The sequence below is a fragment of the Cavia porcellus genome, unplaced genomic scaffold (assembly GCF_034190915.1).
Source record: "Cavia porcellus strain 051 isolate PalLab524CR breed Dunkin Hartley unplaced genomic scaffold, mCavPor4.1 scaffold_4, whole genome shotgun sequence".
NCBI lineage: Eukaryota > Metazoa > Chordata > Mammalia > Rodentia > Caviidae > Cavia > Cavia porcellus.
The window spans coordinates 95082199-95226377 of NW_026947487.1; positions in this window are offsets into that span (position 1 = coordinate 95082199).

The window sequence follows — 144179 nt, forward strand, 5'->3', positions numbered from 1 at the left end:
TTTTATTCTGGGAGTTTGATTTTATTGTCTGTGATGGTATGAACAGCTATTTTGAAGAAAACAAGACATCACAATAACTAATGCTGATTTAATATCATCTTGTTTTCAAGTCCCATCAAGGTTTTGTTCTTCTGTCTCCATCAGTCTTAACATGTTGTCTCTTATTGGATTTTATTATATGTGATAGTACAAACAAGTTTTTTATAGACAAGGAGATAATATAGAAACCATTGTTCATTTTCTGTTAGTTGGTTCTAAATACCCTGTAATACTGTCATTATCTTGAATGGTTTTACATTGTCTTGATATTTTTGATGCTACAGTATACAAAGTTACACTCAAATGTTTCAAGGAAAGAGACACCTTGGTAACTACTTTTATGTTGGGATATCTTGTGGTGAAACACTATGTTGCTTAAATTGCTATGTTCTAATCAGTCAAAACAAAGTAGTGGGAGTATTACAGGACTTCAAATCAAGTTAATAGGATATCAAAAAAGTTACTATAATATATCCTGCTAATTTAAAAAATTTTTCCCATTAATTAAAAAATCATAAAAAATAACTAAATAATTTTTAATGAATAATGGAGAGATTTAGATAAAAGAGGACATAACAACATAATAATACAGGTCAAAGCATGACTCTGTTCCATATTGTATGATAGTATCAAGTTTGAGGGTATAGGCTACTTTGAAGGCAATAAGATTCACTATGATGCCCATACTGGTTTGACTATTATCTTCTTTGGAAGTCCTGTAATGTTTACAAGGTTTAGGTTTTATTGGTCTTGTTCTCTACTGTTTTGTTCAACTTTATAATACCTAATGAGATAGACAATTCTTTTTAAGGAAGCTAGAGGCATTACGGTAACCATTGTTGATAACCTTGGACTCTGTTTTTACATCATGTGCTATGCCTGTCTTTGATTTTGACTGATAGCTTTGTTTTGCCGTATTTGACTTTATCCTCTTCCAAAAAAAAGTACTAAGAACTAAGGAGTAATAAAACCCAAAATGTGTAAATTTTATTGTAAAAAAGAGAGGGAAAAAAAGTGCTGTAAAGGATACAACTGAAAGTGTGTTTAGGGGTGTTAAGTAGATGACCATATTAATATTTTTGGTTGGATCATTGAACAAAACTGTTTGCAGTTTCACTGTTTGAATGTCCACTTTACATGTTTTGATATTGTGACTTGAGCAATTATCTCTAAGATGATAATATGTAATCTATTAACTGGTGATTTCTTACTGATTTTTTTTTTTTGTAGTTCTGTATTACTTGTACCCTTACACCACTTTGTTTTGTTTTGTTTTTTATCTTTTTCCTTTCAAATAAAATTTAAAAATATTGTTATGTTCTGACCTGTTTTGTTGTATTATTATATCCTCTTTTATCTCAATCTCCTTTTTTATTATTTTTTTATTTTTATTTTTTAATTAAGAGAAAAATAAATTAAAAAATAACAGCCTATATTATAGTAATGATTTTGATTTCCTATTAACTTGATTTGTAGCCCTGTATTTCTCTCACCAACTTGTTTTGACTGATTTTACTCTATTCTGTTTTTCTTGATAGTACAAACTTTGAGGGTATAGGCAACTACTTTGAAGACTATAAGATTCACTATGATGCCCATTCTGTTTTGACTATTATCTTCTTTTGAAGTCCTGTAATGTCTCCAATGTTTCGGTTTTATTGGTTTTGTTCTGTTTTGTTTTGTTCAGTATTACTATAACTGATGATATAGGCAATTCTTTTTAAGGTAGCAAGGGGCAATGTGGTAACCATTGTTGATAACCTTGTATTTTGTTTTTACATCATGTACTAGGTCCATCTTTTCAATTTGACTGACTCTGCTTTGTTTTGTCACATTTAGTTTCATTCTCTTCAAAACCAAGTAATAAGAACTGTGGGAGTAATAAAACGCAAAATGTATAATTGTTATTGTTAAGAAGAGAGGAAAAGAAAGTCCTCTAAAGGATATAACTGCATGTATATTTAAGTGTATAAGGTAGACATATTACAGAGTTTCTGTTGGATCATTGAACAGAACTGTTTGCAGTCTCACTGAATGTCGTTTATATGCTTTAATTTTGTAACTTGAACAACTATTTCTAAGATGACAATCTGTAGTCTATTAACTAGTGGTTTCTTACGGTTTATTTTGTTGAAATTCTGTATTACTTGTACACATTTTTGTTATTTTTTCTTTTACTCTTTAAATAAAATTTTTAAAAAGTAAAAGAAATATATTATGAAATCTTGAAAAAGTTGAAATCAAAACCAATACCAGTTCTTTTATTACGTATTGATGATCTTCTGATATTTTTAGGATCTTTTGTGATTTAATCCTTTTTATTTATAATTGCTTGAATTTGTGTTTATTTTTTCATCCTTTTCATGAGGTTTCCTGATGGTTTATGATTATTACTGATTCTTTCAAAGAACTAACGTTTTTCCTGTTGATTCTTTGTATTTTTTAGTCTTAATTGTATTAATTTCTGCTTTATTTTTGTAATTTCCTCTAGTATGAGTTTGGAGTTCAATTTTTTCTTCTTTTTATAGAAATTTGAGATTCAATGAAAGGTCTTTTTACTTGAATCTGTACTGTTTTTCTGGCATGAGAGTCTATCATTATATATTTCCTCTTAGGACTGCTTTCATAGCATCCCATAAATTTTGATATGTTATACCAGCATTACTGTTTAATTGTATATACTGTGTAATTTTATGTTTAACTTCCTCTGTGACCCATTCATTTTTCAGAAGTGTCTCATTTAATTTTCATGTATTGTATAGTTTTGTGATTTCTTTTGTTGTTGATTTCCAGTTTCATTGCACTATGTTCAGATAGTACACACGGAACTATTTTGTTTCCTCTCCATTTATTTAAACATGGTTTTTTGAAATACCACCCCTGGGGACTGGAAGGTGCGCATCCAGCTGAGCGGAGGCCAGCCCCGCTGCCGCCTCTCCCACCCAGGGCCCAACTACCACCGCTGGGGACCAGAAGATGAGTGTCCAGCCGAGCGGAGGCCGGCCCTGCTGCCGCCTCTCCCACCCAGGACCCATACTGCCACCACTGGGGACTGGAAGGTGCACATCCAGCTGAGCAGAGGCAACTCCGGTCCGGCCCTGAAACTGTGCAAATTGAGGAAGTTTTAGGTCTACCTAAGAGGAGCTTCACAAGCCTCTTTTAATCCAGGGGCTCTGCTGCCCAAGGAGGGAGCTACTACAAGAGGAGTCCCAAGAGCCCAGGACATAAGAGTCAATTTACAACACAACCAGGGGAAACTTTGAAACAACACTTGAAGCACAGTAACATAGGAAAATGACAAAACAAAAGACCAAAATGCAATCTCAAACACCCAACCCATCCCCCCAAGAAAGCCTAGGAGCCATGTACATAGAAGAAAATACATGCCATATACATGATATACCTGAAAGGATAGTAACAGAAATAAAGAAGCAGCTCCGGGAAGCTTTGAAGGAATTCAAACTAGAAATAATATATCAGGTAAAAGAAGAAATAATAAAAGAAATGAAGGAGATGCTGAACATATCTAAAAAAGACACAGCTAAAAGATTAGAGGAACTAAACAAAAGGATAGAATCTCTGGATGAACAATATAAGAAACAAACAGAATATATAAAACAGATGCAAAGAGATACACAGGAAATCAATAGCAACATTGAAAGTTGTAAAAACCGCCTGAATGAATGCGAAGATAAAATTTCGGACCTCGAAGACAAGATTGCAGCCAGTGAACAGGAAAGGAAAGAACTTTTAAAAATAACAAGAAGTCAAGAAATAACAATACAACACCTGCAAGATGATGCAAAGAAAAACAACATCAGGTTGATAGGGATAAATGAAAAAGAAGGAGACAATTCAAAGGATGTCAAGAGGATATTTAGAGAGTTAATTGCTGAAAACTTCCCAAACATAAAATTGGAAACTGATATCAGGATCAATGAGGCATATAGAACTCCAAATAGACATAACCAAAATAAAACTACCCCAGACATATAATAATCACCATTCCAGAAATCAAACAAAAGAATAGAATATTAAAAGCTGTCAGAGATAAAAGACAGATCACCTATAAAGGAAAACCTATCAGAATCACAGCAGACTTCTCAACACAAACAATAAAAGCAAGAAGAGCATGGAGTGAAGTATTTCAGACCCTAAAAGAAAGTGATGTCCAACCTAGACTGATGTACCCTGCAAAACTGTCCTTCAAAATTGATGGAGAAATAAGATACTTCCATGACAAAGAACAGCTGAAGAAATTCATGATCACCAAGCAAATCCTGCAAAGAATACTGAAAGACAGTCTAGATACACTTAAGAAAAAAACACTTAACAAAGCAGACAATTAAATAGAACAGAAAGATAAAGATGCACAGCAGAAATATAACATGTCACTAATAAACCAACATATAACACTTATAACCGTTAATGTAAATGGTCTCAATGCACTAATTAAAAGAAATAGACTGGCAGAATGGATCAAAAAACAAAATCCAACCATATCCTGTCTACAAGAAACCCATCTAACCCAAAAGGATACTCACAGACTGAAAGTCAAAGGATGGAAAACAATACTTCATGCAACAGGAACCCCCAAAAAAGCGGAGGTAGCTATTCTCTTTGCAGACAATGTGAACTTCAAACCAATAATGATCATAAGCGACAAAGCAGGTCACTACATACTGGTTACGGGAAAACTTCAAGAGGAAGAGATAACTATCTTAAATATATATGCACCAAATTCGAAAGAACCCAGTTATATAAAACAAGTAGTATCAGAAATGAAAAACCAAATTAGCAGTAATACAATTATAACAGGAGATTTTAACACACCATTCACACCAATGGACAGATCAACAGGACAGAAAATTAGCAAAGAGATAAAAGAACTGAATCACACCTGCAAACAAATGGACTTGATAGACATATACAGAGTATTCCACCCAACAACAACAGAATACACATTTTTCTCAGCAGTACATGGGTCATTCTCTAAAATAGACCATATATTAACTCATAGAACATATTTAAAGAAATACAAGAGAGTTGAAACCATCCCCTGCATGTTATCAGACCATATGAAGTTAGTAATTAATGATAAAAGATACTGCAAAAATCCCATAAACACATGGAAACTGACTAACACACGCTTGAGTAACCAGTGGGTCACAGAGGAAATTAAAGAGGAATTAAACAATACCTAAAAACAAATGAAAACACAAATACAATTTACCAGAATCTGTGGGATGCAATGAAAGCTGTCCTCAGAGGGAAATTTATTGCACTGAGTTCCCACATCAGGAAAACACAACAAATACAAATAAATAACTTGATGCTACACCTCAACAGCTAGAAAAAGAAGAGCAAGTCAAGCCCAAAGCCAAAAGAAGAGAGGAAATTATAAAAATCAGAGCAGAAATCAATGCAATAGAGACTAAGAAAACAATACAACGAATCAATGAATCAAAGAGTTGGTTCTTTGAAAGAATAAATAAAATTGATAAGTCCCTAGCCAACCTTATTAAAAAAAGGGAAGAAAAAGCTCAAATTCATGCAATAAGGAATGAAAAAGGTGAAATCACTACAGACCCAATAGAAATACAGAAGATCATCAACACCTATATCAAAAACGTCTACTCTCAAAGGTTAGATAACACACAAGAAATAGACAGATTTCTAGAAGCATATGAAGTACCAAAGCTAGGTCAAGAAGAAGTAAAAGTGCTTAATAACCCAATTTCTATTCATGAAATCAAAAATGTAATTAATTACTTTCCTACAAAGAAGAGCCCAGGCCCAGCTGGGTTCACTGCAGAATTCTACAAGAAATACAAAGAGGACCTAATGCCGACACTCCTCAAACTCTTCAATGAAATTTAAAGGGAATCAATCCTTCCTAAGACATTCCTGGAAGCAAATATTACTCTAGTACCAAAAACTGAGAAAGACACAACTGAAAAAGAGAACTGCAGAACAATCTCCCTAATGAACATAGATGCAAAGATCCTCAATAAAATATTGGCAAATAGGATGCAGCAAGTCATCAAGAAGATTATACACATTGACCAAGTGGGATTCATTCCAGGTATGCAAGGATGCTTCAATATATGTAAATCAATAAATGTAATCCACCATATCAATAGAGTCAAAAGTAAGAATCACATGATCATTTATATAGATGCAGAAAAAGCTTTTGATAAGGTACAACATTCATTTATGATAAGAACCTTACAGAAAATTGGAATAGATGGTCTTTACCTCAACATAATAAAGGCCATCTATGACAAACCAACAGCCAGTATCACACTAAATGGCCAAACATTGAAGACCTTTACTTTAAAATCAGGCACAAGACAAGGATGTCCCCTGTCACTGCGCCTATTTAATATAGTACTGGAAATACTAGCCAGAGCAATTAGACATGAAAGAAAAATAAAAGGTGTAAAGATAGGAAAAGAAGAAGTTAAATTATCACTATTTGCAGATGATATGATACTCTACATAGAAGACCCCCAAAACTCCATTGAAAGACTCCTAGATATAATAAATAAATTCAGCAATGTGGCTGGATACAAAATAAATACTCAAAAATCAATAGCCTTCTTATATACTAACAACAAAATCACAGAGAGAGAAATAAGAGAAGCCACACCCTTCACACTAGCAACCAAGAAAATGAAATATTTAGGAATTACTCTCACGAAAGAAGTGAAAGACCTATACAGGGAAAATTATAATACACTGAAAAATGAAATTGAAGATGATCTCAGGAAATGGAAAGACATCCTTTGCCCATGGATAGGAAGAATAAATATTGTGAAAATGGCCATTCTCCCAAAACTGTTATACAGATTCAATGCAATCCCTATAAAAATACCATCAACATACCTCACAGAACTCAAGTAATCACTCCTAAAATTCATCTGGAACCAGAAAAGACTTGGAATAGCAAGGACAGTTTTAAGCAGAAAGGCAAGGCAGGAGGCATCACAATCCCTGACTTGAAGTTATACTACAAAGCAACTGTAGTAAAATCAACATGGTACTGGAATCAAAATAGAGCCGAAGACCAATGGAATAGATTAGAAGATACAACCACAACTACAAACACACTCAACCACCTCATCTTTGATGAAGGGGCCAAACGGGTTCACTGGAAGAATGATAGTCTCTTTAATAAATGGTGTTGGAAAAACTGGCTCTCCATATGCCGAAAACTAAAACTAGACCTATGCCTGTCACCATATACTAAAATAAAATCTAAATGGATCAAAGATCTAAATATTAAAACAGAAACAATAAATCTATTGGAAGAAAATTTGGTAAAAACCTTGAAGACATAGGGGTAGGTAAAGAATTCATGAACGAGACTCACACCGCATGGGAAATATTTCCCAGAGTCAATAACTGGGATCACATCTTATTAAAAAGTTTCTGTTCGTCGAAAGAAATCTCTAACATAGTGAAAAGAAAACCCACAAACTGGGAAAAAATCCTAGTGAACTGTACCTCAGACAAAGGACTTCTGTCTAAAACATACAAAGAATTAAAAAAAATCAGACCCCCAAAATTCAAATACCCCATCCAAAAATGGGCATCGGAGATGAATAAACAATTTTCAGATGAAGAAATACAAATGGCAAATAAATATATGAAAAATGTTCAGCATCACTAGTCATTAGAGAAATGCAAATTAAAACCACACTGAGATTATCATCTCACTCCTGAAAGAATGGCCAAGATCAAGAAAATCGCCAATAACAAATGCTGGAGAGGCTGTGGGGAAAAAGGAACTCTCCTGTACTGTTGGTGGGAGTGTAGACTGGTGCAACAATTGTGGAGGTCAGTCTGGAGATTTCTCAGAATGCTGGGACTGGAAGCCCCATTTGACCCAGCTATTCCACTCCTAGGCATATTCCCAGGAGAACTGAAAGCATCATACCACAGTGATATATGTGCACCCATGTTTATAGCAACACAATTTGTAATAGCCAGATCTTGGAAACAACCTTAGTGTCCATCAACTGACAAATGGATAAAAAGTTGTGATATTTTTATACAATGGAGTACTACTCAGCTATAAAGAATGATCACATTGAGACATTTATAAATAAATGGACACAGGTCGAGACCATACTTATATGTGAAATAAATCAAACTCACATGTATAAATACCGAATAGTTTCCCTAGTGTAAGAAACAATAAGAACACATGAAAGTACATGGTAATCATGATTCCCAGTCTCACTGGTTTGAAGCCATATAATGTTTTCACTCATTACTTGGAATGGTTTTAATTTGGGTGTTTTTATTTTCTTGTCTGTGATACTACAAATTATTATTTTGAAGAGAATAAGAGCGTAATAGCTAGCGCTGATTTAATATCATCCTCTTTTGAAGCCCCATCAATGTTTTGTTCATTTGGTTCCATTGGTTCTAACATGTGGTACCTTATTATATCTTAATGTATGCGACAGTATAAGCAAGTTTTTTTTATAGACAAAGATATAATATAGAAATTGATGTTTGGTTTCTGCTACCTGGTTCTAAATTCCCTGCAACAACTTCATTCTCTTGAACGGTCTTACACTGTCTTGATAAATTTGATGCTATAGTATACGAAGTTAGACTCAAATATTTCAAGGAAAGAGTCACTATGGTAACTACTATTAATCAAGCTATCTGGGGGTGAAACTCAACGATGATTAAATTTTTTGATTCTGACCGGTGTTGTTATATTGATACGTTCTTTTTTTTTTTTTATCTCAGTCTCCAAACCCTTTTTTCTTTTCTTTTTTAAAAAAAAATAATTTATTTCTTAGTATATTTTAACTAAGGGAAAATTAAATTAAAAATAGTGCGATAGATTATAGTAACTTTTTTTTGTTTCCCTACTAACCTGATTTTAACCCCCATAGTGTTCTCCATATCTTGTTCTGACTGATTTTATTATATTCTGTTTCGCTTAATATTATCAAGTTTGAGGGTATAGGCAACCATTTGGAAGGCAACCAGATATTCTATAATGCCCGTTATTATTTGACTATTATCTTCTTTGGAATCCTGTAAGCTCTCCAATGTGGTTTTATTTGTCTTATGTACATTTTTGTTCAATTCTTTTATACTAGCTGATATAGGCTACTCTTTTTAGGATAACAAGAGGCATATTGGTAACCATTGTTGATCACCTAGTAATCCCCCCCCCTTTATTTTATTTATTTATTTATTTATTTTCATTTTATGCTATGTCCATCCTCCTGATCTAAATGACTCTGTTTTGCTTTGTCACATTGGGTTTTTCTTTGGTCCGTCTTGCTTTGTTTTTTGTTTTTTGGCCTTTTTTTTTTCAATCTTTTTTCTTTTCCTCTTCAAAGAAAAAGTTAAAAAAAAACTGTGGAAGTAATGGAAACTAAAATGTGTGATTTTTAGTGTAAAAAAGAGAGGAAGGAAAGTGATCTCAAGGATATATCTGCAAGTTTATTTAAATGTGTAGGAAACAGAACCATATTGCTGAGTTTTTCTTGGATCATTGAACAGAACTGACTGCAATCTCACTGTATTAATCTCCACTTTGTATGCTCTAATTTTGTAATTTGGACAGCTGTTTGTATGTTGACAATGTATGATCTATTAACTGGTGAACACTTACTGTATGTTTTTTCTCTTGAAATTCTGTTTTGCTTCTAGCCTTTTACTGTCTTGCTTCATTTAGTTTTGTTTTTCTCTTTAAATAAAAAAAATAAAAACATGATTTTTTTTTTTGGCAAGGAAAGTGCAACTAGGTTTAATTATTTTTTTTTATTTAAAGAGAAAAAAAGAAAGGACATGAAAAAACAAAGCAGTAAAATGGTACAAGTAATAGAGAATTTCAAGAAAAAAAAATACTGTAAGAAATCACCAGTTAATGGGTTACATATTATCTTCCCAGAACCAGTTGTCCAGATTACAAAATTAAAGCATATAAAGTGGACATTCATACAGTGACATTGTAGACAGTTCCTTTCAATGATCTAACAAAAGCTCAGTATTATGGTATTCCATCCTACACACTCGAATATATCTGCGGTTATAACCCTTAGTCCACCTTCCTTTCCTCTCTGTTTACAATAACAATTAGACTTTTGGGGTTTTATTACTCCCATGGTTCTTGTTACTTTTTTTTTTTTAAGAGAATAAAACCAAATGTGACTAAGCAAAACAGAGTCAGAACAGAAGGGTGGGCATAGTACATGATGCAAAAATAGAATACCAGCTGATCAAAAGAGGTTACCATTGTGCCTCTTGCTATTTTTAAATTGAGTTGGCTATATCATCAGGTATAATAGAATTGATCAAAACAGTACAGAACAAGACCAATAAAACCTACACTGGAGTCCTTGCAGGACTTCAAAAAAAGGATAATAGTCAAACCATAATGGGCATCATAACCACTTTGAAGGCAGTAAGATAAACATGTTTTGTTGGCCAGTATGTAGTCTATTTCAGAGGACTTGTGTGCAGTTGAAAAGAATGTATATACTGATATTATGGCGTGGAACATTGTGTAGACTCTACCAAATTCATTTGTTCATAGACTTGGTTTAATTCTGATAGTTCTTTGACCATTTTTTGTTTATTTGATCTACTGAGAGAGTATGGTACTAATGTTCATCATTACAATTCTGTCAGGACTTAATTGATTTTTCATATGTTAACATTTGTTTTATGTAGTTGGGTACACTAGTGTTTGATGCAGCATTTTTCCACTCAGTAGAGTGAATTTGCCCTGTTTTGGAGGAGGTTTAAGAGGGGTAGAAAGAAGACCAGAGAGGCAAATGGGAATAGATATAGTAGAGATATAGTAGGGGTAAATTTGGTGGGCAAAGGATGATCATCTGAGTTTTGGATAATTGTAGGATACAAGAAGAAGCAGGAAGAAAAAGTCCAGAAGTATTGAAATGGACTGAAAAGGAAACAGACAATGTTTACCCACATGAAAGTTTCCTAAAATCAAGTGAGGTAGCTGATGAAAGCGAGGAAGAAGGTGAGTAGAATAATATAAAGGGAACTTACATTATAGAAATCTAAATTATAAACAAAAGGAAAAAGAGAAGACAGAAAAAATAGAGGAGAAACAAAGAATAGGAAAAACCATGAAACAAAAGTAATGACACACACTGAAAATAAAATAACAAATGCACAGAAAGGAAAACAAAACATGCAAAATATAATGGAGAGAAAAAGAGAAAACAAGAGAAAAAAATCACAAGTGAACAACAACAATAACAACAAAATAAAAATAAACAGAGCAAGACACACTAGCCCAGGAGATTGCCAGGAGGAAAACCTGTAAGATGGAGAAGAATAAGAAGAGTGAGATTCCTCTAGTGTCTACAGTTCTGTGTGGGCCAAGGTTACGCTCTCCAGCCACGACTGCAAGTGGGTTGGTGCTGGGTTGGAGAATGTGTTTAATTTTCTGTAACTGGAGCTCTCCCTGGTTATTTCAAAAAGAAAAAAAAAAAAAAAAAAAAGAAAGAAAGAAAGAAAAGAGAGAGAGACAGAGAGAGACAGAGAGAGAGACAGAGAGAGAGAGAGAGAGACAGAGAGACAGAGAGAGAAACAAAGAAAGAAAGAAGGCGTCATTCATTACCTGCTCACTTCTATTCCGTGTGTCTTTGCCCCTAAGCACAAAGCTGGTCCACCTGGCTTACCACCTCCTGGCTCATACTGTTACTGTTGCTTCAGACTTTCCCACCTGTCTATCTTGTGTGCTCTAGCTGGAGTTCTACAGTGTAGCTGGTTTCCTGCTGCTGTCTGTCCCTCAATCCTAACGACGGAGGGAGCAGAATCCCATCATGGACTCTTTCGTGCCAGTTGTAGCAGTTTTTTGGTCCGGTTTTAACATTTTCTTGGATTGCATTCTCTCTCTCTCTCTCTCTCTCTCTCTCTCTCTCTCTCTCTCTCTCTCTCTCTTTTTGTCCTTTTCCTTTTTATTGGTACTGGGGATCGAACTCACAACTGCCTGCTTACAAGGCAGGCACTTATGCCGCTGAGCTAAATCCCCAGCCCCTGGATTGCATTCTTATTTAACACATAAGGTACTTATTTTATAGGTGAAATGTGATAGTTTGATTCACATATGCACTGTATAGTGAGCATATGGGGGAAAGCACATTCATCACTTCAGATATTTATCAGATTTGTGTGTGTGTGTGTGTGTGTGTGTGTGTGTGTGTGTGTGTGTGATGAAAACATTTACATTCATCTGTTCCAGATATTTTGAAGTATACATTGCAATTGTCAAAGATAGTCACCCTGCCTTGCGTTAAAGCACAGAACTTTTACTTCCTGTGTAACTGACACATTGTCCTCATGGTCCGACTTCTCACATCTCATTTCCTGCCCTGCCCAGCCTCCTAGAACCTCTATTCTACTCTACCTATGTGAGCTCGACTTCTTAAAGCCTCCACACATGAATGTGATCAAACTTCATTTATAATTCTGTGCCTGATTTAATTCAATTAACCTAGTATCCTTCAGGTGCATCCATGTTATTGTAAAATATATGATTTCATTATTTTTTGTTGGATGTAAAGTACCTACCATATGTATGATATTAAATTATTTTAACTATTCATTTGTTCATGAAATTGTGAGACTGAAGCAATATCCATCTACACTCTCTGTGTTTATTGACCAGTTCTATAACAGCCAAGATACAGACTCAGTAAAGATATTATATATTGTTGTGATTCTAATATGATAAAAATAGGACCAATGTAAAGCAGGAAACAATTTGAGTCAGCATGAACACATGGAAAAAGTAAGAATCTATTTTATTTACCTAAATTATTTGTTGGAAAATACAAATTTAAATATAACAACTCATGCAAGAACTTTCTGCAAATATCAGAGGTTGATCTTCAAAGAATTTCACTAATCTTGAAACTCTCATTTGACAAAAAAGAAAAAAAAAAGGATGTAGATCAGTGATACAAGCACCTGCCTGGCAAGTGCAAGGTCCGAAGTTGATTCCTGGTACCAAAAATAAATAAACAAATAAATAAAATAGAAATAATGACATAATAATTTTCAAATGTGAGATAAAACTTACAATATCCAAATTGTCTATATAAATTTACTGAGGTTCAACTAGACATGAATATGAATTATCAGATTCTATATCACTAAGGGTAGAGAATAAAGAATGCATATGAATAAATAAAATGAATCATTCACAAATAAAAACAGTGCTTAGAAAAAAAAAGTTGTGCAAAATGAATGGATGGTGGCTTTAACCCACACCTAGACCTTCTTTTGTGGAGTGAACGAACACATTTGGGGCTCCATAACAGTCTTCAAGTGCCTTAGATCAGTGGTCTTTAACACGTTTGGCACCAGAGCTGATTCTGGTAGAAGAGAATGCTTCCAAGTCTTGGAGAGATGGCTTTTTTTTTTTTTTTTTTCTTAGTTTCTCTTTTAAGTTAGTATGCATTGGTAAGGCATAGTGATTACATTTCCTAGTAGTATTAGCATCATTGCCTGAGCTACACCTTAGATCAACCTGCATAAGATTCCCTTCCCATGCACATTACACAGCAGGGTTGGTGCCCTACCAGACCCTAATGCAGTGCTGATCTGACTGTGGAGCTCAGTGAGCAGTGGGGATCAGTTATAACACAGAAGACCTTCCTTGATTGCCCGACATTCACTTCCTCTGCTGTGACCAGCTTCCTAAGAGGTCATGAACCACTGGAGATTGACGACTCTGCCTTTGAATAACATGACACGTCAACAGGTAAAACAGAACTTCTCTCATTGTTTTCTTAGGCCTCAACTTTTCCTTCCCCGATATTATTTTTCCCTTCCCCTTCTTTCTGCCTTTTAATTTTTGTTTTCTTATCTCTCTCACTCCTCACCTGAAAAATAAGTACTACTTGGTCAGTTTAAGAAAAATGGAAACTTTTAATGGGAAGAGAAACTACATTCCACTTAGTGAATGGCATAGTTGGTACTTTTACCCAGCTTGCTCTGCAACCAAGCCCCACATTCCAAAATATTTCTTCACTACTCAGATTTAGCCTGCTTCCCAATTTAGTCATTTTATGGATGGAGTTATCAAACTCTGGTTACTGAATTACTGAATAGTACAATAGTTTCACTTGGAGAATTGCTGACATATGAGCGTAAATATTTTACAAACCTTACTGCCAATGCATCAAAGTAACCTTTAATAAAACAGTATTTTATTTTTCGTACATGATTTTTTGGGGATAGCAATTTATGTGAAACAAATCCACAGGTTTCTCATCTCTGTATCTGTACTGGGCAGCTTTTCCATCACTGAGACACAATACTTGACACCTACAATTTAAAGGAGGAAAATTTTATCTAATTCACAGTTTGAGAAGAGGCTGTACATGTTCAGCAGACTCTAAGGGAGACAGGGAATGAGCAAAGCAGCAGAACATGCCAGAAAGGAAAGGCTAGGGGACCGCCTGCATTACACCAGGTCACGGCTCCAGCAGCTTCCTAGACTCAACAGTAACATGCTTTACTGATTTGATGGGCATTTCTTAATATGATAAAATTGATATATCAGGATTAACAATCACATTGTCTATGTGTTTCCTTCTGAAGCCACCTAGAGGATTTTCTTATAGAAGTATAACACAACCATTTTGACTGCAGCCTTATCCATTTATTTATTTATTGTTTGTCTGCTTGTTTATCTGTTGTCTGTTTCAGTTTATTTATTTTATTTATTTATTTTGGGTACTGGGGATCGAACTCACAAGCTTGCACTTGCCAGCCAGGCACTTACGCTGCTAAGTTAAACCCCCAGCCCTTTCCTTTTGTTTCAGTTTGGAACAGGATCTCTCTACGTGTTCCTCATTGACCTGAACTCACTCTGCAGTCCAGGCTGGGCGTGACCCTCCCCTCAGCGATCCTACTGTCTCAGGCTCCCAAGTGTTAGGAGTACAGATGTGGCCCACCTCACCTGACTCAGTGCAACTGTATTCTTCTGAGGATAATACCTTCTCTCATTTCTAACTTCCCTGCTTTCCTCTTCCTTCCCCTCATTTCTCCTCTGCCTCCCCTCCCTTCTCTTCCCGTCTTCTCCTTCCCTCATGTCCCACCCACTCTATTCTTTCTTTTTCTGTTTTTCTTTTTTATCCTTTCCTTACCACTTAACACAATTGTTTCTGCTTTTTCTGGATCTGCAAAATAGAGGCAGATGTGGTCACCGAGGAGCTGACTTCATAGCATCTCTACTTTCAAAAACAAATCCTAATTGAGCAGTATTATTCAGGTTCCAAATTCTTGAGAAGAACGTGATGAAGACTCTTTGGAGAAAGTTTTGTCTCAGATCCCACCATAAGTGATGGGGATAGAATCCTGTGACCTTCGCACACTCACCTGAGCTTTCCATAGCCCTCTAAGATGGGGCTGAGGAACTGCAGTGTACATGGTTACCTTTCTAGGTCCAATGTTGTCAGAAAAGGAGTTACAGCTAAAAAGAAGACGCTACGAGCTCACTGAGTTACTTCCAGTCCAGTAGAGGACTGGAAGTAACTGAAACATAAAACTGAACAAACCTATTAATAGTTTACCTTGCTAATGTTCTTCATCCCTTGTCCTGACTCATCAAATTAATTTCTGAGGAAATTAATGAGAAAGAATAGAATGACAGAAACAAATCTGTCAGTTATTATGAGTTTGGGTATGTACATGAAAGAAAAACAGAAGCTAAAATGAAGCATAAAACACAGTCAAGTGGTGAGAAAGAGTGAGGGAGGAAAAACCTAGAGTCCACAGGAATGCAAACCCTCAGATGAATGCGGGGACAGAGAGGAAATGATCATGGTGCTGACTCTGACTTTTCTGAGGAAAGTGAGGATCATTTTGATGAACTGTGCTACCACCAATACTGAGGGTTCTGGAGCCAGCATCTCGAATAAAGGTGACAAAAGGAAGTGCCCTGGGAATTTTCAAATGTGGTGAAGGAACAGTGTCTGAATGAAAGTCAACTACATCAAAAACATTGCTTATTTTTACTTGCTTCTTGCAGTTTACTGATGAGTGTTCTAAAGAAGCTGGTTATGTTAGTGATGGGAAAGGAGAGGAGTTGGGGAATGGGAAATGTTAAGCCTCTTCCCCATACCCAAAGGCTAATTGCGCCTTTTATGCAGTTGGTTCTGCCCAAATCCCCCAGGGATATTTAACCCCATTTTTAGATGAGGAACGGAGGCTCAGTAATGCTATATCCTGCAGCGCTTAAGTGACTAGAAGTTAATTGAAATCTACCTAATTCCAAAAGTCATGGCTACCCCAGTTTACTATCTTTTCCCTAAGGCATAGGAAAAAATCAGATTTGCTTTTTGCATGGTTTTTCATTCACTGTAAATATATAATTAGACAAAACTTGGTTTCTTGCTTACATAGTTATTTGTGTAGCCATGCTGTGAGCTAGGGATTCTGATTTATATTCACACAAATTCTACCTTAGATCATAAATCTAGCTATAACATAAAACTTTATAGATCTCAGACATTCTTAGGTCTTGATTTCTATATTTGAAACAGAAACCCCCTATTCTAAGTTATATAAATAGAGTTTATGGGAATTTTTTTTTTTGTAAAGCTAGACACCTTGGTGTAGATTCCAAATGGAAAATTTTCACATGTGTTGGGATCCTTATGGAGTCTCTTTCCGTTTCAAGAAGTAAAAGCAACAAGTTTCACAAGAACAGTTTAGTGAGTTTTAGAGCAAAGTTGAAATAACTGAGTCAAAGCTTTAGAAAGGAATTTACCAAGCAGAAATTTTTGAAATCATAAAATTTAGAGCTATGTGTTTAAAAATTGGAGCCCACAAGCTTTATGAATTCTGTTTAAATGACCTTAAGCAGGTGACAACTGTCTTTGCTTTCATTTCATCTGAAAAGATGTTATTATTATTATTGCTATTATATGAAGTTTAGTTGGTTTATAGAGATAAAATGTACTGACACCCAATCAGGCACAGAGTAAAGATTCTCTAACATAACCTATTATCATCATTCTGTTGTGTTATTTTTCCTCTTTACATTTCCATTCTTTTCTTGTTTTCTCAAGAGATTCTCCAGAAACTGGAGGCGGCAAGAATCCCATCAGTCAGAAGAGGTGGTGATGGAACTTGCAATCAAGTGTTGGACAAAGGAGCTGTGAAAGTCATGTGGAGGCGATGGGAGATATAATAAGATCAAAACGGACTTATTTGGAGAGAAGAGCAGTTGGAAAGAAGGGAAAGAAAGAAGAAACCAAGAGTAGGAAAAATGGAGGAACCTGACAATAGTATCAAGGAACTGTCAGTCTTCAGAGAGTGCATGCTGAGTCAGCATGTCCCCTGACACGTAGTGACAGTGATTTAGAAAGGAGACAGGAGGCATAAATTTTGTACATTTACTGTTTGGGAGGGGGGGCTCAGTAAAACGTCAAGCCCATTCTTTAATAGATAATATTGATTAGGATAAGATGAAAATATTTCTGGCTAAAATGAAGAGAAAATGTGGAATCCAATTATAGAACAAAAGGTGGAATTCAGATGATTATTTTATGAAACATCCAAAGGTTAAGAAAATTTCTCAACAGTCACACAGGTTGAATTTTGATTCTTGTACTGCCCTTTCTTGGTGGTGTGAGTGTACTTCTTACTTTACCTCCTGAAGTCTCTGAGTTCTGAATAAATTATTATTATTATTATTATTATTTTGTCTTTTTCCTTTTTATCCGTACCGGGGATCAAACTCACGACTGCCTGCTTGCAAGGCAGGTGCTTATGCCACTGAGCTAAATCCCCAGCCCCTGAGTTCTGAATAAAATTTGCATGCAGAGTAAAATAATATATTTGGTCTGAATATAATTCATTTGTTATCTGCGAGGATTAAGAGGATCAGGCATTTAAGGCACATGACAAGTTCCCATTCTTCCTATCATTACCCATCAAAGTCTTCCTTCTGCTCCCCAGAGGGGAAAAAATAAAGAAAACCTCTTGCCAAATCATGTTAAGGCAATTTTGTGACCGTCAGTCTACAAAAGAAGCATTCTCCTTAGGTCAGAGCTGCTTGGAGAGAACTTTCCATGGCTGCTGAGAAGCTTCCCCTCCCAGCTGGATGTTAAGGGCGTCTCCTGTGCTGAACAGACAAACCAGGTCAAGCCACCCCCTGTTCAGAAGGTACAATCTATTGCCTTCCTGACACTGGCAATGGGCCTGGGTGAACCTGGAGGATTTACTTCTCTCCACAAGTCCACAGTTTGTGGAAGCTCTGCTTGCAGTCACTGCTTGATCTACAAATGAGCAGGAGCCCCGGTGTGCTTGTCCTATAATCACGGCTAGTGAACAATTCTCAATATCCCTGCCTGGGGCCTGGCAGTGTCCAGTCCAAGCCATTTCCTCCAGCTTGAAATGATGATGATGATGACATTTGAGTCATTTGCCCAAGTTCCTGTGGATCTGAGATTGACACTAAATATGTTTTCTGTATTTTCTCTCCTTTATTGAGATTATCACCATATTTGTGAGGTCACCAAAGCCTCAAAACTTCCTTATTCTTCCCTTAGTTAGCATTGTGTTTAATGATATGTTGAAATCTTCTTAAAAAAAATCTTTGTATTTCATGTTTCATATTTCACCAAACTCTATGATATAATTTATGTAAACAATTATGTTTTGTTTTTGAGTATTAAAAAATCAAAATTAGTAACATATAAAACATAAAAAGAACTACTGTCTTATGGAGTCATATTAAACTTAGGCACTATAAGAAAGAGACATGTGATATAAAAATCAATGAGTATAAATATGGTATCTTCTATTGAAGCACCTGTATAGAAGCTAGGAATTATATCTATGTTTGCTTGATTAAAAGATCTGCTTTTCTACCTTGACACAGATTGTATCAAAACTCAAAGCTCTGTCTAGAGTATTTGCCATGTGTTCATATAATCAAGTGGTATAAATCTCAGGACAAATAAGACACACAAAAGTACAGTAACTTGATTGATTACAAACATATCTGGATTCCCAGTGGTGTCAACAAAAACACTGAACATTGTTATACTTCTGAGTTAAAAAAAGTGAGAAAATATCAGTCATCATTTAGTCCAAACTTCGTGGTTCTGCTGGCCTAAGCATTGCTCAAGAACTGACACGTTTAGTACCACTACAAAACTGAAGCCAGTGGTCAGGCCCAGAGTCCATTCTCAAGGTTAGTCTCTAAGCAGCAGTATCAGCTGCTATGGTTTATTTCTGGATGTCACCCCAAACCTCAGGTGCTCATAGTTACGACTTTTGGGAGGTGCCTGGATCAGGGGTGTGTGATAGTTTACTGATATGGCCCACTGATCAGTTCACAGCTGGATATTATTTTGCAGTGGGAAGCCCGGTAGAAGAGGTGAGCCATGGTGAGCACGGCCTAGAAGGTTATATGCATCCCTTCTCCTCTCTTAATGACTGCTTCTGTTTACCATCACACAAATTGTTTCTTCTCTGCCATGTTCCCCTACTTTGGCGTCACCAGGCTGTGAACTCAAATCTCAATAAACTTTGGGTCAAAATAAGCTTTTTCTCCTTTAACTCATAGGTGATGGATACTTCTTTTGTTTCTCAAACAGTAAGAAAAGAACCAAAACACAGCATCACTCACAGCTTTCTCATTTTATACCCCAAACAGCTTGAATCAGATATTAGAAGGCCATGGGCCCCCAAACCTGTGTTTTTCCCATTTCTCTACATTATTTTTAAGCCTCATAAAGTTTGATACCATTAACTGATAATTTAAGCTCAACAGAAATAGAAGAAGAAAAGAGATCCATTCTTGCCTGAAATGTAGTGCCTTAGTGCCAGTAAGGCAAACCCAGGCAAATGTCTTGCTCCTCTTTGCCCTCCTAAACCAAGCAGAAAATGTTACTGTGTTGGTTTGTCCCATTTTGGGATCTATCTCATCCTTCTCCACAGTGTTACTGGTATTGCATTTCATATGTATCATTAGGAAGGCACATCAGAGCAAAAGGAGTCTATTACACCATCATTAGCAGGATTGCTTTCTCCCAGTCTGCAAATACACTGATCAAAGGAGAAAAAAGGATCTGATTGTGGTGCTGCAAAAATGTGAGTCTTTGAATTGATTTGGGTTTGAGTCTTGACTCAGTCACTCAGGGTAGTGGTCTGGTTAAATTGATGTCTCTGAGTTATTACAAAGCACAGGTGCCATCCTCACTGTTTCTGCAGCAAAGTGTGTTTTCCAGAGACAGGCCCTTACTGTGCCAAGAAGGGAGCACCAGGGATGCCTATGACAGAGCTTCTGGTTCACCTTGTCTACCATAGTCAGCAGTAAAGAGTGCTGGTCTTGGCCATCAAGATGTTCAACGTGATTTCTCAAGAGAACCTTCATGACCTCTTCTTTCACGTTACACACACATTATTCTCTGATGAAAAATCACATGAAGCATATCTAAATATGTACAGAAAAAGGAAAGGAAAGATAGGAAAGGAAACTGTTGAGCCTGTATCATTTAATCATTTATGCTAGATAAATGATGGTGGATGGAAGAAGATCCAACCTCATATTTTAGAACTTCTGGAGGTTTTCTATAAGGATAATGTCCCGTCTCTTTTATTCCTCTAGTTTCCTCATTTTTACCATCTTTCCTCAATGCTCTCATAGTCAAAATCTTTTCTCTGTTTTTTTCCAGAGACTCAATCTCTCTTAGGCTGAGAAAAAGAAAAAAACAAAACCTCAGCCATCTATAAATCTTTCAATCAGATACCTGATGCTGCCTCCAGCTTTAACAAAACGTATTGGAGCATTTGTTCTGCTCAGTCTTCAGAGGCATTGAAAAGAACAGTTCTACATGGTGAGAAGAATTCAGAAGCTTTATATCCCATCAAGTATCTGTTCATCTACAGCTGTGGTCAGATTCTTCCTGTGAAAGTTAAAAAGAAATCAGTCTAGTCCGAATGGATATTTTTGATTCAGGCACAATATGGTCTTTTTCAATTTTAATTTTAATTTTTTATTAAGTTTATTGGTATAATTTGGATACAGTGTTCTTCCAAAAGTACAAAGTATATTTGTGCCATTAGTGTAATTTGACCACTTTTATTTCTTGACAGATGATTAACTCTAGAATTGTGAAATTATTCTCATTGTACCCCACAACCAGTAGTGTTATTTAACCAGTGTTATTTAAAACCTCCACCCTCCCTAACCTGCATGGACCAAATCAGAATTGCTGGGAGATTGGGTCTGAACCAGTGATGCTGAAAATTTTAGAAACTTCAATCATACAAACAGCCTCTATTGCATGAGTGCCATAGGTTTGACACTACTGGTCTGATCATTAGTTATTTAAAAAGCTCCCCAAGTAATCAGTATGAAACAGATGTTGGGAATCTGTTAAATGAATAGAGTGTTTGGCACCTTGCTAGTATGACTTTATTAGTCAACATCCAAAGGTTACTTAGAATTCCTGATTAATGCATTGCTCACTGGGTCCATTCTTTCTGATAAAATTTATCAGAGAGAAAGATAGCACAGATAAATATCAAACCTTCCATTGATCGTTCAAACTAAGAGAATTAGTCTTATTGGGGAAACCACCTCCAATATCTTGCACATAGCTGGTATTTAACAAATGCATAGAGATGTCTTTACCTTTTGTCTTCTACATTTTCATAAGACAAAAAGGAAAACAAATTGGCAATAACATATCCCCAGTACAAGGACTGTGAAGGTGTTTCAGGATTGTATTAAAATTCGTACTATGTTTACATTCCCAAAAGTCAGTTTCCTGGTGGGAAGAAACCTTCAACAAATCTGTTTCATGGGATTTAGTGAGAAAATATTCTAAAAATTCTCAGCATTCAGGAGGAGATCAGCAAATATGGGGGACCCCATCTTCTGCATCCCATCTTTAGCACTGAGCTTCCTGCTAAACTGCCTGAAAGAATCAATGTTAAGACTTCAATTTTCTATAGATTTAACATCACCCACAGTTCTAACAAATGTCAGTTCCCCCTGCTTACTTGTGGTGGCTCTAATTCTTGTTTATCTAAGCTGCCAGCTAGTGCTTTTAGCACTTACTAATAATCACAAACTTCACATCCCCATTAAGGGTTCTGAAATGGCGGTTCCCTTCCTCCAAACTGTGCTAACTCAGTCTACACAGAGCAGGGTGAGAGGGCGAGCTTCGTACTCAAATTTTCTTACTCACTTTGTCATATTACAGTTCATATTCCTAATAAAGATCTTTATTAACAAGCTTTCATTTTGCTTCTGCCAAAGAGCCATTTGCCTAAGGACACTGATCTAATCAAATAGAGTCTAAGAATCCACCAGGTCGTTCACTCTATAAGAAGTTTATATTCTTATTTCTATTCTGACAATTGACTCTAAATCCTAATTGTTTGCAGTGGTGCTTGCAACAGCCAGGAAGAAGTTAAATTAAAAATGTTGTTTCAGGCCTGGGAATTTAGATCAGTGGCTCAAGTGCTTGCCTGACAAGTGCAAGGGTGTGAGTTAGAACCCCAGTACCAAAATAAATAGTTTTGATACATTTTAGGTTTCATTTCCTTCACCTCTCAGATTATTCCTCATAATCCCTTCAAGTTTTGACTCAGTTTTTCACAAGTTATTCAAGACCTTGAGACTTTTTTTTTTTTGTCAGAATATAATCCAATTCCACATGTATCCAGAAATCTCCGGGATTGGAAGCATTCTACATTTCCATCTAAACCAGTGCAATCATGAGAATTTTTTAAGACCCTCATCATTTGTATCCCAAAGCACTTTGTCTTAGTTTCTGGTCAGCTATCCCTCATTGCCCTTGTCTAATTACACTCTTGTTCTAGGTCTATTCCATAATCATTCACTCTACAGTTGTTAGATGCCAACATATCTTCCAGACTACCTAGAGGAACCTTAGGCTGATATCATGCCTAATAATTTATTATTCATCTGCTAAAGAGTCTATCATTTCATCTCTTAGATTTTAAGAGATTACTTTCCTCTTGTATTTTTATAAATTTCCTAGGTTTTTTGATTTACCCTTGTTATTTGCTTTACTTTCTAATGTCACTAAAGCCTTTTGTCATGCTTTAAATTCTATCTCTCTATCTATAATTTACAAACCTGTATCTCTAGCCTATAAATCTCTGAACAAGAAAACTATCCTAGGGCCTAAATAGAGTAGATGCTCACTGAAGTGTTTTCTTCAATAGATGAATGAATGATTACTAAAATATATATCTAGTATTAGGAAATTGAAAAAAATCAGTTGAAAATTCAAACATTCTTGAGAGCAGCATTACACAGTAGAAACAACTCAAATGACACTTTATTTTAGACTTTTCTAGGAAAAACATGCATAAAGCAAAATAAATTTATAAAATTAATTTTATTAGTATACCTAACTCATATCAAAAATACTATCAATTTAATCTGAAATCAATATGAACCATTAATAGGATGATATTTACATCTTTTATTACGAGCTTTTGGCATACAATGTACCCCCCCCCCCCGGGAACATTTTGCCCTGACAGTTCCCCTAGGTCCAGTTCTTCAGTTAGGCTACTTACGTTTCTATTGCGAGTTTGCCATATGTGACAAGGGATCACTGCAGTTACACAGAGCTATCCCAGTGCATGGGAGCCACTCAAAGTCCTTCAGCAAGAAATAATATAAGAAAATGAGCATTTTGAAGTAAGATAAGGATATTTGCTGGTACCATTAATCTTTTCCATTTTCTTAGACATTGAGCTATCTTTTTGCAACACAGAAAAAAAGGCTGTACCAACAGGAGAAAATAGTGATCATTAAATGATCCAAAAACTTTTAAAAAAGTACTAAAGGCTTAGTCAATTTAAAATGTATTTTCATCATGAGCTTAAATATCAGAATTTTGTCTTCTAGTCCACTATGTCCTTTGGCCTTTATTGTTTTATTACCATCTTGATGTGTATGATGCAGTCTAGTAAGAATTGATCTTTCTTCTTTAATTAAAGCCACTTCTTACTTTTCCTCCACTCATGGTCATTGTCCATAACATCCTATAAGGGTTTATGGAGTGAAAACTGAGAAGCAATACAAATTGATCTGATCTGATTATGAAGTGTTATATTGCGGTTGATAATTATTAAGAGGAAAACCGTACCATCGAAAGAGTGTTTCATGTTAGATGTGCTGCCATACAACCTTGTTAAAAATAGCATTTTTCACTTGCTAAATAGTGCTGGGATTGAGTCAATGGCTCAGAATCATGCTGAGACTCTTTCCTAGTTTACCACACTAGTCAAAATGCCTCCAGCTTTCAGCTTACCTCCCTGTTTTTGACCTTGGCTTTGTCCTCACTTCCACATGTCAGATCAAGAAAGTCAGGCAACAGCTTGACTGGGCCACAGTGTTTAATACAAACACAATGAAATCTCTGCCCAGATAGCTCCTATCGATCCTCTGGGGCTTTGAGCCACGCCACATTGAATCTTACATTTTTTTCTCCCTAAGAAAACTGCCTGCTCATAGATTTTAGTGGATTTATATGGCTTTTGCAATCCACTAGGACACCAATTAAGAAAGTACTAATGCAGTGCAAGATCCAATGCCCTGAAATAATTAATGCAGCTCTGTGAAGGCCTAAATCCTCAGCAACATTATCCTCCAGAAACAGCCAGCTTGTGCGAGGATCTGGGGCCCATGAAACTGTGAGGGTGAAACAGGAAGCAGACTCATTTTCTTCTGTCCCCTGCTCCAGTGTTCCCTTGAATCCTTTTGAATGTCAGTCACCTTTTGCCTATTGTTGATGAATGTGGGAAAAGAGAGATGGTATGGTTTTTAGAGAGGAATCTTAGCACAGAGGAGAAGAAGGAGAGCAATCTGATCTTTTGAAATTCTATCAAGTAAAGGAAATATTCCATGTTTCATTTGATTAATTGCCATTGCATTAACCGATACTGAAGTTTGGTCATAGCTCCCTCATTCCTGAGAAGAAACTTCACATAAAAAATAGTATCTTCCATCTTATATGGGTCTAGAAATAGTCTGATTTCCTTCTATGAGGGACAGAGTAACTGGGGAAAAGGCTAGGAAAAAAAGATAAAAAGTATTTGGGGTTAGGGTGGTTATTATTATTATCTGAAGAACCATAATAGGGTTTACCAGAGATTTCAAGAGCAGCCATTAAAGAGAGAGAGGTGTAGCCATATTTTGTATTTCACTCTTATTGAAAATTAATCAGCTGCTTTAAAGGAGAGATTTTAATGTAATCTTTCCAAAAGGGATTAAACACCCATACATGGGAACTGTTAGAGGTAATTTAGCATCATGAAGACTATGCAATAAAAAAAAATAAATAAAAATAAAAAAAAAAATAAAAATAAAAACCTCTAGTCCCTTCTAAGCCTGGAATTATGAGCTTATGTGCTTATAGAGACTGTGGCTATCAACAGTCCAACAGTCCTAAACAAACCTATTTTGAATTGATTGAAGAAGAAAATGCACTGGTGAGTGCATTGAAGCATGTGTGCCACCAGCCCCACTGGGAAGAGGCTATCAAGGACAGTGCCATATGATAGGGCTGAGCACATCAGGGTTATGCTTACAAAATCTCTGAACCTGGGACAAATTAAAGGAAAATCATCAGGTGACTCTCAGAAATTGCCCTTCACTGTTAAAATTTCCTAATGCAAAAATAATTATGTGGTCTGAAAAGGCACAGCAATAGCACTACGAGTGGGCCCTGCCTGCAAGTTGAGCAGAACAGATTGAGGTTGGCAGGGGAGACACTCCTTTTCTAGAGCCATCAGCATCTGCTCAATCAGATGACCTAATAAAAACAACACACAGATGTATTTTAAGGCCTAATGGTATTTTCTGGGGAATGGATTAGATGCAGCAAATGAAGGCCAGACAGCCAGCTTAATGCCTAGGCCAGCTCTGGGTGGCATGCCTGGCCAAGAAAAGCTCAATTACTAAATGGCAAAGAGAATACATGAGTCTTGTAATTGGCAAAAGAGCACAGCAATAGGGTTGGCTGAGTTGGGTAATGCAAATTTTAGTGTAATCTTTCTTATATACCCTGTGGTGCTAGGATTCAATAGAGTGATTTTAGGTTGCACTTCAGCAGAATGTTAGCACTGAGTAACATACAGTCCAAATCCCCACTCCATTGCTGAATTAATTTACAAAATATCCCTGACAAATAGCTCAATACATGCATGAAGACATGTGTCAGTGTTCAATTTTGAATCTCTCAGCTCTATATGCAGTGCCTGCTATGAGTCAGACCTGACCTAGGAAGTAGGGGTGTATACAGTTTAAGACGCTTTCTGACTCCTTAAGTGCATCTGAATGATGAAGACAAAAATGAAACAAATACAATAAGTTACTAACCAGTCAATCAATAAGCATCTATAATAATTTCAAAGAGATCTAAGAATTGTGACTGGCTGTTTAGAATAGAGAATGAGATTTGCTGCCCTTTGAACTTAGTTCATACTCTTTTAAGGATTGTGTATCACAGATCCATGCTAATGATGTACACTTCTACATTTGAGAAGGTTCATTTCTGTTTTTTTCCTTCTCAGACTTTCTTTCACCTTTACATTCTATGCATACGTCCAGTGGTCAGAAGAAACCTTTGCTTTCAAGGAATTTCAGTCCACTTTTGAAAAAGACAGAAGCATCAACAAATATCATGCACTGTTATATACCCAATATTAGAATTTTGCATCAGGTACAGATTTAATGTAGTTGATGATGACATTGTTTGTGTCTTGGAACTTACTAGAAATTCTACCGGAAAATGTGCAGGAGAACAATAAGGAGGGAGTGCAGCTATGTCTGCAGAAATATGCAAACTTGGGATAGCAAGGGATTTCAGAGAGAACTGTGGGAGGTGTGAGGACAACTTAAGTACAAAATGAGAGAAGTGGAGAAAAGGAAGGTTTAAAAAAGAGAAAGTGTCAGTAGTCACGCATCAAAATGAATGTAAATGGCTTGGGATTTCTCTTATAAGGGATGTGAGGGTTTTAGAAAGCTTAAGACAAGACAGTGAAATAGTAGTAATAACATGAAGGAAAAAATAGAGAAAGGAGGAGAGGAAAGAAGAAAATGGAGAAAAAGGAGGAGCATTAGAAAAATAAAAAGGAACAATTTTTTGCAACTTTAGCATATTGGCGGATCATTCCATGAGAATATCACTTAATATTCACTCAGTTATTGCAAAAAAATCATCTGAAGAATATTCTTCTTGATCACATAGCTTATTAGGGACAAATGGCCTTAATTTAGAGTATGTACATTGTTCAGTTCTGTTACAGTACCCATAGGAACCTGCCATTATGTGTTTAAGAGCCATTTTATGCAGTAATCTTGCTCAGTGCATATTGATGAATAGCAGTAATGATTATGTCAAAGATGGGGGCACAAGGACTCTGCAAGACATGAACAATGGGTCCAGAATATAGCTCACTTCCTTTATCCACTCTAGTGAACCCCATTATACTGTGCACTTTTATTTCTCTAGGCTGCCGATAGTGAAAACATACTTCCTCCCTTTGTTTTTCTCCAAAATCTATTATGTTTTACATTTGTGGGGGATCCCCAAACTTGATGTATTTGGAAGGTGATTAAATTTGGGGTGATATACTTCTCGGTGAATTAGTGCAGCGATGAGTTTACAGCTAACTTGCAGTTGGGAGGCGAGGTCTGGGTGGCAGAGGTGGGTCACTAGAAATGTGATCTGGAAGAACACATCCCCTCCCCACCTCCTCCCTTCTTCTGTTAGTTCTTGACTTCCACGACGTGACCATCTTTATTCTACCACATTTCTACCTTGCCTTTCCTGCCTTCAGTTAATCTACTATCAACTATATCTTCTAAAATTCCTCTAAAGCCTCTCTTCCTTTAATTTTTGGGTATCTGGAATGCATCAGCAATGAGAAAGTGACTAAGACAACACCGCTCTCAGCTCCAACAACCATTTCTCATGTGGGGTCTACATATATGTCTGACTGTAGCGTTATCTCTGCTGATGCCTAGGAATCACCTAGTATTTTAGATTATCAGTTCATGTATAAAGCATTCTGTTTCAGTTGTAATAGGGAGTGTGAACTCTCCATTTAGTCTTCCATGGTGGTAATTTGTGAAGCAGGAAAAAGTGTGAAATAGTTTGTAGCTTCCTTGGCTATGACTCAAGAGATTTCCAACAAAAAATAAATGGTTTCAAATATTCTGACTGTCCTACCTTGCCTTAACCTCACAGAGAAAGCCTTTGCTGCCAGAGAAACATGTTTCAGATTAAAAAAAAAAAAACACACAGATAATCTCGATCTGATTGCTTCCATAGAATGCCATCCACACTGTGAAAGGATAGTTTTGTCTATTTCAACTGTCAGAAATGTAGTATCTCCTTAGCTCAAGAATGTTTATCAGAACATTCTAGAATATCTTACATGCTCACATTAAATGTACTTTCTTCCTATCAAACTTACCACAAAGATTTTTGAGTTACATAAATAAATTTTACATTTTATAGCACAATGTCATGCGATATCTTAGTTCTCTTGTTGCTGAGGCGGAATATCAATATCCAAAATTGCAGGAGTAAAGATTTATTTGGTTCACAATAGAAGCTGTACTCCATAATAGATTGATTCCAAAGCTGGGTGGCAGAGCATCAAAGAAGAGAAACAGTTCAATGCAAGCAGAAAGCAACAAGATAGCAAAGTAGTGAGGCGGCAAGCAGTAAGTGACAATAGCCACAGCAGCCCTCTGTCTGTTCATTATATTCTATCCAGGATACTTTGAAGAGGACAATATTCACACCCGGGGTGGGGGTGGCATTCCAATCATGCACTCCCTAAACTGTGCCAATCTAATCAATGTACTAATTTAGTACTCTTCCATCTATTAATGATCCCAGCACCACAGACATGTAAGCCTAGCATCACATACTCTTGATCCAGCCAGAACTGAAAAGTCCCAACTATGACTGCCTAAGGCTTTGTGGGGGATATCTAGACACAAACAGTAGCATCCAGCCTTGAGATTGTTCCTGTGTATTATTTAAAGACTGTGAGCTCTCCAGATGCAATATAAAATTTGTACATGATACAATGCCATGAACTGGAATTAGGGTCTCAAAATATCTCTATCCATCTTTCTTTTTTGATTATGATTTTACTAACATCATCTTCTTCTTAGCAAAATAATCCTGTTATTTGTTGAAAAGGATTGAAGCCAATATCCGTAAATCTAACTCTAATGTTTCATGCTACAAGGAAAATTACTACACGAAATTTCCAAATTGAAAAGGAAAATTAACAAAAGATATCTAATTTATGTATGGGGTTCCACAAGATATTTAATCTATGACCCTTGATCCCTAGCACCATGTTTAAATTAAAGAAACTTTGTAAAATACAAAATTATGTCTACATGAATGTTCATATTTTCTGTGATAGATAAAATCAGGTTGAAAAGTTTCATCAAACTTAATATATTAGAATATATTAATAAATTTCAGAATAATTTGTATGATTGAAATGAATAAGTGTAACTATCTATAACAAATTGATAAGGTTATTTACATTTAATTGAGCACTAGTTGGGGATTATAAAGAATAAACATATTGAAAAAGAATACTGGTTAGATTTATAAATATGCATATCTTATAGTTAATATAAGTGAAATATAATGTTTGTTTGCTTGCGGTAAAACTCTAAATAAAATATAATGATTATCATTAATGACATGATAAGACAGCCTTTTGCAGAAATAACTCCTCTGTTGGTTTCAAATATGTAGGGAATTCTGCAATGCTGTCAATAATGAATCATTAACTTAAATAACAGTTACAGAAGATTAGTTATAACTGTCTTTAATTATAAGTATGTTTATTCACGTTGTTCTGTGTCATGTTAATTGGGTAACATTTGGCAAATTGTTTTACTTCTTTGCTTGTAATTTCTTGATCACATAATTGAGATAGTAAAATAATGGTGACGTTGAAAATAACCATAAAAATGGTAATAACTAAACAAATACATTTATGGAGTTCACAAAGTTCTTAGGTCATATGTCATTAAGCAAGAAAAATAGATAATAATTTTATTTTTATATTGTTAATATTCAATGGAGTATAAAAATATTTGTACTTTTTTTACTGATTATTACAATATGGAAAGGTTTGCTAAATATATAATGTCTCTGCCCTTTCTCATCACTAGGAACCTTTCAAGTATTTAAGTTTTTTTAAAAATTTTATTTAAAAGGAAAAAGAGCAAAAACAAAATAAAACAAACAAGTGTAAGTGTACAATTAATACAGAACTACAAAAAAAACAGTAAGAAATCACATTAATAGATTACAATTATCATCCTAGTGATAGTTGCACAAGTCACAGTATCAAAGCATACAAAGTGGCCATTCAAACAGTGAAACTGCAAACAGTTGTGTTCAATGATCCAACCAAAAACATTAATATGGACATCTATTTAACACCACTAAACACACTTGCAGTTTTATACTTTAGACCACTTTTTTCCTCTCTTTTTTACAACAAAATTTACATATTTTGGGTTTTATTACTCCTCAGTTCTTAGTACTTTTTTTTTTGGAAGAGAATAAAGTCAAATATGGCAAAACAAAGCTGTCAGTCAAAACCAAGGATAGACATAGCACATGATGTAAAAACAGAGTAGAAGGTCATTGACAATGGTTACCATAATGCCTCTTGCTTCCTTAAAAAGAATTGTCTATCTCATTAGGTATTATAAAGTTGAACAAAACAGTAGAGAACAAGACCAATAAAACCTAAAGCTTGTAAACACTACAGGACTTCCAAAGAAGATAATAGTCAAACCAGAATGGGCATTATAGTGAATCTTATTGCCTTCAAAGTACTTGCCTATACTTTCAAAATTGATACTATCATACAGAACAGAACAGAGTCTAATCAGTCAAAACAAGATAGTGGGAGAATCACAGTACTTTAAATCAAGTTAATAGGAAATCAAATAAGTTACTATAATATATCCTGCTAATTTTTTTTATTTTCTCCTTAATTAAAAAAATCATAAAAATAACTAAATAATTTTTTAATGAATAAAGAAGAGATTGAGATAAAAGAGGACATAGCATCATAACAGTACAGGTAAAAGCATGACAGTTTCAGCAACCTAGTGCTTCACCACCAAATAACCCAGTTTAATAGTAGTTAACATAGTGTCTTTTTCCTTGAAATATTTGAATATAACTTCATATACTATAGCTTCAAACATATCAATTCAGTGTAAAACCATTCAAGTGGATGAAAGCATTGTAGGGATTTTAGAACCAACTAACAGAAAATAAACAATGGTTTCTATATTATCTCTTTGCCTATAACAATTTTTGTTTATACTATCACATATAATAAAATCCAGCAAGATATATCATGATAAAACCAAGGGAGACCAAAGATCCATAATTTGGTGGAGCTTCAAAACAAGATGATAGTAAATCAGCACTAGCAATTATGATGACTTATTTTCTTCAAAATAGCTGTTCATTTCATCACAGGCAATAATATCAAGCAGCCCAGAATAAAGCCTTTCCAATTAATAAGTGAAAACTTCATAAGGCTTCAAGGCCACATAATAAGAAATCATGATTACCACCTACTTTTATATATTTGAATCATTACTTACATTAGGAAAACTATTTGTTATTCACACATGCGAGATTGATTTATTTCATTTATGAATATGGTCTCAAGCTGCGCCCATTTATTGATAAATATCTCAATGTGATCCTTTTTTATAGGTGAGTAAAGCTCCATTGTATAGAAATACCACAACTTTTTTATCCATTCCTCAGTTGATGGACACTTGGGTTGTTTCAAAGATCAGGCAATTACAAATTGTGCTGCTGTTAACATAAGTGCACATATATAACTGTGGTATGATGCTTTTAGTTCATCTGGGAATATACCTAGAAGTGGAATAGCTGGAACAAATGGGACTTCCAATCCCAGCTTTTTGATAAATCTCCAGACTGACCTCCACAAAGTTGTACCAGTCTACCCTCCCACCAACAGTGTAGGAGAGTTCCTTTTTCCCCACAGCCTCTTCAGCATTTGTTGTTGTTGGTTTTCTTGATCCTGGCCATTCTTTCAGGGGTAAGATGGAATCTCAGTGTGGTTTTAATTTGCATTTCTCTAATGACCAATGATGATGAACATTTTTTCATGTATTTATTTGCCATTTGTATTTCTTCATCTGAGAATTGCGTATTCATCTCAGATGCCCATTTTTGGATTGGATCTTTGAATTTTGGGGTCTTAGTTTTTTAAATTCTTTATATGTTTTAGATAAGAGTCCCTTGTCTGAGAGAGAGTTCAATAAGATCTTTTCCCAGTTTGTGTTTTTTTTTTTTTTTCACTATGCTGGAGATTTATGTTGACATGCAAGAAACGATTTAATAAGAGGTGGTCCCAGTTATTGATTCTGGGAAGTATTTCCCGTGCGTTTCCTGTTCATGAATTCTCTACCTAACTCTATGTCTTCAAGGTTTCTACCCAATTTGTCTTCCAATAGATTTGGTGTTTCTGTTGTAATATTCATATCTTTGACTCATTTAGATTTTAATTTAGTACATGATGATAGGCATGGGTCTAGGCTTAGTTTTTGGCAAAGGGAGAGCCAGTTTTTCCAACACCATTTATGAGAGAGACTGTTGTTCTTCCAGTGAACCTGCTTGGCTCCTTTATTAAAGATAAGGTGGTTGAGTGTGTTTGTAGTTGTGGTCGTATCTTCTAATCTATTCCATTGATCTTCGGCTCTGTTTTGATTCCAGGACCATGTTGATTTTACTACTGTTGCTTTGTAGTATAACTTCACATCAGGGATTGTGATTTCTCCTGCCTTGCCTTTGCTGCTTAGAATTTCTTTTGCTATTCTAGGTCTCTTCTGGTTCCAGATGAATTTTAGGAATGATTCCTCTAGATCTATAAGGTATGTTGATGGTATTTTTATCGGGATTGCATTGAATCTGTATAACAGCTTTAGGAGAATGGCCATTTTCACAATGTTTGTTCTTCCTATCTATGAGCAAGAGATGTCTTTCCATTTCCTGAGATCATCTTCAATTTCTTTTTTCAGTGTATTATAATTTTCCCTGTATAGGACTTTCACTTCTTTCATAAGAGTAATTCCTAAATATTTCATTTCTTTGCTACCTAGTGCGAAGTGTGTGGTTTCCCTTATTTCTCTCTCTGTGAGTTTGTTATTAGTGTATAGTAATGCTATTGATTTCTGAGTATTGATTTTGTATCCAGCTACAATACTGAATTTATTTATTATATCTAAGAGTCTTTCAATGGAGTTTAGGGAGTCTTCTATGTAGAGTATCATGTCATCTGCAAACAATGATAATTTAACTTCTTCTTTTCCTCTATTTACCCCTTTTATTTCTCTCTCTTGTCTAATTGCTCTGGCTAGTACTTCTAGTACTGTATTAAATAGGAGAAGTCATAAAGGACATCCGTGTCTTGTTCCTGATTTTAAAGTAAAGGCTTTCAATTTTTGGCCATTTAGTATGATGCTGGCTGTTGGTTTGTCATAAATGGCCTTTATTATATTGAGGTAACGACCATCTATTCCAATTTTTTGTAAAGTTCTTATCATGAATGAATGTTGGACCTTATCGAAGGCTTTTTCTGCATCTGTAGAAATGATCATGTGATTCTTACTTTTAGCTTTATTGATATAGTGGATTACATTTATTGATTTATGTATGTTGATCTATCCCTGCATTCCTGGGATGAATCCCACTTGGTCATGGTGTATAATCTTCTTGATGATTTGCTCCATCCTGTTTGCCAATATTTTATTGAGGATTTTTGCATCTGCATTCATTAGGAAGATTGCCGTATAGTTCTCTTTTTTTAGTTGGGTCTTTCTCAGGTTTTGGTACTAAAGTAATATATGCTTCCAGGAATGACTTAGGAAGGATTGCTTCCCTTTCAATTTCACTGAATAGTTTGAGGAGTGTTGGCATTATGCCTTCTTTATATTTCTTGTAGAATTCTGCAGTGAATCCATCTGGGCCTGGGCTCTTCTTTGTAGGTAAGGACTTAATTACATTTTCAATTTTGTTAATAGAGATTGGGTTATTCAGCAGTTTTACATCCTCTTGATCTAGCTTTGGTACCTCATATGTTTGTAGGAATTTGTCTATTTCTTCTATGTTATCAAACCTTTGAGAGTAGAGGTTTTCAAAATATGTGTTAATGATCTGTATTTCTGTAGAGTCTGCAGTGATTGCACCTTTTTCATTTCTTATTGCATGAATTTGAGTTTTTCTTCCCTTTTTTAAATAAGGTTGGCTAGGGGCTTATCAATTTTATTTAATGTTTCAAAGAACCAACTGTGTGATTTGTTGATTCTTTGGATTGTTTTCTTAGTCTCTATTGCGTTGATTTATGCTCTAATTTTTATAATTTCCTCCCTTCTTTTGGCTTAGGGCTTGACTTGCTATTCTTTTTCTAGCTGTTTGAGGTGTAGCATCAGGTTATTTATTTGTATTCGTTCTGTTTTCCTGATGTGGGAATGCAGTGCAATAAATTTTGCTCTAAGAACGGCTTTCATTGCATCCCAGAGGTTCTGGTAAGTTGTGTCTGTAATTTCATTTTCTTGTAGGTATTGTTTAATTTCTTCTTTAATTTCCTCATAATCCACTGATTACTCAATATTGTGTTATTCAGTTTCCATGTGTTTGTGGGACTTTTGCCTTATCTTTTATCATTAGTTTCTAATTTCAAAGCGCTATGATCTGTAAACATGCAAGGCATGATTTCAACTCCTTTGCATTTGTTTAAATATGCTCTGTGAGCTAATATATGGTATATTTTAGAGAACAACCCATGAACTGCTGAGAAGAATGTGTATTCTGAGGTTGTTGGGTGGAGCATTCTGTCTATCAAATCCACTTGTTCACAGGTGTGATTCAGTTCTGTTATTTCTTTGCTCATTTTCTGTCTGGTTAATCTGTCCCTTGGTGTCAATGGCATATTAAGGTCTCCTGTTACAATTGTGTTACTGATAATTTGTGTTTTCATTTCTGTTAATAATTGTTTTATATAACTGGGTGCTTTGGAGTTTGGTGCATATATATTTAAGATAGTTATCTCTTCCTCTTGGAGTTTTCCCCTAACGAGTAGGTAGTGACCTTCTTTGTCCTTTATGATCATTGTTGGTTTAAAGTTCACGCTGTCTGCAAACAGAATGGCTACTCCTGCTTTTTTTTTTTTTTTGATTCCTGTTTTATGAAGTATTATTTTCCATCCTTTGACTTTCAGTCGGTGAGTATCCTTCTGGCTTAGATGGGCTTCCTTTAAACAGCATATGGTTGGATTTTGTTTCTTGATCCATTCTGCTAGTCTGTTTCTTTTGATTGGTGCAGTGAGACCATTTACATTAATGGTTATAACTGTTATATTCTGGTTTATTGTTGATATGTTATCTCTCTGCTGTTGCATCTTTATCTTTCTGTTCTATTTAATTATCTGCTTTGCTTAGTGGTTTTTTCCTTTGTGTATCTAAAATGTCTCTCAATATTTTTTGCAGGCTTGTCTTGGCGTTCATGAAGTTCTTCAGCTGTTCTTTGTCATGGATGTATTATATTTCACTATCGATTTTGAATAATAGTTTTGCAGGGCACATCAGTCTAGGTTGGAAATCATTTTGCTTTAGAATCTGGAATACTTCACTCCACGCTCTTCTTGACTTTATTGTTTGTGCTGAGAAGTCTGCTGTGATTCTGATAGGTTTTCCTTTATAAGTGATCTGTCTTTTCTCTCTGACAGTTTTTTAATAATCTATTCTAGTGTTGGATTTCTGGGAAGGTGATTATTACATGTTTGGGTGTAGTATTATTTTGGTTATGACTATTTGGATTTCTATAGGCTTCACTGAACCTGATGTCGGTTTCTGATCTCATGCTTAGGAAATTTTCAGCTTTTACTTCTCTAAATATCCTCTTGACATCCTTTATTTTGTCCCCTTCCTTTTCATTAATCCCTGTCAATCTTATGTTGTTTTTCTTTGCATCACCTTGCAGTTGTTGAATTGTTATTTCCTGATTACTTGTTATTTTTAAAAGATCTTTCCTTTCCTGTTCACTAGCTGCAATCTTGTCTTCAAGGTCTGAAATTCTATCTTCACTTTCATTGAGGTGGTTTTTACAGCTTTCAGTGGAGCTTTTTTTTTAATTTCCTGTATATCTCTGTGCATCTGCTTTATGTATTCTGTTTGTTTCTTATATTGCTCATCCAGGCATTCTATCTTTTTGTTTATTTCCTCCAATTTTTTAACTGTGTTTTCTTTAGATATAATCAGAATCTCTTTCATTTCTTTTATCATTTCTTCTTTTATCTGGGACATTATTCTGTTTGAATTCCTGTAAAGCTTCCTGGAGTTGCGTGTTTTTTCAGTAGCTATTATGTCTGATATTTGAGGAGTATGGCATACATTTTCTTCTATAGACATCATTCATAGGGTTTCTTGAGATGGCTGGAGCTTTGAGGTTGTAATTTGGTCTTTTGTTTTGGCATTTTCCTATATTTCTGGCTTTTAAGTGTTATTTGAAAGCTTCCTCAGGGTCTGTTCGAAATCCACTTCTATGTTCACAGCTCCTGAAACTTTGGCACCCAGTTCCTGCAGCCTGGTGGCCCTCTGGAACCAATGGCCCTCTTCTGCCTGTTTAGAGCTTCATAGTTCCAGATAAGCTGGATTCCAAGCACACTGTGCACCAGCCTGCTTGCTTGAAACTCCACAGTTCTCTGAGCTCAGCCGGAATGGGGAGGTGGATGTAGGCACCTGGGGCCCACTTAGCCACTTCACTGCACCTGAAAGACTCAAGGGTCCTGAACAGTCTGGGCTTGGGGCAGCGTCCACTGGGCACTTACCGCAGGCCACAGGGCCTCTGGAACTGGTGATTCTCACCTGCTTGCTGAGGAATCCACAGTCCTCTAGACACACAGGGAGGCGGATGCAGGCACCCCAGACCCACCCAGGCCTTACTCTGCAACTAGAGGGTGCAAGACTCCCAAATAGGCTGGGCTCCAGTGATAGTGTGTGCCTGCCTGCTTGCTGGAAACTCCACCTCAATTATTTAAGTTAAAAAATAAAATTAAGTTCAGACTTTAGGCATCTATAATATATCAACTGTGTTCAATGTTGCAGGTCGACATTATGAAAAACAATGTTAGTCTAAAATGTTTACTATACAGTTTGGAGTTTTTGTATCTGTTAGAGTATCTTTGTGCATATTATCACATGGTCCTATGATCTTGAAAATGTTTTAATGTGAGGAAATTAAGTCCACAATTAATGAGAATAGCTTTACCTATTTGGACATGTCTTGCACTATAACTTAACTCATGTCAAGTGCCATGTGAATTGCTATGGATATTGTTGCCATTCTGCTAAGCAGAAAAGAATTGAGAAGGGATTTATGTGTAGATAAATTAGAGTTTTGTGATTTATCTAATTCAGTTATGTTATTTTCATTTTTATGTTATAGAACAAGCTTCCAAGAATATTCATAACACAAACTGCTGACTCACTAACATCATGGAATAAAGTAGGGACGTATACCATTTTCTAATGTGAATGTATCATATATATATTTGTGCATCTATATGTATATATGTATTTATTAACTGAGTAAGAAACAATGTTTGCAATATGCAGAGCTTGAAGATAAACTAAGAATATTGAGTCACTGAAAATATCATAAGGGCTAACTGTAAGTTCAAATACAATTACCATCAATTCTTAGTTAAATCAAATCACTTTCTTACCAAGAATATACCAGGTATCCCATACATAGCATAAATATATAAAATAATAGATGAAGGTTCTAATATAAACCACTTGGCATGTATTATATCTCTTGGGTAAGTATATCATGCTATTTAAAATATTGCATGAAACTAAAGATTTATATATAGGGTTTGGTATTTTATCTACCTGAATATTAATTAAAGAGAAATTATATTAAACAGACTAGAGCAATTAATTGCAATATGTAGTCTTTCAATATATAATATATTAAAACATTGGTATCTGAATAGGTTTATATCTAAAAAGGATATACACATCACCAATCAGCAAATTGGAAGTGTACGATATCATTAGCTGTTTAGAAAATTCAAATCAAAACCACAAGAAAATGAAGAGGTATAAAGAAAATGTATGGGCTATTGGAGGCATCATTAAAGAGAATTATTCAGATCATTAGTGTTCAAGATAGACTTGAGAATGCCAAATATTTAAAAATTTAAATCAAAAAGTTAATGCCAGAAGACTTCCCAAGGCTATAGGTATGGGAACATCAGTGATATGTAACTGAACCAAATCTACCCTTAAGTATAGTGGGAGCAAGCTCTTAAAGTAGAAATATTATGAAAAGATTTTCAAGACTTCAAGAGAAAAGAAACAAAACATAAAGTGATATCACAATTTTCTTGACAGCAAACTACTTGGCAGAGGCCATATAAGACAGTAGCAAGATATAGGAGATCCACACATTATCAAGACAGGACACTCTGATAACAAAGGTACTGTCCCTAGCAAAGCCATTACTTGGTAAGGAGAGATAAAGACATTTCCAGACAAAAATTTCCCTAATAAAATGCTGAGGAAGATTCTTCAAGCAAAAGGAAGAGACAAGAATAAAAATAAAACATCAGAGATATAAACTCCATAGTAATTATACCAACAAATTCCTTTGGACTACTGTGACATTATAAAGATACTGCATAGAACATTCACACCTTTAGCATGAAGACTAAAAAACAACAAATGCAAAATAATAAACTACATTAAAGTTCAAAGCAATAAGCAATATTAAAATTGAAACATTGGGAAGAAATAATATAACTGCAGAGTATTTTATTGGTATTTTTGTTCCTTTTTAAAAGTGATATTATATTGCTATCATTTCAAAATATTTTTGTGAGAACCACAATGCAACTTTAAACCTAATAGAATCTATAAAGCAAAATTAGTAACAAGAAACTCCAGCAAAATAAACAAGGAATTAAAGCATTTTGCAAATTAAATAACCACAAAGGAAGACATAGAAAGAAAAAAGAAGACTACCATAAAAAAGTTTGCAAAATGACAATAGAAAGGCTGTATCTTAGTTTAACTGTAAATGAATTAAGTTGCTAAATTAAAAATCAAAATAACTAAATGACTAAAACTCAAGACCCATCTCTATGTAGTTTATAAGAAACATGTTTCAGATCTAAGGACACAACTACAGTGAAAACTAATTGAAGAAAAAATTTATATACAAATGCAAATCAAAAGGAAGCAATGGTAGTGGTATGAAATAATAGACATTAAACCAAAAGCGGCAAAAAAGAAATAAGGTAGGTCATTATAAATGATACAATAATATATATATATATATATATATATATATATATATATATATATATTCCATATCAGATCATTTAAGCCCTAAAACACCAAATGTACACTAAAAACAAATGGAAATAACAGACTATGATCAAATATGCAGAAGATTTTAACACCCTACTTTCAGTAATAAAAAGGCACGGATGAGCAAAACAGCAAAGAAATAGCAAAGTTAAAATTGTTCCCAAGAAGAAGAAATCTATGGAACATTCCATTTAACAGTTTCAGAATGCATACTTATGCTTCTCAATAGCCTTTAGGCTGTGTTCCACTATATAACAAACTACAAAATAAATCTAAATTATTTAAAATATTGAAATATTTATTATATTTTCTAACTACACTGTTAAAACTAGGAATCAAATAGGGAAAATGCATATTAAACAATATACATCTTAACAGTCAATGAATAATGAATGAAATTAAGAAAAAACTTTTCTCTATAAAACCAAAAACAACACAGCAAAATTCATGGCATACAACAAAACGTTACTAAGAGAGAAGTTTATTGCAATAGAAAACTTAAATAAAATACAGAAAGATAAATAATTCATAATCACATCTTAAATAACTGGGAAAAGCAAGGAAAATTTGTCTTAGGGTAAAAATCAAGAAAAGTAAACAAAAAAAGGATTCAAAAGACAAGCATAAATTGGCAAAAGGCATAATTGAAAAAGACAAGCATAAATTGGCAAATACTTAGATTAAGAAAAATAAAGGATGCAAATAAAATCAAAATGCAAAAGGAGACATTACAACTGACACAACAAAAATATAACAAAACAGCAAAAATATGGGTCACTAAAGAGCATTGTAGACAACTATACAACAATAAATTTGATAACCTGGGGGAAATGTAAAAATTCCTGGACACTTACAACATACTGAGATTCAATCATGAAAAACAGAAAACCTGAGGAGACCAAAAATAACTAGCAAGGCTGAATTAGTAACAAAACTCGTATTAAAGAAAAGCTCATGAGGCTTTGTTACTGAAAGCTAACAAATATTTAAAGAAAAATACCAATCTCGAAATAATTCCAATGAATTGACAAGGAGAGAATTCCCCCAAACTCACAAGGTCAAAAGTATCCTGACACCAAACTTAGACAAGTGAACAGCAAATTGAGAAAGGCTCACAATGGTGAGGTGAAATTTATTCTTGGTATGGAAAGATGTTTCAGAAAACACAAATTATGCAGCAGAAATGATGCTATACATTAACAGAATTAATTCTTCAATTAATAATACTAAAATTCATATAGAGTTACAAATAATTCAAATCAAAACAATCTTGAGCATAAAAAATAAAACAATATGCATTATAAAAATTGATTTTAAAATATATTACAAAGCTGTAGTACTCCAAATGTAGCAATATTGGTATTAAAACTGACTCATAAACCAATAAAGTAGAAAATATAAAATTATACTCACATACTTACAACCAGCTGAATTTTGATAAAGTTGTTAAAAACACAAAGAAGAAAATGTCTTTTCATTAAACAGTCATATAAAAATTGAATATCTACATAGAGAAGAAGGAATATAGACTCTCATATACATATATATATATGCATGTATATAAATTTGATGTTTTAAATATTTGTTCAAAAATAAAGCTTGCTACTTATACCTGAGCACTGTAAGTATATTTAGTGACTAATAACACTTCTTTAAAAAACCTATTCTTTCCTACTTCCCACTTAAAAATATTTTAACTTTAATATTATTAATACATATTGGTCTTATATACTCATTGCATTCATCATGGGGAATTGAATCTGCATTAATTATTTTTCCCTTTCTATTGCATCAGTTCAACAAATTAACTCAAAATAGATTAAAGCCTTAAATATAAGACTTGAAAATGTGAAAAGTAAAAAATAAAAGGGTAAATCATTTTGGATATTGTAATGGATAAGGATTTTCTCTCTTGCACTTGTTTATTCGTTTATTTACCAGACCATAGAATACCAGAGAAAAAATAAGCAAGCAGAATTACCACAAATTAAAATACTAATATGATGCACAGGCACAAATTCCCTATGATGAATGTTATCATTATGTATATCTAAAATGTACCAATAAAATAATATTTTAGTGAAAATAAAATTAAAAATAAAATACTTCTGCATAGCAAAATAAGCAATACAGAAAGAGATAACTTGTTAAAAATAAGAAAATACTTACAAATTTCGCATTCGGAGAGTTACTGCCCAGCTTTTGTGAGGAATTTAAAATACTCAATAGCAAAAAAAAAAAAAAATCCCCATTACCTCTATTTTGAAAATGGGCAACAGGACCCTAAACAGTCACTTCTGACAAGAAGGCACAAACGGACAAGACCTAGGAGAAAAACACCAAATTCCATTAATCACCAATAAAACAGAAATCAAAACAATGAGATAAATGAGAATCACATAATGAAGGAATAAAGAAAATACACATATTTACAGTGCAAAACTATTCTGCCATGACAAATATGAATCCCTGTCAGTTGTAACAACATGGATGGAAGTGGGTCTTACCATGATAAATGAAGTAAGCCAGACATGGAAGACTACCTCTGTATGATTTCATTCTCATATGGAATCCAAACAACCTGACTGGACAGAAGTTGAGAATTGCATGATGGTCACTACAAGCTGGGGGAGGGCAGGAGGAAAGCAAGGTTGATGAGAAACTGAATATAGGGCATTAAGTTATAGTTACATGGAGGTAAGACTATCCAGTGTGCTGTTACATAGGAAGGCGACTACAAAAATTATAATGTAGACTACTTTATATTTCAAAATTCTAGGAAAAGTACTTTGAATGCTTTAACTTAAACACATGAGAATATATGCTTAACTCAATTTAAATATTATAGAATATATGTATGTATCAAAATATCACATGGAATCCCATGAATGTGTGCAGTTTTCATTAATAACTATCAAAAATCAAGGACCTAAGATCTATGAATGCAGAATATGTCTCAGAGTTTCTCTGTATTTATCCAAGATAAGTAGAACCATGTCCTCACAAATACCTATAAAAGAATACACATCATCAAGTTATTCACAATAGCCCCAAACTAGAAACATGAAAAAAGGGTATTACCTAAGTCATGGATGAATAAGTTCAGGTATATACACAGAACAAATCCTGAACAATTAAAAAGCTAAGCAATAGTGTGAACAAAACTTCCTACACAGTGTACTGAGCAAAAGAAGGTGCAAAAGTCTACTTTTGTACAATGTTATATATACGGTTCCTCAACTCACGTGTTTACAAATAAAAAAAAAAAAAATCTTTTCCCTGAGGCTGTAAATTGCTGAGGAATGGAACGCATGCTGCCTCCAAGACTTGAGGAAATATTCATGTTGATAAAAATGCTCTTAATGTGGATTACAGTGATGGTTATGTTATGTAATATATTTTCCGAACTTGTTGAAGTGTACATTTAGGATGTATAAAGTCTGTTATTCTAAAATTGTATCCCAACAAAGTTTTTGAAATCTGTGCTGTGGAAATAGTATTTTGGAATGTCTAAGCTCAAATTTATTATGCAAACTTCAGTGCCATGAAGTGATGTGTGCATCTTTGCAGAAATGTACATCTGTTTTATCAACAGTGAGAGTGATGTTTTCCTCTCCATTTTGATGTAAGAACATCAGAAATTACGTAAATCAAAGTGTCCCCTATATAGCGTTTCATCAGGTTCTCTGAAGCCTTCTCCCCCCTGGAGTTCTGTTAGGTCTTTGTTTTACCTGGACCTACAAAGGATTCAAAGTAATTGTGCGGCTTCCTCTTCCCTACTACATTTTCCAGCCCAGCATTTGCTTTGCCCACACCCATGTCTTTCCTGGCACTCTCTCTGCTTTGCAGGCTTCGGTGTGAGGGCCAGCATGCAGGAACCATTGTAGTTAATTTCAGCTTTGAGCAGTTCATGCGCAAGGCTGTTTAAACAGTCTCGAATCCGTAGTCTCCATTAGCAATGACAGGTACCAACCAAGTTGCTTCTAGTAATTCTTCGCAAAGGTCAGATCTAAATACATTTGTTCCTGTACATCTCACCCTCCCCTCCTCCCGGCACCCGGCCCAATTACTTCTGTTTTGTATGCCAGTATCTTCATCAGGGCTGCACAGCAGAAAGCACAATATTGTTAAATGACAATTTTTAGCTGGCTGCATATCTGATTAATGAGGCAAGGCTGAAATTAACTTTTCCTCATGTCACATAGATTTCCCAAGTCATGTGAAATCCTGCTTGTTATGTTACCCGTTAATATCTTCACCACCAATGACCATGTTGAAATATAATGTCCTTTTTCCAGCAACAGGCATCCATCCATGTCCCATTATCCCTGTAAATAAAATGTGACGATTCGATATTAACACAGATAAATTTTCCCATTTAGAAAGCATTTTAGTCACTACAGTGTTTCCTGATTGCATGTCTAGTATACACATACTCAAATGGGCATATTATGCTAAAAACAGAAGACCATCGTGACAAGAATAGAATACAGAGGTGGTAGAAATCTTTGACATGTAATTATTGTGAATGGCAGCAATGGTGTATACATTGAAAAACCATCAGCCATGTAACAAAATGCAGAATGCTTTTCCCATTTAAAATTAATTTTCAAAAAGAACTCCAGTAAGCATGTTGAAATTGTTTTTGCAGTGCAGTAATAAAAATGGCGAAGTGCTCCAGTTCTGCCTTTTATCTGGCTTTCTTTAAGGAAATTCATTTAGCCCAGAATCACAGAGCTTAACAGCAAGTGTTGAATATTACCATGTAATTAGAGACAAATAAATTATAAATCTGCTAATGGAAGATGAGTGCATAACAGAGTCTGTTGAGGAAAAATGAGATTTCTAAATCAAAAACTTCAAAACAATTACTGATTTGCTTTTGGGCTATATAAAAACACTGTAATTTTTCAAATGGGATCCTAACATAAAAACTATTAAAATGTCATTTATAGGGCTGGGGATTTAGCTGAGTGGCATAAGTGCTTGCCTTGCAAGAGCGAGGTCATGAGTTCAATCCTGGGTACTGATTAAAACAAACAAACAAACAAACAAAAGGTAGTTTGCAACCTGCCATTAACTAAAATATAGCAAATTATGGAATTTTAGATTATTATCTCTAACAGAACAAAGAAATTAGATATATAATATGATTAGAATATTAAGTAAGGTTTTTATACATAAATCATTTGAAAAATTACTTTATCTATTGTTAATGACCAGTAAGTATTAGCTATTGATTATGATTATTAGTATTATTATGCTAATCATTCAATTCTGTTTGGTGAAGCCATATTGCCTCCTATTCTAGTCTGGTTTACAAAAGGTACATTTATATAGTGTATTCTAAATTTTGCCACAGAGCAAAGTTTAGCATTGAGCAAGTTCACTGATATTTTGTCATGTGTTTTGTTCTACTTACTGAGGGTTATTTTAGTGTACATAAAAGTCTTTTTATGCTCTTATGGAGTACAACTAAGTCAATGTCTGATATGTATTAAAATGTTTCCAAAACCAAAAATGTATTTGCATTTCCGTAATACTTTTGCTTATCCAACACAAGAAATGATAACTTGTTGATCATGTTTCAGATTTTATAGGAAAATAACAGCTGTAAAATTTTCCAGGTGCATTCCCACATCCTGTAAACCCTATCCTGGTGTATTCCAACTCAGCAGATAGCCATCCTATTATTCCCTCCACGTGAAACTGAGACCACTGAATGCACATTGAGTACAAATTGCATGAGAGGCAAAAGCTGCTTATGAACCCTATTTGCGAGGTATGTAAACTGAGGCCCACAGAATTTAAATGTCATATTTTTGGCATAGAGAGAAAATGAAATTTACTGTTCCAGCATTCCATACAGGTGTCAGTTATTATCCAGGCACGGGGGGAAAGGCCTCTACTCTCAGTACTCTGGGAGGGAGAAGGAAGAGGAATGCAGGTAGTAAACACCCCAGTGTCTGATGGGTTTTGTGAAATAAAAATACACAGATGATTAGGAACAGTTTTTTAAAACTCGTAAGCACCCAGAAAACATGGGACATGCTGCAGAATAAAAACATTTTGTTGAACAAAAAAAGACTGCTTGAGAATTCTATATAACTAAATAACTATATAACAAAGCCAGTGTTTCTCAGTCTCTTCTCTTGAATCCTATCATTAGATTCTGGATGCATGAGTACTTCTGGGGGGAAACTGTTCAAGGGCAACTGTTTTGAATTATTTCTTCTTTCTCACCTTTAATATTTGACATTCATATTGTCACATTAAATTATCAAGGATTTTTTAAAAATAAAATAAAACTTTTTCGTTCAATATTCATCGGTTTTCTCAACAAAAATATTGACAACAAGTTCTAGATTCAAATATCAAATTTAGCATTTGGCTTATTATAAACTGCTAGATTATATAGAAATTTATATGTGATTAGAAAGAGTTTGGGTTCCTTAAAATATCAACTCAAAAATGAGACACAAAGATTGGGGCTGGCAGCAAATCAGAAGAGCCAGGCCTCTACAGCCAGGCTGCCTTCCTCACTAGAGATAAACATCCACTTGGTATAAGACTGTAGTTAGCGCCATTTGCTCCAGTGGGCCCAAATGAGCAACCAGGCGCATAGATGGGAGATCAAAACCTCTGGAGCATACATACTTCCTTTACTTTCTAGGAATGTTTTTATTCTTTCCACATATGCTTGCTTTGTGACTCGCTTCCCTTTTGGGTCAATGTTAGTTAATATCTATAATCCTATACATCATTTTTAGTCTGACTCCTGTTGTAACCACACTGTGATTTTACAGTATAAATGACCTCAGACAAACAGCCTCAGTGGTCAACCACGGGAGCCCTCCTAGCAATCCTACAGCCCTTCTTTTCTTTATTTCCAATAAAACTCTCCTGACATCCTCCTTTGGTCTCTGACTTCATTCCGTGATGTTATGAGGTCATGAACACATCTATTCTTTAATAGGTTGAGAATTATATTTTTCTATATCATTACTACCTAGACTAGTTTAGAACATTATTAATTTTAAGTAGATATTTGCTTATTAGACAAATCTACAAAGATTTTGTACATAATATTCAATAAGCACTTATTTTGGGCTAGACACTTTAAATGTACCCACACTCCACTATATTTGTTGATCATGGTTTTGGAGCAAAAGCATGAAGTGAAATCTTCATTTTAGGAAGGAAATAATTTCCAAGCACTTTCTGTCACATTGGCTGCTACCTATTTCATCTTTGGAAGCTACTAAGATAAAAAAGCTCAAATCAACACTTCCAAGTTACTTTCTAAAATTTCTTTTTGATTAAAAAATATTCTAAGAAAAACAAAAAAAAATTGTTTCTGAGCTTCACCTGCACACATCAGGACCACAAAATGATCTGAAGTTTCCTTCCCCCATCCTTCTTAGGCCACTTCCAGTTCCTTTTATTTCCTAGTCCCCTTCCTTTTGTATTCATTGGCATTCCCCACCTCCATTCCCTGTGATTCATATTTGGCACTCATTCATATTTACTCAATGGCTTGGATTATCTTTTTTACTTATGCAGGAATTCATCAACATGAAAAGGAATGAGAGATGATGTCCCACTTCTCATAAACACTTCATTATTTGTCTTTGGTATTTGAAGACAACAAAACAAAACAAAGCATATCCTTACAGAGTGTCTCTTCCCTAATTCCTGCTATTGCTGTCAGTTTCAGACTGCCTCCTGCCTGCACAGGAAATGTCTAGCAGAGAGATACAAAGAAAGTGAGTTAGCCATTTTTACTCGTCTCAGACTTGGAAGGCAGTCTAACAGCTCAGCTGTCCTTGCTCTCTGGCCAGTGCCCAGGCCAAATGTGCCTCTCCTATTTTGGGTATTAGTCCTCCTGAAATCAGGAAGACCAAGGAGTCAGCCACAGAATGCAACAGTCACTTTGCCAAGACAGCACCTACCCTTCAAAATGTTGCTTTTCTTTAATGAGAACATCCTGTATGCATGACAGCTGGCCTCACTGTCTTTGCCTGGCGTATCCCAGAAACTATTTGCCTCACATTTATCTTCTCTGCTTCTATTTTTATTATAACACACTTTAATGAACATAGATTTTTTTTTACTCTGTCTCAAATGATATTAATAAAGCATAGTTTTTTTAGACTTGCCTTTTTCTCATTTTTATTTCTTTTCATTTACTACATTAGATCTACATGCAAAGAAAATGGAAGTGTAAAGAAGCACTTTGTCCTGCAGAAATGACAGAACAAGCTTGATGTCTTTATTGCTACTTGCTCATTTTGTGACCTTGAACAAATAGCATGTGACTCTATACCTTATTTTCTCGCACAGGTGAAGGAGGAAGAATAATCCTCACTTCATTTTAAGAGCAAAATGGAATATGTTAGGTTCTTCCAATTCACACTTGATGGCTCAGATCCATTTTTCTCTGCTCTTCTTTGCTAAACAAATCATTAATCCTAGAAATCAGGAAAAATAAATCAAGAAGAAAGAAAACCCTGAAAAGCAACAAGAAGGTGAATAAGTTTGGAAAATCAAGGATAGAAGAATATCCCAGCATTATGACATTTTAGGTTTCCCCGTCCAGCAGAAGGATACCCAGACTTGGCATCGCCCTCATCTTCAGTCTAGCATGGAAAGGGAAGTAGACAGGCTCATTTATCCCCTGGATAAAACAGAGTCCTTATGGCAGTTTCAGGTGAACTTGACACTAACACTGCCAGCAAAATGTTCCATCAGGAATCTGTCACAGTACAGGAAGGGAGAAAACTTTTCTGCACATGGAGGTTAAGAATTGTCTTTTCCAGTGAGAAACAGTGGATGGGAAGATAGAAGGAGTGGAGTCTGATCATTACAAGCAATTCCATTTGGGAGCCTTTTGGTCCCAAAGTCCTAAGATACCTTCTTCCCTCTGGCCTTGAATTCCCACCTGAGTCCAGAGCCGGTGGGAATCGGGATATAATGACAAGGAGGAATTTAGTCACAGCGAATGGCTAGGTACAGTCTGAATCATTGTGCCCAGGTGTAGAGGCACCAGAATCCTTGCACAGGAACCAGAAGGGTCTCATAGCTGAAAGCTAACTGAACTGGAAATCTCTGACTCAGTGGGGAAGAACTTCCTTGTATTGAGAACGAATAGGCATCTGGAAGGGGAAGGAGGTGGACTTAGGGATGTCACCATACCTTTCCTCATGAGGAGGTACTGAGCCTTCCAAGAAAGAGATACCCTCTCTGTAGACACAGTCAACACCTGAAGAAAGCTTTGGAAGCCCCACTGGTGTCAAATAAACTAAGCATCTCAAACTACACCATGATATTTCTAAAAATTAACCTTCTGCCAAAGCATCTATGCTAAACCAGAAAAGGGTGGCTTATCTGCTGAAGTCAAATATTTGAATAAGGCTCAAAGTGTCTAAACAAAATAGACAGAATGTCAAGAAGACAGAAGGAAATCACTCATCTTATCAAGCACTAAGACAGTAAGCATGCAAAAAGATAATGAACTTGTGGCAACACCCAGATGAATCAAATTTTGCAATTATCTGACAGAGATTTAAAAAGCCCAAATCATGAAAGTGTTTATAAGCTTCCTTAAAACAAGTGAAAAAATAGGAATGACAGAAAGGAAGTAAGAGTTATATAAAAAGAAGCAAACAGAAATTATAGGACTGAAAAACACAATAACAGAAATAAAGCTCACTGAATGAACTCAATAGTAGCAATGAGATGACATGTGAAAAACAACAGCAAATATGAGGGCAGATCAATGCAATTTAGCCAATCTAAACAACAAATCTACTGGAAATCTACTGGAAAAAAAAACTGTACAGAACTTCAGAATTTGTTCTGTATTGTAGGGTACAATAACACAAAAGCATTGCAAGTGTCATATTGGTGAAGTATCAAAAGGAAAGAACAAAGAACAGAGCTGAAACTGTGAATAAATGATTAGTAAAAAGCTTCCATATTCCGATCTATACATTAACGGCTTTGGGCCGTGAATGAAGTATGACAAGCCCAAAATTCCCACACTAAGGCACACAAAACTTAGCTTTTGAAATGTAAAGACAAAGAAAAATTCTTGAACATAATTAAAGAGGAGCAATATATCATCAAGAAAGAACAGCATTTTAAAAGTCAATGAATTTCTCCTCTATGATCTTGGAAACCAAAAAAAGTGCCAACATTTTTTCAAGTGGTATTGGAAAATAGCTGCTAATCAGAATTCTATATGATTTAACTACCTCTCAGAAATGAATTAAAAATAATGAAAAATCTCAGATAAAGAAAATGAAAGAAATCTGTTCCTAGCTGATTGATGAAATAAAAATCTTGAAACAGAAAAGAAATAAAAAAGAAAGGAAAGAAGGATTGTTAAGAACAAAGAAAACAGAAAGGAAATAAAATATGAGTTACATAGACTCTTTCACCATGAATATTAGAAATCATGATTAAAGCAATTTTCAAATACCCCATAATACCTGTGGCCATTCATTCGTTCATGTTTAATTTGGGGACTGAGCTTACAGCCTTTGCAGTGAGTTGTAGCCTCAACTCTTTAATTTTAGTCTTCTTTGGAAAGGTTCTAGCGAAATCTCTAAATTGTCTGTTCTGTGGTTGAACTTCTGATTTTTCTGTCTCTTTCTCCCAGAGTGCTGGAGCTACAAGCATACACCACCACACCTCACACAAAGAAATCCAAAAATGGGGGAAGTAAAAGTTTCAAAACGAAAATTGAGCATCTTCAAATATAAGATGTAGAGTTGGAAAAAAGCAGAGTGGAAGGGGAGGCATAGAGGACAAAAATAAGATGTGATATCTTCATAATAAATGCATCCATTATGTCCTACAAACATGCACTAATAAAAATTACATTAAAAATAAAAAAGTGGTAAAGTTTGTACATTACTTGAAGAGGTAAAATACTGATAACAAAAGATTAACCCAACCTATATTTCCTAAGGCATCTACTAAGAAAGGTACAAACAAAGATATACTCCTGAACACCTAAAAATCCTACATAATGATCAGCTAACACATATGTAAAATGTAAGTAGTCTAGCTATACAGAATAAAAAGACAGATTAGTCTAGCTATACAGAATAAAAAGAGAGACTGTCAGTGTGAATAACAAATACAACCCAACTATCATCTGCGTATACACAATTAATCTAGAATTCAACAACTTATGGGACTGAAAATAGAAAAACATTTTATGCAGATATCCACATAAACATAAACTTTTAAAATTTCTGATAGAACAGAATGCAAAGCAAGAATTTACAAGAGATGAAGACAATGTGACAAAATGGCAGAATGATAAGAAAATACAGGAATAACAAATCTGATTAGCAGGAGAACCTCAAAATATATGAAGCAATGACAAAAAAAGTTAAAAGTAGACATAGACAAATAATAAACAGTTGTTGGAAATTCAAAATTCCCTTCACACCAACAATTGATACAAACTAGAAAGAAAATCAGCTAAAATAAAAAAAAAAGAATCTGAGGAGTGTATTAAACTAACAATGTATCTGATATTTATAGAACAAACCTACCCAAAGGTAGTAGAATAACTTTCCATATACTGAGATTTACGCTGCATCTTTAGTAATCATGCAGTTACAGTTACTCAGGACAGAGAATCATAGGGCTCAGTGGGACCAAATACAGAAATCAGAATTAGACTCCAGCAAATGTGTCACATATTTTTTTTGAAAATGTAACACATGCAATTCAATGAAGAATGTATAGCTCTTTTGACAACCATTTGGAAATATAGCTGCACAGAAAGAAATTCAATACAAATATCACATCATACGCCAAAAATCAACCCAAAATAAATGATGTGATTAAATTTAACAGGTAAAGCTGTTAATTTTTAGAAAAAATAAAGAAGATAATCTTTACAACTTATCTCTGGGCAAAGATTAGAATATTTGATACCTCTACACCCCTCCAAAAAAAAAAAAAAAAAAAAACCTCACAATTCACAAAACAGTTAATGCATTGACACGCAACAAAATCAAAATTAAAATATAAAAATAAAAATTGTATTTTGTGAAAATGAGTGTGAAGAAAATGAAAAAGAAAAAATGGGGTGAATGATTATAGCAAATGACAAATTTGAAAAAAATATTACTATTTAAAAGTATATAATATCCTCTCAAAACTAACCAGAAAATACTACTCATAAATCACAAGGAACAGATAGACAGTTGGGGGAAAAGTCCATAAACAGACATTTGATACAATTCATTAGACACCAGAGAAATGCAAAATAGCTCCATCACATCACTACACCAGTAACTAAAAGAAATAAGTAAAAATGGCAAAGCAATTCCTACTATATGGAGAAAGTGGATCATACATGAATTGCAAGCAAAATGTTAAAGCTGTTCTGGAAAACATGCTCACGTTTTCTCCTGAAAATAAATATGCAGTTACCATGTATCTCAAGAATAATGCTCTTAGTTTCTTATTTCTATGTAACGAATATACATTTCTACTTGTGTGCGCATACACACATACATGAACATCAAAATATTGTGTACAAATAACTGTAGTCTTCTGATAGCCAACATTGGAGTCAATTCATCTGTCTGTTAAAACTGTGTTAGTCACTTTTCTGTCACTGAGACACAATACCCAACACATGCAATTTAGAGAGGTGTATTTTGGCTCAAAATTTCAGTCTATGACCTGCTATATTCCAATGCAGAAATAACATGGAACAGGAGCGTGGTGGAGGGCAAAGGTTCCCAACACATGGCAGTCCAAGTAGCAGAGAACGACGAGAGGATCTCAAGCTGAGCATGCATCCTTCTCACAGCCCTGTAGTCTCAGAACTCAGGAGGCAGAGGTAGGAAGATTGTCATGAGTTTTGAGCAAAGCCTGACCTATGTAACCAGTTCAAGGCCAGCCTGAACTACAAAGTGATGCTCTGTCTCACCCCGCCACAAAAAGAAATCTTTGTACCCCAGTGATCTTTGTCCAACCAGGGGCTACTTCTTAATCATGCATTCACAAGTAAACTTACTGAAGAATTAATGCTATTCCCCCATGACAGAGTCACTTTCCATACACATGGGTATTTGGGGGATATTTTAGATTTAATTTATAACATTGTTCTTCTGGTCAACAGACAGGTGACTCATGTCCATCTCATTATGAAAAAGCATTTAGCCCATCTCTAGGAGTTGCCAATATCTTTTATTTTTTTTAATTTAAAGAGAAACAAAGAAATGACATAAAAAAACAAAGCAGTAAAAGGGTACAAATAATACAGTATTTCAAGAAAAAAAATATACAGCAAGAAATCACCAGTTAATAGGTTACATATTATCTTCCCAGGAACAGTTGTCCAAATTACAAAATTAAAGCATATAAAGGGGACATTCATACAGTGAAACTGGAGACAGTTCCGTTCAAAGATCCAACAAAAGCTCAGCAATATGGTTTTCCATTCTACACACTCAAACGTACCTGCAATTATATCCCTTAGTCCACCTTCCTTTCCTCTCTTTTTACAATAACAATTAGACTTTTGGAGTTTTACTACTCCCACGGTTCTTATTACTTTTTTTGAAGAGAATAAAACCAAATGTGACTAAGCAAAACAGAGTCAGTTAGAACAGAAGGGTGGGCATAGCACATGATGCTAAAATAGAATACCAGGTGATCAAAAGTGGTTACCATTGTGCCTCTTGCAATTTTTAAATTGAGTTGTCTATATCATCAGGTATAATAGAATTGATCCAAACAGTACAGAACAAGACCAATAAAACCTACACTGAAGAACTTGCAAGACTTCAAAAAAGTCATAATAGTTAAACCATAATGGGAATCATAGTATATCTTATTGCCTTCAAAGTGGTTGCCTATACCCTCCAACTTGATACTATCAAACAAAATTGAATATAGAATAATCAGACAGAACAAGATGGGGAGAGCAATACTGGGGTTCAAGTCAGGTTAATAGGAAAACCAAGAAAGTTACTATAATATGTCCCGCTATTTTTAATTTAGTTTTCCCTTAATTAAAAAAATGATTGGAAATGCATTAATTTTTTTTTAAAAAGGGGGGGATTGAGATAAGAGGGGACATTGTAACAGAACAACGCAGGGCAGAACCGAACCATTCAAGCATCATTGTGTTTCACCACCAGATAATCTAACATAATAGTAGTTGCCCTAGTGCCTCTTTCCTTGAATTATTTGACTGTAACTTCGTATGCTATAATATCAAGCATATCAAGACAATGGGGAGCTATTCAAGAGAATGCAAGAATTACAGGGTATTTAGAACCAGCTAATAGAAAATGACAACAGTTTCTTTATTATCTCTTTGCCTACAAGAAATTTTGTTTATACTATAGTATCTAGTGAAATATAGTAAGATACAACATATTAAAACCAGAGGAAACAGATGTACCACAGTTTGATGGGACTTCAAAACAAGATGATAATAAATCAGCACTAGCTTTTATGTTTGTTGTTTTTTTCAAAATAGCTATTTGTGCTATCATAGATACTAAAATCGAACAACCCAGGTAAAACCATTGCAGTTAATGAGTGAAAACATTATATGGCTTCAAACCAATATGATCGGGAATCATAATTACCACATACTTTTATGTATTCTTATCATTTCTTACACTAGGAAAACTATTCAGTATTTATACATGTGAGTTTGATTTATTTCACTTATGAGTATGGTTTCAAGCTGGGTCCATTTATTTATAAATATCTCAATGTGATCATTCTTTATAGCTGAATAGTACTCTATTGTATAAAAATACCACAACTTTTTATCCATTCCTCAGTTGATGGACACTTAGGTTGTTTCCAAGATCTGGCTATTACAAATTGTGCTGCTATAAACATGGGTGCACACATATCACTGTGGTATGATGTTTTCAGTTGTTCTGGAAATATGCCTAGAAGTGGTATAGCTGGGTCAAATGTGGCTTCTAGTCCCAGTATTCTGAGAAATCTCCAGATTGACTTCCACAATGGTTGCACTAGTCTACACTCCCACCAACAGTGCAGGAGAGTCTCTTTTTCCCCACAGCCTCTCCAGCATTTGTTGTTGGTGGCTTTCTTGATCTTGGCCATTCTTTCAGGAGTGAGATGAAATCTCAGTGTGGTTTTAATTTACGTTTCTCTAATGACTAATGATGATGAACATTTTTTCATATATTTATATGCCATTTGTATTTCTTCATCAGAGAATTGGTTATTCATCTCAGATGCCACATCTTTATATGTTTTAGACAGAAGTCCTTTGTCTGAGTGGCAGTTCACTAAGATTTTTTCCCAGATTGTGGGTTTTCTTTTCACTATGCTGGAGATTTCTTTTGATGTGCAGAAACTTTTTAATAAGAGATGATCCAAATTATTGATTCTGGGAAGTATTTCCAGAGTGGTTTGAGTCCGATTCATAAATTCTCTACCTAATCCTATATCTTCAAGATTTTTATTCAATTTGTCTTCCAATAGATTTAGTGTTTCTGTTTTAATATTTAGATCTTTGAACCATTTAGATTTTATTTTAGTACATGGTGACAGGCATAGGTCTAGTTTTAGTTTTTGGCATATGGAATGCCAGTTTTTCCAGCACCATTTATTAAAGAGACTGTTGTTCTCCCAGTGAACATGTTTGGACCCTTTATTGAAGATAAGGTGGTTGAGAGTGTTTCTACTTGTGGCTGTATCTTTGAATTCATTCCACTGATCTTCAGCTCTGCTTTGGTTCCAGTACCATGTTGATTTTACTATGGTTGCTTTGTAGTATAACTTCAAGTTAAGGATTGGGATACCTCCTGGCTTGCCTTTGCTGCTTAGAACTGTCCTTGCTATTCTAGGCCTCTTCTTGCTCCAGATGAATTTTAAGAGTGATTTCTCGAGTTCTGTGAGTTATGTTGATGGTGTTTTTATTGGGATTACATTGAACCTGTATTAAAGTTTTGGAAGAATGGCCATTTTCATAATATTTATTCTTCCTATCCATGAGCAAGGATGTCTTTCCATTTTCTGAAATCATCTTCAATTTCATTTTTCAGTGTATTATAATTTTCCTTGTATAGGTTTTTCACTTCTTTTGTGAGAGTAATTCCTAGATATTTCATTTTTTTTGATTGTTAGTATGAAGTGTGTGTCTTCTTATATTTCTTTCTCTGTGACTTTATTGTTAGTGTATAGGACTGCTATTGATTTTTGAATATTGATTTTATGTCCAGCTACATTACTGAATTTATTTATTATATCTAGCAGTCTTTCAATGGAGTTTTGGGGATCTTTTATATAGAGTATCATGTCATCTGCAAATAATGATAGCTTAACTTCTTCTTTTCCTATCTGTATGCCATTTATTTCTCTCTCTTGTCTAATTTCTCTGGCTAGTATTTTCAGTACTATGTTAAATAGGAGCAGGGATAAGGGACATTCTTGTCTTGTGCCTGATTTTAAAGTAAACACATTCAATTTTTGGCCTTTTAGTATGATATTGGCTGTTGGTTTTTCACAGATGGCCTTTATTATGTTGAAGTAAAGACTATCTATTGCAATTTTCTGCAAGGTTCTTATCATGAATGAACATTGGACCTTGTCAAAAGCTTATTCTGCATCTGTAGAAATGATCATGTGGTTCTTACTTTTGGCTCTATTGATATGGTGTATTACATTTATGTATATTGTAATATTACATTATGTATATTTATGTCTATTTATTTATGTATATTGAAATATCCCCGCATGCCTGGGATGAATCCCACTTGGTCATGGTGTATGATTTTCTTGATGATTTGCTGCATTCTATTTGCCAATATTTTATTTAGGATTTTTTCATCTGTGTTCATTAGGGAGATTGGTCTTTAGTTCTCTTTTTCAGTTGGGTCTTTTTCAGGTTTTGGTACTAGAGTAATATTTGCTTCTAGAAATGATTTAGGAAGGATTGCTTCCCTTTCAATTTCATTGAAGAGTTTGAGGAGTTTTGGCATTAGGTCTTCCTTGTATTTCTTGTAGAAATCTGCAGTGAATCCATCTGGGCTTGTGCTCTTCTTTGTAGGTAAGGATTTAATTACATTTTTTATTTCATTAATAGAAATTGGGTTATTCAATCTTTTTACATCTTCATGACCTATCTTTGGTACTTCGCATGCTTCTAGGAATCTGTCCATTTCCTCTGTGTTATCAAACCTTTGAGAATACAGGTTTTCGAAATAGGTTTTGATGATTTTCTGTATTTCTATAGGGTCTGTAGTGATTTCTCCTCTTTCATTCCTTATTGCATGAATTTGAACTTTTTCTTCCCTTTTTAAAATAAGGCTGGCTAGGGCTTATCAATTTTATTTATTCTGTCAAAGAACCAACTTTTTGATTTGTTGATTCTTTGGATTGTTTTCTTAGTCTCTATTGCATAGATTTCTGCTCTAATTTTTATAATTTCCTCTCTTATTTGGGTTTGGGCTTGACTTGCTCCTCTTTTTCCAGCTCTTTCATGTGTTGCATCAGGTTATTTACTTATATTCATTCTGTTTTCCTGATGTGGGAACTCAGTGCAATAAATTTTCCTCTGAGGACGGCTTTCATTGCATCCCATAAATTCCAGTAAATTGTATTTGTGTTTTAATTTTCTTGTAGGTAGTGATTAATTTCTTCTTTAATTTCCTCTGTGATCCACTGATTACTCAAGAGTGTGTTATATAGTTTCCATGTGTTTGTTGGAATTTTGTAGTATCTTTTATCATTAATTTCTAATTTCATAGCACTATGATCCAAAAGCATGTACTGGATGATTTAACCTTTTTTCATTTATTTAGATATGTTTTGTGAATCAATATATGGTCAGTTTTAGAAAATGACCCATGCACTGCTGAGAAGAATGTGTATTCTGTTATTGTTGGGTGGAATACTCTGTATGTGTGTATTAAATCTATTTGTTCACAGTTGCAATTCAGTTCTTTTCTTTCTCTGCTGATTTTCTGTTTGGTTGATCTGTCCATTGGTGTCAATGGTGTGTTATGATCTCCTGTTAGAATTGTGTCACTGTTAACTTGTTTTTTGATTTCTGTTAGTACTTGTTTTATATAACTTTGTGCTCTGGAATTTGGTGCATATATATTTAAGATAGCTATGTCTTCCTCTTGCAGTTTTCCCCTAACCAGTATGTAGTGACCTTCTTTATCCCTTCTGATCATTATTGGCTTGAAGTTCACATTGTCTGCAAACAGGATAGCCACTCCTGCTTTTGGGGGGGGGTTCCTTTTGCATAAAGTATTGTTTTCTATCCATTGAATTTCAGTCTGTGGGTATCCTTTTGGGTTAAATGGGGTTCTTGTAGACAACATGTGGTTAGATTTTGTTTCTTGATCCAGTCTGCCAGTCTGTTTCTTTTAATTGGTGCATTGAGACCACTTACATTGATGGTTATAACTGTTATATGTTGGTTTATTGTTGACATGTTATCTTTATGCTATTGCATTTTTATCTTTCAGTTCTGTTTAATTGTCTCCTTTTTTAGTGTTTTTTTTTCCTAAATATATCTTGGCTGCCTTTCAGTATTCTTTGCAGGGTTGGCTTGGTGATCATGTAGTTTTTCAGCTGTTCTTTGTCATGGAAGTATCTTATTTCTCCATTCATTTTAAAGGACAGTTTTGCAGGGTATATCAGTCTAGGTTGGAAATCATTTTCTTTAGGATCTGAAATACTTCACTCCATGCTCTTCTTGACATTATTGTTTGTGCTGAGAAGTCTGCTGTGAGTCATAGGACACAGAGCCGGAACCCGGTCCCCTGGTGAAGAAGACAGTTCTAGGCCTCCACTGGACTTACTTGACCCGTCAAAAAGCCAGAACCTGGCCCCCAGGGGAAGAAAAGAGTTCGCCGGCCTGGGCCAGGCTTCCCTGCCTCCGCTGGACTCACTTGACTGACCAGAAGCTAGAGCCTGTCCCCCAGGCAAAGAAGACCTTTCCGGGCCTCTGCTGGGCTTACTGGACTGACAGGAAGCCAGAGCCTGGTCCCCAGGTGAAGAAGAGATTTCCCTGGGCTAGGGTGGCGTTCCCTGCCTCCCTCTCATCCAGCAGGAAGCCGGGGCCTGGCCCCCAGGTGAAGAAGACAGTTCCTGGCCTCCACTGGACTCAGTAGACTAACAGGGAGCCAGAGCCTGGTCCCCAGGCAAAGAAAAGAGTTCGTGAGGCTGGGGCAGGGTTCCCTGCCTGCGCCGGACTCACTGGACTGACAAGAAGCCTGAGTTGCCAATATCTTAACAGTCTTAATAGTTCCAAGAATGTTCAAATAGTTGCTAGAATGTTCAAATGCCAAGTCTCCTGAGAACGAACATAAACAATTAGCTCTGAGATTTAGTAAAAATTTAAAAAAGACAGTTAAATGCTTCCAACCTATGGTGGCATGAAGGAAACATTCCCATTTTTAAATAGAGGAATATGGGAGGATATAAAGAAATCAGACTAAAGGAAGACCGAAACCTTTAACAGCAAACATTAAATCACACAGTTCTGTGTCAACCACCTGGGGCATGTTGTGACAAAATGTGACCCGAAAGATTTGAGCTGCCTAAAATGTTGCTGGTTACAGCACTTATGTCCTCTCACCTAAGGCAGATCCACTCAGTGGCTATGGTATTCCTCAGTACATGTTCCATGTTCCTGGCATCTCCAGCTTCCTGGATTCTTCACTGAGGTTCCAGCTTTCCTCTCTCAGCTCCATGCACTGTGTTTTCAGACACATACTGCCTACCCTCACAGACATTCCTCTAGAATCTGGGTAAAAGACCCCCAGCCTCACAACCCTGGCACTCTGCAAATCTACAAAATCAGTAACATGTGGACAATGTCAAGGTCTACTGACAGCCTGAGCAGGAGCCAGATCTTCATGGAATATGGATGCAGTGGTCTCTGTGCCTGAATGGCTGAGCACTGTGAAAAGAATCCTGGCAAACCAATTTATTAGGCAGAATTCTGCATAAAGAGATCTCAGGACTGTCTTTCCAAATGAAAGTGTTGTGCCCGTCAGCCTGTGAAGGGTGATGTCTTTTTGATTCATGACATGCCCACAAACCATGCTTTCTATTCTCCTGATAGCAATTACCTGCCTTGTTTTTAATGCTAATCTCAGAAACCATGTTCTTCATGGCTTCAACTTTGCAGGTGCTTTCTTTCTGATAAAACTGCAAACTTTTCACCTTTGCTTTTTGCGCCTGCTTTTTACTGTAGATCTATCTAAAAGGAGCCAGCAATATTGATGCCTCAGCTTGAATGTTAAGCTGCTTTAAAATTTCCACAGCCAGATGAATTAGCTCACCAGGCTTAAATTCAATTTTTTCACAAAGTTTTAAGAGATATGGAAAATGTATGGACTCTGTCTGCCACAGTATCCCACTTATACAGCCTGTCCAGTTGGCAGGGGAGTCCTCGCTCCCAACTGAAATGACCTCAGCTCCGTCTTTACTGACCTCTTTTCTGTATATAGACCTTCTAAGATCTGACAAGAATCTCACATTAAGATCACCTCACATCAGTCTAGGGATTCTCTATCTGGTACTTGCAAAATTTTCTAAGCTCTTCCAGCAAATCAGATTCCAATGCTCCTGAATTACCTGGTCAGATATTGTCACAGCAGTGACTGCAGTCTTAGTGACAAAATCTGTCTTAGTCAACTTTCCCATTACTGAGACAATACCTAATATCCACAACTTAAGCAAGGATAATTGAATTTTGTGTCACCGTGTTGGACCTTGATCAGCGGGTGTCAGGGAAGAAACGGGATGGCACAGGGACATGGTGGTGGGAAAAGCGCTCATACTATGTTTTCCAAGCAACAGAAAGAGAAGAGAGGAGGTAAGGACAATATATCCTTCCAAATCATGCCTCTAGTGACCCACTTCCCAATGCTCTATCTCCTTACAGAGTATTGAGCTACATAACTCACTAATGAATAACATCTCTGGTGAAGCCAAAAGTCCCTAAGATCTAATCACTTTCTACACACTTGTGAATTTGGGGTGGGGGTGGATTTTATGTACCATAACACTGTGGTACATACAGGGAATACTGCCCCTAAACAAACATCAGTGAAACCTTGATAAATAAAACATCTTGCATATATTTGTGGAGACCACTTTTACTTAAATTTGAAAAGTTTGGTTACAATGTGATTTAATTTATATAACATTTTTTTAAATGAGGCAACTTTGAAATAGATATCAGTGGCTGCCAAGATTGATGGTTGGTGATGAGGCGTGAGCGTATGGGGTTGTTATACAGCACACAGGATCCTGTGATGATGCAAGTTTGCCATGGTGGTGAATGCATAATGGACCCAGGGGGCAAACTTATTTGAAGCTCAGCATACACTCGAACAAGTGAAACTGGGAAAATCTAAATAAGATAAATAGAATGTACCAACGCTACTATTGCTTTGATATTACACTATAGGTTTAGTAAGACTGGACAAAATATCCAAGGCATAACTCTCTATTAGTTCTTAACAGAGACATGCAAATCAAAAGTAACTAAATACAATTTTCAGTTTAAAATAAAATTTTTAAGAAGGATATTTTAAGCAAATGGTTTGCATACAGCAGAGACTTAAAAGAGCAAACTACTATCAGGTGGACTTTTTATCTGTACTATTATTCCGCTTAATAGAAATTTCTCTGCCTTACTCCATTTCATCCTTTATATAAGCATGCATACAATCATTTATATATTCAATGAACAATTCCAGCTAGCATACTATTATAAATTGTAAAATTTTCCAGTAAAGAAATTTAAAATAAAAGAAGAAAAATACTTTAAGAAAAAAAATCAGAGCAAGTATTCTAAATCTGAAATGTCTTTAATGTAATGCTGTTACTGCAAAGAATTGGTTTTCATCTTCTCAGAGTGCACACCTCAGATCAGTGTTATGCATAGGAATACGCATGAAATAATTATGGGATATTCGAGTGTTTGTCTGTAGAACTTAAGCCATTATTAGAAAATTGTATTTTTTTTGACTAATGTAAAAATACTACATTTATGCCAAGCATTTTAGGAACAAATTACATTGCATATTTTTCTACTTAAATTTTAAATAAAATACCCTGCACAATGTTTACTCAGGCCTCTTCTATTTTTTTTTTAGCTCAATATCTTCATTCATGTTGGAGTTTTTATTAGTAAAGGTGTTAAGTAATACATTGTCTTTTGAAAGTGTTAGAATATGTGTGCCTTATCAATATTGTACTGTGAGAAACCCATTGTTATAATTTAAAGTTTAAAACTCATTTATTATTGACCAATTTTGGGAAAAAAATCAGGTTATGTTTTACTTCCTTTGTTAGATGTTTCACATAAAGTCTACCCTGTGTCCCTGCGTTGTCAATTGACATAACAAATGCTGGATCAACTGTGTTAACATGAAAGTTCTTATAAAATTCAAAATCTTGAACTTTAAGCATACCCCACTTCAGTTATCTTCTTTATTATCTTTAATACTGTTTTTTATGTTTCCCTTTTTAGAGGCTAAAAAATGCAAACATTATATGTGCACAAGTCTGTGCAGTGGCAACATTAGAGACTCTGGAATATGCCTTGTGTCCAGATGTCCTCCCAAAGCCTCTTGCAATCAGAAGTGGTTGGATCTAGAGTGTGTAAGGCTGAGATCAAGGATGTGTAATGAATAAATTAGTTCACTGATTGTTATTTCTTTGTGGGATTAAGGGTGCCCTACCCTGGATATGAGTGATACTGGCCCTAGGGGCATGTAGCTTACATAACACAGAAGGGACAGGAAGAGGGCTGCTGGGGTCGCTGCTCACTGCTGCTTCAATGCTTTGCTGCTCTGCAGCCCTCTGCTCGCCATGAACTGTTTCTTTGCAGTGTCCCTCTGCCAGGGCAGGCTACCTTTGTGCCAGCCAACTATTAACTAAACTCTTTATGAATTCTGAGTTTAACAAAATGCCCCTCCTCTAATGGTGTATATTAATAAGAAAATATCTAGCACATTATGTATCTCAAGTTTATTACTTTCCAGAGAAGTTACAAAGGAAAGTCCTGTTAGTTTAAGAGACATTGATCTATAGCACTGCTTTAAAAAAAAATCATGAAAAGGAAGTGGACATTATCATTTTAAGAAAATCATTTGAAATATATGTTTAGCATTGAAACTTTATGTAAAATTTAGGCAGTGGTCCTGCCTATCCATAAATTAAAAGAGACAGTGCCTGAAAGTTTAATATTTATGATTATCTCTGTCATGCATGATGTGTTTCAGAAATTAGTTCACTAAAATAAAACTCCAGAAGTTTGTACGGTATGCAAGTATTTCTTTTCTGGAATTAGACTGCCTAGGATCAGAATTAGGATCATGAATTCACTACTTGGCTTTTGATGGAAATATTGAATCTTGTATGTCTTAGTCTCCGCAGCTGCAAAATATAAATGCAAGAGATAATGACAGTACCCACCTAAAAGACTTTTACAAAGAAAAATTATGATCATATACAAATATGAGATGATTGCCATAAGTTTCAACAGCATTCATAATATAATAACTATTAATCTGTTTCCTAAGTTCTCACACTAGTTGTGTTGAAAAGTGAACAGTATTTTCAAATTATGAAAGAATATTTTTGAAGCTTAGAGAAATCAAATCATTTGCCAAGATCAATGAGAAAAGAGCAGAGCCAGGCCTCAAACACAGGTCTTTTGAGCTCCAAAATTTAATCTCTTTCTACTCCAGCCCTGTTTTCCCTTGGATTTGATTAGGTGGGAAACAAAAAGACAAACAAAAATCTCATATTCCATAAGTAACAGTTACTTGCCATCATGTTAGTTCTCTCTCATAGCTAAATACCAACTGTGTGAATCACAAGCTGTTCTTGGCAAAATCATTGTATTTTTTATTTTCAAATATCTGTTTTACATGCATTCATTATTGAACATTTTTAATTGGAGAGGTGTTATTAAGACAGGTGATGATTTTAATCAATTGCATCATGGAAGCTAGTTTTTTAAATGGAATACTTTACTACATTGATTAAAACAAATATTACAGAGAAAGTAGATCTTTAATTTCCAAGTTAAAATAAAACAAAACAAAAAGATTGGTTATTCTTTATGGACACGTTGCTTTGACAATAAATTCTTGTATCAGTCTCGTTGAGAGGATTACAAGTTTGTGAAAGTGGAACTATACTGGAATTGGTTGGATTCCTACTATCTTAACACTACTTGTCTTGGAAAGACTGAGGACTCTTCACGTTTCTGAGCATTTGGGGCAATATATGGAGAGAAAATTTGACATGCTGCATGACGCTGCGTGGCTCGGCCAGCCTGCTGGATCCACTGCCCCTCGTGTCTTCCCCAGGAAAGGATTCGGCCTCCCTCAGCGCCTACGGAGCCAGAAATCCCCTCACACGTTTGGTTGCCTCGTGACAACCAAAGTCATAACATCTGCCATGTTTCTGAAGAAGGTCTACAGACCATGGAAGTGACAACATTATTATGTGTTCCCTCCTTTGCCCTTCATTGATACATCTCATTTTTGAAACAAGAGTTCGTTTACCCGCAATTGTAAAGATTTTCCTTAACATGCCATCATTCATCATAACATTTCATTAGCAAATAGTCACTTTCTTGAAATATCTAAAATTTACCTTCAGTTTTATCATTTATTTAAATTTTAAAAGAAATACAAATTAAAGGAGATATTTTAGGGCCCAGGAATATAGCTCAGCAGTGCAGCACCCACCTGGCAAGTGCAAGGTAATGAGTTCAATTTCCAGTACCCCCTCCCCAAAAAAGACATTTTATGATAATAAAATAATGTTTAAGTATGCTAGGTATAAATAGCAGGTTTCAGTTCTACTTAATCAGACATTTTAGAATACAAATTATTTATCTGACTGAGAACTGAATAAATATTTCTTGTGTGCAAGTTCATGATACAGCTACTAGACAGTGAATAGTCCTGATGGGAGGTATTCAGGATGTGACCATAATTCTTTTCAATTCTTCAGATGCCCTTAAAATTTTAAACCTCTTCTTTAGACCCTAAGATTTTCTATAGGTCTTTTATAATGTGCTGTCCAAGTTTTACAGATTTCAACAGTGATCTTAAGAAAGACAACATAGCAGACTTATACCAGCCACTTTCTTCCCATCCAATGCAGTCATTTCTGAATTCTTGTGCAATAATCTGAGAGGTTACCAGTGCTCAGCTTATCAGAAGAGTTTTAATTTTATTGTCTACATCTGAAAGCTCACTGAAATTTTATTGTAATTAGCATACAAAATTAATAGTGGCATCACCTTATCTGAGAGGCTGGCCTCACATTTTTGTGCACCAATATCCTGTGGTTCAGTGAAGAGCCCCAAGATGAGGGATTCTATTTTAAGTCTGTGTAGTCTATTTTTCCTTTGCAACCTACACTGGACTCCTTAGGCAATGCACACTGAAAATCTTGCAGAGTGCTTTTTAGTGACTGAAATTCTTAGCTAGTTTCAGGCATTGGAATATTGACTGCACTAATCAGGTTGAGTGTCCCTATGTCTTAGGTCAGGCTCGTGGCAAAGTCAAACCAGATGTCTTTTGGAAATTCACAGAAGAAATATATAGACAGGGAAGAGGGAAAGATAGGAGAATGACCTGGGAAAGGATGTGGTTTTCTGTTTCCAGTCTCAAGGTCCTACACTCTAGGGAGTAACCATATCAGATGAATCTACTTGGAGATAAGATGTCCAGTTAGCTGTATTTCATCAGACACTGAGGAACTGTGGGGTAACTTAGGGACGTGGGGTACATAACTTCTCAGCATCAAAGACACCTCTGATCAAGGTGGATGTTCTGGTGAATTCGGGTTCAAATTTTATCCATTAGTAGTGAACTCCGAAGGCAGCTTGTGAATGGAATGGTATCCTAATAAAATAGATAAAGTTAGGAAGCTAAAAATAGCTGACTTACTCAGAATAGGAAATTATAGGGTTATTTATCTTCACACTTCCTGAATACAAGAATAAGCATTGAATGGATGATTAAAACTATAAAAAGAAATGTCTAAATTCAAATTATATCTCTTCTATTGATTTAAAATGCCAAATATGAAGTTTCTTATTCTATCATATTGCAGTTGCTCAGTGTTCACACAGGTTTGGAGCCTTCTTTCCCAGAACATCTAAACATCCGTACAAAACTGCCATTTTAGATTTCTGTCCCTCTTTTTGGTAAAAACTCATGTAAATACACAAAAAGTCTGCATTTCTGAGGTCACCTCTTTGAGTAGTATCTTTTGTTTTTCTCAGTCCTGACACATGTTTTATGACATTGAACGTCTGATAGTTGGTGGAAAGATAACACATACTAGAGTAAGAATAACCTGGTAAAGCAGAAAAATATTTTGGATAAGTCATATCTACTTCTTACATAGAAAATTGCCTGTGATTTATATCAGTGTGGGATTTTAAGATTTAAAACATTCTTTAAAAACACTCTGCTTGTTACCTACAATACTAGCTATAATAAATAACTCTGATGTCTACCAATTAAAATTTTTATCTATTCTGAATCCATTTTGAAGGATTTAGTTCCCTATTTCTCAATGTCAGTTGTGTAGTCATGTTCTCTTTTTAACAGTAAATATGAGCGCAAATTATATGCATCCCGCAGGTGAAAACATTCATTGTTGATATATAATTTCCAAATCATTCTTCCCCTGAGAAACCTTTCTGGGAGCAGAGTTAGGGAGAAGCTTTCAGATGCTGAGGTACTATAAAGAGGATTGTTGGTCTGGTATATCACCTAGATCACCTAGATCAGCATTTAGGTGTTTGTTCCATTCATGATGAAAATTTGTTCCATTATGTTCCATTATGACAATAAGAACTTTTAAAGGCAAGTGCCAAAATCCAAAATCTGCTTACTTATTTCAAAGTGCTAATACTGCAGTTAAATCCAAGCACTGCATTTTTAATTTAGAAAAAGCAAGTTATGCGTTAAAGTTTTTGCCTTAAAAGAAAAACAAGAAAGACAAATACTATATGTTCATCACTACTGACCTAGATTATCTTTACTAATTCAGAAATTAAGGCATTCATTTCCCTTTAAAATATAAAAGGACATCTATCATTGTACAAGTTACACAGAAGAATAAGTAAAGTTTCTAGAAAGCTATGTGATTTTATTGAAAACAGTGATAGAGTGGGAGAAAAAAAATGATTTAAATTTAGTGTGCTCTGAGTCTAAAACTATTCTCCATAATTTGTAGGATGGGAACAGAGGGGTATCTGCATTATCTCTTGTAGTTGGTTTAGTGATACGATAATCACATATCAGCATCCTGATGAATACCATCAAAGATACATGAATATTTGATCCTCATAGTTTTAGATATAGCAATGAAAAATTTAAAAAACTCATTTTTATAGGACTGTACAATAATCAGTGATTTACAAGTCTATACAGTTAAATAAATTTTAATTCAAATACAATTCAAATATAAATGAGGGTTAGAATAAAAACAATCATAAAAAATCAACCAAATAAGAACTAATTCTTCATGGCCTGCTACTTTGATTGCTTTAGTATTATTATGATTACTACTTATAATATTTTACTAGTTAATTATATAATTTAATGTTCATCAAAATATTATAACCCAAATATTGTGATTCACAATTCCATAACTAAAAAAACCCTGGGGAGTAAAAGAGTGTGAATTCCATTTCTAACGTCCTAGATTTTCTGAAGCGGAAGATTCAAATATAATTTTTTTAAAGGAGCTCCCCATGGATAGCTTAACCACTTCCTTAGTGGATGATCTCAAACACATCCTTTAACCTTGATAGCCAAATTTTGATATAGAAGTAGAAATAATAACAGCCCTCTAAGCTTTCTAGGAGGGAGTACAAAATGATTACACTCATCTGGAAGAACTTGTGCATTACAAGAAATCATATTAAGTGATTTACATTTATAATTATTGCCAATAAATTTTTGTATATATCTGCACAAACACTTTGTTCTTTTTGTATCATAGTTTTTAAAGAGAAGCATTTTAAATATCTACCTAAATAATTGTTTAGTTGGCAGGTTTAAGTGGAAAGTTAAATGCGTTTTTAGTTTTTTTTTTTTTTTTTTTTTTTTTTCTGGAGTACATCTCAGGCAAATAGCTATGTGGCTCATCGGAGCAATCAAAATTAAAAATGTATATGTGAGGCTCAAATAATCAAAAATAACTCAGAGTTAAACACATCATACTGCTTAAAATTTTAAAAGATGCAATTATCTTTTTTTGGCAATCTCTAAATATCTTGTGGATTGTTGGTGAATATAAAGTACTTTCAAACACTAATTTTAAAGGTTCTGTTAAATTAAAATACAGACAGATATATTATTTCCCTCTTGTATTGCAATCTCTCCTTCAAGTTCCCTTTAGAATATTCATACTTTCTGAAAAATAGATTTATTCATTCAAAATAAAAAATTAGTGTATTTTAGACAGTAAAATTGTACATACAAATGTATTAAACAAAATAATTTTGAAATATCTTAAGACACATATACCCATGCACACAAATGTTTTTAGATCATACATCCAAAATTCTCTTAAGTTTGAAAGTTTTAATGTTTTTAGGATCAAAGTTATTAGGGCATGAATACTTATGACTAGTTTTAATAGTGGCAAAATAACTTAGTATGTAATTTTATATTTTTCTAAAAATATGGGGAAAAAGAAAAGGATGGATGGTGAAACCATTCTAAATATGGTACATAATTTTATGAATATTCATCAAATTTCTATATACATATGTATGTGATATATATATATGTGTGTGTGTGTGTGTGTGTGTGTGTGTGTGTGTGTGTGTGTTTGTGTGTGTGTGTATATTTGAACCACTATGTAACAGGCATCATTCTGAACAATGGGATAAATCAATAAACATAATAGACAAAAGTCATTAGCCATGGCTCTTTCATTTTAGCATGTAAGATTGAAAATAAACAGATATACAGCTGTGCTATGAGGCAATGGGCTCGGAAGGCAAATAAAAAAAGTGAGGAATAATGTAATGGGGTTTTAATTTTATTCTAGATTAAATACATATTAGAAGTACTCACAATGGAATAGTGAGAATAAGTTAGCAAAGGTACTAGTTAATTAAAAGATACTGAAACTCTAAATGATGCTTTGATATTTTTGGACATAGTAATGGTTGTCTATATTAACATGTCTAGATCTGGAGTAGTAAAAATATAACACAGAATAAAGTTTGCCAAAATAAAGGCATAGCAAGAATCTGTAACTTTTAGTGGTGACTCCTTCAGTAAAACCATAAACACCCCACTAATAATTGTTTTAAATTTTATTGTAAAGAGAATAAAATAAAACAAAGCCAAAAAAAATCAGAGCAAAGCAGAACAGAGTAAAACAATGCAAATGGCACAGTGCTTCAGAAAAAGACAACAGGAAATCAGCAGTGGCCACCACAATGTCTCTTGTCCTCTTCAAAACAGTTGTCCATACCTTCACACAAAATAAGTTAATACAAATCAACATAGCATAAAAGCAGTCAAAACACAAGAATGAGAGCCTTAAGGACCTTGGAGACCAGACACTAGGAAATCAAAAATCGTTTCCAAAATGTCTCTTGTTCTCTTCAGAATAGCTGTCCATATCTTATACATATTGAAATCAAATAATTGAAAACAGATTAAAACCAATCAAAACTAAGAATAAAAGCATTATTGGATGGAGTTCAACACAAACTGATAGGAAATCAGCAATGACAACCAAGATGTCTCATTTTTCTCAGTATAGTTGTTCATACTATCACACGTAATAAAATGAAATCTTAAAAACACTTTAAAAAGTTCTAGGCATGTATAAACCTTTACATATACATCTATCTTCTCACAATTAGAGGGAAAATAAAACAACAAATAAGTAACTGTAACTAAGAGCCCAAAGCAATAGCAATGTAGGCTTTCAAAACAAGGTGGTAGGAATGTAACAAATTTTGGTGTTTTGCATAGTTATCTTCAAAAGCCTTACTCAAACTACCAGACACAGTCATGCAAAATTGATCTAATCTTATAGATGTTAACTGTTTTGTTCCAGGAAATAATAGAATTAGCAGTAATCTTAAGTGTATATATACAAATTTATATCTTATTCATTTTCTCTCCCTTCTTTCCTCCTTTCCCTTATTCTTACTACTTTTCCTCTTTAAACAATTTCTTACCCTTACACAGTATTCATTGTAGATTTTGGAACGTATAGAATTCTTCAGTTTCTCATATGGGGGAGACAATATGGTATTTATATGTGTGAGTCTGATTTATTTAACATGAGTATGGTCTCAAGTTTTATCCATATAACTTATAAAAGTCTTGATGCAATCTTTCTTTATAACTGAGTAGTACTCCATTGTATAAAAATAACACATCTTTTTTATCCATTCCTCAGTTGATGGGCATTTGAGTTGTTTCCAAGATTTAACTATTACAAATTTTGCTGCTATAAACATGGGTGCATATATATCAATGAGATATGATGTTTTCAGTTTCACTGGGAAAATGTCCAGAAGCAGCATAGCTGGGTCAAATGAAATCTTGAACGCTAGCTTTTTAAGGAACCTCCAGACTGACCTCCACAATGCACCAGTCTGCACTCCCAACAACAGTGCAGAAGAGTTCTTTTTCCCCACAGCATTTCCAGCATTTGTTGTTGATAGTTTTCTTTATCCTGGCCTTTCTTTCTGGGGTGAGATGGAATCTCAGTGTGGTTTTGATTTGCATTTCTCTAATAGTCAATGATGCTGACCATTTTGTCATGTATTTGTTTGCTATTTGTATTTCTTCACCTGGGATATGTATATTCATCTCACATGCCCATTTTTTGATTGGGGATTTGAACTTTGGGGCTGTTTTTTTTTTTTTAAATTTGTTTTATGTTTTAGATAGAAGTCTTTTGTCTGAAGGACAGTTGACCAAGATTTTTTTTCCCAATTCATGGGTTTTCTCTTAACTCTATTGGAGATTTCTTTTAACATACAAAAACCTTTTAATAAGAGTAGATCCAACTTGTTGATTCTGGTAAGAATTTCCCATGCAGTTTGATTTTTATTTATGAATTCTCAGCAGAAACCTATGCCTTCAAGATTTTTACCTACTTTGTCTTCCAATAGATTTAGCATTTAAACTTTAATATTTAGATCTTTTATCCATTTTGATCTTAGTTTAGGGCATGATGATTGGCATGGGTCTAGTTTTACTTTTCAGTACAGTAAAGCCAGTTTTTCCATGACCACTTATAAAAGAGACTATATTTTTTCCAGTTAATGTGTTTGTTTCCTTTGTCAAAGATAAGGTGATCTTCAGATCTATTTTTATTCCAGTACCATGCTGATTTTATCACAGTAGTTTTGCAGTATAACTTCAAGGCAAGCATTGTGATGCCTCCTGCCTTGCCTTTGTTGTCCAGAATTTCATAGCTATTTTAGGTCTATTCTGGTTCAGGATGAATTTTAGGAATGATTTCTCTAGATCTGTGAGGTGTGCTAATGTTATTTTGATTAGAATTGCATTAAATCTGTATAACAACTTTTGGAAAATGACCATTTTCATGATGTTTTTGTTTTTCCCTCCATGAACAAGTAATGTCTTTCCATTTTCTGAGATCCTCTTCAATTTATTTTTTCAGAGTACTGTAATTTTCACTGAATAGATCTTTTACTTCCTTTGTTAGATTGATTCCCAGGTATTTCATTTTTTTTTTTTGGCATGTGATTTTTTCTTATTTCTCTCAGTGGGTTGGTTGCTTGTGTACAGGAATGCTATTGATCTTTTGAGTGTTGACTTTGTATCCACCTAAATTATTGAACGTGGTTATTACATCTAGAAATCTTTCAGTGAAGTATTTGGGGTCTTCTATATGGAGTATCATGTCATCTGCAAATAATGCTAGTTCAACCTTTTCTTTTCCTATCTTTATTCCTTTTATTTCCCTCTTTTGTCTAACTTCTCTGGCTAATATTTCCAGCACTATATTGAAATGAGTGGTGACAGTGGACAGCCTTGTCTTGTTCCTGATTTTAGAGACAAAGCTTTCAGTTTTAGACATTTAATATGATGCTGGCTATAAGTTTGTCATAGTTGGATATCATCAGATTGAGGTAAACACCATGCATTCCAATTTTCTACAGGGTTCTTATGAGTGTTGGACTGTATTAAAAGCTTTTTCAGTGTCTATTGAGATGATCATATGATTTTTATCTCTGGATCTATTGATTTGCTCTATTGTGCTTATTGATTTGCCCATGTTGAACTATCCCTGAATTTCTGGGATGAATACCTCTTGGTTGTGTTGTATAATCTTCTTGATGACTTGCTGCGTTGTTTGCCAGTATTTTATAGACAATTTTTTCATCTATGTTCATCTAGGGAGTTTGGCCTGTAGTTACCTTTTTTGGTTGGCTCTTTCTCTGATTTTGGTATTACAGTAACACTTGTTTCCAGGAATGAGTTATGGAGAACTGCTTCCCTTTCAATTTCATTAAAGATTTTGAGAAGTGTTGGCATTGTCTTCTTTGAATTTCTTGTAGTATTCATCTGGGAATCCATCAAGATCTTGGCTTTTCTTTGTTGGTACAGTTCTAATTACATTTTCATCTCAATAACTGAAATTGTGTTATTCAGCAGTTTCACATCTTCTTGATTCAGCTTTAGTAATTCATATATTTCTAGTAATCTGTCTGTTTATTCTGTGTTATCAAGCTTATGACAGTAAAATTTTTTGAAGTAGGTATTTATGATTTTTGTATTTCCACAAGGTCTTCAGTGATTTTACCATTTACATTGTTTGTTGCCTGAATTTGAGATTTTTTTTTTCCTTTTTAAAATAAGGTTGTCAGGGGATTAGGAATTTCTTTTATTCTTTAAAAGAACCAACACTTTGATTCATTGTTTGTATTGTTTTCTCAGTCTCTTTTGCTTTGATTTCTGCTCCAATATTTATAATTTCCTCACTCCTTTTGGCTTTGGGTTGAACTTGTTCTTGTTTTTCTAGAAACATGAGGTGTAACATCAGGTTATTTGTGTTCTGTTTCCTGAGGTGGGAGTTCACTGTAACAAATTTCACTCTGAGGAGTGTTTTTATTGCATTTCACAGGTTCCAGTAAGTTATATTTGTATTTTCATTTGCTTGTAGATAATGTTTAATTTCTTCTATAACCCATTGATTTTCAGGAGTATATTATTTAATTTCAATGTGTTATGGAGTTTTCACAGTTTCTTTTGTCACTAATTTTCAGTTTTATAGAAATATGATAGGATAATATGCATAGGATAATTTTGATTATTTTGCATTTTCTTAAGCATGTTCTATGAGCTAGTATATGGTCTATTGTAGAGAATGTCCCTTGTGAAGCTGAGAATTATATTCTGATTTTGGTAGATATACACTCTGTACACATTTACTAAGTCTATTTGTTTTCAAGTTTGATTACAGTTTGTTTTTTCTTTGGTGACTTGTCTAGTTGATCTGTCTCTTTGTATCAAACTGGTGTTAAGGTCTCCTCTTATAATTTTGTTATAGTATATTTGATTTTTAATTTCTATTAATAATTATTTTGCATAGCTGGGTGTTCCCAGATGCATATATATTTAGGATTGTTATGTTTTCCTCTTGAAATTATCTCTTAACTAGTATTCAGCGACCTTCTTTATTTCTTCTGATCATTATTGGTCTGAAGTTCAGGTTGTGTGCAAACAATACAGCTGCTCCTGCTTTGTAAAGGATTCCTGTTGCACAAAGTATTGTTTTCAATCCTTTGGCTTTCTGCCTATGAATTTCCTTCTGGGTTAGATAGGTTTCTTGTATACCCGTATACAGTTGGGTATTGTTTCTTGATCCATTCTTCCAATCTATTTCTTTTAATTTGTGAATTGAAGCAATTCACAGTAATGGTTATGACTGATTGTATTGGCCCATTTTTGTCATGTTATCTTTTTTTTTCTCTCCCCTTTTTATTGACTTCCCTGCTTAATGGCTTTTTTTCTGTTGGTATTCTTGAAGTGCTAGTTATTTTTATGTCTCTCTAGTTTACCATTTAGTATTCTTTTCAGGGTTGGTTTTGTGATCATGAAGTTCTTCAGCAATTCTTTGTCATGGAAGTATCTTACTTCAACATCAATTTTGAAGGACGGTTTTGCAAAGTACATCAATCTGGGTTGGAAGTTGTTATCCTTCAGGATATGAAATTCTTTACTTTATGCTTTTTTTTTTTACTTCATTGTTTGTGTTGAGAAGTTTGCTGTGATTCTGAAAGGCTTTCCTTTATAATGATCTGCCTCCTCTCTAATACCTTTTAATAGATTGTTTTTATGTTGGATTTCTGGAATATTAACTATTATATGTCTAAGTGTAGATTTATTTTAGTTACAGGTAATTGGAGCTCTATTTGGTTCACTTATCTGTAAATCAGTTTCTTTTGCCATGTTAGGGAAATTTTCTGCTATTTCTTCTGTAAATAGTCTTGATTAGGGTTAGGAAGGGAAAGTAAGACAGAGCCCTAAATTAGGTAAAGGAAATACAATAAGATGATTTCCTAGAAAAAGTTCCTACTATCCTGAAGGAACAGATGTTTTCAAGACCCTGTATTCTCTGGAAACTGTATCTCAGATTTCATAAATCTCTACCTGTCTTCATTTATATTTGCCACTGAAGTCTGCATTGACTGCAAGAATCTCCCAGAGCTATTTGAAATAAGTGCAACAAAACTATTATAGAACCTGGACAAAGAAGATATTGACTCACATTTACCCAGAATTCTCCTACATATTTGCACTATTTCCCTTGTGTTACCTCTTAAATCCATATCTTTCCTGAATTTTCATTACTTTGCTCCTGATTTTCCTACTTTTTCAATTATGCTCGTATTTTACTGTCTCAACCCCAGTGTTTCAACCCATGGATCTCTTTCTTCTTATGGATTTATTTCTTTAAGTTAAACCCTCCTTTCCTTCTTGTCTATGTCATTAGAAATATGTGTATACCCTCTAGAATAAAGGAGTATTACAAAGGGCTAGGAATGCACTTTTTATTTGTTTGCTTGGTATGTTAGCTTCAATATTTCTATTATGAAGACAACAATCATTTTCCCTTTTTATCTCCCAAATGTAATTAACGAATAGGAATTTCTCAGCCTTTCATTGATTTAAATATCTAACACTGATACATTTCTCTATTTGGAAATAAGTGTTCTTCCCTAAATGTCATTATCAACATGATAATAACAGAATCAACTATGCCCTCCTTTGTTCTGCTCTTTCTCCTGAGTTACCAACTTTAGTGAAGGGTAATGTCATTCTTCTGTTCATGGCTTATGTAGTTACTGTATCACTTCAGGTATTTTTTCATTAAACTGTACTGTTCTATCTGACATTTTGGTTTATTGTCATATCTCCATTTTCACTATTATCACCCTAGTTTAAGTTCAAATTTCTCATCAGCAACATGAATACTTTCATTTCCCTACACTTAACATAGAGGAATCCAGGCTTCATTACTGACCAGGTGGGTCATTGCTGCCTGATTGTAGAGTAATAGAAGAGTTAATATCGGCAAAGACAAGTATCTTAAGAATAAGGTAGTCAGTCAAACGTACAGGGAGAAAATTTCAAGTGGAAATACTGTAAACTGAATGCATTTTTGACAATTATGGAACAAAACAATTGCCTGCAAATCAAAGACTAAATCTTGTTTATTGCTTGTTTGTTTAGGAGTTGTTGCTTCTGGTGATTATTTCTCCCATATATTTTACAAATAACCATCAGAGAAGTGGAAGGAAACCAAGCATCACTGTTATTTTGTGCACTCATTAGAAAATATGATTTGATAGTTCTACATATTCCAAGATCAAATGATACATAGTAATGGGGTGTGTGGTCTAGTCTGTGTTTTAAAGGTAGTAAGTTTTTCTGATAAGATAACATATTAAACTTACACTGTAAAGATTAAGACCAAGAAAAAAAAAAAAGACCAAGTATAAGAACAAAATGGTGAGAGTGCTCATCATATATGAGTCTTCTACCCTTTCTCTACCTTGTACTTCTCCTCCTAACACAGAATATATTTCTATAGTCAGTGGTGATGGTGAAGATATTCATGTTAAAGTGATATGGACAATGACAGAACCAGTAACATTCCCAAGAGGCCACAGATCATGCATCCGTTTTTGCTACTTTATCCTCATCATCTATCACTTTGCCAGACCAAGGGTTGGTATTCAATAAATGTTTTTTTTTTTTTTTTTTTTTTTAATGAATGAATAGAATCATGAATGAAAGATGATGGTAATGACTGGGAGAGTTTAAACCTAATTGAGTTGATGATAGTGTATTCTATTCCTCAAAACTAGACACTGTCATTTTTTTGTCTGCTTCAATTGCTTTTAAGGAAATGAACCATTCCAATGCTAAAATATCTAAGACAATCAATTTTCACCTTATACTGTTGAGCATTATCACCTACCATTTAGCACATTGCTAATTATCACTTTGTAACCATTTGTAAAGTGTGAAAAAGCTTGCTGTATAGATCCCTCACTTCTACTAATTGTGTTTCTCACCAACTGGAGGTAGTGACAAGCAGAAAACAAAGCATTTTTGGTAACTAATTATAAAAAATTATAATTTTTCATGTTGTAAAAGAAAAAACGACAGCAATTTTTCTCCATGCACTGATAAAAGACAATATGGCATAATGAAGCTTATTGAATGATGCATAATAATGTATTAAGAGAAAAAAGGAAAATAGCAAGATAACATGACAAGATGAACTCCATTACACTTGTAGAAAATTTGTTCCAAATGATTTTTATAATTTTTTTATTTTCTTTTATTTTTAAAATTTTGAAAATTTACCTGAAGTGATATAAAAATAAGCTTTTGATTTTTGCTGTACTCAAGCCTACAAGCTTATTAACATATCACAAGGCCAATTATATATCTGCTATCTATATAACTATAAAACAAAATATAAGAAGACATCATTTTGATAAAGTACAGCTGAATTTGTGTGAACAAGTGTGAATATATGAAATTCCAGGGGTTGGAATAGTACTGAAGGTTGCCCACATTTCTATAGATTTGTATTTACAGAAATCCCACTTGAGAGAGATCTTTTCTTGGCTCTGAAAGTGAATGAGTAATCATTATTAAACAGTGCTATCCTGGTCTTCTCTATAACAGAAGGTTTTTCTGCAAGGTAAGCCTTGCCAAGGCTTTTGTTCAGTATAGAAGGGAAATTAGTAAGCTCCAGTTCTTTTTAGGTTTCTCTACCTCCTTATTAAAGAAGAGGAAACAAAGAGCTCAGAATCACTTGTGGAAGCCATTGCCTAGAGACACCGGCTACAGAAAAACTGACATTTTATAATGCGCTGACATATTATAAAATCTGTAATTCCCCACCTTCACTTCTTATTATCTATCCAAAAGAAAACATTCAGTGATAAATCAAAACGCTCAGAAATCACACTTTATCTGAAAATAGTTACTTTTAAAAGACCTAAATTAACAGGAAACAAAAACAAGGGCTTTGGAGTCCCTTAGTTCTGAAAGCAATACATCTTAAAGACTTTCCATTGCTACTCAGATTCAAGTAAATACTCACACTATCAATGTCTTTATCTTAGTTATTATCATGTGATACAATGCTTCGTTATTTAATAAAAAACTTGAAGGTCTACCAGAAGTAAAGAAAAAAAGAACACAGTCTGAATTAGCAAAATAAGGATTGGAAACAAACTCGGAATTGACACGAAGTTGGATAAGAAAATAAAAAACAATGTGATTAACATCTTAAGAGCTATAATAGAAAAGCAGACAACATGAAAACAGATAGGTAATATATAGGGGTATGGAAATCCAAAAATAATAAAAAAGAAATCATAGAAATTAAAGTCATTATAAGAGAAATAAATCATATATTTAATGCATTCCCCAAGAGACTCAACATGCCAATAAATGAATCCCTGAACTTCAAGACAGGTAAGCTCCCCAAATTGAAAAAAAAATGTGAAAAATGAATAAACAATACAAACCTACAGGAGCAAAACTAGGATCACATATCGAATACTAGGAAAAAGAAGAAGAAATAAAGAAGACACATAGGAATAAGAATTTCAAGTATTAATGAGGGCATTAAATCACATATTGGAAAACCTCATAAAGCATATAGCAGGAAAAATACCAAAGAACAATAATGAATATGTACATGTAAGTATAATATATTCTTAATGCAGAATAAAAAAAATAAATCATGAGTAGAGAAACAACTTAGCTACTCATCACCCTGAATAAGACACCCATGTGAAAAAAGAAAGAGAATTCATGAAGGAAGGATTAACTGTAGCTTTTTTCTTATGTTTAATTCAGGCAAACTATGAATAGCTGATTAAATAACAGCAATGTATTAGATGTTGATAGTACATAGAGAATAACAACTAATGAATAACAACTTGTGATTGAGAATGGGAAGAAGGAGGGGGAAAGATTTACAAGACTACCAAGCAAGGCATAATGTGGTACAGTACTAGTTGGTGGTAGACACATTTAAAAAATTGAAGCTCTAATGATGCTGCTGTCATTTTTTTCTTAAAGACTACTTCATGTACTAAAAAGGGAGATAGTCATATAAAACAATTTGAATAGCTTACAAAAATTAAGAAATAAAAACAACCAATGTAAAACAAATATGATAAATATTAATCTAGAATGCAAAACATTTTAAATTTAAATGGTAATAATCAAAGTATACATGTTCAATGATACTGTTATTTTTAATTAAAAATTTAAAAACCCAATAGTATATGTGGTCCATAGGAAAGTATATATATACATATATATATATGTAAATATATGTGGATTAAATATATAAATATATATATGTAAATATATATATTATATATATATATATATATACATGTAAATATATGTGGATTAAAAGCAACTGTTGGAGAATGGTGTTCGATGGCTTCAGTGATCGAAAGGAAAGTAAAACACAACATTAATCATGGAAAAATCAGAAATCAAAGGAGAAAGATGTCAAGGATATAGAGGGACATTAAATATCAAAAAGCAACCAGTTCTTAAAGAGAGAAAGAGTTAAAAACATCCTCTCAGTACATGTGTATGTGACTAAGAGTGGAGCATAAGATTTGTAAAATTGAGAAGAAATACATACACTTACTTCTTAGAGATTCAACATTCATCTTTCAATAATAGAGAAAAGATACAGGTGTTAAATTGTAAGGATACAGTTGAATTGGAAGAAATATCAGTCACCTCGACTTAACACACACACATATAGAACATCCTATTATGTACCAACATGGGCTATTTAATAAGATAAAACACATCTATGATGCAAACTTCATTTTGAAAATTTAAAAAATGAAAAACCATAAAAATTATATTCCTAGCCAAGAATAAAATAAAAAAAATGTATCATTGAATTAGGAAAATTACAAAAATATCTACAGATTAAAACAACACACACGGATCTTCTCCAGAACCAGGAACCGGGGAACTAAGCTGGCAGGTAGGGTGAGTGTGTGCGCCATCCTGAGACCTGTGAGACTTATTAAGATCATTACTTCCAGAGGTCAAGGACCCGCCCAGGTCCCAGCCACACTAGGCTAGCCTTGGGAGGTTTTACAGCCTAAGTAGGTTACCTGCAGCGACCATCTTCAATTACGGGAATTGAGAGCAGGTGAAATGAGCTCCATGGCATTGGTCTTTGCCCAGGGAGAGCTTTAGCCCATCATCCACAGTGGTTAGGTGCCTGGCCAGCTACCTGGAACCCTGAAGGTGGCAAGGGAGGGCCTGAGGGCCTGACTGGACCATGCTCAGAAACCTCCATTCAGATCCAGGAGCCTAGGGCATAGGAGATGATTTTCAACCCACCCAGGTGAAGCCTTAGGAAAAGACTTGAAACACACAAATATAGAAAAATGACAAAACGAAAGACCAAAATGCAATCTCAAATACACAGCCCATCCCAAGAAATCCTAGGATCCATGCACATAGAAGAAAATTTATGCCATACACCTGAAATGCCTGTAATAATAGCACCTGCAATAAAGAAGCAACTCCAAGATGGTTTAAAGGAATTCAAACTAGAAACAATCTCCCAGTAAAAGAAAGAATGATAAAAGTAATGAAAGAGATGATGAAACATCTAAAGAAGACACAGTTAAAATTAGAGGACCAAAACAAAAAGAATCCCTGCATGAACAATTTAAGAAACAAACAGAATACATGAAGCAGATTCAAACAGATATTACAGGAAACCAAAAATTCCATTGAAGGTTGTCAAAACTGACTCAGTGAAAGTGAAGATAGAATTTCAGACCTTGAAGACAAGATTGCAGCTAGAAAAGGGGAAAAGAAACATCTTAAAAAAAAGAATCAGGAAATAACAGTTCAACAGATGTAAGATGATGCAAAGTAAAACAACATAATATTAATAGGGATAAATGAAAAAGAAGGAAACAACACAATTGATATCAAAAGGCTATTAACAGAAGTTAAGCTGAAAATTTCTCAAACAAGAGAATGAAAACTGACAGGATTAGTGAAGCATATCGAACTCCAAATAGCCATAACCAAAATAAAACTACACCCAGGCATATAATAGTCAACATCCCAGAAATCTAACATAAGAGTAGAATACTAAAAGCTATCAGACAGAAAAGACAGATAACCTATAAGGGAAAGCCTATCAGAATCACAGCAGACTTCTAAACACAAACAATGAAGTCAAGAAGAACATGGAGTGAAGTATTTCAGATCCTAAAGGAAAATGATTTTCAACCTAGATTGATGTACCTTGCAAAACTCTCCTTCAAAACGGATGAAGAAATAAGATACTTCCATGACAAAGAACAGGTGAAGAATTCCATCAACACCAAGCCAACCATGCAAAGAATACTGAAAGATGGTCTAGATACACATAGGAAAAAGCCACTAAGCAGGTAAGACAAATAAACAGAATGGAAAGACAAAGATGCAATGGCAGAAAGATATTATGTCAACAATAAACCAATATATAACCGTTATAACCATCAATGTAGATGGTCTCAACTCACCAATTAAAAGAAATAGACTGGGAGAACAGATCAAGAAACAGCATCCAACCATATGCTGTCTTCAAGAAACCCATCTAACCCAAAAAGAAACTCACAGATTGAAAGTCAAAGGGTAGAAAACAATACTTTGTGCAACAGGAGCTGAAAAAAAAGTGGGGGTAGCTATTTTCACTGAAGATAATGTGAACTTCAAACCAAGAATAATCCTAAGAGATAAAGCAGGTCACTACATACTGGTTAGACAAAACCTTAAAGAGGAAGAGGTATCTATCTTAAATACATATGCACCAAATTCCAGAGCACCCAGCTATACAAAGCAAGTATTAATAGAAATGAAAAATCAAATTAGCAATAACACAATTATAACAGGAGACCTAAACACAACATTGACACCAAGGGACAGATCAACTAGACAGAAAATCAGCAAAGAAGTAACAGAACTGAGTCACTGCTGTAAATAAATGGACTTGGTATACAAATACAGAGTGCTCCATCCAACAACATCAGAATATACATTCTTCTCAGCAACACATGGGACATTCTCTAAAATAGACCATATGATAGCTCACAGAACATATTTAAATCAATGGTAAAGAATTGAAATTATTCCATGCATGTTATTAGGTCATGATGCCATGAAGCTAGAAATTAATGAGAAAAGAAACTGAAAAAACCCAGAAACACAAGAAAATTGAATAATAGACGCTGAGCAATCAGTGGGTCACAGAGGAAATTAATGAAGAAATTAAAAAATGCCTACAAGCAAACAAAAATACAAATACAACTTACTGAAATCTGTGGGATGCAATGAAAGCAGTCCTCAGAGGAAAATTTATTTCACTGAGTTCCCATATCAGGAAAACAGAATGAATACAAATATACAACCTGTTGGTACACCTTAAACATCTGGAAAAAGAACAAGTCAAGCCAAATGCCAAACAAAGGAATGAATTACAAAAATCAGAGAAGAAATTAATACAATAGAGACTAAGAAAACAATCCAAAATATCAATAAATCTAAGAGTTGGTTCTTTGAAAGAATAAATAAAATTGATAAGCCCCTAGCCAATCTTATTTTAAAAAAGGAAGAAAAAGCTCAAATTCATGCGATAAGGAATGAAAAAGGTGAAATCACTAGAGACTCTGTGGAAATACAGAATATCATCAACACCTGTTTCAAAATCCTCTACTCTCAAAGGTTTCATAACATAGAAGACAAATTCCTAGAAACATACTAAGTACCAAAGCTAGGTCAAGAGGATGTAAAACTGCTGAATAACCCAATTTCTATTAATGAAATTGAAAATGTAATTAAGTCCTTAGCTACAAAGCAGAGCCCAGGCCCAGATGGATTCACTGCAGAATTCTACAATAATACAAAAAAGACCTCTTCAAACTTTTCAATGAAATTGAAAGGGAAACAATCCTTTGTAAGTCATTCCTGGAAGCAAATATTACTCTAGTGCCAAAAGCTGAAAAAGACCCAACTAAAAATGGGAACTATAGAGCAATCTCCCTAATGAACAGAAATGCAAAAATCCTCAATAAAATATTGGCCAAAAACTAAGTCCTTAACCTTAAAATCAGGCACAAGACAAGGATGTCCCTTCTCACCACTCCTATTTAACATAGTATTGGAAATACTAGCCAGAGCAATAAGAAAAGAGAGATAAATAAAAGGGGTAATGATAGGGAAATCAGAAGTTAAATTCTCATCATTTGCAGATGACATAATATTCTACACAGAAGACCCTCAAAACTCTATTGAAAGACTCTTAGATATAATAAGTTCCTGCAATGTAACTGGATACAAAATCAATATGCAAAAATCAATTGCATTTCTATATACTAACAACAAAATCACTGAGAAAGAAATAAAAGAAGCCATACCCTTCACAATAACATCCAACCTTATTTTTAAAAAATGAAATACTTAGGAATTAATCTCACAAAATTAGTAAAAGATATACAGGGAAAACTATGTACCCTGAAAACAGAAATGGAAAGACATCTTTTGCTCATGGATAGGAAGAATAAATACCATAAAAATGGCCATTCTCCCAAAACTGTTACACAGATTAAATGAAATCTCAATGAAAACACTTCAACATACCTCATAGATCTACAGAAATCAATCCTAAAATCCATCTGTAATCAGAAGAGACCTAGAATAGCAAAAGCAATTCTAACCAGCAAAGGCAAGGCAGGAGACATCGCAATCCCTGACTTGAAGTTATACGACAAAGCCACTGTAATAAAATCAACATGGTACTGGTATAAAGACAGAGCTGAAGATTAATGAAATAGATTAGAAGATACAATTACAACTACCAACACACTCAACCACTTTATCTTTGATAAATGGGCCAAACATGTTCATTGGAAGAACGACAGTCTCTTTTTAATAAAGGGTGCTGGAAAAACTGGCTCTCCACACAGCGAAAACTAAAACTAGACCCATGCCTATCACCACATACTAAACTAATATCTAAATGTATCAAAGATCTGAATATTAAAACAGAAACACTAAATCTGTTGGAAGATAAATTAGGTAAAAATCTGGAAGACATGGGGTAAATAAAGGGTTTCTGAACAGGAATCAAACTGCATGGGAAATACTTCCCAGAATCAATAGCTGGGATCACGTTTTATTAAAAAGTTCCTGAATGTCAAAAGAAATCTCCAGCATAGTTAAAAGAAAACCCACAAACTGGGAAAAAAAATCTTAGTGAACTGTCCCTCAGACAAAAGATTTCTGTATAAAACATATAAAGAATTTTAAAAAATCAAACTTCCAAAATTCAAAGAACCAATCCAAAAATGGGCTTCTGAGATGAATACACAGTTCTCAGATGGATAAATGCAAATGGAAAATAAATACATTTCAAAATGTTCATCGTCATTACTCATTAGAGAAACGCAAATCAAAACCACACTGAGATTCTATCTCACTCCTGAAAGAATGGCCAGGATCAAGAAAACTACTAACAACAAATGCTGAAGAGGCTGTGGGGGAAAGGGAACTCTGCTGCACTGTTGGTGGGAGTGTAGACTGGTGCAGCCATTGTGGAGATTCCTCATAAACCTGGGATTGGAGGTCTCATTCAACCCAGCGATTCCACTTCTAGGCATATTCCCAGAAGAACTGAAAACATCATACCACATTATACATGTGCACCCATGTTTATAGCAGCACAATTTGTAAGAGCCAGATCTTGGAAACAATGTATGTGTCCATCACTGAGAAATGGATAAAAAAGCTGTGGTATTTTTATACAATGGAGCACTACTAGCTATAAAGAATGATCAGATTGAGATGGACAGGACTTGAGACCATAATCATTAGCAAAATAAATCAAACTCACATGTATAAATACTGAAGTCTCCCTTGTGTAAGAAATGGTAAGAGCACATAAGAGTTTATAGTAATTATGATTCCCCATTACATTGCTCTGAAGCCTTATAATCTGCATTCATTAGGTGGAACGATTTTATCCTAGTTTGTTTGATTTTATTATCTGTGATAGTATAAACAGCTATTTTAAAAAAAGACATTAGATTAGCCAGAGCTGATTTATTATCGTCTTACTCTGAAGTCCTAATGTGCTTTTGTTTTTCTGTTGCCTTTGGTTCCATCCTGTTATAACTGTTTGGATGTTATTATGTGTGATAATATAAAAAAAAATTTCTATGGAAAATGAGATAATATAGTAGCCATTGTTCGTTCTCTGATATTTGGTTCTGAAAGCCCTGTACTGCTATTTTGTTACACTTGATACTATCGTATATAAAGCTACGCTCAACTATTTCAAAGAAAGACACCTATGGTAGTTACTGTTAATTATGGGTTGTCTTGTGGTAAAATACTGTGTCACTTGCACTGTTCTGATCTGATGTGCTTTGTTATGTCCTCTTTTGTCTTACTCTCTTTAAAATAGAAAAATTAAAAAATAAAACAACACACACAAATAATACAACTACACACACTTCTAATAAATGGGTTAGAAATATCACAAGAAAAAATTTAAACATTTAAAATTAAAAGTAAATATATGGCAAAATATTGTGAGAAGTAGATAAAGTAGTACATTATTGGAAAAGGACATCTTTAAATGTATAAATTAAGTATGTGTATTTAAAATAATATTAAAATCAAAAATTTAATTTCCTTACTTCATAATGAAACAACACAAAGAAACAGTACAAAGTTAAGAATTCAGAAGATGATATAGAGCAGACTTCAATGATACATAAATTAAGAGAACAATGCAGAAAGATCAATGGATGTTAAAACTAGTTAGTTCTTTGAAAATTTTCAGTAAATATGATATATTTCTAGCCAACTTAGTTAAGAAAAGACAATAAATAGCAGTACTAGAAATGATTGTTATCATTTTTTGTTTTAGTGCATCTGAACTCCTATAACAAAATATGTCACACTGCACAATTTAAAAACAATTCATTCCTTACAGTTCTGGAGTCTAGATAGCAGCAAGCTTGGTGCCTGTTAGTGGCTTTTTCTCTGTTTTAAAGGCAGTGGCTTCTTATAGTGTCCATCTGGATTTCCTCCTGATGGTTCCATTATTCTGAATGTACCGTGCTTTAATGTTATCACACTGGATATCACATTCTTACACATGAATTTGGGAGTGGTAGAACACATACACTGAGGCTATAGTATTTGTCCACAAGACTTTAAATATTTCTTACATTGAAAATATAATTCCACCTAAATAAAACTTTTAAGTTTCCCAGCACCAAATTACAAGTCTGAAATCCAAGTTTTCTTCTAAACCAGAGATGGAAAAGACATAATTCAAACATGCTTGTGGTACAGACCTGTAACCCCTTTACTCTTGGAGGCAAGGGGATAGCAATTTGTGCAACTTAGAGAACCTTGCTATGAATCTTACTATAAATAAAAATAAATAACTAAGAAAAAAGCTCAGAGCAAATTTCCTGGTTTCGATCCTCACAGAAAATATCTAAAAGTTTTAATTTATCATTAGGAATGATTTTCACCATCTATGAACCTGTGATGTCACACAATTTATTTGATCTTAACAACCCAGTGGTGTGACAGGCATGTGATAGGCATTTCCATGCCAAAAGGGAGAGTTATGAAATTAGGAGTAAGTTTATAGAGCCCTAATCAAAGCCAAAATCCAAGGAAAAACCTTAAAGCCCAAGAACAACATTTCATTTGCAGCTCCGCATGCTGGGCACACAGGGGTGGCAGTGATACCCATCCTTTAGCTTTGCTGGGTTCCACCCAGGCTGCAGCTCTCAGGAGTTGCTGGGCCCCACTCATGACCGTGGCTTTCAGAGACTGGGTTCACAGCACGGTGCTCCTGTGACTCCCCACTGTGAGGATTTCTTTTAGTGGCTCTGTGTGGGTTATCTCAGCCCCAAGCCCTCCTTTCAGGGCACTCTTGCAATCTGCCAGGGTGTTGCCTCATTCACAGCTAGCACCCGGTACTACGTAGTCTGTGCCTTTCAGAGGGACAGCAAGTTCTGGACTTTACTGAGTCCAGCCAGGGTAGCCAAAGAGTGCTGCCAAGAATTTTTCTCTTCTCAGGGTCCTACTGTCCTTTGCCTGTGATGAACTGGACCAAATAAGATACCTGAAAATCCCTGTGGAATCATTTCATTGTCTTGAATAACTCAGGGCTGCTGGAACTCCACACTTACCTCCTTATAAAATGACCACTGGCCACATCTTTGTCATTTTCCCTGAACAGGATTTTTATTCTTTATGATATGACCAAGCTGAATGTTTGCCAAATCTTTAAGTTCTGATTCCTTCATAAGTTCTTCCTTTAATTTGGTTTTCTCTTCTTGTATGTTGCTGTAATCAATCAAGTAAAGCTACTTCACACCATCGAAATCTTGACTAAATAATTCTTCTAAACGACATTCTATTTATTTGCTTCCAATTCTGCCTTTTATGAAATACTAGGAGGTACATGATCCAGCCATTTTATTTGCCACTTTGTAACAGAGATGGACTCTCCATTAGTTTATCATAAAGCATTGCTCATTTCAATGTGAAAACTTGAAAGATTTTAGCATCCATCTTCCTAAAAATACTCTACTCATGACCTCATAAGTAATATCTACAAAGATCTAGGCTTCCATATAATTATGCTACAATCCTTTGCCAGATTCATTTATGGATTGCATAGAGCGGTAAAGGGATTATACAGTGTGTCTAAAAAGGCACATATTTTTTCAATCTCTTTTATAAGGACAAATTAATCTGATTTATAAGGTAGAACACTCACAATTTAGTCATTTCCCAAAACTCTACTTCCAGTAGTTATTGTACCTATTATTTTAGTTTGTAACATATGAATTTGATTTGCAGTTTTGTAAAATAAGAAGCATTAATTATTCACATAGATATAATCTAACCCTAGACAAACCCTGAAACCTATCCAGCAAAATACAATGTTTCTGTGTTAATCTACAGTAAGATTAAAAATGTGATAAAATTGCCAGCTCTACTTTTCTATTCCAAAGTATAGAAGTGGACACTATGAATTATAATCAGGGGGCTGGGGATTTAGCTCAGCGGCATAAGCGCCTGCCTTGCAAGCAGGCAGTCGTGGGTTCGATCCCTGGTACCGGTAAAAAGGAAAAAGACCCCCCCCCAAAAAAAAAAAAAGAATTATAATCAGGAACAGCTCTCTGAAGTTATGGTACAACATCTAGTACTACAGAGAAGAATTGCTAAAATGGCTCAAAAATATCTTCCAAGTTTAAAAACTCTTGAAGACCAGAATGATAAAGGCTGAAAATTTGTTTGGCAAATAAGAGATATTGAAAGTTGTGGGGTAGCCCAATTACATGATTAGAGTTCACGTTAAGAAATATTGATTCCACAGATATGTTATAGGTCTACTATTGTTATTTTTCAGTCTAAGATTTACTTTTACCATATTCTTGGTGAAGTGGCTCATTTTTCTTTGGAAATCCATTGTTTTGCCAGTGACTAAAAGAAAGAGGAATTAGGCAGTTCTATTTTCATGTTGTTAATACTATTAAGAAAACAGGGCATGGAATCCTCATCTGGAAGACATTGATGGGACAGATTCTGAGCAATTATTCAAATGAAGAGCAGCATGGAAAGAGGAAATAGAAGATTAAAGGATGGTTTATGCTAGATGATGTGAACGTAAGATGCCCATGACAAATTCAATGGTAAATGATGGAGAATTTATTTAGAAAACAAGAACAAGATCCTTTTCCAGTTATGTTATTGTGTACCCATAAGTGAACCCTCTATCCTCTATATCCTATAACATTTTGGTGTGAAATGATAAGGTTGAAAAAAATCATCTCTCACTATCCAGATCTAAAATCTATATTATAATTTAAATGACCTTTTTTATTTTATCATGGAAAATTCAATTTCTTGGATGATTACTTATTATTTTAGATTCTTATGTGATCATAAAGTTCATTACATACACTATTACAAAAACAGACCCTAGTTAAACCTTAGAGCTCAGAAATATTGCTTTGTGTGCAATTTATTAGAGTAATCATGAGAAATGACTATTTTGCAGTTCAGTGATAAATTTACTACTGCTTTTTGGCATATCATGATCCTTTGCTTTGGCTTCTGCCCTCTTACCTGGGATATAGGGACCCAAATGTAGGCGTAGTGAAGCTTCAAGCCTATAATTATATCATAAACTAAATTAAAAGCCACTATTTTACATTATGAGTACTTATCATTAAATAAGCTATCTTGGCTGGGGATTTAGTTCAGTGGCATAAGCACTTGCCTTGCAAGCAGGCAGTTGTGAGTTCGATCCCCGGTACCAATAAAAAAATAATCTATGTTGATAATTTTTTAAATATAATACTTGGGTATCTCTTTGATATTTGAGACCAAGCCACCCTTCTGTGTGAGAAAGAGAATATCAAATTAGATTTTGCATCTGAATCCATTGGATTCACCCCAATATACACAGCTCCTAGTAAAGTGCCCTGACTGTGTAAAAGACCATTAAAGAGCATTAATTTGATTAATAAATGCTTTGTCTGTGCATCAATCAGTTGCCCAGAGATGAGATAATGTCTCAAATGTGGTATCGTTGCCACTCTGCTAGTTGTGTTATTTGAAATGCAACTCTTGACTTTTCATATAGTATCCACAGTAAGTGCTCTTAGCTCCTATAGCTATGGACAGTATTGTATTTCTATCTTAGGCTTCTCTTCTTTAACTTATCTTACCCTTACTTAGATGTGGTTTTAGAGTTTCATTGTTTTGTTTGTGCTTTCTGTCTTCTTTGGGCATGGAAAAATGTTTTTGCTTTGTGTTTTACTTAGCTTAAATCAAACATACAAGAAGAAATGGTGCATGGTTTCGCTTATATGAGAATCCTAAAATACAAATATAAATAAAGAGCAAACCACAACACAGATAACAGGAAATACGAAGATAGATCTTTTGCAAATGTAAAGGGAAGTAAGAGCTGGAGACTAAGGAGAGAGACAGGAGTTGAATGAGATAAAAAATATGTGAGATGTTAGGTACATTTATCAACTCCATATGAGGAATATAATCATGTATTATAAACATAAAATAAAATTAAAATATATATAATTCAAAACAATCAATGTGATGCTTCTAGTACTGATTTTTCCTTTGCTATTACTCTATTCCAGTGTGGTAAGATTTGAGAATCAAACCTAGATGAACCATGGTTACTTGTGAATCAGAAATTCTCAATCCATCAACCGCTCATCCTTATCCATAAAATCCTCAACATGCTTTTTGAGTGCGGTAAAAATTGAAGGAGTCCCAGAAAAAGGCACAAGCTTTTAGTAGCTTTCGAATCCTTTAGAAAAGTTTTGAAAGCTTTATTAACTTTTGAATCTGGGGGCTGTTTGATGATTTCTTTCTTGTATTTTTTCAAAGTTATAAAGTTCAGAGATTCCCTTATGTTTCTCTGGCCTTCAAGTTTTAATTAAATTACCAAAGATTTTCATCATGATGAGCTTTAAACATAATATTAGGGATATGTTTTGGTCCTATTTTCTTATGAAACTCCAAGAGAGTCACAAGCACAACTGGTCTTTAGCCTTTGCCTGAAGAACCATGACAGAGATTATTCCTTTCTATGACAGACACATCCATTTCATTCTTTTAGGAATACATATTAAATCTAAAGAAGTGAGATGGGAAGCTTGTGCCAGCTTGGGCAACATAGTGACTTAGACTTACACACACACACACACACACACACACACACACACACACACACACACACACAAATTAAAGGGGCTGGAGATATACCTTAGTATAAAGGTCCTGGGTTAATACTACAGTGTCACAAGGAGAGATTTTTCAACTGAATATAAAAGCAACCAATTTGTTGGCCAATAGATCTTGTTTCAACTTATCACTCCAATTATACTGTGTGACCTTGAATAATTGCTTGATTTTTTTAAAAAACAATGTTTTCATATACAGTAAGCCCTTGAACTCCATTCTGGAAGTACCTTCATAAATCAAGTACCATCATAAATGAACTCCATTCTGGAAGTACCTTCATAAATTAGGTAATTTATTGATGATTGTACATATCTTTGACACAAATATACAAAGCAAAACATAAACACACACACACACACACACACACACACACACACACAAATTGCAATTAGTTTTACTTTTACTATGACCTTAAAATGACGGTACAGTACCATCTTTTCACTATGGTCCAATCACTTATTTTCACTTTTGTTTCCATGGTTACTGCTTTGCACTTTCGAGCAGTTCTCTCTACATCACCTTGGCTTTTTCTCTTACTTCTAGACATTCTGGGCTCTGACTAAGCACTGCACTACCATAGTGTATTGGAATGTATAGTCGGCATACAGCAGCACAACTGTGAAAGTGTTCAGCAGATGTGTGAGGTACTTCTACAATTTAATTCATCTATAACTGCTCATAATGTGAGGTCCATTCATGTATGTGAAAGTTCACAATGTGAATGTTGTTAGGTCGGGGAGTTACCATACATTAAAGAACCAAAATTATTTAATTCATAGTGATAGTGAGTTGTCGAATTTAACCTAATGATAGGCATGTGAAAATATTCATTAAAATCATATAATTAACAGATATATGCTTTCTAATTGTTTACAAGTGTACACTTGCATGAATATGCTCATGGAAATTATTGATACTTTATTAATGAGACTCTTTAAAATTTTTGTTTAAAGAGATAAAAAGCAAAACAGAATAAAGGGTAGCAACAATATAGAATTCCAAAAAAAAATAAACAGTAAGAAATTACTAGTTGATAAGTTACATACTCTCATCTTAGAAATAGTTGTTCAAGCTACAAAATTAAAGCACACAAAGTGAACAAACAGTGAGATTGCAAACAGTTCTGCTCAATGATCCAAAAAAAACTTAGTAATATGGTAATCTATCTTACACACTTAAACATACATGCAGTTATATACTTTAGAGCATTTTCTTTTCCTCTCTTTTTTACAATAGCAATTACACATTTTGGATTTTATTACTTCTACAGTTCTTATTACTTTTTACAGTAGAGACACAATGTGATATTTATAAATATGATTGTTATTTATTTCACTTATGAGGATAGTTTCAAGTTGTCTCCATTTCAATATGAATGCCTCAAGATCATCCATTATTTATAGCTGAGTAATATTCTATTATATAAAATACCACATCTTTTTCATCCACTCTGTTGTTGATGGACATTTTGGTTGTTTCCAATATTTAGCTATTACAAATTGTGCTGCTATGAACATAGGTACACATATGTAACTGTGACATGACCATTTTAGGTTTTCTGGGAAAATATTCCCCCAGGATGGGGAATAGCTGGATTAAATGGAATTTCCAATCCCAGTCTTCGGAGATATTTCCATAGTGAATTCCACAGTGGCTGCACCAGTCTACACTCCCATCAACAATGGAGCAGTGTTCCTTTTTTCCATAAAGCCTCATCAAAATTTGTTATCAATTGTTTTCTTCATGGCAGCTATTCTTTCTGGAGTGAGATGAAATCTCAATGCTGTTCTAATTGTCATTTCATAAATGACCAGTGATGGTGAACATATCTTCATGTGTATTTGCCATTTATATATCTTCATCTGAGAACTGTGTTCATCTCAGATGCTCATTTTTGGACAGGGTATTCTAATTTGGAGAGCTTGATGTTTTTAATTCTTATTATGTTCTGGATATAAGTCCTTTGTCTGAGTAGTTGCTGGACAATTTTTTTTCCCATTCTTTGGGTTTTCTTTTCACTTTGCCTACTCCTATGTCTCCAATACTTCTACCTACCGTGTCTTCCAGTAGAGGTAGCATTTCTGTTTTAATCTTTAGATCTTCGATCCATTTAGACTTTAGTTAAGTGCATGGTAATATGCATGGGTCTATTTTCAGTCTTCAGAATGTGGAAAGCGAATTTTTCCATCATCATTTATTAAAGAGGCTATCCTTCTTCCAGTGAATATCTTTAACACCTTTGACAAATATCAGGTGGCTGAGTGTCTTTGTAGTTGTGTTTGCATCTTCTAATATGTTCTGTTAGCCTCAGATGTATTTCTTTGCCAGTATCATGCTGATTTTATAACTTTGGCTTTGTAGTATAACTTGAAGACAGGAATTGAGATGCCTCCTGCCTTGCCTTTGTTGCCCAGAACTGTCTTTGCTATTCTAGGCCTCTTCTGTTTCCAAATGAATTTTAGGAGTGTTTTCTCTAAATCGTTAAGGTATATTAATGGTATTTTGATATGGTTTGCATTAAATCTATAGAACAGTTTTGGAAGTATGGCCATTTTCACAATGTTGGTTGTTCCTAGCCAAGAGCAAGGAATATCCTTCCATTTTCTAATATCCTCTTCTATCTCCTTTTTTAGTGTAGCATATTTTTCATCATACAGATCTTTTTCATTCTTGTTTAGGTTTAGTCCTAAGAATTTCATTTTTTTAGATGCTACTGTGAAAGATGATATTTCCATAATTTCTCTCGATGAGTTTTTTTTGTTTCTGTTATAGGAATGCTATATTTTTGAGCACTGACTTTGTATCCAGCTAGACTGCTAAATTTGTTTATGACGTCTAGTAGTCTTTTAATGGAATTTTTGTGTCTTCTATATAGAGTATAATGTCATCTGCAAATAGTGATAATTTAACTTCTTCCCTCCTATCTTTATTCCTTTTATTTTTCTCTCTTGTCTCATTGCCCTGGCTAGTATTTCCAGAATTATATTGAACAGAAGTGGTGATAGTGGACATCCTTGACTTGTTCCTGATTTTAGTGTGAAAGTTTCAGTTTTTCTCCATTTAGTATAATGTTAGCTGTTACTTTGTCATAGATGGCCTTTATGAGATTGAGGTAGACACCATGTATTTCTAGTTTATGAAAGTTTTTTTTTATCATGAATATGTGTTAGACTTCATAAAAAGCTTTTTCTGCATCTATTCAGATAACCATGTGGTTTTGTTTTGGGCTCTGTTGATGTGGTTTATTACACTTACTGATTTTCTTATGTTAAACCATCCCTGCATTCCTGAAAAGAATCCCACTTTGTCATGATGTATAATCTTTCTAATGATTTGCTGCATTTGCTGCCAATATTTTATTGAGAATCTTTGCATCAATGTTCATTATTGAGACCGGCCTATAGTTCTCCTTTTTGGTTGGGTCTTTCTGTGGTTTTGATATCAGAGTAATACTTTACTCCAGGAGTGTTTTAGGGAAGATAGCTTCCTTTGCAATTTCATTCAGGAGTTTATGAACATTAGCATCAAGTCTTCTCTAAATTTCTTGTAGAAGTCAGCCATGAATCCATCAGGATTTGGGCCTTTTTTATCGGTAAGTTTTCAATTACATTTTCAATTTCAATAGCTGATATTGTGTTATTCAAAATTGCTGTTTCTTCTTGGTTGAGCTTTAATAGTTCACATGTTTCTAGAAACCTGTCCATTTCCTACATGTTTTCGACCTTATGTGAGTAGAGATTTTCAAAGTAGGTATTCATGATCTTTTGAATTTCTATGGGATTTGTAGTAATTTCTCATTTTTCAGTCCTTGTTGCATGGATTTGTGCTTTTTCTTTCTTTTTCTTGATAAGGATAGCTAGAGGTTTGTTAATTTTGTTTATTGTCCCCCAAACCAGCTTTTCTGATTCACTATTTTTTTAGTTTCAATTGCATTGATTTCTGCTCTAATCTTTACAATTTCCTCTTTTCTATGAGCTTTGGGTTTAACTTGCTCTTTTTGTTTTCCAGAAGCTTGAGATGAAGCATTTGGTTGTTTATTTTTTGCTCTTTCTATTTTCTAGATATGACAATTTATTGCTATGTATTTCCATTTAAGATCACTTTCCTTGCATCCCACAGATTGCAGTATGTTGGTTCCACATTTTTTATTGAATTGTAGGTATTCCTTTATTTCTTCTTTAATTTCATCAGTAGGCCACTGGTTGTTCAGAAGGTTGTTATTTAAATTCCATGTATTTATGCAGGTTTTGCAATTTCTTTTGTCATTAATTTCCAATTTCAGTGCACTGTGGTCAGATGTTATGCATGGGATAATTTCAACACCTTTCCATGTACTTAAGAATGTTTTATGGGATAATATACGGTCTATGTAGCAGAAGCCCCATGTGCAGCTGAAAAGAATGTGTATTCTGGTGTGGTTGGGTGGAACACGCTGTAAACATCTAAATCCAATTGCCCGCAGGTATGACTCAGTTGTATTATTTTGTTGCTGACTTTTTGATCTATCTCTTTATGACAATGGGGTATTAAGATACCCTGTTACAATTTTTTTCTTGTGTATTTGGTTTTTCATGTGCATTAGTATTTATCCTATATAGTTCAGTGCTCCTGTATTTGCTGCATATATATTCCTAATTGTTAGTTTTTCCTCTTAATTTTTTCCACACATGACGTTATCTCTTTTAATAATTTTAGTGACCTTCTTTATCACTTTATGTAGTGACCTTCTTTAACTCTTTAATCATTTTAGAATTGAAGTTCACATTGTCTGCAAATAGAATGGTTACCCCTGCATTTTCTGGGGTCCTGTTGCATGGAATACTGTTTTCCGTCTTTGACTTTTAATCTATGAGTTTCCTTTTGGGTCATATAAGTTTCTTGTATATAGCATATTGTGGGATCATGTTTCTAGATCCATTCTGTCAATCAATTTCTTTTGATACATGAATTGAGGCCTTTTAAATTTATGGATATAACTGACATATAGTGACTCAACTTTGCCATGTTATGTTCCCATTGTTTGCTTTCTGCTTCCCCCCTTTGTTTAATTGCTTGTCCTATCTGTTGATTTCTTTCTGTTGTTGTTCTGGGGATTGTGGTAATTTTTATCTGTATCTAGCATGTCTTTCAACACTTTTTCTAAGGTCAATTTGGTGGACATGAATTTCTTGAGTTGTTCTTTTTCATGGGAGTATCTGGTTTCTCCATTAAATTTGAAAGAAAGTTTTACTGGGTACATCAGTCTGGGTTGAAAATTGTTTTATTTGAGGACTTAAAATACCCCACTCCGAGCTCATTTTGACTTGAGGGTTTGTGCTCAAAGTCTGCCATGATTCTAATGTGCTTTCCCTGATAGGTGAGTTGTGTCTTTTCTCTAACAGCTTTTAGTATTCCATTTTTATTTGCTGCATGTGTCTGGGATCTTAATTATTTTATGTCTGGGGGTAAATTTATGTTGGTTGTGATCGTTTGGTGTTCTGTATGCATCACTTACCTGAATATCAGATTTTTTCCCATGTTTGGAAAATTTTCTGCTATTACTTCTGTGAATATTTTCATTATGTCATTTGCATTGACTCATGCATCTTCACTAATGCCTATTATTCTTTTATTATTTCTCTTGGAATCATTTTGAAGCTACTGGATTGTCATTTCTTGCTGCTTTATTTTTAAAAGTTCTAACCTTTCACATTTGCTAATTCTGTCTGAAGGTCTGAAATTGTATCCCCAACTTCATTTAAATGATTTTTTCCAGCTTTCAATAGAATTTTTGTTTCTTAGATGTGTCTTTCAGTTTGTTTCATGAATTCTGTTTGTTTTCTATATTGTTCACTCAAGATCTCAATCAGTTTCCCATGCTCCTATACTTTTTTTTATCTATTTCTTCTCTAGCTGCACTGAGTTACTAAGGTTGTTATTTCTGCTTTTCATATTACATATTGCTTAATGATTAATTGTGACATAACCTCATTACTACACTAGAACTAAAAGAACATTAGTTTTTTACAACATGATTCCTGTGTAAACATTTTCAACATATTCCGCAACCCTGAACATTTTAATTTTAGAGAGAGTATAGTCTGTATCTTGGTTATTTTAATAATATGAACAGTTGTGCTATGGTTTGTACATAGCCTTAGAATTATTTCCAACAGAATGTTCTAGAAGGTCTATACCAGTGCATGACAAGAGTAAACCTTTTTTCACCATAAAATTCACCAGTATTTCTGTGAGAGCATAAGCAACACAGCTTAATTGATTTTCTCATGAAAACTAGAGTTTCTAGTTTCTCAGGTTTAAAATTACAAATTTGTGAAATTGTAGAGAGGAATATTTTGATGGGAAAAAACCCTTTCTTTTATTGTTTACAGCTCTTCCTTGAATTTCCATGGTGTTAAGTCTTGGTTAAGCTCAAAGAATTGTGAAGCATGAAGTCATTTAATATACCTAACCTACCTAGAATCACAGATAGGAACACAGGGCACTGTCATTTCTTTAATTGTCACTTGACTGACAGTGAGCTGAAACTCATTGTCATTGACAAGGATTTCAAGAGTAGGATACTACATATTTCTAGCTATGGGGAGAGAGCAAAATTCAAAATTTGATATAGGCTTCTAGCAAATATGTATGTCTTGGCATCATTGCAAACTGGAAAACTCCTTTGTTGAACTATGTCTCATGTAAGTAGAAGCCACCTGTACTATGTTTTCTCAAGACTGCATATGTATAATATTAAGTCATATATATATTTTTTTCTTGAAAATGAGAATACATCTACTGAGAAGTACAATAGAGATTTGAAAGTCAAATTCTTAAAATAATTTTCCCTTGTAAACTTCCTCTTATTCAAGATGAGTACCTAATTTCCAGCTTTTTAAAATTAAGTGGTTTGTTCAAAGTTAGACAAAAGGTAGCTGAAGAATGGTGTGCATTTCTGAGCTGGGTAGTATTCATTTGACAGGCACAAATGAACTCTTTGATATTTTCTTTTGTAATGTGAGAGCACTTACTTGATTTTATTAAAAATATTAAATTTAATTTGAGCCTCGCTCTCTCTCTCTCTTGCTGTTTGGGCCTTGCTATTTTTTAGCCAGCCATGAATGATGACCCAGCCTTGCGATACTGCCTCGGAGCCAACTAGTATGGACTGAAACTTCAGAGAACTGAAATGGAGACATAGAAGCTGAACCTTTGGAAGTGTGTCTGGAAGGCTTAACTGATGTCCATTCTTACAGCACCATTTGTTGCAAGACTACCCTTTCAGGGACTCCTGCACCCCACCATCTGGGTGCAGAGGAAGGGCTGGGCGGATCTGGGGCACCTGCATCTGCCTCCTCATGTGTCTGGAGGACTGTGGATATCTCAGCAAGCAGGCGATAATCACCAGTTCCAGAGGCCCCACAACGTGCATTAAGTGCTCAGAGCACTCTGCCCCAAGGCCAGACAGTTCGGGACCCTCCAGGCTTCCAGGTGCAGTGAAGTGCATAACTGTGTTTGAGGCATCTACATCCGCCAGCCCATTCTGGCTGCACTTGGAGAACTGTGGAGCTTCCAGCAAGCAGGTAGGCACACAGTGTCCCTGGAGCCCAGCTTATCTGGAACTACAGAGTTCTAACCAGGCAGAAGAGGGCCATTGGTTCTACAGGCCCAGTGGCTTGGGGGAACTGAGTGAGAGAGTCCCAAGAGCTGTGAACATAGAAGGGGATTTCCAACAGACCCTGAGGAAGCTTTCAAATAACACTCGAAACACAGAAATATAGGAAAATGACAAAATGAAAGACCAAATTACAACCTCAAACCTCCAGCCCATCTCAAGAAACCCTAGGAGCCATATATATAGAAGAAAATATATGCCACTAACCTCAAATATCGGACATAATAGCTACTGAAATTAACAAGCAACTCCAGGAAACTTTAAAAGAATTCAAATTTGAAATAATCTCCCGGGTAAAAGAAGAAATGATAAAAGAAATGAAAGAGATTATGAATATATCTAAAGAAAACACAGTTAAAAATTGGAGGAACTAAACAAAAAGATAGAATCCCTAGATGAGCAATATAAGAAAGAAACAGAATACATAAAGCAGATGCACAGAGATATACAAGAAATACAAAACTCCACTGAAAGTTGTAAAAACCGCCTCAATGAAAGTGAAGATAGAATTTCAGACCTTGAACACAGGATTTCAGCTAGTGAACAGGAAAGGAAAGATCTTTTAAAAATAACAAGGAATCAGGAAATAACAATTCAACAACTGCAAGATGATGCAAAGAAAAATAACATAAGATTGATAGGGATTAATGAAAAAGAAGGAGACAACATAAAGGATGTCAAGAGGATATTTAGAGAAGTAATAGTTGAAAATTTCCAAAGCATGAAATAAGAAACTGACATCAGGATCAGTGAAGTATATAGAACTCCAAATGGTCATAACCAAAATAAAACTACACCCAGATATATAATAATCACCATCCCAGAAATCCAACACAAGAGTAGATTATTAAAAGCTGTCAGAGAGAAAAAACAGATCACTTATAAAAGGAAATCTATCAGAATCACAGCAGACTTCTCAGCACAAACAATAAAGTCAAGAAGAGCATGGAGTGAAGTATTCCAGATCCTAAAGCAAAATGATTTCCAACCTAGACTGATGTACTCTGCAAAATTAACACTCAAAAGTGATGGTGAAATACGATACTTCCATGACAAAGAACAGCTGAAGAACATCAGGAACAACAAGAAAACCCTGCAAAGAATATTGAAAGACAGTTTAGATACACAAAGGAAAAAAGCACTAAGCAAAGCAGATAATTAAACAGAACAGGAAGATAAAGAAGCAACAATAGAGCAATAACATGTCAACAATCAGAATTTAACAGTTATAACCATTAATGCAAATGGTCTCAATGCACCAAACAAAAGAAGCAGAGTAGCACAATGGATAAAGAAACAAAATCCAACCATATGCTGTTTACAGGAAACCCATCTAACCCAGAAGCATACTCACAGACTGAAAGTCAAAGGATGGAAAACAATACTTCATGCAGCAGGAATGCCAAAAAAAAAAAAAAAAAAAAAAAAAAAAAAAAAAAAAAAAAAAAAAAAAAAAAAAAGCAGGTGCAGCCATTCTGTTTGCAGACAACGTGAACTTTAAATCAACAATGACCATAAAAGACAAAGAAGATCATTACATACTTGTTAGGGGAAAACTCCAACAGGAAGGGATAACTATCTTAAATGTATATGCACCAAACTCCAAAGCACCCAGTTATATAAAACAACTATTAACAGAAATGAAAGCACAAATTATCAGTAACACAATTGTAACAGGAGACCTTAATACGCCATTGACACCAAGGGACAGATCAACCAGACAGAAAATGAGCAAAGAAATAACAGAACTGAATCACACCTGTGAACAAATGGGTTTGATAGACATATACAGAATGCTCCACCCAACAACATCAGAATACACATTCTTCTCAGCAGTACATGTATCATTATCTAAAATAGACCATATATTAGCTCACAGAACATATTTAAACAAATTCAAAGGGGTTGAAATCATCCCTTGCATATTATTGGATCATAGCACTCTGATGTTAGAAATTAATGATAAAAGATACTGCAAAAATACCACAAACACATGGAAACTGAATAACACACTCTTGAGTAATCAGTGAACCACATAAGAAATTAAAGAAGAAATTAAACAATACCTACAAGAAAATGAAAATGCAGGTATAACTTACTGGAATCTCTGGGATGCAATGAAAGCCATCCTCAGAGGAAAATTTATTGCACTGAGTTCCCACATCAGGAAAACAGAATGAATACAAATAAATAACCTGATGTTACACCTCAAACAGCTAGAAAAGAAGAGCAAGTCAAGCCCAAAGCCAAAAGAAGAGAGGAAATTATAAAAATCAGAGCAGAAATTAATGCATAGAGTCTAAGAAAACAATCCAAAAATCAATGAATCAAAGAGTTGGTTCTTTGAAAGAATAAATAAAATCGATAAACCCCTAGCCAACCTTATTTAAAAAAGGGAAGAAAAAGCTCAAATTCATGCAATAAGACATGAAAAAGATGAAATCACTACAGATTCTACAGAAATACAGATCATCAACATCTATTTCGACAATTTCTATTCTCAAAGGTTTGATGACACAGAAGAAATAGACAGATTCTCAGAAACATATGAAGTACCAAAGCTAGAACAAGAGAATGTAAAACTGCTGAATAACCCAATCTCTATTAATGAAATTGAAAATGTGACTAAGTCCTTACCTACAAAGAAGAGCCCAGTCCCAGATGGATTCACTGCAGAATTTTACAAGAAATACAAAGAACACTTATGCCAACACTCCTCAAACTATTCAATGAAATTGAAAGGGAAGCAATCCTTCCTAAGTCATTCCTGGAAGCAAATATTACTCTAGTACTAAAGCATGAGAAATACCCAACTAAACAAGAGAACTATAGACCGATCTCTATAATGAACACAAATGCAAAAATCTTCAATAAAATATTGGCAGATAGGATGCAGCAAATCATCATGAAGATTATACACCATGACCAAGTGGGATTCATCCCAGGAATGCAGGTTGGTTCAACATATGTAAATCAATAAATGTAATCCATCATATAAATAAAGCCAAAAGTAATAACCACATGATAATTTCTATAGTTGCAGAAAAAGCCTTTGATAAGGTCCAACATTCATTCATGATAAGAACTTTACAGAAAATTGGAATAGATGGCCTTTACCTCAGTATAATAAAGGCCATTTATGACAAACCAACAGCCAGCATCATATTAAATGCCCAAATATTGAAAGCCTTTACTTTAAAATCAGGCACAAGACCCTTGTCTTGTGCTTTATCACCACTCCTATTTCATATAGTACTAGAAGTACTAGCCAGAGCAATTAGAAAAGAGAGAGAAATAAAAGGGGTAAAGAGAGGAAAAGAAGTTAAATTATCATTGTTTGCTGATGACATGAGACCCCCTAAACTCCATTGAAAGACTCTTAGATATAATAAATAAATTCAGTAATGTAGCTGGATACAAAATCAATACTCAGAAATCAATAGCATTCCTATACACTAACAACAAAAACTACAGAGAGCCAAATAAGGGAACCCACACTCTTCACACTAGCAAGCAAACAAATGAATTATTTAGGAATTACTCTTAGGAAGAAGTGAAAGACCTATATGAGAAAAATTATAATACACTGAAAAAAGAAATGGATGATGACCTCAGAAAATGGAAAGACATCCCTTGCTCATGGATAGGAAGAACAAACATTGTGAAAATGGCCATTATCCCAAAACTGTTATACAGATTCAATGCAATTCCAATAAAAAAATACAGTCAAAATACCTTATAAATCTAGAGAAATCACTCCTACAATTCATCTGGAACCAGAAGAGAACTAGAATAGCAAAAGCAATTCTGAGCAGCAAAGGCAAGGCAGGAGGCATCACAATCCCTGACTTGAAGTTATGCTACAAAGCAACAGTAATAAAATCAACATGGGACTGGAATTAAAACACAGATGAAGATCAATGGAATAGATTAGAAGATGCAACCACAACTACACAATCAAACACCTTATCTTTGATAAAGGAGCCAGCAGGTTCACTGGAAGAACGACAGTCTCTTTAATAAATGGTGCTGGAAAAACTGGCTCTCCATTTGCCAAAAACTAAAGCTAGATCCATGCCTATCAACATGTACTAAATTAAAATCTAAATGGATCAAATATATGAATATTAATACAGAAACACTAAATCTATTGGAAGACAAATTGGGTAGAAACCATGAAGATATAGGGGTAGGTAGAGAATTCATGAACCGGACTCAAACCGCATGGGAAATACTTCCCAGAATCAATAACTGGGACCACTTCTTATTAAAAAGTTTCTGCATGTCAAAAGAAATCTCCAGCATAGTGAAAAGAAAACATACAAACTGGGAAAAGATCTTAGTGAACTCTCAGACAGGGGACTCTTGTCTAAAACATATAAAGAATTAAAAAAAAAAAAACTCAGACCCCCAAAATTCAAAGATGCAACACAAAAATTGGCACCTGAGATGAATACACACTTCTCAGATTAAGAAATACAAATGGCAAATAAATACATGTAAAAATGTTCATCATCATTGGTCGTTAGAGAAATGCAAATTAAAACCACACTGAGATTCCATCTCATTCCTGAAAGAATGGCCAGGATCAAGGAAACCAACAACAACAAATGCTGAAGAGGCTGTGGGGAAAAAGGAACTCTCCTACACTGTTGGTGGGAGTGTAGACCTGTACAACCTTGGTGGAGGTCAGTCTGGATATTTCTCAAATGGCTGGGAATGGAAGTCCCATTTATTCCAGCTATTCCACTCCTAGGCATATTCCAAGAAGAACTGACAACATCATACCACAGTGATATATGTGCACCTATGTTTATAGCAGCACAATTTGTAATCACCAGATCTTGGAATCAACCCAAGTGTCCATCAACTGAGGAATGGATAAAAAAGTTATGGTATTTCTATACAATGGAGTATTACTCAGCTATAAAGAAGGATCACATTGATATATTTATCAATAAATGGGCACAGATTGAGACCATACTCATAAGTGAAATAAATCAATCTCACATGTGTGAATACCAAATAGTTTCCCTAATGTAAGTAATGATTCAAATATATAAAAGTATGTGGTAATCATGATTACCCATTAGGTGGCCTTGAAGCCTTATAAAGTTTTCAGTTATTAATTGGAAAAGCTTTATTGCAGGCTTCTTGATATGGAAATATTTAAAGTTATAGTATATGAAGTTATATTCAAATATTTCAAGGAAAAAGACAGACACTATGTTAACTACTATTAAGTTGGGTTATTTGGTGGTGAAGCACTAGGTTGCTGAAACAGTCATTCTTTGGCCTGTATTGTTATGTTGTTATGTCCTCCTTTATCTCAATCTCTCCCTTATTCATTAAAAAAATTATTTAGTTATGTTTTATGGTTTGTTTAATTAAGGGGAAAATTTTAAAAATTAGCAGAATATATGATAATAATCTTTGATTTCCTATTAACTTGATTTGAAGTCCTGTAATACTCCCACTATCTTGTTTTGACTGATTAGACTCTGTTCCGTTCTGTATGATAGTATCAAGTTTGAGGGCATAGGCAACTACTTTGAAGGCAATAAGATTCACTAAGATGCCCATTCTGGTTTGACTATTGTCTCCTTCGGAAGTCCTGTAATATTTACAATGTTTAAGTTTTATTGGTCTTGTTCTCTACTGTTTTGTTCAACTTTATAATACCTGATGAGATAGACAATTCTTTTTAAGGAAGCAAGAGGCATTATGGTAACCATTGTTGATAATCTTTTACTCTGTTTTTACATCATGTGCTATGTCTATCCTTGCTTTTGACTGACAGCTTTGTTTTACCATATTTGATTTTATTCTCTTCCAAAAAAAATAATAATAAGAACTAAGGAGTAATAAAACCCAAAATGTGTAAATTTTGTTGTAAAAATGTGGGGGTAATAGTGCTCTAAAGGATACAACTGCAAGTGTGTTTAGGGGTGTAAAATAGCTGACTTTATTAATGTTTTTGGTTGGATCACTGGACACAACTGTTGGCAGTCTCTCTGTTTGAATGTCCACTTTGTATGCTTTGATACTGTGACTTGAGCAACTATCTCTAAGATGATAATGTGTAATCTATTAACTGGTGATTTCTTACTTTTTTTTTTTTTTGTAGTTCTGAATTACTTGTACCTTTACACTGCTTTGTTTTGTTTTGTTTTTTCTATTTTTCCTTTTAAATAAAATTTAAAAACCTTTAATTTGAACCAAGTTCTTTATAAATTTACAAATGGCTATTTAAAATTGTGCAGTAATATGTTAGTGGAGAACATCTCTGGTCATTTGGTCATCTGTCTTTAGTTATCATTTATCGTCTCTCTACCTGATCCATTCATAGTTTATGTTCTCAATTTTGCTTGTCCTAATCTATACCTTTAATAATAAATACTTTAAAGATAAAGAAAGTGAGCAATAAGATTTCCTTATTAGAAAAAATACTAACACACACGCATACACACACCCACACAACACGAAGGGAAGAGAGTGAGAGAGAGAGAGAGAGACAGAGAGAGAGACAGAGAGAGACAGAGAGACAGTGAGACAGAGAGAGACAGAGAGAGAGACAGAGAGAGGTCTATATTTTCTTTTGGAAAACATTATTGCAGTCATTTTTTACTCTTTTATATGTAGTTTCTCTTACTTATTCATTTATGATCAAAAGGGCACTCTAAGGATAATTAATCAGTTGAGATTTCTGCAAAATAATTAGCTCAGTGAATAGTAAATTGTTTTGAGCTCAATGATCCTACTAGTATACTTCCTAGTGGAAGTGAGGACAATCGAGGGCAGCTTAACACCACAAAATATCAGTTAATAAGCCACCACTGGAGTGCTTGCCTCCTGCAAACAGCAAGAAATGGCAGAGAGAAACAACTAGATAAACTAGATACGGTCCGTGTGTTAACAGGACACCATGGAAGATGCTTACTTCTTGGAGGTAGCCAGCACAGGCTGAGAGAACCAGTCAAACTCACCACCATGCACCTGCCACTATTGGGGGAGTTCCAATGTAGCCATGCAGGCTGAGAAAAGAAGAAACCCTGCCGGGGCATAACCATGGCCATGGGGGAGGCCTCAGTGCATTTGCATGAGTCTGGAGAAACCCATCCTAGGCCCCACTGCCTCCCTGAGAATGTAGGTAAGTAGAAACACATGTGTCTGGTTTACTTCCCTCCACTGCAGAAGGGAAACCATTGTGGGAAGCACCTGGGATCCCACAACCAACTTGTTGGGAGGAACCCAGAAAATTGGTAAGCCAAAGAAGCAAAAGGCAATCTCAGAATTCCAGCCCACACAAAACAAGCCTTGCACATATAGAAATGGAAGTAAATGAAAGTCACAGATCTGAAACATCTGAAAGGTTAGAAACTTATACAAAGAATCAAATCCATGAGGCTGTAAAAGTAATCAGATAAGAAATAATATCTCAGGTAAAAGAAGAAATTACAAACATAATAAAAGAATTGCTGAGCATATCTAAAGAAGGCATCGATACAAAAAAGGAGCACAGGAAAATGATGGAAATCACAAAGAATAATGTATGAAGGAACTACAATGCATGAAACAAATTCAAAGAGATATTTGGCAAATTAAAATGCCATCCAAACTGGCAAAACCACTTGAAAGAGACTGAAGATAGACTTTCTGACCTTGAAGATAGGATTGCTGCTAGTGATTGTGAAAGAAAAAGTCTCTTAAAAATAGCAAAGCTCCAGGAAATATCAATTCAACAGCTACAAGAAGACACAAAGAAAAATAATTTAAGAATGATAAGTGTCAGCAACAATGCAAGGGTCAATACAAAGGATAATGAAAGACTATTTACAGAAGTAATAGAACAAAATTTCCCAAACAGAGAAAAAGGACCTATAGGACCTGACACACAGATAAGGGAAACATACAGAATCCAACAAGACATAACAAAATGCATCTACCCCTAAATATATAAGAATCAAGATCCCAGCCATTTGGCATGAGAACAGAGTATTACAGCAGGCTTCTCAACACAAACCATCAGGTCAATAAGAGCCTGGGTAAAGTTTTCAAATTCCAAAAGAACACAACTTCCAACCCAGACTGATATATCTTGCAAAACATTCTTTCAAAATTGATGGATAAATAAGCTACTTACACGATAAAGCACAATTGAAGGAATTCATTACCACCAATCAGCCTCACAAAGAGTGCTGAAAGATATTCTAGAAACTATAAGTTTCCAAGAATGGCAGCAGAGGAGGACTGCCAAACAGGGGAGGCAACTGAACCAAGGGAAAAAATGGAGGGCCAACAGCATGAGGATAACATGGTGGACATGAGCCAATGCATGCCATTAGTAACCAATAATGTCGATGGCCTCAATTCATCAATGAAAAGAATCACAAGGAAAGTGGATCAAGAAACAAAATCCATTAATGTGGTGTATACAACAAACACATTTAATTCAAAAAGAAATTCATAGAGAGAATGTTTAAGGAGAGCAAATGATGTTGCATGTGACAAGAAACCAGAAAAAAAAAAATGGGAATAGCTTGCCTGTTAACTGCAGAATGGATAAGAAAGATTTGGTATTTTCATACAATGGAAATCTACTTAGCTATAAAAAAGGATAGTCTCTAGGCGTTTGTATGTAAATTAATACAAATTGAGATAATGCTCATGGTTAAAATTTTTCAGACTCATGGTGAACATTGTGTTACCTCCTAGCAAACAAAAAACTCAAGGAGTTAGCGAGATGCAAAACATATGATAGATATTGTGAAAGGGATAGGAGATGAAATATCTAAACAAAAAGAAGTTGATAACCATTGTGAATTTCCTATTATCTTGTTTTGAATTCCTATGGTGTATTAGTAATTATGTTGAAGAGTTAAAACATTCAGGAAACCTCTCTTGCCTTGTCACTCGGATTGAAAGACCAGATGTTCTAAACTGATAGGGAAGTTGTGATCCGACCTCCCCAAAAATAAGAACATCATGAACTATCGACCCTGCCAGACAGGATATGGGTTTTCAAAAATATCAAACCACCTGCAGCAGATAGCTCACCCACCATTAATCAAAGGACACAACCCCTATTAACCAATGCCATCTGCTTCTGTAACCAATGCTTGCTTCACAGCTTTCAGCTTTAAATACCCTGCACTTCCCTTCTTGGCACTCTCTCTTGCTCCCCTCTCCCACCGGAGTGCGGTCGGAGGGTCCCTTGCTTGCGCAGACAATAAAAACCCCTTGATTTTTTCATGAGAGCTGGATCCTTGGGGCCTTCTTTGCTATGGTGATCTTACATTCGGAGGCCCCAGCGAGATCTGCCCCCCCCCCTCGCCAAGGGAGGCCCCAATGGCCACTAAGCATCTCTTTGGGTAAGTACGGCAGTTCTTTTTAGTTTCATTTTTGTGATCGATTGTTTGTCTTAACTTCCCCGGATCGCTTCTGACCCATACCTCATGATCCTAATATAGGGCAGTTTCTTTGGGGATGCCCCAAAAAGATTCTCTTGGGAGTCCATTTGTCCCTCAGACTCCCAGTTTGTTAGGAGGGGTCTCTTCGCCGCTCATTGGCTGTGTATTCACCGATCTTGTGTGAGTGTGGCCGGCCAGAATGTGTGGTGTGTTTTGTCTTATTGGTGTCATCTGTTGTCTGTTTTTGTCCTCGTCTCTTTTGTCATGGGACAGAGTGTCTCAAACCCCCTTTCTCTCACTCTAGACCATTGGTCTGAATGAGAGAGAGTGCTCATAACCTCTCACTCTTGGTTAACAAAGGTAAATGGCAGACTTTGTGCTCATCGGAGTGGCCAACCTTCCAGGTAGGTTGGCCCCTGGAAGGGGCCTTTCATCTCCCAGTGATTTTTGCAGTTAAGAATATTATCTTCAGGCCAGGATGTCAGGGACATCCTGATCAGATTCCCTACATTTTGGTATGGCAAGATCTTTAGGAGGATCCTCCGTCTTAGGTTAAACCTTTTCTCCCCCCTTCACCTTCTTTCCCCAAACTCCTCCTGGCTAAAGCCCCGTTGGCCCCGTCCGTCCTGCCTGATTCCCAAGCAGATCTCCTTCTCCTTGATTTTGATCCTCCTTGCCCCTTGCGTCCCCCACCTCCCTATCCCTCACCATCCACTCTCTCTGACTCCATACAGCAGTCACCTCAAGCTAGTCCCCCTTCCTCCGAGTACGCCACTTCTGCTGTGAGCCCTCTACCTCTCCCACCTGAACCCACAGGCCCCTCTCGGGGAACTCACAGCAGACATGCTCTTCACCGCGAGGGTGTTCCCACCCTCCCATTGTGACCCTGTGGCCCCATGATTAGTGATGGCACAGAGGAAGGAGAGATGCCCACCCTCCAGTATTGGCCCTTTTCTTCCTCTGACCTGTATAACTGGAAAAATAACAATCCTTTTTCGGAGGACCCAACTAAGCTTACAGGACTCACGGATTCCTTTATGTTCTCTCACCAATCCACCTGGGATGACTGCCAACAACTCTTAGGTATCCTCTTCACCACAGAGGAAAGGGACCGCATTCTCCTTGAGGCCCGAAAGAACATTCCTGGGGACGATGGAAGACCCACTGAACATCCAGACCAAATCGATGATGCATTCCCCTTAAAGCACCCCAACTGGGACCCAAACACTCCTGACAGAAGGCAGCATTTGTCCATCTATCGCCAGACTCTAATGGCGGGTCTCCGGGCAGCTGCGAGGCACCCTACCAATTTGGCCAAGGTAAGAGAAGTTACTCAGGGACCCACTGAAGTTCCCTCAGTGTTTTTAGAACAGTTAATGGAGGCTTACCGCCATTATACTCCTTTCGACCCTCACGCTGAGGGCCACCAAGGATCAGTGGCAATAGCCTTCATTGGTCAATTAGCCCCTGATATCAGGTGCAAGCTTCAGAGGCTAGATGGGCTTCAGGATTTAACCCTAAGAGATTTGATTAAGGAGGCTGAGAAAGTTTACTATAAACGAGAAACTGAGGAAGAAAAAGAACAGGCTAGAGATAGAAAATGAAACAAGGAGTTAGTAATGATGTTGGCCACAGCGATAGGTAAACCAGTAGACTCAGGAAAGGGCAAGCCTCACCGGCCCCCACTAGACGCAGACCAATGCACCTACTGTAAGGAAAAGGGGCACCTGATTAAGGATTGCCTCAAACTCAAAAAGAAAAAGGAAAAAAAAGAAAAAGAAAAGCAGACCTTCCAGTGAGCTCCCGTACTTGCCCTGGGAGATGATGACTAGGGGAGATGGACCTCGAACCCCCTCCCCAAGCTCAGGGTAACTTTTAAGGTGGAGAGGACTCCTGTTGACTTCAAGGTCGATACAGCAGCTGTTTACTCGGCCCTTCAGGTTCCTTTAGGGTCACTCACATCCAAAAAGTCACTAGTCCAAGGGGCAAATGGGAGTCAATACCGCCCATGGACTACTGAGTGCACCATTGACCTAGGAAAGGGAAACATAAAGCACTCCTTTCTGGTGATTCCCGAATGCCCCACTCCCCTATTAGGGAGAGATTTGCTGACCAAATTGGGGGCAACAATCTCCTTTGAGCCTCAAGGGCCACAGATGGCCTTCCGTGATCAGAGGGTTGGACAGCCTAAGGTCACAATCTTTTCCTTAAAATTAGAATATAAATACTGGCTCTATGAGGAATCAAAGCTCCAATCCATTCCTCCAGCCTGGCTAACTGATTTTAGAGACTCTTGGTCTGAAATGGCCAGACTCGGGCTAGCAAACCAACAACCCCCTGTAATGGTCACTTTGAAAGCCACTGCCATGCCCATCCGAGTAAAACAGTACCCCATCAGTAAGGAGGCCCATCAAGGGATAAAAAAAAAAAAAAAAAAAAACATATACCGAGACTGTTAGATCTAAAAGTATTGACCCCCTGTCGATCCTCATGGAACACCCCGTTGCTCTGGTTAAGAAACGGGGAATCAACGATTATCAGCCAATACAAGATCTAAAAGAAGTTAACAATAGGGTGGAAGACATCCACCCCAGAGTGTCAAATCCTTATAACTTGCTTAGCGGCCTGAGTTCATCCAAAACCTGGTACACTGTCCTTGACTTAAAAGACGGTTTCTACTGTTTGCCCCTACACAAGGATAGCCAGCCCCTGTTTGCGTTCCAATGGACTGACCCAGACACGGGGGCTACTAGGCAAATGACTTGGACACGCCTCCCTCAGGGGTTCAAAAGCATCCCTACCATCTTTGATGAGGCCCTCCACAAGGATTTGGCAGCTTTCTGGGCTCAGCATGCAGACCTCACTCTTCTTCAATATGTAGATGACCTGCTGCTTGCAGGCGACATGGAATCTAAGTGTGTTAAGGAGACTCAAGCTCTCTTACATGAGTTGGCCATATTGGGATATAGAGCATCAGCCAAAAAGGCCCAAATCTGCAGAAGGGAGGTGGTTTTTCTAGGCTATACTCTAAAGGGGGGGTAAGAGATGGCTCACTGAGGCACAAAAACAGACAGTAACCCAGATTCCCCCACCAAAATGCCAGAGACAATTATGAGAATTTTTGGGAACTGTGGGGTTTTGCTGGCTGTGGATCCCAGGATTTGCATCTCTAGCAACCCCCTTATACCCACTACTCAAAGGGGGGGTCATCTTTTGTCTGGGAGGAAAGCCACCAACAAGCTTTCAATGCCATCAAGTGAGCTCTCTTGTCAGCCCCAGCCTTAGCGCTTCCCAAAATAGGCAAGCCATTCTTTCTCTTCATTGAAGAGAAAAATGGAATAGCCAGAGGAGTATTAACCCAGACCTGTGGACCATGGAAAAGGCCCATGGCCTACCTCTCAAAGAGGCTAGATCCAGTGGCAGATGGATGGCCCCCATGCCTTAAAGCCATTGCAGCAGCAGCTTTGCTCACTAGAGATGCAGACAAACTGACTCTAGGTCAAAAACTGACCATCAGTGCCCCTCACACGTTGGAGAGGGTCATCTGCCAGCCACCTGACAGGTGGCTTTCCAACGCCTGCATCACCCACTACCAAAGCCTCCTGCTCAACATAGACAGGATAACCTTCGGAACCCCGACGGGCCTTAACCCAGCTACCCTACTGCCAGAAGAGACTTCAGAGCCGGTTTTACACACCTGCCAGGACATCCTGGCAGAGGAAACAGGAATGCAGCCCGACTTAACAGATCAGCCATTGCCTGATGCAGAGGTAACCTATTTCACTGATGGGAGCAGCTTCCTGATGCGAGGTTAGTGGTATGCGGGGGCCGCGGTGACCAACCACTCCAATGTGATCTAGGCAACTGGACTAAAGGAGGGCTCCTCAGCTCAAAGGGCTGAATTAATTGCCCTCACCAAGGCCCTGGAGCTCGCCAAAGGAAAGTGAGCAAACATCTACACTGATAGCCAATACGCTTTTGCCACTGCCCACGTCCATGGGGCCATATACAGACAGAGGGGACTCTTATCCTCTGCAGGAAAAGAAATAAAAAACAAACAGGAGATTCTCCAATTGCTGGCTGCAGTCATGCTACCACAAAAAGTGGCTATAATACATTGTAACAGCCATCAAAAAAGGACTGACCTTGTCGGACATGGCAGCAAGATCTGCAGCCATAGACAGCCCCCAAATGCTAGTACTTGGTACTGATGTCCCCCCCCAAAGAGGAGGCTCAAATAGACAAGGGACCCCAGCCCCCTAAAGAGCCTGAAGTCTCTGATTTGACCATCTACCTTCAATGAGCACATCAGCTCACCCATCTAGGGATTAAAAAATTATGCCAACTGGCTCAACACCAGAATTTTCCAGAGACACCCTCTTCTATCCACGCAGCTCCCTCTCAAACTGTGGCCAACTGTAAAGCATGCCAGCTGACTAATGCACGTCCTACCAAGCTAGCCCCAAGCTAGACTAAGAGGCACACGGCCTGGGCAATATTGGGAAGTAGATTTCACTGAAATTAAACCTGCCCGATATGGATATAGATATCTGCTGGTTTTTGTTGATACATTCTCTGGTTGGACTGAGGCATACCCTACCAAGAAGGAGACTGCTGCCACTATCACAAAAAAATTGATGGAAGAAATCTTCCCCCGCTTCGTACTGCCAAAGGTAATCGGGTCTGATAACGGGCCGGTGTTTGCGGTTAAGGTGAGTCAGGGGTTGACCAACGTATAGGGGGTTGATTGGAAATTACATTGTGCTTATAGACCCCAAAGTTCAGGACAGGTAGAAAGAATGAACAGAACCATCAAAGAGACCCTAACTAAATTAGTCCATGAGACTGGCTTACAAGATTGGACAATGCTCCTGCCTTATGCCTTTTTCCATGCTCGAAACACTCTGTCAGCCAAACCCTCTAACCTAACTCCTTTTGAAATTCTCTTTGGCACCCCTCCTCCCATCCAAGACCTCTCCCCTTCAGAAGATAGCTCTGCTGTGTTACCCACTTTTCTGTCTGACAGGCTCATCGCTCTCGAATGAATACAAAAGATCCTTTGGAAGCAACTGTCCATGGCCTACGCCCCCAGCGACTCGCCAACCCCTCACCCATATCAAGTGGGTGACTTCGTGCTGGTCCGCCACCACCAAGTTGAAATCCTGCAGCCTTGCTGGAAAGGACCTTATCAAGTGCTGCTGACTACCCCCACCACGGTTAAGGTTGATGGCATCGCTCCCTGGATACATGCATCGCACCTGAAGCCTGCCTCCCCGCCTCAGGATAACAACTGGACCTTAGAACGAACTGGTAACCCCCTCAAAATTCAATTTCGAAGGACAACACCTGTCTAAGGAGCCAAGAAACCCCCATGTTACCCTGTTACTCAGATGGCTTCGCCGTCATCATTGTCTCTGTTACCCTTGTGCTGACCATAGGATTGTGGGTCACATTTCCCTCAGACCTAGGCCGTCTTGCAAAAATTAGTCTCCTCTCCCTTTTCTTTGGCATAGTAATCCTGTTCTCTTACCTAAACTTCCTGGCGGTGCCAGTGGAAATTAGGCTCCTTGAATAGAACCTCTCATGATGCCCCAGATACTTGCCCTGCTCAGCTCCGTTGCCATTGCTCTGATCCTGCTATGCCCCCCATGCAATGGCAACCCACATGTGTCGCTGACATGGAGGGTCTACCGGAGCCATGTCAAAAATAACTCCGGGACCAAGCTATTAGCTTAATGGAGGGAAACAGGAAAGCCCACTTTTGAAATAAGTCTGTGCTCGGCAATTCCTGACACTAGCTGCGAGGGTGATTTCCATGTATATATCTGCTCCCTCAAGGGAATGACTACCTATTGTAGGTGTCCCTCTGAGTTCTGGACACAATCCCAGTAGGGCCAACTAAAATTCAGAGAGTTTGTAAGACTTCATGTTTTTCCTTTAGTCCAAACCAATATCTTATCCCAGCCCCGGAGACATACTGGGCATGCAAGTCGGGATTCACACCCTGCGTAGCTGCTGATGCCTTTGACTCCAATCATGATCTTTGTGTGATGGTAAAGATATTTTCCCATATCTCATATAGACCTGGGACCCTTCTGGACCCATTGCCTGGCCACAGAACTAAAGGAGACCCAATGACTGTGACCCTAGCTGTACTCTTGGGGATGGGGATTACAGCAGGGGTAGGAACAGGAACCGCTGCATTGATTAAGGGGCAACAACACTTCCATCAGTTGCGGGCCGCAATAAATGAAGACTTAAAACAAATAGAGGCTTTTATAACAGCCTTGCAAACCTCTTTAACCTCCTTATCTGAGGTGGTCCTACAAAACAGGAGGGGACTGGACCTACTCCTCCTAAAGGAGGGTGGCCTATGTGCTGCTCTAAAAGAAGAGTGCTGTTTTTATGTTGACCATTCAGGCATAGTAATAGATGTCATGTCCAAACTCAGAGAAAATATCAAAACTAGAGAAAAAGAATATTCTTCAGAGACATCCTTCCCTTCCCTATGGCAAGGGCTAGCTCCTTATGTTGTCCCCCTCCTAGGCCCTTTAGCTGCTTTGCTCCTACTCCTTACTATTGGCCCTTGTGTTCTAAAGAAGATCACACATCTGGTGCGATCACAGGTCTCCCAGGTAAAGATGATGGTCTTGAGACACCAATATGACCCAGTACCTAGTAATAATCTCTAGGATTAGAGATTCTCACCAAAAAGGGGGGGGGGGAATAAAGAGATAAATATTCAGGAAACCCCTCTTGCCTTGTCACTCGGATCGAATGACCAGATGTTCTGAACTGATAGGGAAGTTGTGATCCAACGTCCCCAAAAATAAGACCACCATGAACTATTGACCCTGCCAGACAGGATATGAGTTTTCAAAAATATGCCACCTGCAGCAGATAGCTCACCCACCAGTAAGCAAAGGACACGCCCCCTATTAACCAATGCCATCTGCTTCTGTAACCGATGCTTGCTTCGCAGCTTTCAGCTTTATATATCCTGCACTTCCCTTCTTGGCACTCTTTCTCGCTCCCCTCTCCCACCAGAGTGCGGTTAGAGGGTTCCTAGCATGTGCGGACAATAAAAAACGCCTTGATTTTTCATGAGAGCTGGATCCTTGGGGCCTTCTTCGCGACGGTGATCTTACAATGTTAGGTTTAGTTTTATTTTATCTTGTTCAGTTTGATGTTACTGTGTCTGATGGTGTGAGTAACCTTTTTAATATAACAGGACATATTATGATAGCCGTCATTAATTTCCTATTATCTGGTGTTAAAGTTCTGTAATGCTTTCATTCTTTTGTTTTGATTGGTTATATTCTGTTTAGTTTCATTTGATTTTAGTCTGTGTAATGGTATTGACAGCTATTTTGGAAAAAATAAACATTATGGTAGTGAATGTTGATTTCTTATCTTATTTTGAAGTTCTGTATTGCTTTCATTGTTCTGTTCTCATTAGCTTTATTCCGGTTTTTTTTTTTTTTGGGGGGTACTGGATTTATTCTCTTTAAAAGAAAAAAATGTTGATAGAAGAATGGTGGGTACCAGAAGCTGAAGACCATAGAAGAAAAAGGGATGGGTAAATTCAATTGATGGGTACCAAGTTTCAATCATGTCATTTAATACAAAATGTTACAGCCCAGAGACTCAAAAATAAAAGCAGTTAAATTGCCCTATTTACAAGGAGTCACACATTAACTTACATGACATGAACTATAGACATGCTTTCTAGAGTGTTTATCTATGCCATTTAGAATTTTGGTGAGTGACACCTAGACAGTTTTACAAAGTGAAAAACAATAAATTAATATCATGACAAAGAAAATTAGATTTTTTCTTGCATAGTGATGAATGATACAGACTCTATGCTTAGTTTGCTACTACCAAATTCTGTTCATGATGCTTCTTAAATTTTTACAGATGCTAAAAACTGTTGGCTCTCTAAATTTAATTTCTTTGTCCTTAAATTGAGATAATGATGTTATCTAAGTAAACAGGCTTTTCCCCAATGAAGTAAGATTTTGTTTTCTGTAAGTACTTTATACAGTACTGAGCATAATGAGAGTTCAATAAATGCCTCTTACTTGTACCACAAGGTACTATTGCTAATAGTCAAAACAGTTGTGAGAGAAATCATTGTCCTCATTTCAAAGGTTTAAAAGAATCTGAGCCTAAAAGTGGCACTGTAATTGAAAAGCAATTAAATAGTCAAATCAATTCAAACCCTAATGTTTGTAGAACCTTAAACCTATGTGTTTTCCACTCCACTAAGCATGACATTACTGTGACATTCATGTAATGGTCCTAGGAGGTAAATGAAACTGTTACCAAGGCACATTAGAAAGGATATTCAATTTTAGTCCTGCCAAAACTGGCCATTGTATTTGGCACACATGCTTTAGCTTCCAAATGGATAATGTTGAGCCAACCCACTAATCAGGTCAGTAGGTCAATCCCAATCCCGACAAGTGTTCTGTAGCTAACGTATCCTGGCAGGTTTTTCAAAATATGGTCCTATTCAAAATCTGGTGGTCTATAGGAGCTGTTTCAAGGGCTTTCAGGTGCACAAGTAAATACTGGAAAATGCCTATCTCTAAAACCTACCCAGCTAAGTTTTCCTTTCTTATATTTTACGAAACAGTACCTTGGGTATGAATCATTCATTCATACAAGCCTTTGAAACAGTGCAGCCCTTCACCCTGAGGAACATTCTAGAGAAAAAATATTGTTAACATCTTCTGGGCAAAGCATAAATAATAATTTTAATTTTTCAGAATAATGTTTCAAGGCGTTTCTATGGAGAGGCAGCGTAATGAAAGACAATATTATACATGACTTATTGATTGTATCGTTTGTTCTTGTCATTTAAAATCTGAGCAAGATGCTTAATTCTACTGTGTCTCATTTGTTTCAATTGAAATATTTGGATACTAATATCTAAAACATGCAGGTACCTTACAAGTAGGAACACAAGTGCCAAAACCAAGTTTAAGCATTACAGTCTTCAGCATAAGAAATAAAAAACTCATCTTCTCTTTTGATTTAGATTTTAAAATAACAACAAGATTTTCTTGCTTAGAAATGGACTTTTAGGTGTTAGTTGGCCCTGAGGGAAATAGACTTATCAATGAATTTGTCTATGAATAAGTTCATAGTTGAATGTACTTTTAGGATGTGAGGCCTGGTAGGAATAGGCAGATCCATGTGGAAATGATGTGGAAGGGTGCTGTCTCACTCACTTTTCTCATTGCTGAGTCATAATGCCTAATAAACATAATTTAAAAGAGAAAAGTTTTTTTTTTTTGTTTTGTTTTGTTTTGTTTTGTTTTGTTTTTTTTGGCTCACAGTTTATAGAACTCTCAGTCCATAATCTTCTGGCTCAAAGATAGGATTGCATGGCAGAGGCTCAGGGCATGGTGGCCCACCAACCTAACACAGAGGAAAGAGAAGAGGAGGAGATGTTCCATTTCAGGCTGCAGCCCCAGTGATGCTTCTCCAAATAGGCCCCATTTCACAGGTCATTTATAAGCCCTCGTGACATAAACACCTCCTAAGAATCCTGCCTCTGAGCATATGAGGCTTTGAGGAGACATTTGGATGTAAACCATAGCTGGTCTTGGCTCCTCCTCTCTTGCTCTGCTCCCTGGCCACCTTAAGGATGAGTATCTTTCCTCCACCATGTATCTGTGCCTTAAATTCACCTGAATTGGTGCTGAACACACTGGAGATTGTGGGTGAAACAGTTCTCTTTCCTTAAAGTTTCAGGTATGTGATAACTTTTTCAAAGCAATGGGAAAGCTGACCAATAGATGTGCCTTCTCATCACCATCTTGCAATTGTTAAATTCTGACACCTTAAAATTCCAATAGGTTGAGACATTCTACACAACACTTCACACTGAAGTTGATTCACTGAACCTATGCTTGTTCTATGGATGCCTATCAATACCTATCAATGCCTATCAAGAACCTATCAATGAATTGGATCCGTTATTAATAGATACCAAAAATGAAATTGGTGCCCATCAGTGTAATAGTCTTGATTCTTTTCTTTCTTTCATCTTATTGCTTTCTTATTCTTCAAGACTGTACTCAGATGTCACTCTCATCAGTCTATTATCACTTCATCAAACCACATTTACTTCACTTGAACAAAACCCCTAAAAGATTCATTGGAAAAATGTATCATACAACAGCACTTACATTTTTTGCACTAATCATGATTATTCATAGAATACAGCTTCTTATTAAATTCCAAATGCCTATCCTAGCTACAAAGAGTAGATGTTCAGATATGTTAAATAAATGAACAAAATTCAAGAAAAAATCTTATGAGAAAAGTACAATGAAAATACCTTTTTAATTTGAATTAGGTGTAACGTTTCCTTGTAATCTTACTGTTTCAGTCCAATATGCTGTATTTAAATTTCATGAAAACTCACAAACATACACAGGCAGCTCCAAGATTAAGATTCTAAATTTAGACTGAAGGACTGTAAATAGTTTTGCTGAGTTGTAATTTAAACACATGTTATCCTTTCGATGTTCAGCTTTTTTTTTTTTTTTCTGGATAGTACATTATATATATATATATATATATATATATATTTATGTATGCATATATATATATATATATATATATATATAGTGTGTGTGTGTGTGTGTTTAGTGTGCATTTATCATGAAAAATAATGCTTATATCCCAAAAATTATGGGTGATTAAAATATTGTTAAAGATTATTTAAATTTCCTTAGTGGCAAGGACTTGGTCCATATATGTTGCTTGTTAGAGTTATTTAATTCATCTGGCTTCCAACAAATACTGAATTTTAATTGTCCCAGGCTCAGTTACCTGAAAAACAACTAAATTTAGGTTTCAGTGACTAAATCATTTAAATCAGGTAGCATTGTACTACACATTAGATATGCCAACTTTGTCTTGTACATGATTTCTATTTTGCCAAAAACAGCTTAAAAAGTACACGGTACATCTTGAATAACACTACCCATGTAGTAACTGGTATCTTGCTTCTTTCCATAAGTGTTCTCTTTTGTTAAAATTTAAGGAGCTTCCATTATGGGAAAAATATTCTTGGAAAAGTACATATCAGCACAACTGAGCAATTGGTTGACAGGAAATTTGGTCAAATACTATTTCAAATTTTTATGGGAAGATGTTTTTGGAAGAGTTTAACATTTAAATTCACAGTGTGATTGAAATATATTAATTTTCTTGATTGACTGGACCTTAACTCAATCAATTGGAGGTCACAGTAAAACAAAGGGGCTGATTCTACCCAGACTAGGAAAGAATTTCTGCACTGCAGCTCTTGTAACATGCATGACAAGAATTCTTTGTCCTTGTACTGAGACATTTGATCTTTCTGGATTTTATGTCTACTAGCCTTCATACGTTTCATTTATTTCTGAGACAAGTACTTGTGTAGACTGGTCTTGAACTCACTTAGGTAGCCCAGACTGACCTGAAACTTCCTCAGCCTAACAAGTGGTGGGATTGCAGACATGTGACAGCATGCTTTGCTACTGCTGGCCTTCATCTTGGTATATACCGTCATCTTTCTTGACTTTCCAGTTAGCTATTTCATTCTGTGAATCTTGGAACTTTCCAAACTTTATATTCTCATAAACCAATATATTATACAAATTTTCTACCACAGTGTGTCCACATCCACCCTGACTCCTCCACAAATACACAATGTGTAAAGACAGATGTTGATCAATTGAGGGTTTGGTCACAGTTAACATCCTTTTGATTATAATTATCTAAGAAACCTTCAGTAATACAAATTGTAATACCTGGGTAGAGATCCATAGAGAAAACTTATTTTGTCTGTGAAAAAAAAAAAACATGCCATAATAAACAGAATATGTTTTTGACAGAAAACAGAATTGGAAGGTCATTGTGTAAAGTATTAGATTGAAGTGAAAAATATAATTTTTGATACTAAAATTAAAATGATTATTATGAAAAAGTAGCAAAGAACTTGGCTGTAATGTGTTGTAGTTTTACGGAAAGTATAACTTATGAGGCTGATACAAATATTTAGCCAAAGAGCTCTCTAAACATACTAGAAAGGCAGCTTGATTTCTTTCTACTACCATTATCAAGTTTGGATTTCTGGAGGCTCCTCCCAGAGGAAGTTGCTAGGATCTTTCTGTGCTGAACAAAGAATTTGTAAAGACAAGCACAAATGGTAACAAGTTTTTGTATCTATTAAAAGTAGGAGTAGAAAATATGTTCTGTGAGTTAATCTGGGCCATGGAAAAGTGAGGGAAAGGTACGTGCTATAGCATGAGAGTAATTACCATTACAGAACACATCTGCAAGGAACACAATATTCACTGTTCTCGGTACCACCCACTACTCAGCACCAATATTAAAACCCTGCTCTAGTTCTCATGAGAAATCCATGTGCATCCATTTTTCCTTTCCTATTCATTCCTTTTGGCATGAGAAAGTCTTTCCTACCCTGGTAGTGTTGTTGTATTTTGAGAGTACATATCTTATCTGGTTTTAGAAGTTCATCCCCAAAGATTTTACCTTACAGTGAATCATACTTCAGGTTTCATCTAATTAGCCATTTCACTGAGATGCATTTTAAACATTAGAGTCACTGTTGAAATGAATTAAGTCTCAGTTTATTGGAAGGAGAAGATAGGTGAAATCTTGTGGACTGAATTATTTAGTGCAAAATTTAAAATTTACATCATTAATCCTCAATTTAATTCTGTTTGGAGATAAAGTATATAAAGAACCAATGAATGAGGTGATAGGATGAGACATTAATCTTACAAGGGAAGGCTGATGTCTTTATCAGAAGGACAGAAGACAACAGACTTCTCTCTCATACTATCTCTGTATGACTCATTTCACTCAGTTTTCACATGAAGAAGAGACCACAAATATCTTCGCTTTGTCATGAAACCCTGAAATAGCTGGTGTGATAGGTATATAAAAGGAACCACAAGTGCACTGCCCATGTGCAATTACACACTTTCTAGTAGCTGCATTAAAATCTTCAAAACTGCCAGTTATTGTTAACATTTCACAAGGACATTTGACTTTATCTGTTATGCTCAAAATATCAGCATTTCAATATGTAGTTTGTATAAAAAATCAGGTCTTAGATAGTTTATAATCTTTTATTTTTGTATTAAGATTTAGAAATGCACTCTGCATTTTGCCCTTGTATCACATCTTTCTTCTCACCCTGAATAAGAGTGGTGCAACTCTATTTCTCACATTCCTCATTCTCTTCCCTCCACCTTTGTTTGGCAAGCAGTCCTAATGTACAGTGATGGATTAGCAGAAAACTGTCCTCTTAGTTCTACTTTTGCTGCCTTGGTATGTACTTAGATAATTGCAACTTTTTGTTAAAGCACTTTCATTGCCATGAGTTGACCTTGAGGCTATCTGCTCAAGCCATCATCTTTAATAGAGGAAGGCCCCAGGGCCACTATTTGCATATGTATAAGAAGACCTCAGAATCTACAGCAGAATGGTACCAGGATCTCCTGTGGATAGAAAAATATACAAATGAGAATTTTTTAAGCGATTAGTGTCTATCAGTTGAAATAAAACCCAGCTGAAGTTTAAGCCACTACAGAGATTCCTCAAAAAACTAAAAAGAGACCCTCATTCTATCCATCTAGCTGCTTCTAGGTATCTTTTTGAAAGAAGATAATGGCATCACGTTACAGTGACACAGGGCATATCCATGTTGATGGTATCATAATTCATAATGATGAAATCTTGAAAGTGACTTACATGTCCATCAACAGATGAATGAATAAAGAGAGTGTGTTATCTACACACAATGAAGGACTCCACTATGAAGGAAAATTTTGTTTGCTGGAAAATGGACATCTTGAAACCATAATGTTAAGTGAAATACATTAGATACAGAAACTTAAATATTATATGGCTTCTCTTATATGAGAGACACAGATATCAATAAAGGTAAGTAATAGCAAATAGGGACATACAAACTTTGCAAGTTGTACCAGGGGATGGAAGGAAGAGGACCAAGAGAAGGAGGGAGAGGGGATAGAGGGGAAGGCAAATGGATGAAAAGAATTAAGATGTGTTGTGTGTATGCACCAACTCCAAGCAAGCAAGTCTTCATTATATGTTGCAAACATATATTAATAAAAAATTAAAAACCTAGGTAGACATTATCATTGTAGAATTTATTTGCTGTGTGCTGCCATTATACTTACTGAAAGGATTCCTGCCACTTTATTACAAGAGTTAATTGGATAAGCTTTTACAATACTTTTAGTTTTTATTTTAAGTGAGTAGTAATAATTTGAGACATAACATTGTACAGTTACTAAGCTGAAAGAAGTCACCATATCATTGCAACACTTACTTATTTTATGACAAGAGCAGCTGCAACATCTTAACAAAATTCCTTGGTACTACATAAATGTTATTCTTTTGCTTAGCCACCCTTTCTTCCTGTGTTTTGGTTTTATCTATATTAAATAATAGCCTTTATATTACCATATACACTGACTGTGGTGTTGAGGCTGTCAAATTCAATCCACCCATGAAGGAAGAATCTAAACAGAAGAGCTATGTTTTATAAGGATGAGTGCAGGTTACTGGTGATAAAAAGGCAGAATTCGTAATGAAGGGAAATTTTAAACAGCACTGGTAATTAAGTAAAAGCTCACTTTTAAAATGATAGAATATATCCTCAGGTGTAGAAATCAGAATTGAACACAATTTTGGAAAAATGAAAAATATTACATTCTGAGAAATATGACTATGTTAGCATAGCTGAAATAAAGTCATATGAATATTATCATGCAGGCAAAGATGGAGAAATGGTAAGCTGTTTTTCTCATTTTAGTCTATTCATCTATGCTATGCTATGCTATGCTATGCTATGCTATGCTATGCTATGCTATTACTTTGCTTTCCATCCCATCCCATCCCATCCCATCTCATCCCATCCCACTCTACTCTACTCTCTACTCTGCTCTACTCTACTCTACTCTACTCTACTCTACTCTACTCTACTCTATTCTATTCTATTCTATTCTTCTGTTCTGTTCTGTTCTGTTCTGTTCTGTTCTGTTCTGTTCTGTTCTGTTCTGTTCTGTTCTATTCTATTCTATTCTATTCTATTCTATTCTATTCTATTCTATTCTATTCTATGTTACTTTATGTCACTTTATATTCTTTAATACTGGAAACTGATACCAGGATTGTTACACTGGGATACACCTTTCAAACATATTTTTGAGACAGGGCCTCTGCAAATTGCTAAATTCTCTTGGCTCAAATTTGTAGCCCTCATGTCTCAAACTCTAAGAATGCTGGGATTACGTGCAACCTCACCTGGCTTCACAAGACATTTTTTATTTGTTTTCATCCTGTAAACATAGGAAGACACCAAGTGTCTTTAAACAAAGTGCTAAATAATTATCTTTGTGTTAGAGAAAGAATATTCTTATGGCAACGTAGATAATATGTTATATGTATACAAAAGTTTATGCTTAAAATTTCTGGAAGAATAAATGTTTCCATATATTATGATTACGTAACCAATTACCTCTTCCTGGGGATCTAGGATGATGCTCAAAGTGTAATAGCAGTATATTCATATACTTAAAATAAGAAAATATTTTGGAACATATTTTTGCAAAACACAGAAAATTGTTGGGTGTGGTGATGCATGACTGTAATCCCAGCACTTCTGGAGGAAGAAGCAAGAAGATCACTGGGATTTCAAGGTCAGACTGAGCTGCAGAGTGAAACCTTGTCACAAAAAAAAAAAAAAAAAAAAAAAAAAAAAAAAAAAAAAAAAACGAAAGAAAAAAGACACACAAAGAAAACATGTTTGGCATAACTTAGTAACCTGGTTGTATATTTTAACATTTTCTTATTTTAAATTTGATCTTGTTTACTCATCTGAAAAAAGTTGAATTTAATATATCTCAAATGCTACACTTGAAAGTTTTCTTGACAGTAAACCCTTAAGTCACACTTTCTTCCATATATTATGATTACGTAACCAATTTCCAGGGATATTTATTCTACTCTCATAGTATATCTCTAGCATGAACTAAATGAAATGCTGTTAGATTTAAATTTCAGTATGAATGTAACGAACATCTACTCCAAAAAAACAATTTTAATTCAATGTGCCAGCTATGGAAGACAGTGAAGATTTTAGTGCAACAATTTTAAATTCCAAACAATGTATAATAAGGGTTTAGAGCAAGAATCAAAGCTTAGATACACATTGGGTTTTAAGTACATTCTAACTGACCCTGAACAAAATATCCAAATTTTATTCCGCACAGATGGCAGAAAGCAATATTCTTACACTGCCAAAATATGTGCAGGCTGAGAGAATTATTTGACTTATTAAAACTCTTCTTTTAGCATCACTTTCTTCAGACCTTTAAAACATTTCAAAGTAAACAAAAAGCTTTCAGTGACTTATCAGAGAATACTTAAAGAATATTGGATGCTGATAACTGACAATGTTTGTGCCAATGCAGAATAAAATTTCAAACTCATTAACATGCAGGACCTCAAACACCAAAAACCAAAAGTTTTATAATCTGAGCTCAGGAGACAAAAGTGTTGGAAATTTTCCAAAAAGTTGACTTCAGCACTGGGCACAGCCCAGTTTCCCTTTCATCTCAATTTCTTCCTCAGGAGGGTGTATTCACTCCACAGGCATAACTGTCAAAATTGTCTCAATACACAGCTCTGGCTAAATCCAGATTTAATGACTCCTGGGACCTAGTTCTTCTGGTTTGCCAACCCAAATGATACTTCCTCAACACTTGCATAGGCTGAATTATTTAAAATGGTTTGAATGATATTTTGAAGTTCTTTTACTTTTTTAATTAGCTCAGTGTGCCTGGGGGCCAGATGGCAATGAATGCTGCTGCTGTTAATTTAAATAAATAAAAATAAAAGGTCAGGCGAGTTTCCAAGTGCTCTCCATGAAGCAAGGCACAACACGAACTCCCTATTTCTCTCTCTCACCTTTTTCTTTAAAATGTTCAACTGCAAACATGCCATCTATATACCTCTGACTCATTTGCATTTAATGGGCCAGATTATATTTTTAAGTGCAAGTTGATGTGCAAGGTGAATTACTAATATGTGTACAGGTAGTTTCTAGTATTTGGTTTTTGAAGTAAGAAGTTGCATTCAATTTTATGTGAATCTGAAAAGGTTGGTTTCTATGCTACACTTGAATTATACAAATGCTAAGAGCATCCAATTTGTGAAAAAATATATTTTTCCATGGACATTTTTGTAACATGGAGTTTTATGAGATATGATATTTGCAGCTCATCATTCTTTGTTCAAAAAATGTAAAAGATTGACAACTGGAGACTTGAAGAGGGTTGAATGCTGAAACAAGAACAGACTAGGGGTGGTGTCATATTAAAACAAGTGTACAGTTTTAGTGATTTTTATACTTTCTGATAGCTCATTATTTCGTATTTGTTCATCAATTCTGAATCTCTAGACATTAAGATTTGAGATAGGAATCTACAGATAGAAATCATGGTTTTTAAGAGGTAATATTAGAGAGAAATAGTTTGAAGTATAACCTATAAAGTGTAAGCTAGAAAAAAAACAAGTCATGAATCTAAGTCATTGGCTCAATGAAAGCTTTGGGAATCAAAATAAGAGTTCAATTCATAGTGACAATTCAGAAGTCCAGACTGAAAGATGTGTTATTTTAATGTGTGTATCTACATTTATCACAGTAGTGCAAAAGTGACCTGATAGTTTGACCTGTTTTTTAAACACTTCACCCAGTGTAATACATAACTTCAACTCAGAAACTTTCATTTTTGGGGACAAAATATGTTATACATTGCATGAGACAAGGCTCACAAAAAATGAAAGAAAAAAACATAACCAAAGAAACCTCTTAATAAGGACAGGCTAATGAAATTATACAATTTGGTAAGTCCAAATTTTAGTGAAAGCCAACAGGCTGGAGACCCAGAGGAGTTAATGGCACAATCTCAGTTTACAGATAAGCGGACAGATGAACAGCAGTACAGATGCGATCTGAAGAGATTCCGATGGTTTCTTTCCTGTCTGGAAGGTCTGCCTTCTTTTTCTATTCAGACTTTCACTGAATAGATGAGCTTCATCCATATTACAGATGACCTGCTTATCCACAGTTCATCAATTTAAGTTTTACTCTCATAAAAACAACATATGAGTTAGACATAGCATATAACATCCCACATGCTAACACTCAGCTTCAAAAGAGATGGGAAAATCAAGCCACCATTTTAAAAGATGGCCAAGGAGCTGAGACAGTTGGTGGATTTCACCTATTGTCTGCAGTCACCAGCACAGACAGAATGAGACAGAGAGAGTATGCGACCAGTATTTCTTATAAGGCACATAAATAAAAATCCTGAAAACCAAATCCACTAATGAATATTCCTAAATGTGACAGAATGCTAAAAGGGAAGGTTTAAACAGATGGAGCCATGAGTGGTGGCACATGCCTGTAATACCTGTACCTGGGGGGAGAGGCAGGAAAATGGCATGAGTTTGAGGCCAGCTTGGGCTACATAGTGAGTCCAGGCCAGCCTGAGCTACACAGGAAGACCCTGTCTTGAAGAAGAAGGAGGAGGAGGAGAGGGAGGAGGAGGGGGAGGAGAAGGGGGAGGAGGAGGACAAGGAGGAGGAGAAGAGGTGAAGAAGGAAAAAGACAAAAAACGTAATTGAATCTTGATTATCATGCAAGGGAAGAAATCAACTTGTCTCCAAAAAACTGGCTCATCATTTGGAAGGCCCAAGATAAAAATTACATAACAAATCTATGAGGATCTGTATTATCAACTAACATTTCACCTTTTGTATGTAATATATGATATGTGTCAGTTGGTCAATGGGTTTTATTTAATTGTATGGTTATGGATTGGTCTGTTTAAAACAAGTGAGCTCAGAAACAACCATCAAGAAAAATATCCCTCTCACTTCTAAAATGTTTGATGTGCAGGTGCTAAAATTTGACAGTACAGGTAATGAATGAACACGTTTCCTGCTTGAATCAGTGTGTCCCCATAGTAATTCTAGGTCATCCTGATTGAAATACCAAGATCTACTTGGAAGCGTTTTTATATTTATACCCTTTGCACTCTTCTACTTTTGAAACCAAAATATATTCCACTCAAAACCTCACTGAAAAGACTTGGTGACCCAAAATTAGAAGACACGAAGTTGATTGTCCAGAATGGCAAGTTTTGTTGCTGTGAGTTATTGAAGCTCTGAGTCCTGTATTCTTCATTCACACAATGAGGGAATGCTACTTATTTTGTGTTGGCTTTATGAAGATAAAATGCCAACTTTAAGAATATGGCTCAATGTTGAGTAGACAGTAGATATAGATTAAATATTTATTTCTGGACAAAACTTTTCTCAATTATTTTAAAGAAGACATAATTCTATACTAGTGAAAACTGTAGGTTATAGAATACGATTCACGTTTTTTTTTTTTCAAATCTTACCACAGTCACTCTGTAACTTCATGCAGATTTACATTCTGAGGTATATTTCTCCCCATTGGTTAACTTGTCGTAGCAAAAGAAATACCAACCTCATGGTGTTGTTTTAAAATTTTATGAAATACTTTTCCAAAAATGAGTTTTTCAGTTTGCAGAGTATTCAGTCCATAATGTATGCCTTACATTACTTGTATTACTCTTGCTTTGGATTTTATTTTTGTTTTATTAAAAAACCTTTAATTGACTAAATAAAAGTGGCTATATTCAAGATGTACAATGTGATTATTTTATGTGCACACATGCAGATGCATGAGGACCCTAAAAGTCTCCTCTGAAATTTTAGATAATTTTACCGAGGGAAACATGTGAAAGTACTTTGTAGGCAGTCACACGATGACAAATGAAAATCTTTAGTATTGTTCTTAGCTTTTTCCCTTCACTTTTGAAATGTTAAAGGAATTGTACAATTTTCTCAGACTCCACCAGAGTGATAGTAAGTCAAGTCAATATGTCCAATAAATCAATACTTTATTTTGATATTTGAATTGTGGAAGAAGAGAGACCTTGTGGTTGTATGTTTTTGGAGGTAAAAATGATTTTGTTCTTACCCCAATACACCAAATACATTTCACAGTAAATCTTTTAAAAGTTTGAATTGTGTGTGGAAGGCTGGTTTCAGTGTGTTTTATTCTGAAAACTTATATTTTATATTGTAATCTTCATTCTTATACCTTCTGGACTGTCCTGAACCATTCATATGTTTAGGAGTAAAATCATGTTTATTGAGAGTCAAATGAATTAATATATTTGGAAAATCAATTCTGTCAAATTAAAGCATAATATTTATAAGAAATATCAAAGACATTCTAGTTGTTTTGTGTGTCTGCCTTCCCCTCCCTAGACAAATGCATGCAATTTTCTCATTTCCTAAATATTTGTAATATCACCAATAATGTGAAACATAGATTCATACATTTCTCTAAAACATTTGTAGCATTTTAGGTTTGAACAAGCAGCATATGAATTATAAATGTTTTCTATTGGTCAAATAAAAAATTCTGATGTTATGCTCAGAACAAGGAATTTGCTCACAAATGATCCTTCTGCCTGGAAAACCTCACAGTGCAGTGAAAAGGATGGGTAATCATACAGCTATGTTTAAAAGAAGCCAGGGCATTATGCCCTCCAAATGGGGTCTGGGCCAAATTGCCATGTGCAGGGGAGGCGTAATTAATGTAGCATGGGAAAATCAGGAAGCGCCTTGAGGTTCATTTGTGTAACATGATTTGGGGGCAGCGATAACCATTTCAGTTCTTAAGTTCAACTTCTAAGTGGGTTCTAACTAATTTCCAAGGGATTTTCCCTTTGGTTCAGCTCTTGTCTTCAAAGAACAACTTATGTACCCCTCCAGCCTTGCCCCATTGCATGTATTGCAAATCAGATGAATAATCACTGTTTTCTCAGCATTTTCTAGATGCTAGGTGACTCAGGTTTTTAAAACTCAGGTTTTAAAACATGGCACAAAACATAATTTTGTGAATGACTAGTTTTTGTTTCTTTGATTAATTGTTTTGCACTCATATTATATTTCTGGAAAATATTTGCTTGTTCTCTGAATGTATAGAGAAAATTCTAATTCTATAAATAAACATATCATGAATAAAAATGTGTTTTCTAATCATCTATCTGTGTACACAGCTTTTTCAGAACTGTGGCAAAGGACTTACAGGGGAGGTGTACATAAAAGTAAATAAAATAGATATTTAAATATGTAACATATGCCCAAAATGAAAAACAAATTGCACCCAGATTAAAATGTAACAATTTGTAACTAAATTTACTTAGATTTCTTCCCCAACTCATTCTAATCTAGACATCTAGCATACTTAATGAACTAGGACTACTACAGTTTTTAAGCAACTAAACAAGGAATTTAAAAGATAGAACCTGTTGTTTAACTAAAAGCCATCAGATCTGTGTTCTAATATTTTCCCTTTTTTTTTTTTTTTTTTTTTTTTTTTTTTTAGTCTTTTTCCTTTTTGTCAGTACCGGGGATCGAACTCACGACTGTATGCTTGCAAGGCAGGTGCTTATGCCGCTGAGCTAAATCCCCAGCCTCAGATTTTGCCTTTTCTAAGCAGAGACTGGAACTCAGTCAATCTTCAGAAATAATCTAAAATTTCATGCTTAGGACTGCAACTCTAGGAGTGTCATTTGGATTGCATAGGTACTAGATTTGAGGGCACAGACAGCTATCCTGAAAGCAGTAGGAGATAATACGTATAGTAATCAAAATTTATTTCCTATTAACTATTGACAGATTTTATTCAAACTGTTTAGAAGTTCTACACATGCAGCGTCTCTACATATATTTCTATCATTTTTGTATTAGAGGTAAAAACAAAACAAAACAAGACAAAACAAAACAAATTCCTAACAAAACATGAAACAAAAAAGTCATATAAATCCATGGTACAAGGTGATCTACAATGGTTACAGTGTTGTCTCTTGTTATCTTCATTAGAATTTTCTGTATCATCAGCAAAGTATAATTGCATATAGCAGTATATAACAATATTAATAAAAACAAATCATGGTAGACAGTGTAAAACTTCAAAAGCAAGTAATAATCAAACCAGAACAGGTATCCTAGTGAATCTTGTCATCTTCAGTGTAGTTGCCTATACTACCAGCAATCATAACAGATATGAATAAAATATCTCAATACAAAACAGCAATCTAACAAACCAGATTCAACTAAGATCAGTCACGATAAAACAGTGTAAGCTTTACAGGGCTTCGGATTAAGTTAAAAGGAAGTTAAGTGTGACAACCATACTATATCCTACTATTTTTGGGATAGCGGTTGTGCCCTCAAATCTAGTACAGGTAGGCAAACTGGAACAAAATATAATCCAGAATATAAATGTAGGTTTTAAGTCCTGACACCTATTAACAATATCTTCTGCCTTCTTTTTCTAGACTATTCCTCCCCTTTCACTCCCACAGTGTGCACTGCACATTTTGGGTCACACCACCTCCCTCAGTTTTGAGATTGGGGGAGCAACCTGCTATTTACCTAAGGGGGTTTTAAACCTTCTCATTCCTGGATTTGATCTCAAGTTGTTTTCTTTTACATACAAAAGCCTCAAGGTTTTCCTTCATTATAGTTAAGTAGTTCTCTATTGCACATAAATACCCTGTCCTTCCAACCTATCTGCAGGTGCTGATTGAGTTGCCTCTGTTTCTCTCTGGTTTTCTGTCACATAGACGACTGTTTTTCTCATATTTGATTTTTGGTTCATAGACCCTTTTTTAAAGTTTATTATGTTTCCTATACAGAGCATCTTGGTGGACTCTGTCTCCTGATCTACTCTTGCTGCATTTCTTTTTTCTTTTCTTTTTTTTAGTGCATCAAGGCCATCTGTGTTAGAGATTACAGCCCACCTTCTCTGCCTCATTTCTGCTATGCCATTTTTCGGCCGTTGATTGTCTACTTTTCTCCTACATTCCACTGTCTGCTCCATTCATTGAGGCCTCTCTGCTGCTGTTCCTGATATCCTACTATTTTTTTCTCTCTTTCTAGAATTTCCTTTAACATTCTCTGTAGGGTTGGTTTGGTGGTCATGAATTCCCCCAGTTCCTCTTTGTCATGGAAGCATCTTGTTTCCCCATTAATTTCTGGAGACAGTTTTCAGGGTACAAAAATCTGGGCTGGAGGTTATTTCCTTTCAGGGTATGGAATACTTTGCTCCAAGCTCTTCTTGATTTGACGGTTTGTATTGAGACGTCTCCTATGATTTTGATGGGTTTTCCTTTATAGGTGATCTGTTTCTATTCTCTGATAGCTTTTAATATTCTATACTTATATTGGATTTCTGTTCTCTTGATTTTTATATGTCTGGGTCTAGCTATGTTTTAGTTGTAGGTGGCTGGAGTTCTGCATGTCTCATACATCTGAATATGATTTTCTTTCCCTAAGCTTGAGAAGATTTCCTTAATTATTTCTGTGAATAGCCTTTGTATTTCCTTTGTTTTTATCCCTGCTTCTTCATTCATATTTTTTGTTCTTAAGTTATAGATCCTTTGTAGTCTTCTAGCCTTTCTATTCTTAATGCCTGTTTCCTTGTTATTTTTAAGAGATCTTTCCTTTCCTGATTACATATTGCAAACCTGACTTCAAGTTTTGAGATTCTATCCTTAGTTTCTTTTAAGCTTTTTTGCCAGCTTTCAGTCGAGTTTTTAGTTTCCTGATTATTTCTTTTAATCTTCTTCATGCATTCCAGTTTTTTTATATTCTTCATCGAACATTTCTCTCCTTTTTTTTTGCTCTTCCATTCTTCCATCTATGTCTTCTTCAGAGGTGCTTAACATTTCTTTTATTAATCTATTTATATCTTGCTTTACATGAATTAACATTTCACTTTTGAGATCATCTATGAGGTCCCAAAGGTATCTCTTTATAGCCACTGATGCCATGTCTGATATTGCATGTTTACTGCCCTCAATATCTTTTGTATTTACCTCTCTTGTATCAATATTCACAGAGTTGGGGGATGGGGGCTTTTTCTTATTTCTTTTTCGTGTCCTGTTTTTGGTTTCTTCCATACAGGTTTATAGTGGATGTACCAGCCCCTTTCCGTGTTGGTTTTGGTTCTTCTGAAATGTGCTGGCTAGGGATTTCTGTCCTCTCCAGTTTGCTGTTGGACATTGAGGTGCAAGCAGGAGCAGTGTATGCTGGCCTTTCCCCTCCAAGCCTGTCAACATATGGGGGCCTTCACCTCAGTATGTGCTGCACATTTGAAATTGGTTTGGGATGACTTTTTAGGTCCTGGCAAGGGGTGTGACTCAAGCCAAGCAGATACCCCGAGTGTGCTCTGGGAAGGGGGCAGCTGACTGAAGTCACTGCCATTCCTTGTTTCTTCCTGTCCTGCCCAATTCCAACATGTTTTCCAGTTGGTCACTACTTTCCTGTGGGAGGATCTTATTCCCAGCACTCATTGCCAGTTAATGCAAGTCCTTCACTGGCTCTGTTCTCCATTGGGCTCACCAATCTCTGATTTCAGTGTGACTGTGGCTCCAGTGAGTTGCTGTGTCACAAGATCGGTCAGTCCAGCAAGTCAGGGCCGCACGAGTTTGAGCACTGAGTCAGTGGAAGTTCAGGCCACTCTGGCAAGAACATCATGGCTTCTAACCTTAGCTGCTCCAATGGTAGCCCCAGGACTGCATGTTTGACCAGCACTTCTCTCTTTAGTTTCTTCCTGTGTCAAGAGGATCTATCTCCCTCCATCCGGACCTCTCCGGGATGTTTTATTCCAACATCTGAGTTGTCTCTCTCAGAGAGCCTCTATATGCTGCTGTTTACTGATCCACCATCATTTTTAAGCTCCTCCTGCATAGGTTTCTTTTTACTCCTTCAAGTCAACTACTTTTTAAACATCTTTCTTGGATATGGAGAAGATGCTCTGCTTCTGTCGCTGTCTGTCTCCCTCCCACACCTCCTTCCCTTTCCAATCTTGCTACTCCATGTGGAGTCCAGCTGAACCTTCCTTTTTTCCCATCAGCTGATAAGTCATATTGTATTCCACTGAAACTACATTCTAGTGATGCTGATGGTAATCATTTTATCATACACAACCTAAATCCCCTATTTCATTACTGCAAGCATTGATTGCCACATAGGGTATAAATTCAATTGGTCAGTATATTTAGATAATATCTTTCCAACTAGGATTAAAGAAATTTCCAGTGCTGAGGCTGAAACGTTCTGTATTTGCTAACACATTTGTATATGAGACTGCTATTTAGTAGTGGAAAACATGTTTTCAGGAATCCGGTGAAAACAAACTCAAATTATAATTTAAAATTTAAATAGTGTGATACACAAAGTATATCTCAAGTAGAATACAAATATTCTAGAAACATCAGAAAAAGACGCAATAAGAAAGATAAAAATGTTTTAAAATGAGAGTGCTATTCATTGATTGATGGGGGAAAAACAAGAATTCCCCAAGAACCAAGCCATCCCTATGAACCAGTGACATGTGTGGGCCACCACTGGTGAAGGAACTGCCAAACCTCCGTCCCTTCTCATGTGCAAGCTGGCAAAAAAGAAGACTCAACTGACCACCATGCTCTGCCCCCATAAGCAACCAGCTAATCTGGAGATTCAGGCTATGATGATAGCTGTTGAAATGAAATGCAGTTAGATGCTATGGCATTTTGGTGTTTCACTGATGTTGCAGGTCTGGGGCCTGTGGTCTGATCATCTATTTGGAGGATAAAGGTATACAGTATGGCATCTATGGGGGATCTCCTTCCAAAGGCGGTAGCCATTGTTGACTTCCATTACCTTGCTTTTGAAGTCCTGTATCATTTCAATTGTTTTCTTGGATTTGGTTTTATTCTGTTTGTTTGTTTTCTTTTGTTATATCTGATGCCACAAGCAGCTATTTCAAAGATAGTAAGATCTATTATGGTAGCCATTTTGGATTCACTATCATTTTGTTCTGAAGTCCCTAATTGCATTCATTGATTTGTTTTCACTGGTTCTATTCTATTCTGTTCTCTTTGGCTTTTTCTATGTCTGAAAGTATCTGCGGCTATTTTGAAGGCAACAGGAGGCATTATGGTAAGTATTATTGATTTTGCATTGTTTTTAATTCCTATATCATTCACACTGGTTTGTTTTGATTGGTTTTTATTCTATATTATTTTCCTGGGTTTTATCCTCTTAAAGAAAAGAAAAGAAAAAGGAGAACAGAATTGTAGTGAAATTTAGTAGCATATTAGCAGCTGGGGTTTGTTGCTGAATTCATGGATGTTTTATTTTTATTGCCATTTTTTTTTAGGTATTCATTGCTCTCAATGCACTTATAAATAATGACTTTATTACAGAGTCACTATATATTGTTAATTTTAATGTGTAAATGCATAATGTTGCCTTAATAATATTGAATTTGAAATTTCATTGAATTTGTATGTGCTGTTTTGTCTTGCCAATATGTATCTTAGTAATATCAGTGTCCTCAAAATATATGCATACACTGTGAATGTTACCTAAGTGGTAATTACAAAATGAACCTGAATTAGATGGATTATATAACAAGAGATTTCTTAGAGGGTCAAAACATTTACAAATATTATCCATACAGTGATGATTAATTATTTCCACTGCTCAGAGCAAAATGAACACATCAGCTAGTAGAGAAAAGGAAAATATTAATTTAAGAGTGATTTAAAATGTATTTGAAGTAGCAGAAGATAGGAGTGCTTTTTTTAATTCATCTTTCTGGTGGTCAAAACTATGAGCTAGAAAGTATTTAAGTCCTCTGTACAAAGGTCCAAAGAAGAAAAAAATACTTGCAGAAGACTGTGCTTTCCAAGTTTTCATTTGCTGAATGCTTTTGCCCTCTTGATATTATGTATTTAGAACAACTGAATTATGGTTTTGGCTCCCAGTCAAATCCTGTACAGTCACAGAAGATAAATTGATGAACAATTCTAAAGTTAAGGCTCATAATTCAGTTGTCCAAAGTACATCATTGTAAAGCAGTTTATGTAAGCAATAAAAAACTGGAGAAAAGCCACCAGGAATGCTCCTTTGTCCATTTTGCTTTGGTTCTTCAACAGAGTTTTCCCCAGTAAATGTGTTTTGCATTCTTTGAATTTATTGCTTTTTGAGAAAAATGTAGAAACTGTCTAAGCTGTCCAATTTTGATGTTTTATCATCTATCAAAAACTCATGTTTCTTGAAATGAAAAATGCTTTCAACTTTATGGTGACACTTCTGGACAAAGATCTGTTCAGGAAACTAACTCTTTGAATCTAACATTTTGCCACTCCATACAATAAATAAATTTCATACACAGGATACACAGGGTAAAATTATATGTATAATATACATATTATTGGATAAATAATAAAATTCATTTGGTATTAACTATATCTTTTTTGTGTGCTTTATTGCCAGTGTTAAGCAAATGATGTATCACACAGTCTGAGCATATAATAAATAAATACTAACAAGAAACTCAACAGATAGTGTCTGTTGCGCTCCTACTCTCTACCAAGTATTGCAATTTACATATGTAAAAAAATCAAGTAAAATTTACATTTACTGGAATATTAATGTGTGCTAAAATTCCATCAGAATGGCCTGGGGATTTAGCTCAGCAGCATGGCAAGTGTGAGGTCATGAGTTTGATCCTTGGTATCTAAATAAATAATATAAATAAATAAATAAATAAAATTTCATCAGATACTTCATATACCTTTTTAACTTTCCAACATTTTTTAAATGGAGACATAGTTTTTTTAAGTTTATAGAGAGATATATTAAGTTTAACACGTTAATTTTTTTCTCCAAATTGTAGAGCTAACAAGGAGCAGAAACATTCTTCCATTACACTGTTTTATACATGAGTTCATCTAGCCTTTGTAATAAGCACTCAACTTGGGATTTTTGCACACATCTTTCAAATGATAAAACTAAAGCTTACAGAGTCTGAGACACTGATTATTTTTCATAGACAGGAACAGAGAAAACACATCGAGTATACTAGTGATTGACTCCAAATCTAAAATTTTACTCCTGAGGCAGATTATCTGGAGATTTCAGAGACAGACTCTTCACCCAAGGAGTTTATAACTTCAGAGAAAGTGAGACAGAGAACATCAACATGAAGCAAGAAGAGACATCCTCTCAATGCCATTGGTTAGATGCAACCTGCTGCAGAACTTCCAGGAAACAGACAGAATTATGAAGGTATCACAGAGGAACTGGCATTCAGATTTCGAGAGAAGCGAACATAAGTGTTTTCATTCAAAGTGTGGAAGAATGGAGATAGTAGTAAGCCAGAGATCCAAAATATCTGGTTCAATAAAATGTATTGTAAAAAGAAGAAAATGGAGATAGTATTATATGGAACTATAATCTTTGAAATATAAACCCTAAGAAAGGAAAAATTCCCCAAATATTGTATTTGACAAAAAGTTTAAAATAAGATCTACAACAAGTAAACGTTTCTCAAGCTCTGCTTTGTAAGTAATGAAAAGATGAAATAAAATTACAAAGAGTCTATTACCTGAATATCTACTCTGATAAAGACTACACATTTACTTGATAAAGAAAGAAAGGCAGGTACAAAATAAAAGAAGGAACACCACTGGCAGAGGCACTGTCATAGATGGAACCAACTCGGGTGTGATCGTTTGGATAAGAAATTTTTAGCCTGAAAAAATTATCCAAATGGCCCATGAAAAATCACAATTGCAACAGGCCTTGCTATGGACATATTCTAGCTAACTGAGCAGTATGTTAGTGCACTGGACGGAAAACAGTGTTAGAAGTTGATGAAAAACATTCTGACTTCAGTACTGTCTTCACTATGAATTGAACTAGACAGTGGCATGTTTTAAATCAAAGGAGTCTCTGTGGTGTCAGATTCAAAATATCAATAAATATGGGACCTACTTAAAAAGGACTTTACAGACAAATGTCTTTCTAAACAGAGGTGAAAAAGAAGCAAATGGTCATTCTGGAAAAATTTCTGGATGGAGAATTAAGAGATTGAAGATTCAATACAACGAAACATATTTTCAATTTCTGAACATGTCTGAAATCCCTGTGCCTGGGTTCCCCTTCTCATAGAGGCTGGTAACCCTGACTCCTTGCTGTGTTTGTGACCTCAGTCTTTTCCATGGAGCTTTGCCTAGGGAAGAGATTTAAGCTAATCCCCTTTTATAGCCTGAACATCATTACAGTACTGATTTTCTCTCAATTTGTGAAAATTTGAATAATCTCTTTGTTCACATGTTCATTTTTTTTTCAAATGTATATGAAATTTGGGTAGTAGTAGAGATTTTTTCTACTTCTTTACTGGGACAGCATTCAGGTCTTAAATAATAGCTGACACATGACAGATTTTCACAGAATTCTTTACATGGTGAAAGTAACTGTAACTCAGTATCTGTGTGACTTGAAAACTCAGTTGACCTAATCAGTATGAGTTGTTATAACAATTGCAAGTGTCAAATCATTGATGTCTCTTCAGAACATTTATGGGACATTAGTCCATGAATTTGCCATTTTCAGGAAAAAATAAGAAAAGATAAAACTAACCGTGTTCAATATGAGGTTATTATTTTTTAGTAATTACAAAGAAACTTTCTGATTTTGATCAATACTGCCCCAGTTTCTACAATCTATAAGATACTAATTTTTTGGAAATGCTATGGCTCAATTAATAGATAAGCAAGGGACAGATTCTAATAACTCTTGGTGACTGTATTTAATGAAATGGCATATCTTCACATTCTCTAAGCTGTATTAAAATGTTAACACAGAGGTATGTGTGTGTTTGTGTGTGCGTGTGTGTGTGTGCGTGTGTGTGCCTGTGTTACAGTTACTTTCTTTTTCATACCTGCTATAAATTCTCAAAAGTCAGTCATCCAGAAAAAAAAATGCTAAAAACTTACAATAGGACCAGAATGAAGAAATCTACACAGGTTAAAAAAAGAACTTTTTCCATGTCATGAGCACACCAGATAGCTTTTGGTGTAGGGATAAATATTTGAAGCAATAGTTTATGTTGTCTCTCAAACAATGACACGGTCTTCTGGTAGTAAAGATTGAATTATGCAGACAGAAAAATAACAGGTAGACAGTAGCAGGAATGTTTTATATACCCTATTTAGAGTGAGCTTGCTAATTAACCTAGGAAGAGATAGAAGCATCAGAGAGTAAGAATAATTCTCTTTCAAGATACAAGAGAAATTAGCTAAAAGATTGACTTTTCTGACTGAGTAGCAGAAAATTACAGGCAGAAAAGTAGTATGTGAAAAAAAAAAAAAATCATTCCTGAAAAAAGTTAGAAGTAGAAAAATCCAGGGAAGAGATAGAGGAAAAAAATAAATTCTGTTGCCTGAGAAAAGGCACTGTGTATGTATGTGATTGCATCTTTAGGAAACCTTGAGCTACTAGTATTTGCTGAAATTTTCAGAAGAGCCAACTGAGGCTTGCAAATTGCTGTTGGCTCATCCAAAGTCCCTGCTGATACATGACGGAATCATTTTTGAATCTTACTGAAACATAGGTAATGTAGAATCCTTTCATGAAAACAGGCCCAACAGTAATACCTCTTTGTAGACTTTTAGTGTTACATCTTCATGCAAAATTTACCTGTCAGTGTATCAAGAGAGTAAGGCAGATGTCCCAAGTCACTAAAATATTGTTGTAAATTTTAAAAGTCAAAATTGGAAGGTGATCATATACCACTTATCATGGATGGCCCATGTGGTGGCCAGTAAATGAAGGATGCTCAAGGGAAAAACACACATTGGCAGCCTTGTCATATTATTACGGTTTAAAACTAAAATATCTTTCAAAAATTTTACTTTTGGAAGTGGGCCTGCATGCTTGAGCTTGGCAGCACATACAGTAAAATTGGAAGTGTGCCTGGGGGATGACTTGGAAGAAAAAAAATATCATTCCTGAATTCTCCCTTACCTATCTGCTTCCTGGGTGCAGTGTGGTGAAAAGATTTCTGCTGCCATGCCATTGTCTAGGGTACTGCTTCCTTGAAGCCAGACAGCCACGTACTGAATTCACTGAAACTGGAATCCAAACATAACCATGCCTCACTTAAAATTGTGGGTGTCAAGTATTTTGTCCCAGTGAAGTGAAAATGAAGAATAATATATGAAATGAGGTTTCTACAGTAAAAATTAGTAAAATTATGGTAAGAATTTCATCACATTATTCTAGGCTAGGTCTTTTTTAAATTAGTACATGTTTGCAATACTTGTATTATACAAACAACTTGAAGATTTTAGACATATGTAAATAATACAACTTGGTTCCTAAAGTCTTTCTTTATCCTTATCTTTCCTTTCACTCCCTAGAATTTAGTTTTTCTTATTTCTGCATTATTAACATTATAATCTTTCCTCATTTTACAGCAAGTGATATTTATATTCGTGAGATTATTAGATTCCTATAAAAGACAGAGTTTTAGTCTTATTTTCCCTTCTGCTTCATCTCACCTCTAATCTTGGTCTCTTGCACCTCTTCCTTAATTGCAAGAGACCAATCCCCTTATCTCGTGTCCATCCTCCATTGATCTTTTTGTTTGTACTTTTCCTTATTTAGATGACTGATATCATACTATATTCAAGCTTGTTTGTCCTATTTATTTCATTCCAAATTGTATTTTCCATGTCCAAGTGCTAGATATAGTAATCTCAAAGTTTTCCTTCTTTATAATGAAGTATTATTCTTTATTTTCAACCAAGTAATATTCCACTGTATGTAGTAACTACAGTATTTATATATGATAGTTTTTTGATGTGTGTGCAACTGGCTTCCAGGATTTGACTATCATGAAATATGCTGATATAAAGATTGATAGCCATGTACTACTGTAGTACGATGTCTTCCTCTTTTGGAGGAAGATACATAGAAGGAATATGTGGGAACGTTGGTTAGATTTATGTATGAGATGGACATGCAGAGATAAGGTGCTGTAACGATTGATACATTCTGTCACCTTGACAAGTCTAGAAACTTAGTTAAGTGACACAGTCGGGAGGCCAAGATGCTCAATTCACAAGCAATCTGTGGGAGAGGAGGGAATGGAAATGGTGTGGGTATAAAGCTCCTAACCTATGGTGGTAGCCTGCATACATTATAAGGGAAGAAAAGAGGCTTTTCTCCCTTTTTTACTCTTGTTGCCTTTGCTGTTTTCTGCCCCCTTGAAGAGTTGCCCCTGTGCCATGCCATCCTGCTTTGGAGTCAGTTGATTCCAGACAGAAACTTCCACAAACTGTGAACTAATTAAATACTTCCTTCTTTAATTTTGGGTGTTGGTATTTTGTCTCAGTATTGAGAGGAAAATAATTAAGACAGGGACTTTAAAAGCCACAAGCCCCACACCTCCCAGAATGCATGATTAGAGATTTAAAGATAGCCTATATCTTTGCACCATGCTATAGTCCAGAACTGTGTCAGTGGGATCCTGAGTTATATGAAATTTCTAATTTCAGTTCATTGAGAAATCTCCATACAGATAGATCTAATTGTTTACATTCCGACCAAAAACATAAGAGGGTTTCTTTTCACCACCTCACCAGAATTTATCTTGATGATAGCCATTGTTTTTTGAATGAGATAGAATTTTAGCATTGTTTTAATTTACATTTCTCTTATGGCTTGAGATGTTGAACATGTTTCATACATTTGTTCACCTTCTGTACTTTTTCCTGTGTGAATTGCCCATTCATTTCAATTGGTGGGTCCAGATCTAAAAAGCTCTTCAGAGAAACTTCAATAAAACACAAATGAGTTCATCAGAAAGAAAAAATATTCAATTAGGTGTACTTAAATGACTCTTTTAGTAAATGCTAAAATTATAACCATACAAGTTTAACTTTCAATAATTATATTGATAATTTGAAAAATTTAAAATGAACAGAAGACCAAGGAAGTCAACAAGATTTTAATTGTTTTTTAACTACAAGTAAAAACTTATCAGCTTTTAAACACCATTATCAATTTTTCTATAGTTTAGAGCTTTAACATCTTGGTGCTATTGAAGAGAATGGACCCTTCAAGAGGGTGAGGGCGATTTGCAAGTTCTTTATGTACTGGATTCCTGCCTTTGATGGAAACTATGAAACACCTTAACTCCTGCTTAGCTTTCTTTTGTGTCTTGGCAGAGTGAATGTTTGCTATGCTACACACTTCTGTTGTAATTATACATTACATTAAGGTCAAAGCTAAAGGATCAACTTATTATGGACTAGAACTAGCAAAAATCTGTACCAAAATACACCTTTTTAAATAATTTGTTTATTTTAAGTATTGTTACAGTGACAGAGACTAACACAGTCTCACACAATATTTTTGTTTTTTTCATTTAACAACTATGACATTGGTTCTGTTTCTGCACCAGTCATTGTGCTAGATTCCAAGAATGTGATGATTCCACTGAAAGTCTCCACACTTATAAAGAGTGTCGCTGGTAAGAGAGAGTTTAAAATAATTCTAATTTATCAGATTAAATACTACAGTGAACTTGAACATGCGGGACTAATTTTGACTAAATAGCTTTAGAGAAGACATGCCATGGAAAATTATTTGTAATGCTAAAGTGACCAAAAGAAAGATAATGAAGGTGGCATAGTCCTTATCAAAGAAAGTTAGCAGAGCGAAGAAATCACAGGCAAGAATTCCGTGTGTTATCTGCCAAACACAGTAACATAACACAAGACCAAGAAGTCATTTGGATTCTGATCCGGAAAGCCTGTGAATGTAGAGCCTCAGAATTTGTACCATCGTGTCAACTCCACTTGGACCACATAATATTGTTTCCTTTTAGGATACGCCTTAGTCATATAAAGTGCTGCCAAAGATCTAGGGAAAGCAAGCTAAGGTAAATGCTACACAGGATGAATATTTCAGGAACCAGAAAATAACATGCCATAGTTAAGTAGCATGTGGCTGAACAGAAAGCATTAGCAATGATTATATATCATTCAAAATTTTGAGGCTTATAACACAACAGTTATAGTTGAACCTGACTTTATCATCTATGACATTTTCAAATGACGAGGTTGCATTCTTGGAGTTTTTAACACTTTTAAGGACTTAGAATATAGTGTTGGTGGCTTATATGCAACCCTTGGTTACAAGGTTTTAGAGCTCAGGCAGTTATTTCATTGGAAAAAGTCCAAAAAAATAAGATTTTTGAATGTTACCTTTGTATCAGTTTCCACTAAGTGTACTAAAGATGTAAGAAGAGAGAGATTTTTAAAAAATCTGTTCAATTTACTTTTTTCTTTAGCATCATTGTTTGTACCTTTTATCTCCTTTCTACTATCTTCACCTTCCTCCACTTTATCTCTCTTCTATAAATTCTGTTTTGGAAACCCATTCCATGACGAAGACAGTTTACATAAGTAATAAGTAACTAAAACAAACTCTCCATCCTCAGTGAGTTTACATCCTGGAAAATATGTGGAGGGTAGAGGAGCTGGATAGTTGAAACATAATTCATCAAATGATGGCTAGTGTTATGCACAGAGGCTGCTTTACTTATTTCCTGACCATTTCCAACAGATGGTCACTGTGCTCTTTTGGTTTGCCCAAGACTTTCTTAACTTTAACACAAAAAGGTTCCATGTAACAGGAATGCCATTTCTCAGAAATAATTCTGAGCAACTGGACTCTATAAGATTTTTTAGCAAGATGCAACATAACTATGGAAACTTCCCTGTAGATAATAAAGATGTTAAGAGAACATTTGCTAGTTAAACCGAAAATATTTAGAACACTGCTCTTTCTGGATTGCATGTATACAAAATTTGCCAAATTTTTAGGTATACAAGATATCGAAAAACTCTTTTTAAAATTAGTTTGCCACAGCCATTTGGTTCAATATAGTGTGACAGAAGCAAATATTGCAAGTAAACAGTGTCTGCTAAAACTGATTTGCAATTTTAATTCTGTATTCCTAAGAAACAATATTCTGTGATTCTTTATGGGAGCATAGTTGAGATACTTCTGGCAAAAGGAAATTTGATGAAGTGTTTGGGAAGAAGAGTAAGTATAGCACCCTTACATTTTAGAATGCAACTGGATAAAAAAAAAAAGCAAAAAATATATTCTGGGATATTATTTACTATTATGCTGATGCATTCAAAGAAGTACTGATTTGAATTAGTAATTGTTTATACATTTACTTATTCACTTTTTTTTTTTTTTTTTTTTTTTTTTTTTGAGACAGGCTCTATGCACTTCAGGCTTGCCTTGAGCTCACTTTGTAGCCCAGGCTGGTCTCGAACTCACCGTGATCTTCCTGGCTCAAACTTCCAGTGCTGGGATTACAGGTGTGAGCCACCACGCCCAGCTTATCCAGCAATGTTTAACAAACAAGAAGCAAACAAACCTTATTTATTCAATATTTTAGCATTTTATTGGAGTCTGAGATACATGGGTGAAGAATTGCCATTTGTGTTCAGAACTTACAAGTGTTTAGGATTGTGATAGGTATACCCCGTAGTTATCTTCTAAATCCTCTCAACAGACACAAAGAAACAGGTATTATACTTCTTGCATTTCACAGGTGAAAAGTTGATTCATGTCACTAGTTAATTTGGTTGAAATTCACACAAGTAATACTTCAGAAAATTACAATAGAAAACTTTGGATAGAAATTGTGGATACTGCGAGGGAACACAGGCAAAGACTTGGGAGACATTGGGAAAGAGATGGTTAATTTTGCATGCAGTTATCCATGACGGCTTCCTCTTGCATCTTCCATATCTACTTTGGGAAAGGTTGCCTGGGGGCCCCGCTTTATTAGAGCTGAGGGTAATCACTGATGAAAACGATAATGATCCTGAGTCAACAAAATTAATAATCATTTTCATGATTGCAAAGGGTTTAGGATAATTTTTATGTATGAAATTTATGTAAACCCTTAACATTTTTAACTTTGCTCCAGGCAGGAATTAGAGATAAAGATCACTCTGAAATCTTCCTTCACCTAATGAATTTTAGAGTTTTCTTAACTGAAAGCAACAGCCACAAACAGTACTAACACAAAAGAATGAAAATCAGACAGGGGAAAAGACCAGTAGCTGCGAGAATGTTCACCTATGCAAAGACATTCATCATCAGACACAGTCCTTAGCAGGTTGAGGAGACTTCGGATTTAGCCTTCACTTAGTTACTGACTAACTTTTGTCAATGTCTTTAACATTTTGAATTTCAGGATACAGTTAATTAGATACAACAACCCTGTCCTCACTTCACACTCAGAGTTTCATTTTAAGAGAAAAAAAAAAAAAAAAAGTAACATATATTTGAAATGAAAGTTTATAGTAGGCATTAAGGAAAAGAAACATCTTGTTAATGAAAATACTGTTGCAGACTGAGGCACAAGGATAGAAAATCAAGCTTAGTTAAGTTAACTTAGTCACTGCTGTGGTGGTTACACTGTGTCAATTTGAGAAGTTTAAAAGTTTACCTGAGAGAATCAATAGGGAGGCAGGATCCTCCTTTGTAAATATCATCATTCTTTGCAAGAGGAGGGCACAGAAGGTTTGTAAGTGTTACACCTCTACCGGAGGAGGTATCCTGTGTGCAACATAAGGCAGAAGAGGCTTGTTTTCCCCCACTGCTCTGGCTGCTCCCTTGAAGCGATGCCCCAGTGCCATATCACCCTGCCTTGGAGCCAGCGATTATGTATTGAAATCTCCAAAGATTGTAAGCTAAATAAATCTTTCCTTCCTTAATTTTGAGTTTTTGGGTATTTTATCCCAGCAATGTGAGAAAAGTAATCGAGATAGCCACATACATTGTTTCATAAAAGAAAAAGAGAAACAAAGAAAGAAACAAAGAAACAAAGAAAGAAACAGAGGAACAAAAGAAGAAAGAAAGAAAGAAAGAAAGAGAGAGAGAGAGAGAGAGAAAGAAAGAAAGAAAGAAAGAAAGAAAGAAAGAAAGAAAGAAAGAAAAGGAAAGAAGGAAGGAAGGAAGGAAGGAAGGAAGGAAGGAAGGAAGAGATA